The sequence below is a fragment of the Nothobranchius furzeri genome, chromosome 5, assembly GCF_043380555.1.
Source record: "Nothobranchius furzeri strain GRZ-AD chromosome 5, NfurGRZ-RIMD1, whole genome shotgun sequence".
Lineage (NCBI taxonomy): Eukaryota > Metazoa > Chordata > Actinopteri > Cyprinodontiformes > Nothobranchiidae > Nothobranchius > Nothobranchius furzeri.
Window position 1 is genome coordinate 33,208,061 of NC_091745.1, and position 144,179 is coordinate 33,352,239.

General features: G+C 43.1%; 2 protein-coding genes across 8 annotated transcripts; one reads left to right on the forward strand and one right to left on the reverse strand.

Annotated features, from left to right (window-relative positions):
- The first annotated feature begins 11,426 nt into the window (after nt 1–11,426).
- On the forward strand, nt 11,427–17,492 carry LOC129156107 (zinc finger MYM-type protein 1). 2 transcript variants are annotated; one of them, XM_070551569.1, is made up of 6 exons: nt 11,427–13,927; nt 15,180–15,327; nt 15,579–15,638; nt 15,724–15,855; nt 15,980–16,079; nt 17,404–17,492. In XM_070551569.1, the coding sequence occupies exons 2-6, from the start codon at nt 15,324–15,326 to the stop codon at nt 17,447–17,449; spliced, it is 342 nt and encodes a 113-aa protein (XP_070407670.1). In that variant the 5' UTR covers nt 11,427–13,927; nt 15,180–15,323; the 3' UTR covers nt 17,450–17,492. The 2 variants fall into 2 exon arrangements, with proteins under 2 accessions (XP_070407670.1, XP_054591726.2); XM_054735751.2 differs by lacking the exons at nt 11,427–13,927; nt 17,404–17,492 and having other exon boundaries at nt 15,239–15,327; nt 15,980–16,410.
- Nucleotides 17,493–30,171: 12,679 nt separating this feature from the next.
- On the reverse strand, nt 30,172–117,129 carry LOC107372570 (tubulin polymerization-promoting protein). 6 transcript variants are annotated; one of them, XM_070551568.1, is made up of 7 exons: nt 117,005–117,129; nt 114,911–115,001; nt 102,973–103,053; nt 58,116–58,286; nt 41,867–42,202; nt 32,749–32,902; nt 30,172–32,658 (listed from the first exon to the last, which is right to left on the reverse strand). In XM_070551568.1, the coding sequence occupies exons 5-7, from the start codon at nt 42,058–42,060 to the stop codon at nt 32,449–32,451; spliced, it is 558 nt and encodes a 185-aa protein (XP_070407669.1). In that variant the 5' UTR covers nt 42,061–42,202; nt 58,116–58,286; nt 102,973–103,053; nt 114,911–115,001; nt 117,005–117,129; the 3' UTR covers nt 30,172–32,448. The 6 variants fall into 6 exon arrangements, with proteins under 6 accessions (XP_070407669.1, XP_054591722.1, XP_054591720.1 ...); XM_054735747.2 differs by lacking the exon at nt 114,911–115,001; XM_054735745.2 differs by lacking the exon at nt 58,116–58,286.
- Between the last annotated feature and the right edge of the window lie 27,050 nt (nt 117,130–144,179).

A 144,179-nucleotide genomic window follows, 5' to 3' on the forward strand; every position in this document is an offset into this window, starting at 1 on the left:
AAGATCTACCGACCACAAAAACAGCGGAGTGCTCGCTGCTTGGCGGTCGCATCAGTGATTGTGCGTCACCGGAGGACAAGGTGATGCGCCCCGCTCCACAGCAGAGAAACGCATCAGGCGCAAATAAAAGAATAAAAGACAGAAAACATGAAAGGAAATGAGCCGACATGAACGATCACGTGTTAAATCAGTGACACCTGATTTGATAATGTTACTGTGGCCGTGTTCAGGACACAGACGTCTGGAGCGCGTCAACATTCAGAGCTTTGCATGCGCAAGCTGGTTAAGGTTAGGATGGGGGTGAGGGGAAGGTTAAATTGCAAGAGGGTAAAGTTCACAATTTGGTTAAATGTCCGTTTTACGGCGGGTGTTAGTACCGACGCTCTGGCACAGCGCGTTGCCTCCCGACGCTCAGGAGCTTGTCACCTGCTGACAGCAGGCTGCTGTCTTTTCCGAGGGCTGCATCTTGCCGGTAATTATCACGTGACAGCGACTAGTCGATGACAGGCATAAAAAGTCACTATAGAGCGGTGAAGTCGACTAGTGACTAGTTCATACAACCCCTACTGCTCCCCAGTGTTCCGCAGCATAATCAGCACGTTCTCTTTGAACTTGATATCAAATTTTTGCCTCCTCTTCGTCTCCACACCTGACAAATCGCAGTCTGTCACTGGCAAATCAAAAGTGAGACGGATGCCTGCCCCCCCCCCACCCCCCCCCCCCCCCACCCCCACCCCCGTGGTACTTGCTTGTTATCACATTCCACCCGGCCACAATAAAATACCGGCCATTATTCACCTCCGCCGACTCCGACACCGGCCAAAGTATGATACCCGGCCGTTAATTGAATACAGGCTAATATTAGAGGATTTACGGTAGTTTAATGACACCTAGTGGTTATTTACTGGTACTACCGCCTTGACAATGACGCTCCCAGTAGATGAGATGAGGACAATTTTTTAACATTTAATACAGCTGTGTAATGACGTATAAATTATTATTATCAAAAAATTGTCTGATAGAATGTTTAACATACAACACATGACTTATTTTGGCATACAAACAACCAATTTGTAACCAAAGACCAGGCTATGTAAAATGTGAATGAACTTTTAATAATAATAATAATAATGATACATTTTATTTAAAAGCGCCTTTCTGGTCACTCAAGGACACTCTACAGAATAAAAACACAAATCATTCAGTAAGTTTACATACGTAAACATGAACAGACAAGGCACTCTAAAATTCAAAGCTGATATGGGGTTATCAAATCAAAATTTATTTATGAAGCGCTTTCCATGCAAATGCAGCTCAAAGCGCTTTACAATATTAAAAACAACCAGACAGCAGTCGGTTTCCCACCCCTCCCACACAGATTCACATTAGAGATCCCCTTTGTTTCTCCCTCCTCCCACCCTCAATCCCGTCCCAAGCAGATTCAAAACCCCGCACGCACGCACACGCGCGCACACACACACACACACACACACCACTCGCACACACGCACATGCACACACATAATAAAGAAAGGGCAGCTGGCTGAATGCAGATGTAATATATATAAAGAAGACGAAAACGCCATCAAAGGAGCCAACTGCACCGGGAGCACCAAGACTGGCAGCAATAGCCTTGGTAAGAGTAGGCAAATGAAGCACCCCGGCAACCACAGTCCACCGCTGCCCCCCGGGGCAGCCGGCCTCCACAGAGAAAACACTAGTTTACTAATGACACAAAGATAACAGTTAAGAAACAAATTAAACATAAACAGCTGATAAATAAAAATCAAAATAAAACACAGTGATAAAAGATGACCAAGTAGAAACGTATAATTACATTTATAAAATATAGTACCACAAAGTATTAAGACTGGTTAAAACTAATAATTATTACAAGTTAAAATAAATATGTTAGAAAATATGTGTTATTTAATTGAGTAGTAAGTAATAAAACACTGATAAAATATATGTTAAAAATACACAAATAAATAAATAAAAAGGTAAAAACTGGCTAAAATAGATCACAATCACTTAAAAGCTATACTAAAAAGTAGTGGTGTGCATCTCTACCTTACTCACAATTCGATCCGATTCCGATTATCTGCCTAACGATTCGATTTGAGTCTGAAATGCATCACGATTCTTCACACAAAAATTTTCATTACTTAATAAAAGCAGTAGAATAGTTTTCAATTTCTTTTTGATTTCGAAATCCCTGAAAAACAGAACATTCATCTATTCACTATAGTGAGCAATAATTTTTAAAGTGTGCTGCCTATAATTACTTAAATAATATTAGAAATAACGTTTTCGGTAGAGCAGCTTTAAGATAGAATATCACTGAACTTAAAAATAGTAAACAAATACTGTGTTAAGTGATTCTTTCACATCCAGGATCCCAAAACCGAAATTAGCCCAGACATCCGATTTAAATGTAACGGGTACATCTTTGATTACTGGTAATGTTGGCCCTGTATCCCTGTCCGCCTTTTCTGTTTTAAATTGGCGCTAGGGCAATGCAGTGCGCATGTCATTGCAACTCTGCCCCCAGAAGTAATTGTAAAACCTCAAAACTTCATTGTCCTGCATAGACATAGACCAGGGGTCGGCAACCTGTTCCCATCAAAGAGCCATTATGACCCGTTTCCCACAGTAAAGAAAACACTGGGAGCCACAGCAGCCGTGGCGTTGTGGGTGGGGCCTACCCTCAGACAGCAGAGCGCTGCTCACAACAGGTGATGCATTTCAGACTCAAATCGAATCGTTGGGCAGATAATCGGAATTGGATCGAATCGTGAGGCAGGTAGAGATGCACACCACTAGTCGCTCGTGTACGTCAAAGTTATCTTTCATAAGAAGATAATCAATAAAACGATTTATATAAAGTGGATCCAGAAGTTGTAGCCCGTCTCTGCCTACAATATTTTGATATTTTTCACCCTGTTGGTGGTTTTACTGAGCAGGTGCCACTTTTGTCATACGTTTCTTTTTAAAACATGATTAGACTGTTCAGAATACAAATCCAGGCTCTGTCACGTTTGATTGTTGTAATTAAACTTTGCAGGTGGGGAAGGTCAGAAAAGGATCCGATCATTTTGTTTTTCCCTCATTTACAGCGACGGAGACAATGGCGCAGTGCGCCTGGCTCTGGTGGTAATCAAGTTCAATTATATCTCTTTGCAACAATTTTCACAAGAAAACAGAACAGTTAAAAGCAGGGCTTGTGTTGTGTTGACCGGATAGTTCCCGTATTTGACCGTTTATTTTGACGGAGAAAGAATAGAAAGAATTACCCCGACGCATGCAGACGAACTGACGTTTTATTCGTTACGCACATCGCAGATGTAGCTAAATCACTTAAGAAATGATTCCCATCTGAACATCTGAGCTGGACACTGCTCAGCGCAGCTCACTGTCAGCCTGTACTACATAAGGTGTACAGCGAGCTGAAGATGTGGAGAGGGGCTTGGAGCGCGTCGCAGAACCAGAGCGCATGCAGGAAGATTCCTCCGACTGAAGCGAGACTTGTCACTTAGAAAATGTTCCCTGATTATGAAACTTTGACTGAATAGTGCTTGTTCCTGTCTCCAATGTGGCGACACATCCAGGAGCCGTCTGAGGATGATCCTCTCCAGCTCAGAATGCGCCGATATGATTACACACAAGCGTGACCCGTCAACCCGGTCTCACAGTAAGACCGGGTTGGAACTGTTCAGGTTTACGCCGACAATCTTTACATTTAGAATTGGCATACAGATGTAGAATTAATGCAGTAAAATATAAAGCATTTTATTTAAATATCCATTCATTATTTTACAAGCACAGAGAGCCGCATCAGATGGATGGAAGAGCCGCATGCGGCTCCAGAGCCGCGGATTGCCGACCCCCGACATAGACATAGGGAGAAAATCTCATTATGTCACGTTGCTGCATCGATGCGGAATCATGCACGGCTGAATCGTGATGCATCTTAGAATCGCCTTAAGCCTAATCAAGGAAAGGATAAGAAACGTCATAACTAGGGTTGAGCGAGTACACCACTATCTGTATCTGTATCTGTTCAACCAACTAAATGATCTGTATCTGTACTCGGAATGGGCGTGGCATAACCCGGAAGAGGGCGTGGATTAACCGGAAGTGGGTGTGGTTTACATCAATACATTATTTTAAGTCTGAAATTGATATGGAATGATCAGAAGTTGATATGTGTATTGTTTATTTGAAAACTATTTACAGAGCAGTCTCAGAATTGAGATTAAATGTTTTTGATCACAATAGTAAAGAAACTATTACAGAACAAGTTTTTCAATAAAATCAGAACATTAATATTTAAGTGCATGGATTAATACATCTGAACTCATGCAGTAGGAACTAGGAAATATGAAATGCTAGAACCAGACACAACTTTATATATATATATTTTTTATTTTAATTTGATTAATCTGATTTTTTTCTTAACGTTCTTGGCATTTTGCCCCACACAAAGTTAAACAAAACAATGTTGGTTAAGGTGTGTGTGTGTCTGAGAGAGACAGAGAGGGTGAGAGGGAGAGAGATGGAGTTAAAAAATAAATAACCCGACTGGAGCGGAGGTAGTGAATGCAGCACGTCAGTCTTGTCAAATGCACCATGTACAGTGCTTTAAAAGACTTTACACAAAAGAAAAACCTCACAGCAGATGACATAGCACAACTGATAGGACTGGTAGCTAACTCCACTTACTTCACATACAATGACATAATATACAAACAACTGGAAGGCTTCGCCATGGGTAACCCGTTATCAGCCACCCTGTGCTAGTTTTTCATGGAAGACTTAGAACAAAAAGCCATAGCCACTGCCCCCCAAACTGCAAAATAAAATTATGGAAACGCTACGTAGACGACATACTGGAAATCATACCAAAAGGTCAAACACTAACACAACAATATTGACGACACGGGCAACATAAAGTTCACTTATGAGTCAGAAACTGAAGGCAGTATAGCATTTATGGATATGAAAATCACCAGGCAGACCGACAGGACCCTAAACATAAACACATACAGGAAACCAACACACACAGACCAATATCTATTATGGACATCAGAACACCCCACCATACACAAAATGTCAGTAATCAGAACATTATATCACCGAGCAAACATAATAATAGAAGATAGAGACTGTAAACAAGAGGACAAACACATACAACATGCTTTAAAGACCTGCAGATACCCGGCAATAAACAAAGGAAAACAACAAACAACAACAGAAAGAAAAAGAACAACCTAAGCAAAGAACCAGAAACCCAGAAAGACAAGAATCAAAACCAGTGATAACCTTACCATACATTAAAGGCATAACAGAAAAAATAAGAGCAACAATGAAAAAAACAACATAAACACACCAACAAAACCATACACAACAGTTAGAAACAGACTAGTGGACCCAAAAGACAAAATATCAGCTGGACTTAAATGTGGAGTTGTTTACGAAATCCCATGCAAACTCTGCAATAAAACATACATAGGAGAAACCGGACGCCAACTCAACACACAAACAATAGAACATAGAAAGGAGTGTGAGAAAGAAACAAGTCGAAAACACACAAGAGCAGCAAAACAAGAAGCAGAAAGCACAATAAAGAAGTCAGCCGTAACAGATCACTGCACAAGAGAAAACCATTTAATGGACTGGGACAACACAAGGATCATAAACACCGAACAGGAAAAAATACAAAAGATGGATAAAAGAAGCAATCGAGATAAGGAGACGTGGATGTGGGACCATGAACTGGGACGGTGGCATTTACAAGTTGGACCGCGCATGGGACTGCATCGTCGGAGAGGGGAGAGCGGGCAGCAGAAGGCGACAACATCCTCTGCTGCCCGCGGATAAACGGAGAAGGAAGTGACTCCACCATCAGCGTCAGCCTGAGGAAGTTTGCAGCCGCAAACGAAACGTAGCGGGAAAACAGGTAAATAAAACTGCTCTGTGTTTTAAAAAATAACTATAGCATGGAATTAGAGGTCAATCATTTCCTGGCTAAATGGACTTACACACCCACACATGTGGGTGTAGAGTTCGACTACATACTAGAATCAGCACTGTTGCTATTCAGTTGTAGATTCTGAGAATGACCAAGCAGATTAACCTATGAGGCTTATATCGTGTATAAATATCCCAGATACTTATATAATTGATCTAAGTTCATACACCAACCTGTTTGGTCTATTTTTAATCCAAAGATTAATGTTTAATTTAAGATAATTAAATTTAATAGCAAAAGTTTATTTTTGAATCAGAAGTCTTTGCTTTTTCAATAACCAGAAATAATTATACCTTTCTGTGTTTCATTTCAAAGAATGAGGCAAGTTTAAAAATGAAAAATTTTATTACTAACAATTTTTAAACTTTACGATTTGAATGACAATTAGAATGACAATTAATGGATGACAATTTAATGACAATCTTTTATCAGCTTTGATATTAAACTTGTATTAAAAGGCAAACCTGTGACTGAATGAAGGCTAAATTGGAAATACGAGTTTGGATGCGTAAATGGATTTCTCAGACAGTTTCTTTCAGAGAGAGGAACGCGTTCTGGGCTGGGAATGATGTTTTGCAGCTAACTGAGTTTACTTAGAGAAAAGAGCATCAAACACATTCCTGTGTGCTACCTCACCCAACAGGAGACCCTCTTTGTAGATCCGGAGATCAAGGAGGCTGTTGTCCACCTCAGGGTACTCGGTCTGGTAGAGAAAACGCGAGTGAACCGATCCTCTGGTCCAGAGATGTCGCCGGGTACACAGTGTCGAGCGTTTGGCTTAACTCTGAAGGAGTTTCTCGTCTTAACTCAAAAATCAATAACTCTGGAAGGAGGTTTTGCGTCAGCTGGCTACAGTTACGTTTATTCAAAGCTTATTCTATCAGCGTGACAGAACAGCAGGTGAAGGTTAGGGACGGCCGTTCCCTGATCCTCCAGTGATGGTGGTGGGTTCATGAACTGGACGTGAAAGCTGGTGGAAGTTAGTTTTACAAAGTCCTCAGAACACACCCAGTCTCAGCAAGAAAGCTTTGGTCATGCGTCAAAAACATGTGTTGGCAGTTACCCTTACTCTGGATCAGTTCTGTGTTAGATTGATAAGGTGGAAGCTGACCTTCTGATTTGCTGAACACACATTACTGTCATCAACCATAGTAATCATTATTATACCCAAAGCATAATAATTCATTTCATGTAATTAAAATAAATTTATACTGAACCAAGTGATTATTTATGATGATTATCATAAAAAGTAATAAAGTCAAAGAGTTTATTAATATTATTATTTAATTATTATCGTGAACTTGAAGTGTCCTTCTTCTGGGACGGAACAGCAGCAGATAACGATGATATGTTCTTCAGACATCATGACTCCTGGTTTAATCTGTGGACTTAAAAGTTACTGTCTGACCCAGCTTGACCCGCTGGGTAAATGTGACTGCCACAAATTAGAGAACCTTCATCATGCTTAATAGGACATCAAATCGATCGGCTTGGCCTAAGGAATTCATCCATCCACATATAAATCCATACATGCTTCTATCCATCCATCCATCCATCCATCTAACATCCATCCAACAATCCATCTGTCATTTCATTCATCCAACCATTCATCCATCCCATATCAAGTCTGAACATATGTTAATCTATCAGTTTCAGATATCAGCAAATATTTCTAAATTCACAGTTCAGCCAGTTGTAAAAATGTACCCGTTAAACTATTCTCATTCAAATGCCAGCTGTTTAACATTTCAAATTTCGAGTTTTTCATTAATGTTCAAAGATTAAAGTTTTCTGCTGTTTAGCATTTTTTGTCCATTCTTCACCTTTATTCTGAGCTTTATTACACTTGTTGGTGATTTTTGCTTCTAAATCTTTAAATACATTCAGCTCATTTTGACAGTTTAGCTTAGTTTCAGCTTCACTTCAGCTATTCAGCAGCTTCAGCAATAAATTTCTGAATTCAGCATATGCTGCTAATTTCACAGTTCAGCTAAATGTAAAAATTAAACTGTTTAACTAGTCCGACTTAAATAACATGTGTTTAGACAGTTTTTTAAACAATGTTCGTATATTTCAGTTTTCTGCTGTTTAGGATTGGTTTTCTTGATTCTTCACTTACTTTTTGTGCTTTATTTGCTTGTTGGTGGTGCTTTTTGCTTTCAGATCTTTCACTATTCATCTCATTTGCCAGTTTAACTTAGTGTAACATGATGAAGGAGCTATTCCACCAAGGTTATTTAACCTTTCTCCACAGATGCCTCTGACACAGTGCTCGAGTGCATGAGACAGCCTCAAGGTCATGCATTTGCTTCTAAACTGTTTACTTTCCAGCAAGAGAAGAAAGAAGATTAAAAGACTCTTTTCTTTTATTAAATCAAAGAGCTCTATTTTTAATAAAGCTAATCAAAACAAGTGTTAGTCAATAATATAATGTTGACCAATCTGTGAAATAACAATGTTATGATTAATTTGTTTTAATAAGTAAATGACTTTAATCTAGTTCACTAGACACCCTGATACACGTAATGTAAACGCATGACACATTGCTGTTACTGATCCAATCAGAACCTTCCTAGTCTGAAGCATGGCATAGTCTCTGTGGTGTTTATAAATCTGCCAACTTTGATTCGACCAGAAATCAAAACATAGAGATTAACAAAACCAGTTCCAACGCCATCTTAGTTCAGTTCTCAAGATCTCACTGAAGTTCACCGCATGCTAAGCGAAGTATCGGACCGGCCATCCGGACTTCCCTTTTTAAACTGAGAACCAACAAGCTGGAAAAATCTGTTGCATTTCACCAACCAAGCAACGGTTCCTTTCAGAATAAAAGCTGAACTCACTGACCTAAGGAGGGTCCCTTTTGACGCTGTGAACCACCTGTTCACCACGCTTTTTACCTTGAGACAATCCAAGGACTAGTCTGTCGTACTGTCGACGCTGTTCCATCGGCTCCAGTACCAGAGGAGGGTCCGTTGGACCTGGCACTCCGGATCTGTATGGAATTCTAATTGAGGGTATGTGTGGATGCAACAAATATGGCGTCTCATGTGTTTATGAAACTCCGATCAAACTCTGATCATAATTAGAAGCAAAACATTACATCACTCAGACTTGCTTCTCCGGATACGAGAGTTCCGATAATAACACCACTCACACACACCATCCACCTCACGTCTCATTCATACCAGATACATCCATCATCAGTTAGAGTTAGTTGTTTAAAATTGTTTAAATTATTTAGTAATAAATCATATTGAACATTTAAAGGACTCTCTCTCTTCTCTAGTCTCTCAGTTAATACAAAGTGTACATAATCCCTACAATAAAAAGTTCCAATCTTCTGGTTAAATAACTCAGTGGTCCGTAAGATTGATTCCATACCCGATATGCAATCTTAATGCCTCACGGTCCTTAATTAGATGTAAATTAACTTCATTACATTAGTTTCAGCTTCACTTCAGCTAATCAACAACTTCACCAATCAGTTACCAAATTTAGCATAAGCTGCTAATTTCACAGTTCCGCTAAATGTAAAGATTAAACTGTTAAACTTGTCCAACTGAAATAACAGGTGTTTAGACAATTTAGCTGTCAAGATTTTTATACAATGTTCACAGATTTCAGTTTGTTGCTATTTTTTTGAATGCTATAAAGCATGTGTGTGTGTGTGTGTGTGTGTGTGTGTATGTGTATGTTGGTGTGGGCGTGTGTGTGTGTGTGTGTGCATGTGTGTGTGTGTGTTGTTTATGTTTTCTTGTGTGTGTGTGTCCGTGTGTGTGTGTGTGTGTGCCTGCTCTGTCTTCTCAATCCCCAGTGAGTCGTGGTTGATGGCTGCTTATACTGATCCTCTAGAGGTTTCTTCCTGTTAAAAGCAAGCCCCCACAATGCGGCTCTGAAACTGGGCCCAACTCGGAAGTAGCATAAATTGCAGTTCCACCCTCATCCACTAGGGGCTGGTGTCAGAAGCGAGCAAATCCTCATTGACTCCCATGTTAAAAATACCAATTTCACAGCAGAAATAAACATGTTTACAGCCTGGTACCAAAACATGTTTTAGGTTTAAATGATCTAGTTTACACTCATGACAACTCTGAGGGGGGTGAATATTTTTTCTCACTCTTCTGTTTAAGTGTATTAAAAGCCTAAAATTCTGAATAATTAATGAGCATCAGACCCACGTGACCGCAGAGCTAGCTCTGTGGAAAGGCCTCAGTAGAGCCTCGGTCTGGCTTGGAAACTGCTCTCTGTGTTTGTGTATTCTTTTTTGGATATTTTTGTGCAATTGTTGGACAAAATGACTTGCTGTGGTGTTGCCAGTCCCCACATGCCAAAGACAGTGGCAAGCTGAAACACACTGAACTGGCTTATGCGAGTAAAATCAGCCAAAAGACAGGAGCCCAGCTGCACAACAAACATCCAAGCTGAGGGTCACAGAAGGGTCACAGGGACAAGAGGACAGAACTGGGCAAAAGGTCAGGAGGCTGACCCAACCTCTGGCAGGAGCGGGAAAAGAAGGACTGGAACAGAGTGAAGACAGCTCATCGGATCCAGAAGTCCTCTCAGGAATGTTGGAGGGAAACTGACGCTTTGCTACACAGATGATGATTTATGACCTGTGCCCTCATGTAGAATGCTGCATGTAGTGATCTGTGCCCTCATGTAGAATGCTGCATGTATTGATAATGACACCAGATGTCTTGTGTTGAGCTAAAAAGTGTGTATCTGGTAAATGACCCCATGACCTCACTGTCATGAGATAATGATATATGTGACTTTTACCTCGTCTAAACTGGCCCAGGAAGGGTATAAAAGAGCAGCCCTGAGCAGAGCTGGGACACAGCAGTTGGGGCAGACGACAGGAAGAGACAGAGTAGAGCTGGGAGAGAAGAGGTCGGCCTCCGTCCTCTGGACAGAGACTGACAGAGAAAGAAGTTTGGGGTGATCCACAGAAGACCGAGTTGGTGTAAATCAACTCCTTCTTTCTTAGTTAATCATTAGAACTAATTCCTCCTTGGGGGAAGCAGTTAATTTTATATTTACTCATTTTTGTATTTTTTAATCTTGTAATAAACTTTTTGAAAAAGAATCTACATTCCTGATTCTTAAAGAGTTCCTCTTTGAAGGGGCCATTGGCAGCCCTGACCATTATTGCACAGAGATAAGCATATTAATTATAGGTTCCTGAATTATCAGGTTTTACTTTACGGTTTGTGACAGATTAATATAAAGAAACCTTAAGATAAAAAGAGCTTGTCTCCTTCCTCACCCGCGAGTAACGAGATGTCTTAAGGATGATAAAACCAAAACATTAGAGGTTAATTTTGGCTCTGATTCGCAAGTGTGAAAAAGTATCTATCAGCGCTGGAAGGTTGGATTAATTAGATAAATTGATAAATCTATGTTAGTCTGATCAATTAACAAGAATCATTTTATAGTTACCAACCATTCACATAAGCTGATAGGGGCGCAAATTAATCCAAATAACCCAAACAATTGCCGGAAGGGATGGCCTCCCGCCGGGCTTCGTCCCTAGTATTTTAACCAAAAAATAACGGGATTGATTAAAAAGAAGTGGGCTATTACAAAGGGACAATTCTTGCATATCATTTCACCTTTAAAATAGAAGATATGATTCTAACTTAAGAAGTCCAGACCAGGGTCTAGTACAATAATACTCACCGACACCCCCACCGAACCCTGAAAGATGCACAGTCTCATAAGTTCTAACGGAACTGGGTTTTAACGGAACCGACAAATGGGACGTGCACGCGACAGTGGCATTAATTGCACTAATAGAGCGTCCAAGGAGTCTCCACTTCATTTTTTTTTCAGTAAGTAAAATTATATTTATGTATTTTAGGTCACTGCCGAGCTGAGCTTAGATTTTAACATGTACTGTTTAACCATGAAATTTAAATGTAATAGGGTAAAACCCAGTGCATTTAACATAATGCTGCACTTTAGAAAATGGGTTGAAATATAACATGTTGGTGGAGCTGGGCTCCAACTATCGGCTTGTGGAGCTCTCGGGAGACCGATGTTTTCCACCCGGTTCTCCCCTCCCCGCAGCTCGGCGCATCTCTGTCTGATCGCAGCTTCTGACTGCTGAGCGGGCTGACGGCTTGTGGAGCTCTGGGATGGAAACCTTTCCACCCGGTTCTCCCCAGCGGCATCTCAGATCGCAGCGGCGCTTGTCTGCTGTGCGGCTGCCGGCTTGTGGAGGTCTAGGAGACCTCTGTGTTCCACCCGGTTTTACCCAGCGGTCAGCCCGGCGTATCTCTGACTCAGAAGCTCTGGTGTTGTGCACAGTTAACTCCGGTTGTAGCTAGGTTGCTACCTCCGTTAGCTTAGCTCCCACCTCCGCATTAGCTTTGGGTTCGCTTCAGGTTCGCTTGTAGCTAGTTCGACCAGGTGTCGTCAGTTGATCTCAGCCTTACAGCCCCACTCTCAGCTCCACCTGCACAAGCTTATGGACCTGCTGTTCGACTATGTGGTGGTGGATCCCCTCCCATATCAGGAGTACTCAGACAAAATTCCTTTTCCATAACCTCTCTGTGCCCAGTTCCAAAGACCAGACAAATGGGATGCTGTGAGCAGGCACAGGTCCAGGTTTTAAAGTGCACGTAAGGTGATCTACACAACAAGAAATTGTAATTAAAGCTGCAAGCAGCGTCGTTCGGCCCTCACAGCTCCACGCCGCTCCAGCCTGGCCGGCAGCCCAGGACACCAGGTCACATCCGCGGAACAGAAAAGTCGACCACCCCGACACCAGAAACCGCTATTGGTCACCTCATCCGCACCTCACCCTGACTCAACTTCCCTTCTGAGCCCACCATTATATTACACGTCTCACCACTAGGGCATACTCTATCTTTACCACACTGGTGGTGTGATGACACAGACCAACTTTAATGCTTTTCTGACCACGTTTTTTGAAGTTATAGTTGGTTAAATTTATCTAGGGGGCGTTGTGACCAGCCACAGAAAAATCCCATTGAGGTCAGCTTTGGTTGAAGATGGTTTTCTGTTATTTTGGTTTCAATCAGACATTCTTTCTAGAGCCAGTGAGCTGAAAGGGGTGGAGCTACGGGGATTTGAACAAACAACCACATCAACGTGTTTGGTGCAGTCAAGTGATGACACAAGCCAAGTATAATGCCATTCTGACCTTGTCTTTAGAAGTTGATAAATATTGATGACCCTCCATTCTTTCATAATTTTTCTCTGTACTCTCCGAACACTTGGACTGTCCACTTATACTTGGAGGTGATTTTAATTTTTGGATGAATTCCTTAACAGACAGGCTCAGTACAGCTGGGTCTCAGCGCAATTGGCAATCCACTAATATAGTTAAACAGTACATGAGTGATTATGGGCTTTGTGATGCATGGTGATCTCTTCATCCTAACCGTAGAGAGTATACTTTTTTCTCACACGTCCACAGGGGCGTGTCCAGGGGGTAGCCTGAGGTGGCGCATGCCACCCCTGGAATCTGATTGGCCACCCCAAGTGCCACCCACACTGAGCTCCATTTAACTTGACTCTATATTTTCCACAAACGTTCTGGAATTATAAATCCCAAAAAGGTAAGATGAAGTATGCATATTCAACATTATCTTATTAATTTTATTTTATTATTCTTTATTATCTTGTATTTTTTTTATAAATTGTATTTGTAGTCCTGGTTCATTCCCACTCCATTCCGGTTGGTGGCGGTAATTAGCCAAGAATTGCTGCTACCTGCTACAGTAGAGTTCTAAGAAGAAGAAGGAGGAAGAGGAGGCCTACAGATTACCCAAAGAAGAAGAGAAGAAGGTTCCTGGAGAAGACAAGCTAGTGGATAACCGTGGATAACATACATTCAATGAACAATATTTGAACATTTTTCCTTCATGTAAGTGATTTCGTAACATTTGTTTCCTGAAATGTGACTAGACTTTTGCAAGATTTATAGTTAAAAAGTTTTTGGTTTAACTTTAAAGCATTTAACCAGGTTAACTGCAGTTACCATGGCAAGCCATCTTGTCGACAAAAACGATCTAGATTCTAGGCTAGCAGTGTGTCACACCATGGTTAAACCCACCTTTAGACTACTTAAACACAGCTAAAAGCAAAGATAGCACGCGACCCGCATGCACAAAAACAGAAGCGCGACTGCAACGAGCGCACGCTAATCACGGCAGAGGCAACAGGCGACTGCTTTGTTATTGCCTATGGTGTTCAAAGTCACATGTGAGGGAATACTGTAAATCCCCAGAGATGCTAAAGGAGATATTAATTCAGGACATAGGCTCATCCATCTGCAGAACTGGCAGGAAATAATTTGCAGCCGAAGGTTTAAATATGATTCAATCATCAAGTCTGAGATCCAAATGCAGAGAAATAAACAAGTCAGATTATGTTAGTGACAGGAGAAACTCTACAGTAATATTAGAACAATCCAGTGAAAGAAGGTTCATTTAGAAAAATAAAGATATCAACTAATAAAACTTATATTGAGTGATATTTATAACTATATTATAGTAATTTAACATCTCATTTCATTTGACGTCTCCATTCTTCAGTGTTGACTGAAGTAAATGTGATGAGTTAAACCTAACCCAGACCAGTTATCAACAGTTAAGTATTTTTTGAAACATGGTAATTGGCAAAGTTGATGAGTATTTTAAAAGTTGTAAACTATAGTTTAAAAATAACAGAAATTATTCAAACTTTATATATTCCTTTTTTCTAAGCAGAATCTCAGAAAAGCAGCAATACATTTCTGGAGTTTTAAGCCACAACTGGTATTTGTATGATTTATATACATTAATACAGAAAATGACCACAGTAATCATGAAACTATGAATATTTATTCAGATTTTAATTGTATGACCCAAATTTTAAACTGTTGCAACCCTAAACAACATTGGCTAGTACACAGTTACACTTCACTGGTGCTTTTCTGAACACATCTGAAGTAAAGTGAATTGAGTCTGTGAACGGAAATACACTGTTAATGAGTCAGTTGGAATACTTTTCCCCGCCACTTGTGAGATAGCTGAACCCCCACTGCTAATTTTTTTTATGCCAGAAAAATCTTTGGTTGCCTCATTATGCATTATGAACAAGGTGTAACATGACTTGTCTTCCTGTGACTGTTACAGTATGAAAAGAACTCTGAACATTAAGGATTTCTTCAAAAGAAAGAAAGCAGGAACAACAGAGCAGGACAGATCAGCCAGCATTAATGCTAGTAGTCAGTCAGAGAGCCAGCTTGAGGATAGACCACAGCAGAAGCTGCTGTGCATATGGGTAAGTAATGTAACACTGTGATTAACTGCTACATATTTAAAATAATGTTAAAAGTTGATTACTTTTAATTTATTTCAGTGATTTCTATTTTTTACATTGACTGGTTTTTGTTTGCTCTTCTTTGTTTACAGGTTGTTTTTTTTTTACAGTTGTTTAACTGAATATTAATGGAGTCTTAGTGCGCTGCTTTTTTGTACTCTAAAATAGCAGATTGTATTATGATATTTCCTATTTCTATGGTGTTTTTTAAGAGTTGGACAAAGACTCTGGAGATGAAGGCTGTTCAACTTTACCTGCGACTCCGGAGTATGGTATGCACAAGTGAACACATTTTTAGCCTTGTAGTTCCTCTTTAGCTAAAGTTATTACATTTGATTGATACCACTGTCGTTTTAGGGGTATCAAGTCAGCCACATTCAGACCATGAAACTGACACTGAGGACAAACCACCAGAAGTACCTATAAGCCCTGAGGTTTCCCATGAGGAAAGTGATGTTGCAGCCTCTTGTGCTCCACGTGGACCTCATGGTATGTTTTAATGCATTTTTTACATCAATACATTGCAGTATATGCAATACACAATTAATTGATTAAAACACAGTTTTTTTTTTTGTTTGAGACTATGCTGATTGTGAGGCATTAACTATTTCAGATATTTCACAATCAAGAGCAGCAGGTCCCACTCAACCTCAGCTGAAGATTTTTCCTAAAACGGTCTTTGGTGAGAGGAAGAGATCATTCAATTCTTCATGGTATGATCAGCATTCATGGCTTGAATACTCTGCAAGCAAAGATTCAGCCTACTGTTATGCCTGCAGACACTTCTCCCTGCCTAGTGCATCAGAATCAGTTTTTACATCAGAGTCTGGATTTTCACATTGGAAAAAGGCTATGTTCAAAGATGGTGGTTTCAAGTTGCATGAGAAATCTGAGTCACACATTACTGCCATGTTGGCTTGGAGTCAACAAAAGAGAGCTGTACTAACAGATTCATCCATAATGGATATGATGAACCAAGAATACAGAAAAAAGTGGAAGAGAATTGTAGTTACATTAAAACAATTGCAGATGTACTGCTTTTGACAGCAACACAGAATATGGCACAGAGAGGTCACAGTGAATCCGAGTCTGACAACAGAGGGAATGTTTTAGAAATTCTTGAAGTCATTGCAAAACACAATCCTGTAGTAGCCAGAAAAATGAAAGGACCTGGTAATGCTAAATATACTAGCAATACGATCCAGAATGAAATCTTGCAGTGTTTAGCAGACATGGTGCGTGATACCATTGTGAAGAAAGTGAAGAAGAGTGAGGTATTTTCAGTGATTGCTGATGAAAACAAAGATCTGCAAAAGAAGGAGCAGCTGTCATTAGTTGTAAGATACTACTACAATGGTGCAGTGCATGAAAGCTTTCTTTGTTTTCAACATGCCGAACAACTGGATGCTAAGAGCCTGAGTGAAATGATCATTGGATGTTTGGAGAGCTATGGCCTTGAAGTCAAATCTCATTGGGCAAGGCTATGATGGAGCCACAGTTATGAGTGGCAAACACTCTGGTGTTGCTGCAAGGATAAAAGAAAAGGCAAACAATGCTTTTTATGTCCATTGCAATGCACACAGTCTAAACCTGGTTTTGGTTGACAATGTAAAATCAGTTCCAGAGACTGATTCCTTTTTCTCCCTTCTTGAGAGGCTTTATGTGTTCATGTCAGGATCCTATGTGCACCAGAGATGGCTGGATGTTCAGAAGGAAATGTATGGTGGCCAGCCCAGGGAGTTGGTAAAGCTCAGTGACACAAGATGGGCATGTAGAGCTTTGGCTTGTAGGAACTTAATGGATAGGTTACCTGCTGTGTTACGTGCTCTTCAGGACATAAGCACAGAAAATCATAGAGACAGATCTATTGATGCTCGAGGTTTGCTTGCACAGATTGATCTAACCTTTATTAGCCTTCTTGCTACCTTCCGAAAGTTGTTCGGAAACACAAAGCTGCTTTCTGACTTATTGCAGTCAACTTCTGTTGATTTAGCTATGGCAGTAGACATGGTTAACTCCCTTTGTGATTCATTTCAGGTGTACAGGACTGACACATACTGTGATCAACTATGGCGTGACATAATGGAGACTGCCAAACAGTGCAATTTAGCTGTTGACGATGGTGAGAGAAAGAGGTCGCAAAAAATAAACTCTAGGCTAGGTGGCTCTTTTGTGACATGCACTTTAGGCCTGCGAGAGGGTAATGATGACAAAGAAACATTCAGACAGAGACTACTCTATCCCATTCTTGACAGAATAATGTGTGAAATGGACAGAAGGTTTTCAAAGAACAGCTGCACAATAATGAAAGGTGCACATGCCTTACATCCTAAATGTAGTCAATTCCTTCAAGATAACCTGGTACTTGACTTGGGTAAAATGTATGGATGTGATTGTGAAGATCTTAGCCATGAACTTCACCAGGCTAGGAACATTTTGAAAAGAAAAAGTCATAGTAAGGATACACAGTTATCAAGCATTGTAGACTTGACTCTATTTTTAGAGCAACACCAAGAAGTGTTCCATGAGTTGTTCAGGCTGTGCAAAATAGCTGTGGCTCTTCCAGTTAGTAGTGCTGCCTGTGAGCGTAGCTTTTCAACTCTGAAGCTCATCAAAAATCACTTAAGGACAACAATGGGAGACAGCAGGCTAAGTCATTTGGGAGTGCTTAGTATTGAGTCAAGAAGAGCCAAGACATTGGACCTGGATGAATTCATTAAAGTGTTTGCAAGGCAACACAAGAACAGATGGATTAATCTGTTGTGAAACCATATTTGAATCATTTGAGGGTACAAGCACACAATCTGATTTGTGTTTAGGAATACTTTTTTTTTAACTGTAAATGATTTGATGACTGTACTGAAACTTGATGTTAAAGTATGATCGTCCTTGTATAATTTTTATTTGTACCTATTGTATGGAGTTTAACTAAGGCCTTCGTCCAGGCTAATTTATCTGATTTATGTTGGCACTTTATGATATTACAATCTTTTGTACTGTTCCTTTATGAACAGTTAACTAAAGAATAAATAGGTTTCACTTTACCCAGTGTGTTGTTTTATATGTGTTTGTATTGGTTGATTATTTTATGTCTTTGAACACAAGAATGGTAATTTTGGTGGCCTTAAATTAATACAGTTTATTTAGTTTTATTTAAACAATATCAAAACATAATAGGCAATTTAAAATAGATACAGTACAATGCAAAAAAAAAACCTTTTGATTTGGTGATGGGTGAAACCCCCCCATCTAAATAAGTACAACTATTGGTGCCACCCATGCAAAAACAAGTGCCCTACCTGGGCCACCCCATCTTATAAGGCCTGGACACGCCACTGCATAGATAGCGTCTCAAGTCTTCCTCCTGAAGTCCATCGTCGGTCAGTTAGGAGCAAACAACATCTTGCACTCAGACTCGCCTCCACCAGATGGAGATTCTGAACTGACACACACACACTAACACTTCAGCATTACATTCATCTGCACTACACTACACTACACTGCACTACATTCATCATTAGAGAATTAGTCCTGGTGATTGTTTCAAATAATTATAAAAATAAATATTCTTAAACGTCCCATCTCTCTCTCTTCTTGTCTCTAATTCAATACAAGGTGTTTGAATAAAATTCCCTGTAGTAAAAACAACCTCTTTTGATTCTAAGGGCCAGGTCCAAAGATTATTGATCCAGCTCAGGTTTGGATCAGTGATATCTCTGGACCTTAATAAAAGTGTAAGAATATTCCAGTTATATTCCGCTACAGTGGCATTAACAGAGGGGTGCCGGCGGTCAGGGCTAGGGGGCCCCCCAACACAAGGGGGCCCCAGGCGGCCGCCTACCTATGCCTAATGGTAAAACCGCCTCTGCCTTCTCCCACCATATACTTCAGTTTAGTTTCTTCTCTTCTGTTATGTCTAACGTCTGATCAGTTTTTATTACTATGTATTCCCACATATGCTTTTACTAACTTTTCTGCCTGATGTGTATTTTCAACAGCAATATTGTCACCTACATTAAGTACAGGATATCTAAACCCATTATAGACGCCTGTCATCTTTCTTATCATTCCAAACTTCACTTAATAATGTCATCCTCCCAATTTTATCACAGAATCTAACCCAATTTTCTATTTTTGCACCTTTAATCACTCTTCTTGCTTTCGCCCGTAATCTTTTATAGTTCATTAGAGTCTCAAAAGTATGTGTCTTTTTCAACAACTTCAAACTTTTATTCCTCTCTTTAATTACGTTGTCACAGTTTTCGTTCCACCATGGTACATTTTTCTTTTTCATGGTTCCTTTACTCTTTGGTATAGACACCTCAGCCGCTTCAAGTAATCATTTCCTAAAAGTTTTTTCCACCAATTCTATATCTCCATTCATATCAAACTTCCACAGTCTTTGTCACATATTTCTCTAAATTTAATCCAATCTGCAGTATTAAATAACCATCTGCCTTCCCAGTTTTCCAACCTTTCTTCACCTCCAAAAATTTCTGTAAAGATTAAACAATGGTCACTCCCAAAATTATTTTCTTTAACATCCCAGGTACGCTTTCCTGCCAGTTCATTCAATACCAACGTCAAGTCTATAGCGGAGGTTTTGCCTGTGTGTATATTTAATCTCGTTCCTCTCCCATAATTTAAACAGACCAAATTACTATCATCCATTAAACCTTCAATTATTTCCCCATTTTTATCTTCCTTAGAACCTCCCTATACTTTACTATGCAAATTAAAGTCTCCACATAATATCAAATGATTAGACGCATCCTGAATAATCAGTTTGAGTTTATCAACATCTAAAACTTTGCACGGATTATAATAATTAACCACATATATTGTTTCATTATTCACGTAAATTTCTATTCCAATACAGTTGTGGTCAGAAGTTTACATACACTTGTAAAAAATATAATATAATGGCTCTACTGAGTGTCCCGTTATTTCTAAAACTCTGATTTTTCTCTGATAGAGTGATTGGAACAGATACTTCTTTGTCACAAAAAACATTCATGAAGTTTGGTTCTTTAATGTCTTTACTATGGGTTAACAGAGAAAAGTGATCACATTTGCTGGGTCACAAATATACATACAGCAGTGCTAATATTTGGTTACATGTCCCTTAGCCATTTTCACTTCAATTAGGCGCTTTTGGTAGCCATCCACAAGCTTCTGGCAAGCTTCTGGTTGAATCTTTGACCACTCCTTTTGACAGAATTGGTTAAGTTCAGTTAAATTTGACGGCTTTCTGACATGGACTTGTTTCTTCAGCACTGTCCACATGTTTTCAATGGGGTTTAAGTCAGGACTTTGGGAAGGCCATTCTAAAACCCTTATTCTAGCCTGATTTAGCCATTCCTTTACCACTTTTGATGTGTGTTTGGGGTCATTGTCCTGTTGGAACACCCAACTGCGCCCAAGACCCAACCTTCGTGCTGATGATTTTAGGTTATGTTGAAGAATGTGATGATTTTAGGTTATGTTGAAGAATGTGAAGGTAATCCTCCTTCTTCATTATCCCATTTACTCTCTGTAAAGCACCAGTTCCATTGGCAGCAAAACAGCCCCACAGCATAATATTCCCACCACCATGCTTGACTGTAGGCATGGTGTTCTTGGGGTTAAAGGCCTCACCTTTTCTCCTCCAAACATATTGCTGGGCATTGTGGCCAAAAAGCTCGATTTTTGTTTCGTCTGACCATAGAACTTTCCTCCAGAAGGTATTATCTTTGTCCATGTGATCAGCAGCAAACTTCAGTCAAGCCTTAAGGTGCCGCTTTTGGAGCAAGGGCTTCCTTCTTGCACGGCATCCTCTCAGTCCATGGAGATGCAAAACACGTTTGACTGTGGACAATGACACCTGTGTTCCAGCAGCTTCTAATTCTTGGCAGATCTGCTTTTTGGTTATTCTTGGTTCACTCTTTACCCTCCTGACCAATTTTCTCTCAGCAGCAGGTGATAGCTTGCGTTTTCTTCCTGATCTTGGCAGTGATGAAACAGTGCCATGCACCTTATACTTACAAACAATTGTTTGCACTGTTGCTCTTGGAACCTGCAGCTGCTTTGAAATGGCCCCAAGTGACTTTCCTGACTTGTTCAAGTCAATAATTTGCTTTTTCAGATCCATGCTGAGCTCCTTTGACTTTCCCATTGTAGCGTTTGTGGGCGTTTGTATCCAATGAGCCCTGTTTACCTGGCCTAAGAGAAGTCACCAGCTGTAGTCACTCATAATCCCTCACAAGAAGTTAAGAGGCCATGCTATGAAGCTCAGTTCACTGACACGTTTCTAAGTCACCAAAATTGCTAGTTCATGTTGCTGTATGTATATTTGTGACCCAGCAAATGTGATCACTTTTCTCTGTTAACCCATAATAAAGACATTAAAGAACCAAACTTCATGAATGTTTTTTGTGACAAAGAAGTATCTGTTCCAATCACTCTATCAGAGAAAAATCAGAGTTTTAGAAATAACGGACACTCAGTAGAGCCATTATATTATATTTTTTACAAATGTATGTAAACTTCTGACCACAACTGTATATTCGTCTTCTTGCCCAATTTTAATTAGTCTATAGTTAATTTTATGATTAATAAAGGTCGCACAACCCCCTCCAATACCTTCTTCTCTATCTCGTCTAACTATTGTATACGGAAATAATTTAAAATCTAAGTTCCTTGATATCCAGATGATTAATTGCTGCTTTTTCTATAATTTGAATTCTTTCGGTTTTTGATTTCGATTCCATAGTAGCATTTATCACCCCCGCAATAAAGGTCACCAGTTTCTTAACATCGATTCATAGTTTTCCCTCATTCTCCACTGTTTTTGGCCCCTCTTGAACTCTATTCACATTTAGTCTTTCCGGTACCTCCCCTACCCTTTTCAAAGCTTCAGCATACAAGATTTTGTTTTTAGTTTGCTGAACCTCCATCTCTCTCCTCATCACCTGACACCCTGCATAGGCTGCACCGTGATTCTCCCCACAATTACAACACCTTGGTTGCGATTTATTTGTACACACCTCAAATTTGTGCTCTTCCCCACATCTGGGACATCTTTCCTCTACACACAGTCGCCGTGTGTCCAAATCTCTAACATTTGTAGCATCTGAGCGGTTGCAGTATGTACTCCTGTACCGTATAAGACATGCAACCCAGAAAGACTCTATAGGGAAGATCGTGTTCTTGGAACTCAATTAATACAGAGTCTTATTCCTTCTTCTGCCCATCTCTGAACTCCGTGAATCTCCTTGCACTCTTCACATTTCCTCCTTTTAGATTTGTTTTTATTTCCTCAATAGTTACATTCACAGGAATTCCCCATGTAACCCATTTTGGTCCTTGCCCACCCATTCCCACTTTGCTCACACTAACAACCTTATGTTTTCCCACTTCTTTCATCTTACTAGTTTTATCTCTCTGATCCTCAGTTCTACAAACGATTAGCATATTTCCGTCCCTCAGCACTTTAGCCAGTTTAATGTCCCCAATTAGGTTATTCAAAATGGAAGTCAGCTTGACTGGACTCACCTTTACCACTCCATCTCCCTCATTGAACTTCAGAATGATCTTAAACTCACAGTCTTCTACCTCTAGAGGTCACCTAAACATCAACCCGACTCTGTTTCCTTATTTCTTCAGAATAGTTTAGTCTTTTCCCCTTCCCCAAATCCTGAACAAAACTCATCTCCATCCTCATGCTATCATCGTTTTCACACTCTCCCATTTCTCCCCATTCCTTCTCATTCACCACAGCCGTGTCTACCCTCCCTTGACTTTACTGCTTTCTTTTTCGCCATTCCATTCAACCGGATCCCTTGTCTTGTTTCCATCCGCGGTCAACCGGCCATCCAGCCAAAATCCGCTTCCCCGGTCAGGACTTCAAAGTAAACGTCCAATTTAAGCTCTTTACTTCATGTTAACCCTACAGGTGAAACTCGAAAGACGAGAATCTGGAGCAAAAACGCATCAGTGTCAGTAATACAGCCTAAAAGGTGAAACGATGAGACAGATTCATTCCACGCAAAAAACAAACAGCACACTATCAGCTGCTCCCCAACTGCAGGCAGAACAGGAAGTCTCTTATAAGCCACTCAGCAGCTGATTGCTGTATGATTCCCAGCTGGTCCCAGGTGATGGTGGAGGAACCAGGAACAAAGTCAATTGAATCCCTGGGCTGCAGGCTGAAGAATATGGAGAGCTGGGCTATACACTCAGACAAACAAACAAAACAAACGTAAGTACAGAGACTTTTCTAAATGCATAAAACCAGGGATCGTAACACACAGTCAAAATGGGTGGAACCAGAGATCCAACAGGATGTGAAAATCTCTATTGTCCTGCCCTTTTTTGATGAAACTTATGCTATAAAGGAGAGACTGCTGACTATTGCTACAGCAGAATCAGGTGATGCTTAAACTCTCACACAGACACTGATCTCAGAAATAAGAAAAGCTGGCCTGACAATGGACAAAATAATCAGCCAGGTGTCTGATGGAGCCTCTCTGATGTCAGGAAAACTGGGTGGGGTTGAAGCTCTCCTGCAAGATGAACTTGGCAGAGAAATCCCATATGTGCACTGCTTTAATTACCAGCTTCACTTGGTAATAGTTCATGTCATGTCTGCTGAGAGAGCTATTGAAGATCCATTCAGTGTCTGCAATCAGGGCCGGCTTTGCCGACAGGCGGCCGCCTGGGGGCGTCATCTGATGGATAGGGCGCAAAAAAAAAGTTTATTAAATTTATGTTTGTAATATGAAATTCACTCTCTACATACTCAAAATTCCACTCTGAAATGACAGGAAATTAAAACATCAATATTTAAATTCTAATGATCTGGCTGCATGACGAGCTCCCGCTTGGGCCACCGCCAGGGGCGTCGGACTGGGGGGGGAAAGGGTACCGTTTACCCAGGGCCCACTGCAGGGAGGGGCCCTGAGACAGCTTTGAATAAAAATGTTTTATTGTTGTTGTTTTTTTCCCCCAACTTACTTAATGTCTTAATAAATTTCCCTTTACCTGGATAAAGAGGTTAAGAAACAGAATTTCGCCTTAAAAATAATAACTGAATAATCTCTGAGGCATCTATCACCCCTTAAAAATGTGCAAAGTGGTTTAGTCCACACCAGCGGCCAGGGGCTGCACAGCCGCATGTACAGCTAAATGAGACATTGCATATGCCGACAGCCAGAGCTGGAGGCAGGAGAGTCAGTCATGTCTTTTCCCAAGAAAGGGAAATCTGGCTTCCAGAAAAGAAAAGAAAAGAAAAGAAGGAGAAGGAGGAAAAGTTAATTGAACAGAAGCAAGTAGAAGGAAGGTGAGCAGCAGCAGCAGAACACAGTTTTAGCTGATATTAGCTAGCTCTCAGAAGCTGCATTCATGTTAGGTGTTCAGTGTTAAACACCTTTAGTTTCACCATCAAGATCAAATATAAATTAATTAGTGTTATCAGTGAAAACACTAATTTTAGGGATAAGCCGGATACTCATTTCAGACGAGTATCCGGTACGGATAACGCATTTTTGATGAATACGAGCATGAAACGAGTAAAACGAGTCATTCTCTGTAATCGTGCTGAAGGAAAATCTTCATTGGGTAACTGACTGTCTTCACGCTCTGTGATTGGCCAGTCACATAGAGCGCCCGCCCCTCCCTACTTACAAAACTCTCTAGCCGACCGGGAGCTCAGTCCGGCCGGCTCATCCACGCACACACACAGACAGTAACGGATCGCGCTGTGATGGCTTCACTGTTGCTCACGTTTCTTCAGTTTTCCCTAGGTTTTCTTCAGCTCGCCTCTTTTTCGGTTGAATATTTAAAGTTACTTTTTTCGTAACTGACATGGTGCATTTGACAAGACAGAGCTGACGTGCTGTTGTCACTACCTCCGCTCCGGTGGGGTTTTTAATTTTCTCTCTCTCTCTCTCTCTCTCTCTCTCTCTCTCTCTCTCTCTCTCTCTCACACACACACACACTCACACACACACATTAATCAACATTTCTTTGTTAAACTTTGTGTGGGAAAATGCCAAGAACGTTAAGAAAAAAAATCAGTTTAATCAAATTAAAATAAAAAATATATATAAAGTTGTGTCTGGTTCTAGCATTTCATATTTCCTAGTTCCTACTGCATGGGTTCAGATGTATTAATCCATGCACTCAAATATTAATGTTCTGATTTTATTGAAACACTTTTTCTGTAATAGTTTCTTTACTATTGTGATCAAAAATATTTAATCTCACTTCTGAGGCTGCTCTGTAAATAGTTTTCAAATAAACAATACACATAGCAACTTCTGATCAATCCATATAAATTTCAGACTTAAAATAATACATTGATGTAAACCATGTCCACTTCCGGTTAAACCACGCCCACTTCCGGGTTATGCCACGCCCATTCCGAGTACAGATACAGATAGTGGTGTACTCGCTCATCCCTAATATATATATGTATATATATATATATATATATATATATATATATATATATATATATTAAAATCAGAATTATTATCGCGGGCGGCCGCCGCCAATTAATTCGCGGACCTCGCAGTAAAAACAGGTTCACTCTGTGTGGATATTTCAGCTCCTTCCCAGTCATGGACCAGGACAAACTTGGTATCGATGGATTCGTGGTAATCTCAGGAATGAGAAGCTGCCACTGTTTTTCGTATAGCATGACGACACTGGTGTTAGAGGATTGTTATTGACTTGGTTAGATATTTTAAGCCTATTTTAAATTTCTTTATATTTGATCTTGAAAACGGACAATCTTATAATTTGGCTGATAATGCAGGGATTATAAAATTTAGAGTGCATTACATTCACAGAGAGAACCTGGTTTATTTCATGTCATATGTATTTAATATATCAATACATATAAGTATTAGCAAAGCTTAACATCATGAACCATGACAGACATGACTGAAGAGCAGATGAAGACATCATGCCAGGCACTGATGAGAAAATATTACAAGGATCTCACAGCTGAATTTGAGAATGAGATGCTACACCTGAGAACAATATATGGTGCCACATTTCCACACATTCGGTCTCCTCTTGAGCTGCTTAATGCCATACAGGATGCAATTACAGAGCATTTTTGGAGAAGTTTGTATTGGACTGAGGATTTTTTGCACACTGCCTGTGACTGTTGCTGGGGGTGAACGGGCTTTTAGCAAACTGAAACTGGTGAAAAATTATTTGAGATCAACAATGTCCCAGGATAGACTGAACAGCCTAGTTCTTTTTTCTATTGAAAGCCAATTAGCCAAAGGATTGGACTTTAAAGATCTCATAAGTGATTTTGCTAACATGAAGACCTGTCAGTGGGCATTTACAGGAAAATAAATTCCAGGATTTTTGTTTGAACACATTGTTGGCAAATAAAAATAATTATATGTGAAGTCTTGGCATTTCACTTTTATTATGCTGGCATTTGTATTTGCTCAATATAGAGGTTAAACTAAGATCATATTTATTATCTTGTCTTATAGCATGACAAAAAATGTGTCAGAGAGATATTAAGTAATTGAGCATGGGGGCCCACCTAGAAGACTTGTACCTAGGGCCCAGAATTTGGTGCTACGCCCCTGGCCACCGCTCTGATGCATTTGACCGTTAAGGGTGCCGTATATCACGTGCGTGGGCAGCGCTGTAGAAGGACTTCCTGTTGTCGTCGCGTTTAAACTTTTGATATTTTACGATGAAAAGAACACCTAAGCCATCGGGATCAGCATTCCCAAAGCGAAGGAAGGAGGAAGAAAAAAACGGGCCCAAAGCAGAGGTATGTAGACTTTATAAATTTGGCAAAGGAACTTTTTGCGTTACCATTTTAGCTAACTGCCTCTCCTGCCACACACGGTCCACGGACGGACCCTCGCTAGCTTCCTTTTCAGTCGTTGATGCATTCATCCGACAATCATTTACAAAGCTGATGGATAAAGACTTCAGCTGCACTGTGACTTTATACTTTATACGTCTGCCTCAGGCTTGAAGAGCTGCTCTCATACATTCCTCTTACAAACCCTCATTCAAGACCAATTAGCTCAGAGTCTGCCCAGCATGAATACAGCTTTTGCTTTTATCTAAATCTTACTGGTCACTGGATGGTGCAACTGATGCAGTGTTCCTAAAAAAGCCATAATAAGAGTAGGACATACATTTGAAATTAGTGTTTTTTATTTTCAATAATTTACTAATATCAAGAACACAAATTTAAGAAATATCAATCACAAGAAGAAATATTGCATGCACTTGGGGCACAATAAAAATTATTTAAAAGAAAAGGAAAATATATTTTTCCACAGTAAAGGTGCACAATATTTAGCAAGAATCACAGTGATACTCTACCTCTCGCTACTGCAGCAGAAAAAGACTAACAAAGAGTGGCTAGTTTTACATTTGAAGCATGATTCTTCATTAGCACAGACTACAGGTAGTGTGTTACAATAGTGTCATCTTGGAAAAATATTTTACAAAAAAAGTATGCTTCCAGTTTTCCCTTCATCTGGAACAGTATGTAAGTAAACATTAAAAGCCTCGGCGTTGTTCAGGCAAGTCTGCGCCTTAGATGATAGTACTACACACAAAAATGTACAGACAGTAGGATAGCATTAGATGATCGCTTACTCCACACAAATAATTTGATGTATAATTATATCAAGTATTACAAGTTTGGATCATGATCTCAGTTTTTTTTTTTTTTTTTTTTAGCAAAACTATGGAAGTAGTAATCTGTAATCACAGCAGGCACAGCAGTTTGGAAAGAGAGACAAAACACAAAACATGCACAAATTCAGCAACACAGAAAAACTAAATACACAAAATCAGTGTCTTAAATTAGATTACATAGCTGAAATTCTTTTAGAGTGTATACACAATCTTGGCACAGATATTACAAATATTTAGAATAAATCTGGTGGGGGGAAAAAATCTGTGAAATTGTAAAATTATAATCTTGTACCACTGAGTTCATTAATGAGTAGAGCTTCTGCTTGGTTTAAGTTTCTCAGAAATGCTTGTTGGTTAGTTTAAGCTTAGATGCTAAACGATCCAGATAATTGTGTCTATATTTTGTTTAACTCTTCCACTGTCCTATCCGGTGACCCCTCCAGGACTCGGGGTGTTTAAACCTGGTTGGTAGTTTATGTAGCGTAAGAGTGAAGTGGTGCACTCCTAAAAAAATAAATTAAAAGCACCCAGGGCCCATCTGACCACATTAGCAATATTGGAGGGTTAAAATGCTTTTACTCAGCCATAGTAACTACTTATTACATTTTTAGGAAAGGAAATATGACAATTTATTATTTAAACACAAAATTGACACTTGTGCCTATTTTTCTTTCTAGACGAAGGGTACAGAAGCCCACATAGGCTTGTTTTGAAAGGGTAAAAGAAAGAAACAATGGGGAGCCTAAGTCACACCCATCTACTTCCGGGCCATGGGTTCTCAGAAGTACAAACAAATGAATGCACGTCAATGGGGCTACAAAAGCTATTTTCTAATCCTGTTAGGTGCCATGCATCTCACATATGTCGTCTGTGAATTCACATTCGCGAGACACATTCTGATGTCAAGAAGGTGCTTATTTTTGGTTTTATGTGGAAAGACGTGTAGGACTACAAATGTGCATCACCAAAATGATCTCATCGAACAAGACTGGGAGAAGTGCAGAAGAAAAATGGCTGTATGTTTAATGAGCCTCAAATCCTTTTTTCATAGTAAGTACTAAAAGTATTTTTTGAATTGAATTGTAAGAATATCTATAAATCTTGCCATGAGGTAAGTAACAGCTATGCTGGGGGACAGGAGATTCTTTGGGAACGTCACATATGCAACATATAACCAGACAGCTGATTTATAGTCATAGTAATTACAAATATTTAAAAGCTGATAAATCTCAAAAAGACTGCCATGGTTGAAACACACATCATTACTTTTCATTTAAATTGAAGTGCAAAATATGTGCAATTCAGGGCTTAAGGCAGGGGTGCCCAATCCCGGCCCTGAAGGTCCAGCAGGTTGTGGTTTTTCAGTGGTTGAATCACCTGTGCAGCATCTCATCAAGCTCTACAGAAGCCTGCTAATCACCTGCTGATTGAAATCAGGTGTGTTGAAGCAGGGTTAACTCATTCACTCCCAGTCATTTCCTGACCAGAAAAGCCTTTCGCTGCCAGCGTTTTTCAGCGTTTTCACAGTTTTTTTTTTGAGTCACAGAATGTTGCACTCTGTGATGATGTCAATGCCAAAACTAACAAAACAAAGAGTAGACTCATTTCTTACATCAGGATGAATCCGCGAGTTTCAAGTCAATTTAATTCAATTCAGAAATACTTTATTATTCCCAGAGGGAAATTGATTGCTGTAGTAGCTCAGAATAATAATAATAATCAAGTCATCAAAGAGTTGTTGTATATTACAATGGCTGTTGGCAGGAAGGATCTCCAGTAGCGGTCAGTGTTGCAGCCAAACTGAAGAAGCCTCTGACTGAAGACACTCTTCCATTGACGGACAGTCTTGTGAAGAGAATGCTCAGGGTTGTCCATCATTTTCCTGATTCTCTGGAGAATCCTTCTTTGCATTATCTCCTCCAGTGGTTCCACAGTCGTCCCCAGAACAGAACCAGCCTTTTTTATTAGGCTGTTGAGCCTTTTCAGGTCCCTGCTTCTGATGCTGCTACCCCAACAGACGATGGCTGAAGAGATTACACTCTCAACAACAGACTTGTAGAAGATCTGCAGCATCTTGCTACAGACACTGAAGGACCTAAGCATCCTCAAGAAGTGCAGTCTGCTGTGTCCCTTCTTGTAAACGGCTTCGCTGTTCTTTCTCCAGTCCAGTCTGTTGTCCAGGTGAACTCCAAGGTATTTGTATTCCTCAACCACCTCCACTTCTTCTCCCATGATGGAAACAGTGTTTGACTCCACCCTGTTTCTTCTGAAGTCTAAAATCATCTCCTTTGTTTTGTTCACGTTCAAGGTCAGATGATTGTTTCCACACCATGCCACAAAGCGCTCCACCAGCTCTCTGTACTCAGCTTCCTGTCCATCTCTGACACACCCGACAACTGCAGAGTCATCTGAGTATTTCTGTAGATGACAGGTCTCTGATTTGTACTGGAAGTCTGAGGTGTACAGCGTTATCCGTTCTTTCACAATATGCAGATGAAGATCGGCTTTAGAGCTGGGATGTTTGTTCTCACTGTGCGGGGGGCTCGTTCTGATGCCCACACAGTAAAGTTGTCATTTGCAGTGAACAGTTGGATTTAAAATGACGACTTTTGTCGTCAATGGCAGTTAATGAGTTAAAACTAAAACCTGCTTGATACCGGCCCTCCAGGTCCAGGATTGGGCACCCCTGGCTTTAGACAAAGTGGATTGGAAAATAGCTCTTTTAGCCCCATTTACTTGCATTTATTTGTCGTTCTTCTGGGGACCCATGAACCAACCTAAAAGGGAGGAAGACATAGGCTCCCCATTTGAAGTCTTTAGATTTTTTTTTCTTTCAACCTCAAAAATGATTTAAAATTACATTAAGCAGTTTTCTGCTCATCTGCCATACTGATCGAAAGTGGAATCACAACTGACGTAAACAAACAAGTCATAAACAAGCTAACTCTAACATGAGCCAACTAATATTAAAATTTACCATAAAGTAAAAAGATCCACACCGATGAAAATAAAACATTATTACAAGTCCAGTTGTAACAAAGCCATGCCACCATAAGCCTATGATTTTGTAGCCTCCTTTAGCTCCTTCAAGCTAGAGTGTAGGCCATGCCGATGTTCACTTTGGTTTAGCGCTTTGCTTCACCTCTAAAGACTAACTCACTTACTTTTACTTCCAGGCTCCGCCATGATGCCAACAGAAATAAACCTTTACTTCTTGTGCTTTTTATTGATGGTCTGCAAACTGAAAATGCTAATTTATAGTTTAACAGCTAACACCCATAAAACACATAAAAGCCCCCCCTATCGGGCACCTACTCACAGAACAAAATTGTTCAGTGCGGTTTCTGGTCAGCAGAGGGCCACATATTGCTGTTCAGGGTGAAGTTGGTAGAATTTCTACTCACATGGTCGCTTAAACCCACTTTTGAAGGAATAGCTCAAAGTTTTAAAACAGTTTAGTGTTATGTGAGGGATTTATCTCCTCACTAATAGTTATGTCTCTTGTTTCTGTTCACTCCTGTATTTCTGTGTGTGTTTTAGGTCAAATAAGCTTGGTAATCTATAAATTACTTTAAGTTAAGTTGATTTATTGGTGTTCATCACTCCTTTCCTTCTGAGGTCATTTGTTTAAGAGTTGCCATGGAAGCGCGCCCATAGGCAGCCATGATCAGTTCCTGGTGTGCTTAATCAGCTCTACTGGGGGGGATCTTGTGTTTGTTTAAGTGTAGTTGTTGTGGTTTTTGTTCTTTTGAGTTAAGGTAGGAGGTAAATATGTAAATAGATTGTTTGAAATATTTTGTTGAGATGTACTTTATTGATTGTAGGATTTCAAGTTATTTGTTTCCCCTGCCAATGTCATAATGGCTGGTTCTAAGTTAGCTTTAATAGGGTGGATTTGGCACTGTTGTTTTTGTTGGTTGATTGCTTGTTAAGGGGAATCCATGCCCCAATGTCATGGATTGTTTGCATTCAAAAAAAAGGATAAAAATTCAGAGCTCTGCAACATCCTGGACTCTTGTTTTTTCTTCTGTTGACAAACATCTGGTAACATCCTGAGTGAGTGACAAGGCAGAGGCTCTGTCTGGGCCAAAACCTTACATTTACTTTTAGATATATCTTCAGAATTTTTGTTGGTTTTTCAGGGCTTCCATACTAGTGAATCTGTGAGCGATTTAAAAGATGTTTGACAGTCCCTTGCAATCAGACAGGAATGTACCAGCTAATGATGACTTTGTAAAAACAGATAAACTGTTTTCCACTTCTCTTACCAAGACAAACTCAAAGACACCTTTCTTACAAAAACTTACACACATACACTCACACTCACATTGGGAAGGGAAGTTGCAAAAATTTTGATCTTAGTACTCATTTAATAAAAATACAAATAACGTGATAGAATGTTTTCCTTTACATGGGTCTACCCTCACTGGGCTTATTCACTTTCTTTTCATACGTCCCTCTATGTTTGTATCCTGAGACATAGCCTGATGTGTCCACTACGTCCACTCGGCCGGCCTTCCCCTTCCCGCGGCCAGTTTCGTCAAAGCGTTCCTTGTGTGAGCCTGTAAACTTGCTGGTGTCTGTGAGACGGCTCACCGTCGGAGAGGCAACAGCTCTCTGTTGGGAAGTTTGCATAACATTTGATTTGCAGCTGCATTTGCTGGGAAAACGCATTTTACTTTTTGATTCAAACAGATCAGCTCTTACTGTGACTCCTGCAATAACCGGTGCCTTGCCTTCGATCAGCTTGAAGACCTCTGCTTCGGCTTCCTCTCCAGTCTTGTCTTTATATTTCTTCCTAGCCAACTCTCCCAGTGCTGCTCTAAATTCATCATACGTGATGGTGCGACAGGATTTCTTCCTGAAAAACAAAAGGAGAAATTAGCTTATGTATTGGATAGTACCTGTACTTGTAGAGCAAAAAACCTGAAAAGATCCACCTGCAGCAGTTCTGGGGTTGATGTAAAGGTTATCCGCAATTTATAGCCTATATTTCCCAACCTGAGGTTGGGAAAATTGTATTGTTCAATAAACAAATGGATGACTAAGCAGGGTCGGTCATCTTAAATGCACACTTGGCAGTTTTGCTTGCTTTTAGCCGTTATTAATTCTCTGTGGTCAAATCTAAAATGAAACCTGTCTTTACTGTGTGTTTGTCTTTTTAACACATTAATCTAACTGCGGTAATTTCTCCTTATAAGAGTTTTATATCTGGTACAGCTCGGCCTGCATTGCATGTATTGTTTAGCCAGGGGCCTCCTGGGTGGCCTGGAACTTTTCCCTATTACAGATGAACGATTAATTGCACATGCAATTAAACTGCAATGTGAAAAAAGGAGATTTTCTAATCGCAAAGGCTGCAATTTGGCTGGTAGCGAGTGATTAGCACAATGCTAATATACATGGAAAAACCCATAGGAATGCTAATTTCACAGATTACATTCTTAGAAATTACGAATTAAGAATATGCCTAATGATTACATTTGGAGTCTAATAAAAACTAAAAACTGCCATCAATCAAATCAGTACAGACAGATGCTTTAGTAAAGCTAGAAAACCAAAAGAGACTTTAATCCCACTGAGTTTTGGCTAGCAGCTATGGATGTAACTGAACAATGGAAGCTCTGCATGGACAATACGTCAAAAACTCTAAACACAAAAGACTTCAATAAATGGGACACATTTCTTTCCTGCAAATAAATTTTCAGTTGATGTCATATGCTCCTTCAAGGGATGTACTCCTAGCTGCAAAGGATTGCACCTTCAAATACAAAATGTTGTCTTTACTTGAGTGTTTATGTATATGTAGACAAATAAAAGTAGATAGATATGATAAACTTGTTTATATTCAGTACAAGTTAGATAAAAAATTTTTGCTTCCGTTAGTTGAAAAATTTGAGAAAACCCCCTTGAGAAAATTGATGTGAATTAAATCGCAATTGCTACATTGAAGAAAATAAATTGCAATTAGATTACTTTCCAGAATCGTTCAGCCCTATTACCTACCTGCAGGGCTTTTTTTTTAGGCCTTTGCCTTGCCCACGTGCTCAGAGATTTCCCTGTTCCTGAGAAGTGTGTGTGAACAAACTAGGGACGTTTCAGACGAGTATCCGGTACGGATAAAGCATTTTTGACGAATACGAACGTGAAACGAGTAAACCTCGTAAATATCTGTAATTGTGTTGAAAGAAAATCCTCATTGGGTAACTGACTGTCTTCACACTCTGTGATTGGCCAGTCACATAGAGCACCCGCCCCTCCCTACACACAAAACTCTCTAGCCGACAGGGAGCGCAGTCCGTCCGGCTCATCCTCGCGCACACACAGACAGTAACGGATCTCGCTGTGATTGCTTCACTGTTGCTCACGTTTCTTCAGTGCTCCCTAGGTTTTCTTCAGCTCGCCTCTTTTTCGGTTGACTATTTAAAGTTACTTTTTTCATAACTTACATGGTGCATTTGACAAGACAGAGCTGACGTGCTGCATCAGTCACTACCTCCGCTCCGGTTGTTTTTTTTAATTTTTTTTTAACTCTCTCTCTCTCCCTCTCTATCACACACACACACACACACACACACACACACACACACACACACACACACACACACACACACACATACACACACACCTCAATCAACATTGTTTTGTTTAACTTTGTGTGGGAAAATGCCAAGAACGTTAAGAAAAAAATCAGTTTAATCAAATTAAAATTAAAAAATATATATAAAGTTGTGTCTGGTTCTAGCATTTCATATTTCCTAGTTCCTACTGCATGATAGGGATGAGCCGGATACTCGTTTCAGACGAGTATCCGGTACGGATAACGCATTTTTGACAAATACGAGCATGAAACGAGTAAAACGAGTCATTATCTGTAATCGTGCTGAAGGAAAATCTTCATTGGGTAACTGACTCTCTTCACGCTCTGTGATTGGCCAGTCACATAGAGCGCCCGCCCCTCCCTACTTACAAAACTCTCTAGCCGACCGGGAGCGCAGTCCGGCCGGCTCATCCACGCACACACACAGACAGTAACGGATCGTGCTGTGATGGCTTCACTGTTTCTCACGTTTCTTCAGTTTTCCCTAGGTTTTCTTCAGCTCGCCTCTTTTTTGGTTGAATATTTAAAGTTACTTTTTTCGTAAATGACATGGTGCATTTGACAAGACAGAGCTGACGTGCTGTACCTCCGCTCCGGTCGGGTTTTTTAATTTCTCTCTCTCTCTCTCTCTCTCTCTCTCTCTCTCTCTCTCTCTCTCTCTCTCTCTCTCTCTCTCTCACACACACACACACACACACACACACACACACACACACACACACACACACATGCACACACACATTAATCAACATTTATTTGTTTAACTTTGTGTGGGAAAATGCCAAGAACGTTAAGAAAAAAATCAGTTTAATCAAATTAAAATAAAAAAAATATATAGAAAGTTGTGTTTGGTTCTAGCATTTCATATTTCCTAGTTCCAACTGCATGAGTTCAGATGTATTAATCCATGCACTCAAATATTAATGTTCTGATTTTATTGAAACACTTGTTCTGTAATAGTTTCTGTACTATTGTGATCAAAAATATTTAATCTCAATTCTGAGGCTGCTCTGTAAATAGTTTTCAAATAAACAATACACATAGCAACTTCTGATCAATCCATATCAATTTTTAGACTTAAAATAATACATTGATGTAAACCACGTCCACTTCCGGTTAAACCACGCCCAGTTCCGGGTTAGGCCACGCCCATTCCGAGTACAGATACAGATACAGATAATTTAGTTGGTTGAACAGATACAGATACAGATACAGATAGTGGTGTACTCGCTCATCCCTACTGCATGAGTTCAGATGTATTAATCCATGCACTTAAATATTAATGTTCTGATTTTATTGAAAAACTTGTTCTGTAATAGTTCCTTTACTATTGTGATCAAAAACATTTAATCTCTATTCTGAGGCTGCTCTGTAAATAGTTTTCAAATAAACAATACACATATCAACTTCTGATCAATCCATGTCAATTTCAGACTTAAAATAATATATTGATGTAAACCACACCCACTTCCGGTTAAACCACACCCACTTCCGGGTTATACCACGCCCATTCTGAGTACAGATACAGATAATTTAGTTGGTTGAACAGATACAGATACAGATAGTGGTGCACTCGCTCATCCCTAGGAACAGCCCTACCATTTGGTTTTTAGTGAAAATGGAAACTCATTTTGATCCCAGACTGAAAGTCCCTTTTAGCGGTCTGATAACAGGCCCGTCAAGCTGTGGGAAAACTTTTTTTGTAAAAAGTATTTTGGAAAATTATCTGAAATGTATGACTGAAATGCCAAGTAATATCATCTGTTTTTTCTACTTCTTATCAGAAAATGTATGATGATCTGAAACTTTGTAATAAAAATATTAGATTTTTTCAAGGTCTCCCTTCTTCATTCGATGACTATGAAATGTTTCCGCCTGAGCAATGTCATTTGATTATTTTTGATGACCTGATGGTCCAGACTGCCGAACATCCGGAAGTGTTAAAATAATTTACTCAGTTCAGACATCATCGTATTATGAGTGTTTTTTACTCACACAAAATGTCTTTCATCAAGGGAAAAATAATAGATCAATCAGTCTAAATACTAATTATTTTATTTTGCTTAAAAATCCACGAGATAAATAGCAAAAAAATGTTTTGGCAAATCAAATCCACCCTACTCAGAAAAGATATTTTCTGGAGAGTTTCTAAGACTCAACACAGGACCCTCACGGTTATTTAATAGTAGATTTGAAACCGGAAACACCAGAACTTCTAAGGCTGCGTAGCGGAGCACTTCCGGGTCAGATGACGGTTGTCTATTTGCCTAAAATAGAGCAATGTCGGCCAGGATAAAACGCAACACCAGGATTCTCAAAGCTTTGTCTCGCATGAAACTACAGAAACGTCAGGAGTTTTTAAAAGGCCGTTCGCCTGATGTTCTGAACGCTCTGTGCAAGATTGCTTTAAATGTGGTGAAAGGGAACATTCGGCTCTGTCCAGTATAAGAAATTATCTAAAAACAAAACGCTCCTGCGGAAGTTGGCTGGTAACAAAACTAGCTCTTTTAAAAAGAAAAAGCTTTTAATCAGCCAAAAAGGTTGATTTCTGCAGATTCTCCTAGCAGCTGCAGCCCCTCTAATAGGAGAACTCATTGGGGGGTTGATAAACAAATAGGTTATGGCTTCTCAAAAAATGTTCATGGTTACGCCTCAACAATTACGACATCTCACAAAGCCCACGATCAGAGACGTGGCAGAAGAGAATCTTGACTCAGATATGGAATTAATTATGCAGGAGATGGGACTAACGCCGTATGAGAAAATTAAGATATACAACACACTGTTACAGCCTCATCTCGCTCTCATGAGAGGTGGATTACAAGAGGATTCGCAGATTGTCCCCCCACCGAACAGAACACTGAATCATCTGATGCCGCTGATGGTGCCGTGCCAACTGATCAAACTGAAGCTGTCATTCGAGACGCACTGCAGAGTTTACCGGCACGCATCAGGAGAAACGCAGAGTATCTGCTGAAGATGACACAATTAAATTGGGGTCCAACCATCAACATTAATATATGGACAATGGGTTTCCATAGACTCCAATAATAAGTTTTTGTGCTAAAATGGGAGGTGGCCACCACCGCCATTTTGACCGTGTTACAGGTTCCGTCAAGCCCAGACAATTCCATAAAAGGGAAGAGAGGATGAGCTGAGGGTGGGGCTGTAAGGCTGGGATCAACTGACAACACCCGGTCGAACTAGCTACAAGCGAACCTGAAGCTAACCCAAAGCTAATGCGGAGGTGGGAGCTAATCTAACAGAGGTAGCAACCTAGCTACAACCGGAGTTAACTGTGCACAACAACAGAGCTTCTGAGTCAGAGATATGCCGGGCTGACCGCTGGGTAAAACCGGGTGGAACACAGAGGTCTCGGAGACCTCCACAAGCCGGCAGCCGCACAGCAGACAAGTGTCGCTGCGCAGAGCTGCCGCTGGAGAGAACCGGGTGGAAAGGTTTCCATCCCAGAGCTCCGCAAGCCATCAGCCCGCCGCAGCACACAGAAGCCACGATCAGACAGATGCGCCGAGCTGCGGGGAGAATCAGCCGTCAGCCCGCGCAGCTAACAGAAGTCGCGATCAGACAGAGATGGACCGGGCTGCGGGGAGAAACAGCCGGCATTCCGGGTGGAAAACATCGGTCTCCCGAGAGCTCCACAATCCGATAGTCGGAACCCAGCTCCACCAACATGTTTATATTTCAACCCATTTTCTAAAGTGCAGCATTATGTTAAATGCACTGGGTTTTACCCTATTCCATTTAAATTTAATGGTTAAACAGTACATGTTAAAATCTAAGCTCAGCTCGGCAGTGACCTAAAATACATAAATATAATTTTACTTACCGAAAAAAATGAAGTGGAGACTCCTTGAATGCTCTATCAGTGCAATTAATGCCACAGCAAGTCATTTTGTCCAACAATTGCACAAATAATATCCAAAACAGAATACACAAGCACAGAGACTCAAAATCCCGGAACAGTTTCCAAGCCAGACCGAGGCTCTACTGAGGCCTTTCCACGGAGATAGCTCTGCGGTCACGTGTGTTGGATGCTCATTAATGATTCAGAATTTTAGGCTTTTAATACACTTAAACAGTAGAGTGAGAAAAAAATTCACCCCCCTCAGAGTTGTCATGAGTATAAACTAGATCATTTAAACCAAAAACATGTTTTGGTACCAGGCTGTAAACATGTTTATTTCTGCTGTGAAATTGGTATTTTTAACATGGGAGTCAATGAGGATTTGCTCGCTTCTGACACCAGCCCCTAGTGGATGAGGGTGGAACTGCAATTTATTTCACTTCCGCGTTGATCTCAATTTCAGACCCGCATTGTGGGGGCTTGCTGGAGACTAATCATTTTTTTAGGAAGACTGGATCAAATCAGAGGCTGTGCAGTGGTGCAGTGGTTAGAGCTGTTGCCTTGCAGCAAGCAGGTCCTGGGTTCGCTTCCCAGCCTGGGGATCTTTCGCATGGGGATTGCATGTTCTCCCTGTGCATGCGTGGGTTCTCTCCGGGTACTCCGGCTTCCTCCCACAGTCCAAAAACATGACTGTTTGGTTGATTGGTCTGTCTAAATTGTCCCTAGGTGTGTGTGTGTGTGTGTGTGCATGATTGTTTGTCCTGTGTGTCTCTGTGTTGCCCTGCGATGGACTGGCTCTCTGTCCAGAGTGTACCCTGCCTGATTGCCCGTTGACCGCTGGAGATGGGCACCAGGGCAGCTGTGGCTACATTGTAGCTCATCCTCACCAGCGTGTGAATGTGTGAATGACTGTGCTGTAAAGCACATTTGAGGGTGGTGGAACCCTAAGAAGCCACTATACAAATACAGACCATTTACTCACCTTGCCTGTTGGTGATGGTTGGAATGCACTGGATTTTCTTTGCTTTCCCAACCCAATCCCATTGTAAAACAATATTCTTCTCCTAATATCAGATTGCAAGTAAAAATAAAATTCCCTCACACATTTCAATTCCAATAAAATAATTCCCACTCCCTCCCAGTCCCAGCAGGTGTTTCTTTTGGTTTGGCAATTATAAGCAAAACCAAAAAACAAAAAAACAATCACAACGATGGAAGGTCTTTCCAATGAGTTACTGACAACTTTATCCAACTTTGTCCTCCGTGAGACACTCCCACGTCTGTCTGTTTGACAGGAATGGGTTAAAAGTTTTTGCAAACACTGGTCAATGACTAGTGGCTAATTTGTTACTATAAGTCACAGCCGCGATCCGCCACAGTTGAAAACATTGACAGAAACAAAGATGAGTTGGAGGAGTGAATTAAGAGGCAAAAGGCCCCCAGTGGTTTTAGCTGGAGCGCTTGGGTCAAAGTAAATATTTAATCAGTACAAATAAATGAACTCAAGTTTCAACTTTGCTGTCTTTGTCAGAAAACTCTGACAAAGACAGCAAAGTTGAAATGATAGTTACTTTGACACAAGTGCTCCAACCTTCTTCTTCCACTTTTGGTCCTAGCTGTTGAGAACCAGTACTCAGCTGGATGAAGCACTGTGTGCCTATTTAATAAACTATGAGCTAAAAGATTCAAATTAAGAGTTGAAATTAATTAAACAGGTGTCTTATGCATAGTGAGGATTAGGGATGCACCGATCAGGTTTTTTGCTGCTGATCACCGATACCGATATCAAAGAATGCTGATCACCGATACCGATCACGCGGATTGGCCAGAAATTTTCTACAACATAATGAGTGCTACAAACTACATAATCTGGGAATAAAGGAAATGTAACCTAATCTAAAATGGTCTGTATTAGGGTTGTCACGGTGTGAAAATTTAACCTCATGGTTATTGTGACCAAAATTACCACAGTTTTCGGTATTATCGCGGTATTTTTTTTAAACGTGTTACATTTTCACACAATTAAATGAACCCTGTATGTCAGGAAATATTGTCCTCAGTTTGTGTTTAAATTTTGCCTAAAATGTGTTATTTTGTAATTATGTTGTTTATTTGTTTACATTTTTTCCCTTTATTCTTTAAAATACCAATATTTGCCCATAACTTCTTATTTTATGTCAGATCAGCTGATACTCAGTACTCAAGTAGCCTTCTAATCAGATACTGTTTTTACCCTTACTTGAATTTTAAACCCTATATCAGGAAAACATTGTCCTCAGTTTGTGTCTAAATTTTGCCTAAAATGTGTTATTTTGTAATTATGTTGTTTATTTGTTTACATTTTTTCCCTTTAGTCTTTAAAATACCAATATTTGCCCATAACTTCTTATTTTATGTCAGATCAGATGATAGTACTCAAGTAGCCTTCTAATCAGATACTTTTTTTTTACCCTTACTTGAGTTTTAAACCCTATATCAGGAAAATATTGTCCTCGGTTTGTGTCCTTCCAGTGACCTTTGCAGATGTGGGAAAATGTCATCAGGCAGTAATCATTGTTAAATTCATAATTATTCTCGAAGAGAGACCAACTCTTATCTGCCCCTGGGAGCCCCGTAATGCATAGCGTCATTTCAACATGGCGGTGTCCGTGACGCGGTTTGTATGCAGGTAGCGGCGCTGCGGCTGCTTTATATAGCGACTCGTTGCGTTCTCCCTCAACCCAAATCCTCGGATCACGCATTTTAGCTAAAACGCTAACGTTAGCTTGCCTTGCGTTGACTGTAGAGTTGTGGGTGATGGTCACGCAGATGTGTCATGAGATTTGAAGCGTTGCTGCCTTTCACAGACACTTTTTCTGCACGTGCTGCAAACAGGATAGCCGTCTTCTATCAGCTGTCCCTCGGCATTCTTCAAATATCTAAAAGATGCCCGTACTTCCCAATTTGTCTTCTTTGAGGGATAATAAATGTCCTCCTGAGCGCTGCCGTCTCCTCCTTTGACCATTATTTCAGCTTTAGCTTCAAGAAAGTTTTGGTTGTAAACAACAAAGTGTGCATGTGCCGCCGGCAACTTCAGGAGATGATACGGTGGCTGGTAAGGGTCACCGCGCCTACATCGCAGCCACGGTAATCCACCGAGATAATAAAGTTTTTTAAAAAACCAGACAGTTATTATTATTGTCAACTTTTTTTTTTACCGGGGTTTACCGCTACACCGGTTACCGTGACAACCCTACCTGATCGGTCTGCTTTGATCTATTTTGAAAACTCCGATCAAAACCGATCGGGGCGCTATCGGCCGATTGGGATCAAATGCCGATCCATCGGTGCATCCCTAGTGAGGATGGTAACATTCTTACTTGACTTTGCTGAAGATGATGTCCACGTCAGTGAGGGTAATGTTCTTTCCATCAATCACACCACAGTCCTTGCAGAGCTTGGACCAGTTCTTGCCATGCATCTCCTTGCCAGTAGAGCGCGTGTCTCCATGGATGGCGAAGCGTCTGAATGACTCTTCCAAATCGGTTAGCTCCACTGGCGTGGAGGTGCCCATGCCTCCTTCACTGGTGCCGTTGGAGTCGGATGACAGCTGTTTGGACGTGCGGTCTTTAGCATGTTCGCTGTACAGCCGTAAAGGGGCTGGGTTGTTGTTGCTGTGCTTGGCAGTCTGGACTTTAAAGTCATCTATGTTGTCTCTAAAAGTAAAGGGGACAGTTAATGCAGTTAATCAGCAATCTTAAACTGTGCTTTGAGCCTCTAAAAAGCATTACAACTATTGTGGCTTTCATCTGTCCCAGAAGCCCTGATACAGGCCATTCTAACCATAGACATGGCCAGACCCTGCCTGGCCGCTACTGCCTATGGGCGCTGACGAGCGGTGGCACCGCCATCTTGGATCGGTCGAGCCCCCCCTCTCTGACAGAGGCATTGAAGTGTCAGCATGTTAAATCAACCATAACTCCTTGAATTCTCCACCGATTTTGATGTGTTTTTTTTCCCCTGTAAACTTCACACATGTAGCTTTGATACAGGACACATGTTTTAGTGTTTTTAATCATAGTGGGTGTGCTGTGGGTACATATGTGACTCTTGTCCAGAGCGTAGTGTCAAAACCTATAGAAAACAAAAGATTAATCACTAAAAAATCAGTCAAACAATGAGAATCAAAATAATTTAAAAAAGTTCATACAACAGGTGTGTGACACCTATGGCAGGTATTAAAAAAACACAATATATGATAGAGAAGCAGAAACTAATACTCAGCAAATTTAATAAACAATATATGTAATATAATTCTTATAGATAACAACTGGTGTTTGCGTAAATCATATACATATCAATTTTGAAGAAACTCCTGAAGACCCTGCTCTTCAGAGAGCATCTTCTAAACCAGCACCCTCCCTGCACCCGTCCCCCCTCTCTACTGTCCACTCCTTGTTCCCTCCTCCCCATGACTGATGTCAAGTTGTTGTTGTTGTTGTTGTTGTTAGCCTCAAGGGCAACATGCCGATTATCACTTGTAAGTCGATTTGGACAAAAGCGTCTGCTAAATACATAAACATAAACATAGTGACATTATGATGCAGAAAGGGTGAGCGAGAACAACTAGAACGAAGTCTGGATGACAAGAACGACAAACCATGCCATCAGAACTGGCTGTTAGAGATGTTCTGGTTCTGTTGTTCTTTTGTGTGTCCTCTTTTTCCTCTTTCTGCAGATCAAGAAGCTGATTCTTGTTTATTTTAGTGAACTCTCCCCATCATCTCTTCCATTGCTTTCCTCCATTCTTTTTCATTTCCATCTATGTGTCCTTTGGGATAAAAAAACCCAAAAGCATCTCTAATAAAGGTTAGATACCAGGTGGAGGATTACAGCTGAATCTATCATGCTCTACCTGTGAAAGTAAAACTGTTTTCAGTACTCAGATATCAGTTCTGGTTGCTTTACAGCCAGACAGGACACAGGAAGAGAGAAACAAGATAACTGACTGCTTAAAGGAGTTGATTTTATTTGTTTTATCTTAATTTATCTGTTACTTGTGTTGAGATTTTTTTTTCAAATAGTAATTGAAAGCTTTACATGAGCTAAAACCCCTGAAAGAGGACTGGTTTGTAGAACTTTTATCTGGAGCTCCCCTTCTGCAGTTAGAGAGGTGAGATCGGCCATGTGGGTCTGTCTTCTCTTTAGGACCTCAGACGTAACCAGTAACATCACGTCTGACAGCCGTGGCATCAGCATGAGTGCTGCACATTTGTGTTTAGCCTGGTCTATCTGGCATCTTCTTGTTCAGGCCAGGCTCATCATCCACCAACCACAGCCTCCTGTAAGAGAGTAGAAACATATTTAAAAGTGCAAGATGTAGAAATGAAGTAAAAATGGCAAAAACAACAAAAAAAAAAAGGTTGCTGCAACCACTTTCAGTATCTCTGGAGGTTTTTGCCAGGTGTTGTCAAATTACAGTTGTGGGCGCTGAAGTATTAGCTTACAGGAGACCCCCCCCCCCCCCCCCCCACACACACACACACACTGATAGTAAACAATTTTTACATCCCTCCTTCCTTTGTCTTGAAAGGAGAAAAACTGACAACCCAGCAGCCAGCTAGCTGTGAAACATGTTTCAGTAGAACCTCCCTTCCAAAATGACTGAAACATTAGACTCCTTGGGGATTTTCTTACTGTAAAATCCTCACTATATTCTTAAATACTGCACCTTTAACATATTTGCATCAGTCACTTCAAATACTTGAATTGGCCAACATTAAGACTTGCTTTGTATTATGTGTGGGTGTGGGAGGGGCTAAAATAGTCTCTCTGAGGTGTCTGTGTGTGTTCACTTCACATACATCCATTTGAATCCACTTTGTGTGTGTGTGTGTGTGTGTGTGTGTGTGTGTGTGTGTGTGTGTGTGTGTGTGTGCGTGTGTGTGTGTGTGTGTGCGTGTGTGTGTGCGTGTGTGTGTGTGTGTGTGTGTGTGTGTGTGTGTGTGTGTGTGTGTGTGTGTGTTAGGGGTTGTACGAACTAGTCGACTAGTCGACTTCACGGCTCTGTAGTGACTTTTTATGCCTGCCATCAACTAGTCGCTGTCACGTGATAATGACTGACAAGATGCAGTCCTCAGAAAAGACAGCAGGTGATGAGCCCTGCGCGTCTGGATCGAGGCGGAGGCGACGCGCTGTGCGGTACTGATACCGGCGGTAAAACGGACATTTAACCAAACTGTGACCTTTTCCCTCTTGCAATTTAACCTTCCCCTCACCCCCATCCTAATCTTAACCAGTTTGCGCATGCAAAGCTCTGATCGTTGACGTGCGCTCCAGACATTGCGTCCTGAGCACCGCCAAATCAGGTGTCACCACCTCAAAAACAAATTAAACACGCGATCGTTCATGTCGGCTCATTTCCTTTCATGTTTTCTGTCTGTTATTTGTGCCTGATGCATTTCGCTGCTGCGGAGCGAGGCGCATCACCCGTTGTCCTCCGGTGACGCACCCCCAAGATTCCACTATCTCCACTCCGCTCCGCTTCGGCATGAACTCCGCAGCAAAAACGGTCCCGTTGTAGTCGGCCGGCGAGCAGCAGCACTCCGCTGATTTAGCGGTCGGTAGATCTTTTAGAACTGCAGTTCAAAGGTAACTCATGAGGTGAATATATATGAACCCAGGTAGCAGTTTCTCTTTAGGATTGAGAGGAGATGCAGGAAGATAATAAACAGACAGGACAGAAAAACAGTCAAATAAAAACAAGTTAGTTTTTGTACCTGCTGGTTGTAACAAACAGACACCACTGAAGGTAATCAGAAGTGAGGAACAGAAAATGAAATAATTATTTTAATGTTTAGAGCAGCAGGAAAGGCTGCAGGCGCATCAGTGAATTTGCGGCTGCTGCGCAGGGGGAGGGGGGAGAGGGCTGAAGTAGGAAGCAGAAACTACCGTTGTTAAAAGAGATGTGTTAACTTAGAAAATGTGGGCGCAATTTTAATTGTCAAAAACTCCAGCGAACCTACCCCCCCACCCCCCCCCCCCACCCCCCGCCGCTTCCGGCGTATGACGTCATCAACGACTAGTCGAAGTCGACTCGACTTTCATTACTTGACTGTCGACTTAAAAAAAATAAAGTCGTGCAGGCCCTAGTGTGTGTGTGTGTGTGTGTGTGCAGGGTCATTATATGATGTTTAAATACTCACATCATCAGGCTGAGGTTAGTCTCTGGGCATTCTGGGAGATCACAGACAGGCTCTCTTCAGCTCTTCAGGATGTAGTCTTCATGCACTTCTCTGGTTAAAACAAGGACGACAACGTCCTCTGCTGCCCGCGGATAAACGGAGAAGGAAGTGACGCCAGCCTCAGTGTCAGCTCTGAGGAAATTTTGCAGTCGGCAAACGAAACTGTCAGCAAGGTAAAAAAAAAAAAACTTTTCAGTGTTTCAAAAAGAACCAAAAAATGCAGTTAGAAACAAGACACAGTAACAACATACCAAAGGCATGTATGAATGCTGATGGCTTCCTGACACTGAAGGAGAACCAGGAAGCTGAAGAATAAACTCCATCTCTGGGTCTCCCTCCCAGTCTGACACAGCCCAGTTCTGATCAGAATAATTCAGCTGCAGGAAGCCTCACACTTCTTCCTCACATCTTTTGTGGGAAAGCTTCAAAACAAAAGCATGAGATTAGCAGATCAGCGTCTACACAACATTGTACAAAAGAGGTCAATGCTATTTTCTTCATTCTCTTGGGTTATTCCTACTCTTCCGTTTATTTATTCCTTAAATATTCTTAAAATATTTCTTTAACCTAAAACTGCTTTTCTGATGATAATGAACCAAAACTCTTCAAAGGGTGGAACCAGAAAACAATTCTTCAGCATGTTAGCTTGTTAGATAACTCTCCAGGCAGAGAGGAGGGTCAGAGACATGAGATGTGTTTGATACCAGGAAGATTTTTTGGTTTCTACAGCAGCAATCTTGTTTCAGCCGTAATATAAGTCAGTGTTTAGGAATAAATGATTAATAACGTCTCATTTATCTTCACTGTCAGGGAAACAGCAGCAGTAAACATGTAGCTAACGTTAGCTGGCTAGGAGGTGCTGCTGGTGGACACAAATACAGTAAAGAAAAGTTATATTTACTAAACACAAACAAAAATGCTCAAACTTACTTGTTGAGTAATCCCCCGAGCTCTGGTCTCAATAGTCCGCCGATTAGAGCAAGAATAATCCACACAGAGCTCAAGCATGCTGTCGTTCACTGCTGCTGTTTTGGTTTGTTTCTGCCCGAAGCTTGACCAATCTAAGATGGCGACCGCATTTCCTGTGCCTGAGCGGCCAATAGAGTTCCAGGAGTTGACGTCACTTCTCCCGACATGCAACAGTTCAAATCGTAATGGCGCCATCTTGGCAGGCAGAAGGTCGCAGCTGGACTATTTGTTATTGTCAGAAAACTCAATCAAACGGGAAATATGGTAGATTCCTGTTGTGCCCAGGATGCAGAACAGACACGGACGACATAAGGAATGAGCCATCTACAGGATTCCCCAAGATCCGGAACACAGCTAACGTTGGATCATTGTAATAAAACGCACTAGTGACCGGGCAAAAATGAAGCTGTGGGATCCCGAGAGTAAAGGTTTTTTGCTTATGCAGCAACCACTTCATATCAGGTACTTAAACCAACGTTTCCTCAACTGTGTATGGTATTTATTTTAAATGCTTTTATTACGATTCTTAGTGGGCTTCCTAAACTTATTTTGGCGTGGCTTTTTCTGTCTTAAAATGTGAAATAAACTCCGACAGAGGAAAATCCAAGCCGATCCCGTTCATTTTGTTTACCTTTATTGCCTGCCAACATGGCGTCTACTCTCTGAGAGTCACGTGACGTCCGGAACTCTATAGGGTGTCTATCAATACATAGCTTCCGAAATAGGAAGCTAGACGCTCCGGTTACAGCCATGTGTAGCATTAGCAGAGTGTAGCAGCTATATCTTCCTAACCTGTTATTAAAGATATGGATTCATCTGGCATTCAACCTTATATGTTTGAACCCGACTCAAAGTAAAGTTGCTGAGGACCAACCAGCTTTTGCCAGGAACTGGGAACGACTATCAGATGGAAACGTTTTGTCAAGAAGCTAACAATATTATCGCTGGTTACCAACATCATACACCCATGTAGACGTCAGATTGTTTGTCATTTTTGTCATAGAAATGGTATTTTACCAGCATGTTGCATACGTGTTTTAGTGTCGCTGCTACAGCATACATCAATAAATATTGATGTTTAATCAGCGAAATAACTCTGTGAACGAGACTATTTTCTGAAGCCAACAGTAATTAATCCTTATATCAACACTGCTTCCTCTTCAGTTCATCTCTAACACCAAAGTGTCCGTTTTTAGTTTATATTGACGTCAATCAGCCGTAGCAGCTAAAATGGTTAGACAGGAACTTCTGTTCAGAGTACGATGCATTAGTAGGAGTTATTTATCTGTAGTAATGTGTGAGTTTATATCTTAATCCCTCAGGTGTTCCTGGTCTAGATGTGAAGTCGTGCCGATGGAGAGGGAGAACATTTGTTGTCGAGAAAAACCACAGGTAAGGTCAAAGGTCAAACAGGGAACACAATGATTGTTACTTCATCACAGATGTAGCATTAGCAGAGTGTAGCAGCTATATCTTCCTAACCTGTTATTAAAGATATGGATTCATCAGACATGTTTCTGTCTGTAGATTACAAGAATGAACCAGGTTGTGTGCATGACTGACCATCCAGGCTTTGAATCAGTAGGATATCAACAGAGCTGACCTCACTGATTCCACGTTGGGCCGAGGAATCATGGACAATATGAGTAAAAAGCAGATTCAAAAGGTTTATTTTCTCATGTGCTCAGTCACCAAAACACCATCTCCCTGCCTATTGTTGACACTCCAGCTGGCTGATGACCTCCTTATGCAGGTTTGAAACATACATTTTCCTAAATAGTGTTTTTTGGGATTTAGCTGCAGTGTTTGTGTATTTCTGAATAAAAATAATCTTGTTCCATTATCATGTGGTTATTTTATTTACCGTTTTGTCGTTATGGTGGTGTCCATGTGAAATACAAGACACATTCCTTGATTGTCAGTTAAAGTGTAACAGAGGAGGAAGGGAGAGACTTTGGGGTACAAGGTGGCAAGCCTTCGAAAACCTGTCCACCATGGTGAGGATGGTGGAAAATCCATGCGAATCAGGCAACCCACAGATGAAATCTAAGGCTATGTGTGACCAGGGACGTGAGGGAATAGGAAGGGGGTTTAATAAACCTGCCGGAGACCGATGGTCCCCCTTCTGTTGAGCACATACGTGGCACGCCGAGATGTAGTCTTTCACGTCCTTGTACATAGCAGGCCACCAGAAAGTCCGTTTCAATAGGGCAATAGTGCGACCTGCACCTGGGTGCAGGGAAAACCTGCCGGTGTGTGCCCAATGGATGTCCTTGCCCCTTAAGCCTTGTGGTACATAAAGCCGGCCAGGCAGACCCTTACCTGGACCTGGGTCAGTTTTAAGAGCCTCCAGCACCTATACGTGACTTCTCCCACCACACATGCTGGGGGGAGTATGGTGGAGGGCTCAACCTCCTGATCTGGAGCGTACAACCTGGAGAGGGAGTCTGGTTTTGTGTTTTTAGACCCAGTGCGGTAAGAAATCTGGAAATTGAAACGTGAGAAGAAGAGAGACCACCTATACTGTCGTGGATTAAGCCTCTTAGCTTCTCTGAGGTAAACCAGATTTTTGTGGTCAGTCCAGATGACAAAAGGTGTTTCTCCCCCCTCCAGCCAGTCTCCACTCCTCAATAGCGAGCTTTACAGCCAGCAGCTCTCGGTCACCCACGGATCTCATCTGTTCTCTGCGGGAGTTAAACGGCAAGAGAAAAAGGCACAGGGATGAAGTCTATTATCCGTGGGAGATACCCGAGAGAGTACAGCGCCGACGCTGGTGTTGGAGGCATCTACTTCGAGGATAAACTGGCATTGCGGATCAGGTCTGTGGAGAACAGGGGCGTTGGTGAACTTCCTCTTTAAGGTCTGGAAGGCAGCCTCGGCTTCTGAGGACCAAACAAAAGGGCGATTAACAGAGGTCAGGTTTGTCAGCGGGGCGGCAGTCTGGCTATAGTTCCTTATAAACCTCCTGTAAAAGTTGGTGAAGCCCAGGAACCTTTGTAACTGCTTTCAAGAAGTTGGAATGGGCCACTCAGTGACTGCACTGACCTTCTCAGGGTCTGCCCTTAGCCTCCCGCTCTCGATGATAAAACCAAGGAACTTTACCTTGGGGACGTGGAACACACGTTTCTCCGCCTTTACATATGAGCGGTTCTCCAGGAGGCGCTGTAACACGGCCCTAACGTGTCTTAAGAATAATAATACATTTTAATTAAAAAAAAAGCACCCTTCTGGTCACTCAAGGACACTGTACAGAATAAAACCACAAATCATTCAGTAAGTAAACATACATCAACAAACAAGGCACTCTAAAATTCAAAGCTGATATGTAGTTTTGAAGAGGTGACTTTGAGTTGTTTTTTGAAATCTGTGAATGAGTTAATGTTCTTGATGAGAGGGGGAAGGGAGTTCCAGAGTTTGGGAGCGGTGCAGCTGAAGGCTCTACTCCCCATGGTGCTGTGACGAAAGGAGGGCACAGAGAGATGAATGGAGGAGGAGGACCTGAGGGAACGGGACGAGGTGACGATGTGAACGAGATCTGTGAGGTAGTGAGGGGCGAGGTTATGGGTGGCCTTGAAGGTGAGAAGGAGAATCTTGAATCTTGAAGTCTGATGGGGGTGATATGATGAGAGATGGGAGTTTTAGTGACGATGCGTGCTGCTGCATTCTGAACCAACTGGAGCTTACGGAGGGTTTTCTGAGGGAGGCCTGAGAGAAGAGAGTTGCAGTAATCGATACGTGATGTAACCAGTCTATGGACAAGAATAGAAGTAGAGTGGACATCAAGGGAGGGACGAAGACGATTAATGTTACGAAGATGGAAATAAGCTGACCGAGTGATGCTATTGATATGAGATTGGAAGGATAGTGTGCTGTCTAGGATGACACCCAGACTCTTGACCTGGGGAGAGGGGGAAACTTAAGTATTATCAACTGTGAGAGAGAAACTGTCAAATTCTGAGAGGGTGTTCTTGGTACCAACCAAAAGAAGTTCTGTTTTGTTTGAATTAATTTCAGGAAGTTCGAACTGAACCAGGATTTTATTTCTTGAAGGCAGGTGATGAGGGAGGAGGGAGGAAGTGCAGAATTTGGCTTACTGGACAAATAGAGCTGGGTGTCATCCGCGAAGCAGTGAAAATGAATATTGAATCTGCGGAAGATATTGCCAAGGGGAAGGATGTATATAATGAAAAGGAGGGGCCCCAGGACAGAGCCCTGGGGCACACCAGAAGAGACAGAAGAGGGCTGTGAGCGGGAGGATTTGATAGTAATGAACTGAGTGCGACCTGATAGGTAGGACTGAAACCACCGAAGTGGGATGTTAGCAATGCAGATGGAAGATAACCTATGGAGGAGAATGGAATGAGATATTGTGTCAAAGGCCGCACTCAGATCAAGGAGGACCAGGATGGATAGTAGACCGGAATCAGCAGCAATGAGGAGATCGTTAGTTATTTTGAGGAGGGCTGTTTCTGTGCTGTGAAGTGGGCAGAAACCGGACTGGAAGGGTTCATAGAAGGAGTTTAGTGTCAGATGGGTGTGGAGCTGGGCAGCAACTATTTTTTCTAAAACTTTGGAGACAAAGGGTAGGTTGGAGATGGGGCGGAGATTAGTAAAAATGTTAGGATCTGAACCAGGTTTTTTAAGTATTGGAGTAACTGCAGCAGTTTTGAAGATAGAGGGAACAATACCGGAGGAAAGGGATGCATGTATGAGAGTGGAGACGAGAGGGAGCAGGGAGGGGAGGCAGGATTTAACCAAGGTCGTGGGAAGGGGGTCGAAAAGGCAGGTAGAAGGCTTTGACTTGTGGATAATATCTGATATCTCAGAATCACTGGGAAGTTGGAAACTGGAAAATAACTGTGTTGGTTCGGGAGGATCATATGGGGAGGTAGGGGAGATGCTTTGGTTGATTGCACGGTGAATGTTTATTATTTTTTCGTTGAAGAACAGAAGAAGGGCATTACAAGTAGCAGTAGAGCACATGTGTGGGGGCAGAGTATCAGATGGCTGGTGAATTTTATTGATAATGGAGTACAATGACTTAGTGTTGCCTTGAATGGAGTTGATTAGACAGGAGTAATACTGTTGTTTGGTTAGTATAAAGCCCTTTTCAGACTGACATTCTGGAACATTTGCGGACAATTCAATCCGGTTTTTAACCAGAACTTTGTTTTCAGACACACCACTTTTGTACCGGAACTTGTCCTTTCGGCTGCGTTCACACAGCAGGGAAAAGTTCCAGATGTCTGACGGCAGCGGGGGGTGGGGGGGGATCGGACTTATGTTAAGAAGAAGAAGAAGACTCCTCCTTGAACCGTCACCTTATCGTGGTGGAGGAGTTTGAGTGCCCTAATGATCCTAGGAGCTATGTTGTCTGGGGCACTTAGTGCCCCTGGTAGGGTCTCCCATGACAAATTGGTCTTAGGTGAAGGGTGAGACAAAGAACGGTTCGAAGGATCTTTCATGGCGGTTAAAACGAAGAGTCGGAGTACCCGGCCCGGAGGGTTACCGGGGTCCCACCCTGGAGCCAGGCCTGGGGTTGGGGCCCGTGAGCGAGCGCCTGGTGGCCGGGCTTTCGCCCATGGGGCCCGGCCGGGCCCAGCCCGAACCGGATACATGGGCTCGTCCAACTGTGGACCCACCACCCGCAGGAGGAACATGAAGGGTCCGGTGCAATGCGAATCGGGTGGCAGACCAAGGCGGGAGCCTTGGCGGTCCAATCCCCGGACAAGAAAACTAGTTTTTGGGACATGGAACGTCACCTCGCTGGCGGGGAAAGAGCCGGAGCTTGTGGCAGAGGTTGAGCGGTACCGGCTAGATATAGTCGGACTCACCTCGACACATTGCATTGGCTCTGGAACCCGAGACCTGGAGAGGGGTTGGACACTCTACTTTGCTGGAGTTGCTCCGGGTGAGAGGCGGAGGGCTGGGGTTGGCTTTTTGTTAGCCCCGAGACTCTCTGCCTGTGTGTTGGGGTTTACCCCGGGGGACAAGAGGGTAGCTTCCTTGCGCCTTCGGGTCGGGGAACGGGTCCTGACTGTTGTTTGTGCTTATGGGCCAAATATCAGTTCAGAGTACCCACCCTTTTTGGAGTCCCTGGGACGAGTGCTAGATAGTGCTCCATCAGGGGGCTCCATTGTCCTGCTGGGGGACTTCAATGCTCACGTGGGCAATGACAGCTTGACCTGGAGGGGTGTGATTGGGAGGAACGGCCCACCTAATCTGAACTCGAGCGGTGTTTTGTTATTGGACTTCTGTGCAAGCCGCAGTTTGGCCATAACGAACACCATGTTCGAACATAAGGATGCCCACCGGTACACTTGGTACCAGGGCAGCCTAGGTCACAGGTCGATGATAGATTTTGTAGTCGTATCATCTGACCTGCGGCCATATGTTTTGGACACCCGAGTGAAGAGAGGGGCGGAGCTGTCAACTGATCACCACCTGGTGGTGAGTTGGATCAGATGGCAAGGGAACATGCCACGTAGACCTGGCAGACCCAAACGCATAGTGAGGGTCTGCTGGGAACGCCTGGCAGAAGAACCTGTCAAGACGGTCTTCAACTCCCACCTCCGGCAGAGCTTTGACCACGTCCCGAGAGCAGTGGGGGACATTGAGTCCGAGTGGGCCTTGTTCCACTCTGCGATTGTCGAAGCGGCTGTTGCTAGCTGTGGTCGTAAGGTGGCCGGTGCCAGTCGTGGTGGCAACCCCCGTACCCGCTGGTGGACACCAGAGGTTCGGGGAGCCGTCAGGCTGAAGAAGGAGGCCTACAGGGCGTGGCTGGTCTGTGGGTCTCCGGAGGCAGCAGACAGGTACCGGATAGCCAAGCAGGGTGCAGCAGTGGCAGTTGCCGAGGCAAAATCTCGGGCGTGGGAGGAGTTTGGTGAGGCCATGGAGAAAGACTATCGATCAGCTCCAAAGAGGTTCTGGCAAACTGTCCGGCGCCTCAGGAGAGGAAGGCAGCAACTCGCTCACACTGTTTACAGTGGGGATGGGGAGCTGCTGACGTCAACTGAAGCTATAGTCGGACGGTGGAAGGAATACTTTGAGGAGCTCCTCAATCCCACCAATGCACATTCCGAGGAGGAACCAGAGCTGGGAGGCCTGGGGATGGACTGTCCGATCTCGGGGGCAGAAGTTGCTGAGGTAGTCAAACAACTACACAGCGGCGGAGCCCCAGGGGCGGATGAGGTTCGTCCTGGGTATCTCAAGGCTATGGATGTTGTAGGGCTGTCATGGTTGACACGTCTCTACAACATTGCGTGGTCATCGGGGGCAGTTCCTAGGGAGTGGCAGACCGGGGTGGTGGTCCCCATCTTTAAGAAGGGTGACCTGAGGGTGTGTTCCAACTATAGGGGGATCACACTCCTCAGCCTCCCTGGAAAGGTCTACGCCAAGGTACTGGAGAGGAGGGTCCGATCGATAGTTGAATCTCAGATAGAGGAGGAGCAATGTGGTTTTCGTCCTGGCCGTGGAACTGTGGACCAGCTCTATACCCTTGCAAGGGTGATGGAGGGGGCATGGGAGTTTGCCCAAGCAATCCACATGTGCTTTGTGGATTTGGAGAAGGCTTATGACCGTGTCCCCAGGGGCATCCTGTGGGGGACGCTCCAGGAGTATGGGGTGGGTGGCTTTCTGTTAAGGGCCATTCAGTCCCTTTACCAGAGGAGCGTGAGTTTGGTCCGCATAGCCGGTAGTAAGTCGGACCTGTTCCCAGTGAGGGTTGGACTCCGCCAGGGCTGCCCTTTGTCACCGGTTCTGTTCATCACTTTTATGGACAGAATTTCTAGACGCAGCCGTGGTGTGGAGTGTGTCGAGTTTGGTGGCAGGAGAATCTCGTCTCTGCTTTTTGCGGATGATGTGGTCCTCCTAGCTTCATCCAGCTCTGACCTTCAGCTCTTGCTGGGTAGGTTCGCGGCCGAATGTGAAGCGGCTGGGATGAGGATCAGCACCTCCAAATCTGAGACCATGGTTCTCGACCGGAAAAGGGTGGCTTGCTACCTCCGGGTCGGGGGAGAGGTCCTACCTCAAGTGGAGGAGTTTAAGTATCTCGGGGTCTTGTTCACGAGTGAGGGTAGGAGGGATCGGGAGATCGACAGGCGGATTGGTTCGGCGTCTGCAGTGATGCGGACGCTGAGCCATTCTGTCGTGGGGAAGAGGGAGCTGAGCCAGAAAGCCAGGCTCTCGATTTACCGGTCGATCTACGTCCCAATCCTCACCTATGGTCATGAGCTTTGGGTAATGACCGAAAGAACGAGATCGCGGATACAAGCGGCCGAAATGAGTTTCCTCCGTAGGGTGGCCGGGCTCAACCTTAGAGATAGGGTGAGGAGCTCGGACATTCGGGAGGGACTCGGAGTAGAACCGCTGCTCCTCCGGATCGAAAGGAGCCAGTTGAGGTGGTTTGGGCATCTGGTCAGGATGCCTCCTGGACGCCTCCCCGGGGAGGTGTTTCGGGCATGTCCTGCCGGCAGAAGGCCCCCGGGTCGACCCAGGACACGTTGGAGAGGTTACATCTCCAATCTGGTCCGGGAACGCCTTGGGGTCCTGCCGGAGGAGCTGGTGGACAAGGCCGGGGAGAGGACGGCCTGGAGCTCCCTAATTGGGATGCTGCCCCCGCGACCCGGACCCGGATAAGCGGAGGAAGACGAAGACGAAGAAGAAGAAGAAAATATCATTTCTATAGCGCCTCTCAAGATAAAAATCACGAGGTGCTTAAGCATAATTCTGCGCACACGAAGATGCCTGGATGATGAAGCTCAATGGTTAAAGGAATCACTGAAGCGATGTGAAGCGCTCCGTCGCGCATCTAGACGGTACCGTAGGAGGCGAGCTGCTGTGGTTCGCCGCATGCTACAGCAGCGGGCTATCTAGGTGCGCACAGCGTCCCCCGGTCCCCTCCCCCTTGTCCGGAACTTTACCTCACCAGTCTGAAGCAGCCACCCTGTCCGTAACAAGTCCGGACCTGTTACTAGGGGCTTCGTTCGGATAAATTCCGGAACACATTATCCGGATGTTTGTATTCAGACAGAAAGGTCTTACGGACAGATTCCGAAACATTTCCGTTTTTCATGGCCTGTCTGAAGGGGGCTTTAGTAAGTCATTATACTAAGTCATATATTTTCATATAGTTCTTTGTGAATGGTGAGACCAGTTTTTCTGTAGAGGCGTTCAAGCTGCCTGGATTTGGTGTTCAGCATCCAGAGTTGAGGGGAAAACCAGGGAGCAGACTGACAGAAAGTAACAGAACGGGTTTTAACTGGAGCAAGGGAGTTTAAAATGTGAGCTAACTGGTCATTGTAGGGAGCAGCCAGGTCATCAGGAGAGGAGAGATTGTCCGGTAGCTGAATATTATCAATATAGGAGGATAAAGTGTCGATATTGATGTCCTTTATATTCCTAAAAGAGATGAGCCGGGTTGGTTTGGTAAAAGAAAGCTGGGTTACAATATTGGAAGAAATAAAATAGTGATCAGTGATGTGGAGATCATCAGCTGCACAGTTAAGAGGGGTGAGACCAGAGCAGCACAGCAGATCCAGGCAGTGTCCTTTGGAGTGAGTTGGAAAGTTGATGTGCTGATTAAATCCAAGGCTGTCCAGGCAGGATGAGGAGTCTTTGGTGAGGGGAAGATCGCTGTTGTCCATGTGTGTGTTAAAATCTCCAAGCACTATTACATTAGATGAGAGCGTAGATAAATGAGTGAGCAGTACTGAGACTTCTGACAGAAAGTCTTTGTGAGGTTTAGGGGGGCGATAGATTAATCCAATGATAGTGGGGGTAGGTCCATTAAGTTTAAAAACCAAATACTCAAAGGAATTAAAATCAGAGACAGACACTGGCAAAACTTTCCAATTCTCGCAATAGATTATCGCGAGACCTCCTTCGCGAGAACCGCGTGGTTTGGTGAGGTAAACAAACCCGGGAGGAGTAGCGTCGTTGAGCTGGGAGAAATCAGCTGGCTGCTGCCGAGTTTCGCAAAGCCACATGAAGTCGATTCCACGGTCCTTGACATCGTGAATAAGATGACCTTTCCCAGTGAGAGAGCAGATGTTGAGAAGGCTGAAGTTGACGGTGGTGCTGTCACATCCATGAGCGTTAGCTGTCCTGGCGAGGCTGGCTAACGAGGAGTGATCAGCTGTTTGGCGGTATGAGTTCCTGTGAGGACGACGGTGAGTGGTGGATCAGAAAGAATTGATTGAAGCGGAGTTGTGGTAGTAGAAATTCCTGCATGAGCCGCGGTGGACATATCTCCGACGGAGAAGATGAGAGATGTCCGGGTCGAGGTGCAGTGAAGCCGGTGGAGATCCAGGGCGGTGGCGAATCCTGAGGAGCTCAGCGGCAGTGTACTGGAGGAAGCCAGCAGCAGGTCGGTGGAAGATGAATGATAAAATCCAGATGAGTGCGGACCACACGTGAATAGCGTTGGTCCACATAATAGAGGTTAGGATTGATATAGATATCCACAGTCCAACATATAAAACCAAATAAAATCAAAGTTTACCGGTTTACCGGTGAGCAGCGGCAGCCAAACGCGCCAGCGTTCACTCAATCCGGTGGGCGTGGAGTTGTTACATGTTGCTCTAAGGAGTTAGAAAAAAATCAAAATATCATCTAAATAAACAGTCACAAACTTATTTATAAAGTCTCCTAAAACAGAGTTCACTAGGGACGGGAACACGGCTGGTGCATTAGTTAAACCAAAAGGCATCACCAAGTATCCGAAATGTCCGATGGGAGTCTTAAACGCAGTCTTCCATTCGTCTACCTGACAAATTTGAACCAGATGGTAAGCGTTCTGGAGATCCAGGCGACTGAAGATGCTGGCATCCTGAATGGGCTCAAAAGTAGATGTTAGTGGAGGCAGCGGGTATTTGTTCTTAACGGTAATCTGGTTCAGACCCCTGTAGTCAATACAGGGTCTGAGTGTTCCTTCCTTCTTCGGAACGAAGAAGAAACCCTCTCCTAGGGGTGATGAGGGCGGTCTGATGAGGACGGTCTGATGAGGCCGGCGGCCAGAGACTCCAGTATGTAGCTCTCCATGCTCTCTCTGGTTTAGAGAGGTGGTAAAGGCGGCCGGAGGGAAGAGGAGCCCCTGGCAGCAGTTCGATGCTGCAATCGAATGACCTGTGTGGGGGGAAAGATGATGCCCGATCCTTGCTGAAGACTAGGCTGAGGTCGTGGTAGACCGGTGGCACAGAGGACAGGTCTATCCTTTCTGCTGGAGGAGCGGCGGGGCTGCGGAGAGTGGGTGAGGCTGAGCGGAGGCAGGTCTGTGAGCATCTGGAGCTCCATTCCTCAACTCTGTTAGTCTCCCAGTTCACGTGGGGGTTATGGAGGGAGGGCCAGGAGTGTCCCAGGACCAGAGGTGACTGAGGAGAGGGAAACACATAAAAAGCCAAAGCCTCCGTGTGGTTACCTGACACTCGAAACTGCAACGGGATGGCCTGGTGAGTAATGGTTGACAGGTTCCGGTCATCCAAGGAAGACACAGAGAGCGGAGTAGGGAGCCGAATGGTTGGGATCTTCCATCTCTTTACTAAGTCCGGGTCCAACAAGGACTGCTCACAACCAGAGTCAGCAAGCGCTTCTATAGGAAATTGCTTGGAGTTAAAAAACACAACACACAGAACATACTTCACACCATATAGGCTGAGTAAATTAGGTAACAGAATTTCTGCTCAATGTCAAAGATGCACTGTCTCACTGGGGTCTCTTGTTCACATGTTGAGGAGCTGCTCCTGCCTAGGGCCATATTGGAAACATATTATAGCAGTAACATCTAGAGTGTGTGGTCAGGCTCTTGACCCTGATCCCAGGATCTGGCTACTTGGGGATGTAACTTTACTCAAGTGTAACTCTAACCAGAAACATTTTGTGTTATTAGCAGCAACAGCTGCTAAAAAGTGTATCCTGAAGGAGTGGAGGAGTGTTAACCCCCCCAGCCCAAAATACTGGACTAATGAACTTTTGACATACTGCTCCCCAGTAAAAATCTGGCATTCTATACGCGGAAGACTTTTTCTTTTTCTTTTGTTGTTGTTGTCACTATTTTATATGTCTGTATAATATGTAAAATCATAAATAAAAATATTTAAAAAATAGCTTGTGGGAGTTTAGTAACTTAGATCATGTACAAAATAAACAGTCCAATATATGTGCTGGTGAGTGATTGCTCTCAGAGCTAACCCAGTGTCCGGAATCAGACATAAACATGGTCTAATGAGAGCTTAGCTCTGCACGAGTTCAGAACTGAGTCGGGTCTGCTGCAGGAGGAGGAGCTACTCCTCAGTGTCCCTCCTGCGTTTCTCTGAATCAGCACTGAGATTTTTAAGTGGCACAAAAACTCAAACCGAACACGTCTGTGACTAAGATTATCACACACACAACACTCGCTATGAGCCTGATGACAGTGTGGACTGATAGTATCTAAATTGTGTGATCCACATCCACATCTCTCAATTTGCATTTATAAATATAGCAATTATAGCTGCATAATTACAGGTAGGTAAGATCTTTAGAAGCTGTTACAAGTAAATATTTTGCTTACTCACCTCAGATTTGGCCCAAAATCTCCGTGTTGGAGAAGCAGCAGTCGGTGGGATGTGGCTAATTACTGGAATGGCTTGGACTAATTTGTGAAACGCTCTTCAAACCAGCATAACCCAGTTCAAACTCCATCAAGTTTGTGAAAGAGCACAAAAATGTTTGTAAAAAACACTAAACTACAATACCTGACAGGAAAGCTACTAAAACTAAATAATTATAATCAATGGCACCAAAAGTGGGTATACAATGTCTGCTACACATACAGGCGCCAGGCTGGAGGGGGTGCCAAAGCTATGATGCAAAAATATTTTAGTCTGCATTTCCTGTGTTTAATAATAGTTGTGTTTCTGTCCGTTTGTGTATCAGCAAATTATGTCATTAATGACAGGGAAGCATGTCAGAGACTAGGTGCCCCTCTAGCCCCCCCCCCCCCCCCCCCCCCCGACACACACACAAACAGTGCGTGCGCCCCTTGATGCGCTGGGACAGGGCTGAAGATGATGGTTTTATACATGAGACACAGAACCAATTGGTGTGTTTATTAGGGCTGGGGGTAAACGATTATTTTTGAATTGTGATTGATAACATTTTTTCAACGATGAGAACGGAGCAGGGGGCTCCCACTTGCCCGCAAGGGACACACGCGGCGGGATATATGAAGGATTCCTGGAAAGAGTGGAAGATCGTATGCCTCTCCCAGCTGTCCATTGAGGACGTCGTGGATGTTTGGCCTGATGATCACTGGATTTCTTCTGATTGGAGTGGGAGGATATCTGGTTTTCTGGAAAATTGGGAAGACGGGAGCGATTGGAGGGTGACCCGCACCCAAGGAAAGCACCGTCCGTGTGGAGACCTCACAGACTGGGACGTTACTCGAGGTGAATCGCAAGCTGGACAATGTTCTAGCTGCGATACCGGTATTAGTGCGCAAAATGGATGTCATCTCGGAGAGGGTCACCGGACAGTGTGGAGATGTTTAAAACCTAAATTGGCTTCACTGGAGGACTTGAATGATCAGTTACAGACTTGAAGGCAGAGAGGAAAATTATCTCAGCCTGACCCAAACAAAGTCTTGTTACCCGAATCTGACGCCATGGCAGCCTTGAGATGCTAACAACAAACCCCCACGAAGGAAGGAATGCAGACAGATGTTGTGAACCCACCCCCCACCCCCCGCGCACCTTCGGATTGGTGGACTTCAGCCTGGCGAGGTCATCAACCTGCAGGAGTCAATGTCTCTGTGCTCCTCCCAAGATCTCCTTCCCACCTGTGGCTACAGTGGCTGAGCGCCGTACATGGCGTACATGGCTGCTCTCGCTGGGGAAACAGGCTCCCAGCCCCCCCCCCCCCCCCCCCCCCCTGCCTTGCTATTGTGATGTTGTGTTGTGTTATCTGTTGCTTATCTGTCTGAGGTGGGTTTTTTTGCAGAGCATTGCTGCCCTCCTGGTGGGAGAGTAGCTATGAAGTGCCTTTTTTTCCCCTCCTCCCGAATCCATTCCTCATGTGATCCTTTTCTCTCTCTATTAAGGTAGCGCGACTTGGGTTGCGAATGACCACAGTCACCATTTCTTGTCATGTGTCTTGCCCAGTATGTTTGATCTCTGAATTGTGTGTACTGAAACTCTAATTTCCCTCTGGGACAAATAAAGCTTTTCTGACTTCTGAAACGATTATTCTGACGATTATTTTATCGAATAGTCGACTATTCTAATGAATATTTAGACAGTTAATCTAATGATTATTTTTCTATTGCACAGTTAATTAAAACCAAAAAATCTCTAATAAATTCCTCAAAAAATTGATAAATTGTTACTGTAAGAGAATAAACACTGCAGGCCTTCCATTTTGTATAACACTGCTTTTATTGTGTTGATTGGTTATGTTCTGGTGACGTGTAGAACTTGGGAGTGCAGGCTGCTGCCTGAGAGGTGGTTGGAGACAGAGTGTCTCCATGCTGCTTTGTTTTGGTCACTTATGAGCGTGAGGCGAGTGGTGTTACGGCCCTTCCTGGGAAGTTTGGCTCGTGTGCAAAAAGGACGGGACAATAATGGGATTTAAAAGTTAAAATGATGATCAGGTTTATTTACAACTACTAAAAAAACATAAATCTTTCCATCCACAGGTTAGGAATAATAAAACTAATTCTGCCTGTGGGGAATTAAAACAAAAGTACAAATAAGTAGGGATGTCCCACTGGGCAAAGATTACAGGGTTCTGGACCAAAATAAGGATCTCCAAAGGTCCAAACTCTAAACTGGGAGGTTAAACCAAACTCAAAGTGATATTTTACACTAAACCGAAAAACCACAACGCTCTAAATGTAATAAAAGGGAGATCTGCACCACAAAAAAGATTAACTCTAAACCACAACGTAACAGCTTATCCAAACGCAAGAAGCTGTTAGCGAAAATGCTAACAGTAGCTTTACCAACGTTAAGTTCAAGTTACCAAGTTTAAATAAACCAAAAACACCCAGCAGCAAACAGACCAGCATGGAGGAGAGACTGCTACCATCAAAACAGCTCTCCTAATGTCTGAAAGAAGCTCCCTTATGAAGGGAGAAACGCTCCTGGTGAGTTTCTACATCTGCGGTAGAGAAGGAGCAGCGCATCTGACCCCGGAAGTTGTCCGTTGCCGGGAGATGAAGGCGGGCAAAACAGGAAAGGAATCTAGTAGTGGACGGACATTGTTCCGGGTCTTCGGTATTTGGCGGAGATGTTAGTGAAGGCGGAGAAGAGGGCGAACTAGAGGAAAAACAGGCAGATTCCACCTCTATTTACAAACTCCTGGATGCAACAAGTGGGCGTGGTGCGTCGACTACTGGATCTGACGTCGACAAATTTTTAGAATCGAGCCGTCAACGTCATCGAGGCTTCGCTACAGCCCTAGTGTTTATTTATGAAAACTTTGTAGAATAAAGTCGCACTAATAAGAGCCGACAGAGCCAAGCTCTGGTGTAACAATGAGGGTTAATGTGATGACCAGCTCCTGCTTAACGGGGATGGCGGGGGTAACCAGTTTCAGACTGGGGAAATTACCAGTGGGCCGGTCTGGCCAGTGTTTTTAGTCATCTTTTTCTTTTTTTTTGGGCTGGTGTTCAGTCTTGACACTTTGTTGATCACCTGATGCCGATGAAAGGATTTCTCCTGTCAGTGTGGATGGAACAGGTGAGATGCAGCCAACAAGCTTTAGCTCCTAGAAACACCTTCTATGCCTAGACAGAGAGTATAAAGAACCACCCTTCGTCAAGCTTTTTGACAGCTCTATTGTTCTTTGACCTTCATGACCTCACCACCCCCACACCCCCTTAAGTCAGACTTGACAGCTCTGTTGTTTTATGACCTTTAGTGACCTCCCCGATATCCCCTTATGTCAAACTTGACAGTTTTATGACCTTTAGTGACCTCTCCCCCATATCCCCTTATATCAAACTTGACAGTTTTGTTGTTTTATGTCCCCCCTCGCACCCCCCTTTATGTCAAGATAGACTGATGAGGTACCTTGAATGTATGAATTGTTTTATATAAACCACCTTATGTCAAAATTGATGTCACCCTCTAGAGCTTTTGTGTCAACCCAGTCCATTCCCACATGACGTAACACCCCTCATCCCTCCCTCCAACCATGGTCGGCTGTTTAAAAGGTATTAATCAGTTTCAGCACACAGTGTCAGTTCTCAATGAAGTTGTTAGTTCACACACACACACACACACACACACACACACACACACACACACACACACACACACACACACACACACACACACACACACACACACACACACAGGACTCCTTTCATCCAGCCAGCCCCTCTCCTCCCCTCCTCTGCCACAGCAGCAGAGAGCTGCTTTAATCAATCACAACAGGTGACACCAACCAATACCGGTCACTGTGCACGTCAAAGTTGTCTTTCAACAGAAGATAATCAATAAAATGATGTGTATAAAATGGATCCAGAAGTTGTACTCCGTCTCTGCCTACAATATTTCGATATTTTTCACCCTGTTAAGTTGTTTTACAGAGCAGGTGCCACTTTTGTCACACACCTCACCTTTTAAAACTTGATTAAAATGTTCAGAATGCAAATCTAGGCTCTGCCACGTTGGAGGGGGCTCGGAGTGCGTCGCAGAACCAGAGCGCATGAGGGGAGATTCTTCACACTGAAGCAAGTGTTTTCCAAACCCTGTCTCTCAGAGATTATGAAACTTTGGGTGAATAGCGCTTGTTCTTGTCTCCAATGTGGCAACGCATCCAGGACCCTGTCTGAGGAGAACCCCAGAATCTCACATCCTCTTCAGCTCAAAAAGCGCCTATATGATAACGCCCAAGCGTGCCTGTTCAGGTTTACACAGACAATCTTTACATTTAGAATTGGCATACAGACATAAAATTAATTCAGTAAAATATAAAGCATTTTATTTAAACATTCATTCATTATTTTACAACCGCATCAGATGGGTGGAAGAGCCGCGGGGTGCCGACCCCCTTACATTCAGACACTCCCCTCATGCAGGTCCCCTTTTATTCAGTTACCCCCCTCTCCTTTAGTGCTATTTGGAGATCCTTTTCAAAGACAAGAGAGGTGAAATGAGTTTTGATCCGAAAAACGTACTTTTGCTGAAATCAACGTTTGAATTACGTAATGATGAGAATGGCTTAACCTCGCATCAGATTTTTCATAAAAGTTTCAAGGAGCAAGTTACAGGGACAAGGCCATTCATCCGTTATGTTTGATAGTAACTGCAATTTTATTCCTGTGGTATGCACGGATTTTGAAGAACCGATGGACACAACTTAAAAAATACAATGCCAAAAATGAGTTTCCATTTGTGAAAATGGAAACTCATTTTGACCCCAGACTGAAAGTCCCTTTCAGCGCTCTGAATGCAGGACCATCAGGCTGTGGGAAAACTTTTTGTAAAAAGTATTTAGGAAACTTGTCTCGAATATATCACTGAAATGCCCAAGAATATCATTTGGTTTTTTACTTCTTATCAGAAAATGTATGATGATCTGAAACTTTATAATAAAAGCATTAGATTTTTTCAAGGTCTCCCTTCTTCATTCGATGACGATCAAATGTTTCCACCTGAACAAACTCATTTGATAATTTTAGACGATCTGATGATGCAGATGTCTGACCGCCCGGAAGTGTTAAAATTATTCACTCAGTACAGACATGACCGCCAAATGTAATGTTTTTGAACTCACACAAAAGGTCTTTCATCAAGGTAAAAATAACAGATCAATCAGTCTAAACAGTAATTATTTTATTTTGTTTAAAAACCCACGAGATAAATTGCAAATAAATGTTTTAGCAAATCAAATCTATCCTACTCAAAGATATTTTCTCGAAAGTTTCCAAGACACAAGCCAGGACCCTCACGGTTATTTAATAGTGGATTTGAAACTGGAAACACCAGAATGTCTAAGGCTGCGCAGCGGAATACTTCCATCAAATGCCCATGGTATATTTGCCTAAAATAGAAAGTCATCCAGGATAAAACGCAATGCAAAGATTCTCAAGGCCTTGTCCCGCATGAGCCCCCAGAAACGTCACAAGTTTTTACAAAGCTTTTTTCCAGATGTTGTGCATGCTCTGTGTGAGATTGCTTTAAACGTGCTGAAAGGGAACATTGGGCTCTCATCACTTCAGTACATTTCTCATTAAGACCACCCCGGATGATATTGCAGAGAAGTCTTAGTGGAAGTTTACTGGTGGTTCCCAGAATATCTAAAATTAGGATGGGAGGCAGATCTTTTAGTTGTCAGGCTCCTCTCCTGTGGAACCAGCTCCCAGCCATAGTCTGTGAGGCAGACACCTTGTCTACTTTTAAGAATAGGCTTAAAACATTTTTATTTGATAGGGCCTATGGTTAAAATCTGATGTTAGCCTAGATCTGGACAAGTGGGGGAGTAGAGGGAGGTAGAGTGTACAGTCGGTAAAGATGGCTCTCCCTTGCCCTGCCTGCCACATGCCTCAATTTAAAAAGGCTAGGTTATCCAGAGTTATCTCTGTAGTTATGCTTAGACTGCTGGAGGACACACTGACCACTTTCCACACTCTACTACTTTCTTCTACAATCTGCTCTTTAAAGAGCAAGTAACGTCTAAATTAACTTTTTTTTGCTGATGAACTGTATAAATGAGTGTCTAATAGTGTTTTAAATGTGTGTATTCATTATTTTAGCATTTTGGTGCATTTTCTTTAAAAATTAAATATTCAGCCTAAAAACCACAGTAATGCGCCACCTTCAGCTTAAAACACAGAATTTGACACATTTTGAATAAATTTTAGCCAATGGCTAAAGTGTAAGATACTACGTAAACCAGTAGAGTACTACGTTGCAGCTCTTGTGCCAAAGTTATAAAGCAACGAGAGTCTCGGCCACGCCTTGTGGCGAGTTGGGAGTTGGATTTGCAAGTGAGTGTCGGACGGTTAGCGGTAGTTCAGCATTAGCATATATCATTAGCATATTCTAGTCTTTAGCATAGCTTTTAGTGTTATAAATACTTATTTAGTGTTAGCTTGGCTGTTAGATATTGTAGTTTAGTTAGTGTTTGGCTTTTAGTGTTACTAGGAAAGTAGTTCGGGTTTAGTGCTCTATATAGTGTTAGTACTTATTTAGTGTCAGCTTGGCTGTTAGATATTGTAGTTTAGTTAGTGTTTAGCTGTTAGTTTTATTAGGAAAATAATTTGGGTTTAGTGTTCCATATAGTGTTAGTATGGTTAAAAGGTGTAGTGTAGTTGGTTGTGGTAGCTCTGTGGGGTTGCACTCCTTTCCACTGGACTTAGAAATTAGGCGCCAGTGGTTGCGCGCAATCGGTGTACAGGATAACAGTCAGCTCCCGCCTGGTGCTGTAGTCTGCAACCAGCATTTTACCCGCGATTCCTTCGCCAACATGATGGAGTTTGAACTGGGTTATTCTGCACGTCTCCGTTTGAAGAGTGAGGCCGTGCCCACCGTGGCTCTTCCACGAATTAGATGCAGCCCACCGACTCTGCTCCCCCACCATGGCGGGCTCCAGTCTGAGGTGAGTAAGCTAAATAAACGTTTTAACATCTTCTAAAGACAATTCCCTACCTAAATGCAAAGTTTGAGAGACGTGGTTCACTCCATTTAGCTAATATCAGCCTGCACTGCCTTCGGGCTAAATTGTCAAGTTCACAAAATGTGGAACGGGATGTAAGGTTAGAATCAGCGGCGAATCGGAACATTTCTCGAAGCCCTGGCCGACAAAAAGGTCCACATGACTATTTCTGTCAGGCTCGGAGAAAATCCGGGTTGTTTTTGTGTCAGTCGGTAATTCAGCAACAGTGGCTCTAACGCAGCACTAGTTGACAGACATCATTACAGCGTGAAATCCAGCTTTACACCAAAGCCTAACCCGGTTCTGTGAGGAATTCTGTTCAGGAGGTCGCATTTCAGGTTCTTCACATCATATGTGACTGACTTTTACGTTATAATAACAATCACACACTAGGAATGTCATAAAGCGCCTATATATATATATATATATATATATATATATATATATATATATATATATATATATATATATATATATATATATATATATATATATATATTTCGGACAGTTTCTTTTGTATATTATCTGACTTTATAAACAACAACAACAATGTGCTTCTATTTTTTTTTTCAGGCTAAATGAAATGTAGAATTTTGCCTAAAATCTACATGGTTTGTTTATTTGATTATTTCAGATTACAAATTGCTGCAATGCACTATAATGAAAATGCAGCACGCTCACATGCAGCAACAGCAACTGGTGAGCTGAGATATGCTGTAGTGTACCCAAAGTACAAACATGGAGACTACACAGTGAGAGCCCTGAAGACCAATCCAACCTCATGTATGTCAGATATTGTATGATAAAACCAAAATGATGTCATGGAGAGCTATTGTAATACTGAAAACCATTTTCCAGTATATGTGCACAAGCTTATGGATCTGCTGTTTGACTCTGTGGTGGTGGATCCTCTCCCATATCAGGAGTACTCGGACAAAATTCCGGTTCCAGAACCTCTCTGTGCCCAGTTCCAAAGACCAGATAAACGGGATGCTGTGAGCAGGCACAGGTCCAGGTTTTAAAGTGCACGTAAGGTGAGCTACACAACAAGAGATTGTAATTATTAGTTAGTACTCTACTCTGTGTGGTTTTTCCTTTTCTCCTCCTCAGCCAGGCTGCACACCACTGTACGACAGAGGAGTTACCTGTCGTCATTATGGATCTTTATGCTCATCCACTCGTGACTCATGCTGTCCACCTCCCAGATGTCTATTGATCTCTACAACCTTTCTGCTCTGTGGCTTCCATACAACTTGAAAATCTTGGCCGTATGTAACATAGCAAAACTCACCAGTCTTGCTTTTGTAAGTCATACTAGTCATACTAATATTACTTTTTTCCTCAGAGCCTCCTGATATTGTTACAGAAAAGCCTGTGCTCCCGGGATCCATCTCCACGTTTGTCATCACAGTGAAAGCTACCTCCAGTCTAAGGAACCAAAGAAACATCACTGATGGCCCAACCTATATTCACATGGCTCCAGAATCTCTGCTTGTGGTTTAGAGTTTTGTCAAAAATCATGAAAGTTATGATCAGATTGTAATCTAACGTTGTCTTAGTAGTAGCTATAATAAATGTTATCTTTAAAGCGCAATTGTGTCATTTTAAATACAATTATATTGATATTTTGATGTGTATAAATACATACAGGTGCTGGCCAGTAAATTAGAATATCATCAAAAGGTTGAAAATATTTCAGTAATTCCATTCAAAACGTGAAACTTGTACATTATATTCATGCAATGCACACAGACCAATGTATTTCCAATGTTCATTACATTTAAATTTGATATTCATAAGTGACAACTAATGAAAACTCCAAATTTGGTATCTCAAAAAATTAGAATATTCTGAAAAGGCTGAATATAGAAGACACCTGCTGCCACTCTAATCAGCTGATTTACTCAAAACACCTGCAAAGGCCTTTAAAAGGTCCCTCAGTCTTGTTTTGAAGGCACCACAATCATGGGGAAGACTTCTGACTTAACAGCTGTCCAAAAGACAATCATTGACACCTTGCACAAGGAGGGCAAGACACAAAAGGTGATTGCTAAAGAAGCTGGCTGTTCGCAGAGCTCTGTGTCCAAGCACATTAACAGACAGGCGAAGGGACGGAAAAAATGTGGTAGAAAAAAGTGTACAAGCTCTAGGGATAACCGCACCCTGCAGAGAATTGTGACGACAAACCCATTCAAAAATGTGGGGGAGATCCACAAAGAGTGGACTGCAGCTGGAGTCAGCGCTTCAAGAACCACCACGAGGAGACTCATGAAAGACATGGGATTCAGGTGTCGCATTCCGTGTGTCAAGCCACTCTTGAACAAGAAACAGCGCAAGAAGCGTCTCGCCTGGGCCAAGGACAAAAAGGACTGGACTGATGCTGAGTGGTCCAAAGTTATGTTTTCTGATGAAAGCAAGTTCTGCATTTCCTTTGGAAATCAAGGACCCAGAGTCTGGAGGAAGAGCGGAGAAGCACAGAATCCACGTTGCATGAGGTCCAGTGTAAAGTTTCCACCGTCAGTGATGGTGTGGGGTGCCATGTCATCTGCCGGTGTTGGCCCACTCTGTTTCCTGAGGTCCAGGGTCAATGCAGCCGTCTACCAGGAAGTTTTAGAGCACTTCATGCTTCCTGCTGCTGACCAACTTTATGGGGATGTAGACTTCACCTTTCAACAGGACTTGGCACCTGCACACAGTGCCAAAACCACCAGCACCTGGTTCAAGGACCATGGTATCCCTGTCCTTGATTGGCCAGCAAACTCGCCTGACCTTAACCCCATAGAAAATCTATGGGGTATTGTGAAGCGGAGGATGCAATACGCTAGACCCAACAATGCAGAGGAGCTGAAGACGACTATCAGAGCAACCTGGGCTCTCATAACACCTGAGCAGTGCCACAGACTGATCGAGTCCATGCCACGCCGCATTACTGCAGTTATTGAGGCAAAAGGAGCCCCGACTAAGTATTGAGTGCTATACATGCACATTCTTTTCATGTTCATTCTTTTCAGTTGGCCAACATTAGAGAAACAAACATTTTTTCATTGGCCTTTAGAATATTCTAATTTTCTGAGATACCAGATTTGATGTTTTCATTGGTTGTCACCTATAAATATCAAAATTAAACGTAATAAACATCGGAAATACATTGGTCTGTGTGCATTGCATGAATATAATGTACAAGTTTCACGTTTTGAATGGAATTACTGAAATATTTTCAACCTTTTGATGATATTCTAATTTACTGGCCAGCACCTGTATATCACATTTATTAAATTATCATTCATTTTTACCTAATTGAACCTGCTCTAGAATAGACTTCATTAATCACACAGGGTGTAAACTCACTTGTTACAGCAGCATTAATTAACCCCGAATTAGAACCTTACTGTTGTAAGAGCTCATTTGAAAGTGTGTGGCTATATGTGTGTATATATAAATAATGTCAAAGTGTAAAGAAGTGCATTTACCGTTTTGTGATTTATGCAGCTTATTATGGACAGGAATCAATACAGGAAATATATATTATAACATTTATTTAATCCAAAAAATATATATTAGTTCAGAGGAGGGAGGAATCCTTTGTATGCACCGTCTTCTGGGAACTCCTGCCTTATTCTGGAGACAGCGCATGACGGGATCACAACACGAACGTGCTGTCCCAGGTAACCCCAACACCACCTGACCACATTCCGGTACGCCAGATGTCTGTAACAGCTGAGAAAGAGGTGGTATGAGTTACAAAGTATTCATAAAAAAATTATTTTGACAGTTGTCTTACCTGTTGAGCGTAGTCTCCTGCATCTCCCCATAGAGTTGCAGAAAGGTGCCATAACTGCCTGCAACACGTAGGGATTCAGAGCAACAGCCTCAAAACCAGGATGCTTAGTTATGCAGGAGGTTACACCCACCTGCTGACACCTGAGCATTACCTATGACAAAGAACAACTGATATCAGGGCTCTAAGAGTTCAATATTAGTATGATGTTAGTGATTGTGTAACAAATGTGTACATTACAGAATGCTTTTCTCATGGTGGGGTACTTTTATTTTTATACCTTGGGCGTTTCTCTGCAGCACACATTTTCTCTGGCAGACAATGATGTGCAGTGGCCGCAGGTGCACCTGTTGAGGCAGTCATACAATATTACTTTTAGCTAAGCTAAATATAGCTAGCTGTGGCTAAAAGCTACTTACCACTCAGAGACTGGACCCATTCGATGCCTTGATACTCCTGCTGGCTCGGCTCCAGTGGCCTCTGACAACTCACGAGCTAGTGGCTCAAAAAGATACGGTTCAGGACCGCTTGCTTCCCCCAATAAGCCCTCCTCCCTATCCTCTGGGGAAGAAGGTGGGGAAAAGTCCTCCACCTCGAATGACTGCTCTGAGCTACTGTCGCTCTCCGTCGCCATCTGTATTCAAATTTCAGTATGTCAATCACGGTCGTAGCTCCGCCTTCTCGGTCTTACAGGAAACGCCTCTTTGGGCCGCATTTTTCAAATATGAAATGTGGGTGGAGTAAGACTCTGACAGGGGATTACCACTACTTTAACTGTATTCTTTTCTGCAATTTCAGCTGTTGACTTTATTTTTTCTCTAAGTGTTTTTCTCCCCAGAAGAAGCTACATTGATGTTCTGCTGAGCTGTGGTGGCCTCATGGAGGGGGCTATCGTCTAGCACACTGCTGCTAACCACTTAAACATTCTCCCTCTCCTGATAACTTTGCTTTCCTTGACATTGGATGTGCTAATGCTAGTTTATCCATTTAATTATATATCCACTAGGATAAATACAATAAAGTTTATCTCTCGCCAAATATAATATTTACTAAGAAATCACAATGTAACATTAGACACGTTGCTTGGTGTGTGTGTGTGTGTGTGTGTGTGTGTGTGTGTGTGTGTGTCTGCTCTGTCTTCTCGATCCCCAGTGAGTCGTGGAGGATGGTGTAACGTGAGGAAATATGGGTTTTTCTGGCACAATTGTGGTGTTGGACGCAGCGAGGTCAAAGCTGGGTCATTGAGAACTTTCACCCACAGATTAAGACCTGAACGCCAGCGAGTCTGGGAGGAAACCATAACATCAGCCACCTGCAGTCTACCAGAAGATGTGTTTACATGAGTTGTACCCAGACCAAGTCAAAACATAAAGTTTAAACTTATTTTTCTTGATTTTAATGTTAAAGTAACCATTATCATTTTGCTCATTAGAAATGTGTTTAATCAAATGAATGATTCTTATGCTTTGGGTAATTATAATGGATTAATGAATCCATTCTTAAATAATGTTGAGAATGTTTGGTACTGACCTTCACACACACCCACACACATCTTCCCACAGTAAACTCCAGACACATTTGATGACGCACATGTTTGCTTTGAGAAGAGAAAGGCTTTTGGTAAGTTTCAGTCTTATGATTACTGTTCGTGTTGTACTACGGAAGAGAGTGGACCTGAAAACCAAAGGGGGGGCAGAGCCGGCTGGCTCGTTCTTCCCCCCTTTCACGCTGTTTCTGCCAAGCCAGGCAGAATAGCTGAATCGCAACTTCTAACGCAGACTCATTACCGAGTCTTTTGATTTCTGAGTGAATTAACTTAAGAAAGCGCGTCGACAAAACGCTTTACCATCAACGTGTACCGAGGGCAACTCTGGACCGGTTCCGTTCGACACCTACGTCTCCTGTCAGCCGCCGGTGTCATCTGGATGTACCACAACATCCTCCACGGCCCGGATCCGAAAGAGGGTCCACAAGAATTCGGTGAGACAGAACACGGTGTTTAGCGTTTGGATGCATCTTTTCCACTAAACCTAAGTTTATTCAAACCATCACTTTTCACTCAGACACCTGTCTCTTCCTGAAGCAAAATCAGATGCACACACGCATCCATCTCACCTCATCTCACCAAACTTTGCACCCACACGCATCCATAATCACATCATATCACTCTCACAACTCACAACATTCTCAATCTTCATAAATTCACCAGAAGGTCTATTTGAGCAAGAACAGCATATAAACTGTTAAAAGATTGTCCCACAAAGTTGCCAATGTGATTGTTATTTCCTGTTTGTCAATTTTCAAAATCATTAGTTTAATTTGAAGAATTAAAACTTTTAATCCTTCAAACTGGTTTCCTCATTGAACTGAAACACAGACACTCAGATATTATCGGCAGTTTATCGATGAAAACAACCTTTGAGTCTTCTGAACAATATAAAATTTGGTTATTGATTTATTAAAAATTAATATTCCGAATTAATACGTAGCATGGTTCCTCTTTCATAAAAGAGCATAAAACCACTACGCTACAATGGCTTCTTATACTGAGCCAGGATCCTCTGGAGGTTTCTTCCTGTTAAAAGGGAGTTTTCCTCTCCACTGTTGCTATATGCTTGCTTAGTATGAGGATTGCTGTAAAGTCACTGACACTAGTCAGTGACTTGATGCAATTTGCTGGGTTCCTTATATAGGAAACATTTTTTTCTGATTGGCTTCATGAACTGACCTGAATTGGAATGTTTATTATGTGCCTTGAGACGACTATTGTCGTGATTTGGCACTATATAAATAAAATTGAATTGAACTGAATTGTTGAGTGATTTAGGCTCGCCAGGTTTGATGGCAGGTGCCTTGGGCTCAAGAGGACCAGCGCAGACGGAAGCGACCGTACCAGACCTCACCGAGGTCACAGGTGTCACCGGATGCACCGCCATGGTAGGCTTCGCCTCTGCAGGACCTGCCTCCATGACCAAGTCACAAGCAAGGTCAGGAGGTGGAGGAGTGTCCACCAAGAAGGTGGACAAAACCGACTCACCCCCCTTTGGATCTTTCAACAATTCTCGAAGTGCAGCGCTGAGTGCGGCGCGAGTAGTACCAGGAGATTGGCTCCCAGAATCTGCTCACGACCTTGGGGCAGGACTGTAGTCTCTGCGACCACGATGCGGAGAATATCGGTCAGAGGGAGACCGTTGCTTGCCCGAGCGAGACGATCCTCGTCTAGAGGAGTACGATGCACCACCCCTTTTGTTGAAAAGAGACACGATGTTTCTCACGACCAAGTCGTGGCGACTTAGGGTCCTCCTCACCATCCGGTAGGGAGTCCCCAAGCTCTGGCATAATTCCGAGACCTGTCAGTGGGAGAGCCTCGTGACTTGGACTGGTAACAGGTCTTCTGGGTCTTTGACTTAGCATCAGGTTTGTGGTACTTACCTTTACCATATGGAGCTCCCTCGAGTCGCAGCGTGGAGGGTTTTGCCTCCACCGCCAGGACTGAAGGGGTATCCTTGGACTTATTTGACTCTTTGAACCGCCTGGAGCTATAACTCGTCATCCTCCTGAGATCATCCATGGATTTGACTCGAAAGTCTACAGCACCCATATAGGAGCCATACTGAGGATGCAAATAGTCAAGGAAGAGCTCTTTAAAACCTCTTTCATCTTCCATCCCCTTTTTACACTCAGAACCAAAGTATGCGTCAAAGAGGCGTAGGTAGAAAGCTTGTGGGTTCTCATTACGGCCTTGTTTCACTGATAAAGATAATTGTAAACCAGCTTCTTTAGCATCATAAGTGTATTCTCTTCGAATAGCAGCTTCTAGCAGATCGTAATCATTTGCAATTGCATCTTGTTGGTGATTAATGAATGAACCCACTGCATCAGAGGTTAATCTTTTCAGAAAGATTTTGTCCTTGAGAGTCATCCCAGGAGATCTCTGAAAATGGTGTCTAAGGTCACTGAGATACGTATCAACAGGATATGTACTACCAGGTCGAGTACTGAATCTCTTGACACTTCGAGACATTCTATAGAAGTCAGCCAAGGTGGCAGGTGAGAGTGGGTGGGCCTGGTTGACAACGCTATTCACACAACAAAGTCAAAATATAAGCTCAAACTATAAAAACATGCAAGGAGCGCGTTATGTATAGTGTAGCAAATAATGACAAAAGCAATCGCCAGCCCCGGTTGACAGCCCCGTCTGATCCTAAGTCTGCGGGCGATGTCGGCTCTGTTACCCCTAGCTCAAGAGGTTAACAGGCTCAGACCGTCTGACTTCGAAGCGTGTCTCTTGGCGTAACTCATACGGCAATAAGCCACTTCAACTGCCGGATTACCACTCAGGCTCTCGCTCTAATATGTCGGAATAGCGTATAAGTTGCAGAATTCACCTCGCAGACGCTCTTCCGTTCTCGTGCTTAAGAGTAGCTGTTCTGGCTATCTAAGCTAACGGGTAGCAGCGCTCATATCTGGCTAGTTAAATTAGTAATTAATTAAACAGCCGCAGGCGTCCCTGGGAGTAATCCTGATTTATGAACAGAATTACTATTGTCCGGTATGTGCGTCCGAGAAACGGCCGTCATGCGGCGTTTGAATGCTAATATTAATGGTTGATCAGACTGAATTAGTGAGTAGCTAAGTGCTATGATAGGCAGAGTTCCCTGCCTCCGGCTACACTAGCATAGAAACAGTGACAAAGCACACAACACTGTAGCAGAATCACTCATAGATGTGACAAGCTCACAGAAATGAAATACACCTATAAATCAACAAGTGATTAATTACCTGCAGTATAGCTCAAATGAAGCTGATATGAAAGGCAGACTGTGGGTGACCTGGGAGGCAGTGCTCCCAGATGTAGTGCAGTTATAAGTATATCATGAAGAAGTTTTCAAAAATTCAAAAACCAACAAGAAGTGGATAATTGTAATAAAGAGTGGCTCGGCTACGCCATTAAATGGCAAATGGGTATTATTTATTTGATATTCTGAATAAATAAACAATTTTACCTTGCTTGATCTTTATTGTAAATATTAGAAAATTATAGGGCTTAGTCAGAAGATTCTAAGATTCTTTGCTTTATTAATCAATTATGCACGTTGTTTTGATTCACGAAAGAGTCAGGTTTATAATAAAAACTAGTTTATTACAAGAAAAACAGAACAAGTGAACTAAGCATTTACCGTGAACTTATGGGTCTAAAGGTGATGTAGGCTAATGTGTAAATGAGGTGTTGGTCAGAACTTCCTAATCTCAGAGAGCGGCGTCTCCGGATGAAAAAGAATTTGGTTTGCAATAAACTATGAGGTTGATTGTTATCAAAGCACATTCAGACGCAATCTCTCTGTGTTCTACTCTCACCCTTTGGATGACCCTCGTCCGGATCTGGAGGTCAGAAGAGGTTGGATGACCTCAGGGCACCCAGGTCCAGTAGATTGACCGTAAGCACCGACTTTCTCCAGTCTTAAGAGATGTCACCGGGCATCACAGGATGGAATCAGCTTGCGTCTCAGAGATAACTCTTAAGAAGTGAACAATTCAGCTCTGTTCTGCAGGAAGTGTTTTTCATCAGCTTTGCCGGTGCACAAAAGGTTTCACGACATATAAAAATCTTGGATGGACGGTTCTTTAGCCAAACGTTAGCTGAGCATGCGCTGACGGCCGATCACCGGATACACGGCAGCGCTTGAAGCTGATGGCAGCTAATAACAAACATCCACAAAAAATTAAGAAGCATTTTTGCCTAATTTATTTACTGACAACGCAAAAAATAATCTGGTAAGTATAACTCACTCAACCTGGAGGTAAGTGAAGAAACCTTAGAAAGTTTACAAAACTAAATTGATGAAGTTTTTGAATTTTTCGTTATGGGTCAGAAGAAATCAGCAGCTCAGACCGAAACTCCTGGGACCAAGAGGAGTCATCCTCAGGACTCGCCCGAGGCCTCAACTCCCCGTAAGGACATATTAGAATTATTAGATTCTATAGATAAACGGCTTCTGGGATTTGAGGGGCGACTTCATCTGCTTGAGGTTCTTCACCAGGAGTTTCAGAACCTCCGAACATCTTTGTAGTTCAGTCAGGAGCAGATTGAGCGGCTCGCTGCTGAGAAAGCGTCTCTGCGGGAGTCCGTTTCTTCCCTGGAAGAGGGAATGACGCAGATCACCCAGGACACGATTCTGAAGGAGATGGTTTTCGACCTTCAAGTCCGTAGCATGAGGGGTAATTTGGTGTTCGCAGGCCTGCCGGAGCAGGCGGGAGAGGCGGAGAATTGCGAGCAAACAATAAAAAACTTTCTCCAGACCCAAATGAAAATACCCAAAGAAACGGTCAAAAACATCACCTTTCACCGGGTACATCGCCTTGGAGCTAAAAGAGGGGACAGCAGAAGACCTCGTCCCATCGTGGCTAAATTTGAACATTTTAAGCAGAAGGATCTTGTTAAAAGTCACGGAAGAGAGCTCAAAGAGAAAGATTTCAGCGTAAATGACCAGTTCCCTAAGGAAATCCTGGATCGGCGCCGAGTCCTCTTTCCGCTGCGCAAAAAGTTTATCCAGGATGGGAAGAGGGCTGTTCTCTCGGTGGATAAGCTTTATGTGGACAATAAGCTTTACGCCGGGGACACACTGGCCGCGGAAGCGGCGCGAAAATGGGACCGCCTTCATTCGGCGCCCTTGTTAAGCTATTCTATAGACCACATGGGCCGCCGAAGCGCCACGAATCGCCCCGCGCCGGCGCGCACCGGCGCTCCAGCCCGCGCCGTGCAGCGATCATTTCGACGTTGGCTCTATTTTTTTCGCGTGCCGCGGGTGAATCGCGTCAATTCTGGCAGGAAGTCAAACGTAGACATAAGAGGCAGGCCGGTAAAGTTAACAAAATAAAGCATTTCAAAATAAAATTCCGCAATAGTCAAATGTGTTCGTAATAAGACACTGCAGAAAAACCACACGAACACGCACACACATACACACACATCGAACTTGTGTGCGTGTGTGACCGCGTGAAGGGGGGGTGCGGTTTTGGGTGTCTTTTCACCGGAGCAAACAGGACAGAGAGGCAGAAAGTCTGAGGCAAGGAGTTAGGATGGATGACTTTAAATTAATTATGGAAGTTGACAAACACAAGGAGCTGTACGACCCCCGAAAAACATGGTTATTTACGTACCCATTTCGGAAGAAACTGCTCGGATACAGCTGCAGAATTGGAGCGGGTTCCAAGAGATTCAACTGGCAGAAACAACTCATACCATAGGTTCACACACACACACACACACACACACACACGCGCGCGCGCGCGCACAAACACTCAAACATAGAGGAAAAGAGCTGAGAAAAGGCAGAGAGGAAATGGAGGACACCAAGTGTTTAAAAGAAAAACTACAGCTGAGCCGAGGCGCGCCTCGACTGGGGCGCGTCTGATCTGAACTGAGGAGCGGCGAGCAGCGGCCGAATTTCGTGAGCGATTCGATTGTCGGCGCTTTGCGGCGCTTCCGCGGCGCTTCCGCGGCCGGTGTGTCCCCGGCGTTACAAGGAGCGAGGAGTGACAGACTGGCTGTATTAGCCCAACATCAGGTCAGACATTTATTATTCTTATCAGGATTCAATGGGTTTGATCACGTCAGGATTAAACAGCTGCTAAAAGGACAAGCTACAAATTTCCCTACAAATGCTGAAAGACTCCCTGGCAGCTTACCAAAAAGCTGCCAGATCAGCTAAAAATAATTATTTTGCCAACATCATTGAGAGGCATTGTGGTGCTCAATGCAAGCTTTTCAGTACCATTAACTCTGTTCTTTCACTAAAGGAATCCACCACGCCCTCCACACCAACTATAGCACTATGCACTGATTTTCAGAATTTTTCCTAGAAAAAATCAGTACTATTAGACATAATCTGTTGGGACCTGTTGTTGCAAGCCCGAGCAACCAGTCAAGGCTTAGAAACAGTGGTCAGGGACAAGGGTCACACAAGGGTCAAGAGGACAGGAGTTCAGGACTTGCTGGTGAGGACAGAACTAGGCAAAGGGTCAAAAGACAAGCTGTCTTCTCTAGATCCACCCATGGACACACCCCTGGGCCCGCCCCTAACTCCACCTCTGGCGGGAAAAGAAGGACTGGCATGGAGTGAGGAGAAGCCCAGCTGGACCCAGGAGCTCTCAGGAATGCTGAAAGAAGATCTACAATTTGCTACCAATATGAAGATTTATGACCTGTGCTCTCATTCCAGGAGTGCAGCATGTAACTTTTGTGCCCTCATGTGAATACTGCATGTAGTGAAATGATACTAAATGTCTTATGTAGAGCTAAAAAAGTGTATCTGGTAGATGACCCCTTGACCTAAACTGTCAGGAGAGAATGACTTGTGACTCTTGCATTGTTTAGAGCAGTCTCAGAAATGATATAAAAGGATGCAGCTCAGATCGAGCAGGGGCTTCTAGAGAGGGCTTCAGGCTTCGTTCTTGGGGAGATTCTGAGAAGACGAGAGCTGGTGTAAACTGACTCTTATTTAATCATTTTGAACTAATTCCTCCGTGGGGGATAGTAGTTGTTTTTTACTTTACCCATTTTTGTATTTTGATTTTGTAATAAACCTTTTTTGAAAAAGAAACATAATCCTGATTCTTTCAGGTTTTCTCTAAAGCTTCACGTTTGGAGCCCTGGCCATAATTGCACAGAGGTAAGCATGTCGAAGATCGGTCTCTGAATTATCAGGACTTACTTTACAATTTATAACAGAATAATAAAGAAACCTTAAGATAAGGGAAGTTTTAACTTCTCTCCCCTTGCGAGTAACGAGTTGTCTTAAGGGTGATAAAAGCAAAATATTCGAGGTTATTTTGGCTCTGATTGCAGGTTGAAAAAGTCTCTAATCAGCTGGAAGGTTGGATTAATAAATAAATTGATAAACTTATGTTAGCCTGATCAACTAGCATAAATCATTTTATAGTTACCAACCTCCCACATAAGCTGTTAGGGGCGCAATTAATTCCGGGTAGCCCAAACAATTGCTGAGAGGCTTGGCTTGCCTCCAGACTTCTCTCTAGTATCTTAACCAAAAGGTAACGAGTTTAAAAGAAGTGTAGCACTCTGGGGCTGGCTATTCGTGCAAGTCATTTCACCTTTAAAATAAAAGACAAGATTCTAATTAGGTAGTCCAAACCCGGATCTAGTACGATTATACTCGTCGATACACCCCCGAACCCTGATGGATGCACCGTCTCATAAGTTCTAACGGAACTGGGTTTTAAAGGAACCGGTAAATGGGACGGGCACGCGACATGGCGCCTGCAACGTGAGGCTAATCGGCGAAGGTTTAAATATTAGATACCGGACTATTCGACGTAGAACTATGTCTTTTAGGCTGATAAAAGCTTACGCACTATGGACCTGATAAGCTTATAACCTTGGAGCGAAAACCGCACCAATTTCTCGAAAAGGAAGGAAATTTGGGAGAACGGACGATTAACTCAAAGAGGTATAAAGAAATCACGGCTTTCCGACGTAAGAAAAGCCAAGGATAAAAGCTAGGCAAAAAATAAAAAGGAATAAAGAATAAGAATAAAGAATAAGACGTGAAAACGAATAAAAATAAAACAAATAATAAAAAAGAGAAACTTTCAACCAGCCATGGCAGATAGATCTTTAACGGTAAAACCGGAAAATGTTCTCCTTAATGTGAGATTTGTCACCGGAGAAATAGCGACATTTCAAGGTGAACCACAAAGCGTTTTGGCAGTATCCTGTAACCGGAGTTTTCATAACAAGGCCGAAACGGCTCAAGCCGCAGCGGAGCGCTGTCCGAATGCTGAAACTCAAGTAAAGAATAATCATGTATTTCCGTTAGTGGGTGATTTGGTGATTCTAGCAGAACAACAAAATGATCCTGTTTTTAATCAGATAGCGTGGTGTTGTTGGGAAAATCCAGCGAAACTCCCCACGGGCGAGCAGTATGAGATCCTTCTGGAATTACTTGAGCAAATACCAATTGGGCCGGAACCTTTAGTTCTCACTCCATTTGGAGTCGGGCAGTACCGATGTGATCAGGGAGCGATGTACTCTGCTATGGCGGAGTTCGTGGTTCAACAGGCTAATAGTAGAACAATTTACTTCTTATCTAGAAGCAAAAATGAGGCAATTCAAATGAGACAGGCGTTATGTAACCGACTGGGGATCACGGAGCTCCAAGCGGAAATGTACCGGAGACGAGCTGCAGTTGAAATGTCGGACTCCTGGGATGAAGCCCAATCGGTTCCGACCGCGCCCCCTTTGTATCCAGCGCTCCGCGGGGAATTCCCTGTGAGCCCCGGTTCCGAGAGCGGATTTCCTCCACCCCCACCGAACCCGCCTGACGCGGTTCGGCCGGCGCAGTGGAACCCGTTTCTACGTACAAACCCCTTCTCAGGTGCCCATGAGAGGAGCGGAGAGACCGCCCACTGAACAGCATGTTGCTGCGTGGGACAAAGACGAGACTCAGAGACGGTCAGGGGCTGAAAGGACTCCAAACCCAATTCCTTTTCCCCCGTTAGAACCGCATAGTCCCGCGGCTCCTCCGAATCATGTTATGATAGGTCAAGAACCGGTGATAATTTTGTCAGGCGAGAAAATAGATGCGGAGATCCGAGAAGAAGATGTGTTGATCTTTCTGAAAGATCCACAAAGTTCTGCCAGTACTACGTCCTCCTTAAGTTCTCTGAGGAGACTTTTAGGGGCAGAAAGCAGAAATACTATGATTCCGCTGGTAGATCGTAATTACGAAGCTGGAGAAATTACTACTCTCTTAGACAAGCAATTAGGGAATCTGGAAGGTCGTGTCAGCGCGATTTCCATAATTAACGTAGACCCTCATAATCCCGACATCTCTTTTCACCAAGCTTGGGAGCGGGTGGTGTCAGAAGCCTTGGATTTAGGAGCGCGACGGCTAGTGATTAAGCTTAATAACAAACCCCAGGTGTGTCGGATAACTGAAGCATATGGTGCAGGTTTGGTGATTTATTCCGAAGCCTCTAGCAGGCTAGGAGACATCCCGGTCGTAATTTTAGTGGATAAGTCAGCCTTGCCGCGAGTAGAGAAGAAAGTCAAACATTGGTTTGAGGCCAGAGACAGAAGCAGCGAGAGTGAGGCTGAATCGGAGGAAGAACAGGGTTCCCAACTGGTGGTGCGTGGCACACCCAAAGGGACGCTCAGGTCAGAATGCGAATCCCATCAAAAATGCAGCACTCGGATCCCTGGAGGCAAAACACCTGAAAAAGTGAGTTGGTTATCCCCAGTTACAGCCCATGAGCAAGGTGAGAACAGAGAAAATGTAGAGCAACAACCCCAGAGAGCAGAAAAAGGAGATGAGACAAATCCTATGGTTTATGGCATTAGAGGACTAAATAAGAAAAGCCGTCCAGTACAGATGAAATATTATGACCCTCAGGCACCTCCTAACATAGGCCCAGTTAGACCGGTTCCAGAACCAGGACGAGGCCAGTTTGCAATTAATACAGAGGGAGACCAGAATTATGCAGGAGAAGTAGCAGAAAATCCTTTTCCAGACTGGTACCCTGTAGATGGCTTCACGGCTTCAGCGATTCAAGCAGCGAAAAGTAGGGAAGAAGTCATGTTGCAACCAGGATGGGGGCAACCTTTTAAGCATGCTTATTTAGGCCAAGGATATGATTTTTATCGAGGTGGATGTATGGCTAGAGATTCGGCAGTGAAAACTCACTGCTACTCGCCGTGCAGCCCCTCCCAACCTTTGGATGTAAACCGAAGCACTCCGCAGGGAGGACAGCTTAATTCAATGCCTAAAGAGAGAATCCTAGAACAGGAATATTCCCCATATTGGCAAACAGCTCAGGAACAGTCAAGAGTAAGCTTAGGACATTTTGATCATACCATTCTGCCACAAAGAGCATCGGGTGAGACAGACGCTGGGTATGTACAGCGGCTTCAGGATCGAGGTATGACGATTGAACAACTTTCAAGTCCAGAAATTTCTCAGGTTATAGCATTAAAGAACGATCTGCGTTTAACCCCAGGAGCCTCGTTGATGTCCCTGGCGGAGAGTTCTCCCAGAGGGATCGGTGAGGATTCTGGGGAACGACGGAGGAAAGCTTTAAGCTCTGAAATCAGTACAGGAAAAGTTACATTAGCTGGGTGTTTGGGAACAATCGCAGGGCTTTCCCAAGTACAGCAGGAAAAACTTTTGGCTGATCTGCCCGGGGGATTAATGATGGCTGCGATGTGGCCTAATCTCTCCCCTGCAGAAAAAATCAGACAAGCGCAGGCGTGGGATCGCACGAGGGAATTTAAGCAGTCAAAAAACGAATTAGGACGGCAGGCCGGAAACAGATTGAAAGGTCAGATACCATCCCCTCTGCCCCCTCCACACCAACAGCAAGGGAGCCAATCAGTGAGTTCTCAACCGAGGCAACTCCCACCCAGAACAGAACCGAATCAGAACCAGAGAACCAGGGGCCAAATGGACCCAAATGCAAGGCCGTTTTTCATGGGACCCCCCGGCTGCCCTGTGGCTCGACCCAGGAGAGCGAACCCGGAGGAGTGGGCCCGGATGACCAGAGAACAGAAGGAGAAATTGATCCAATCAATCAAAGATTGGGACGCGAAATACCACAATCAGAGAAGACCGCCACCACAAAAGTAGAAATAATTGAGGCGCTCTCATCTCATACGCATTGGGATGGGGAGTGGCTTAAAGTAAAATATGAAAATACAAAATACATTTTAGATACCGGGGCATTAATATCAGTAAAGCGTGAAAATAATCCGATGGAACAAATAGGATACAAGAATGTGATACTCGCAGACGGCTCTGTACGTAACATGGCAGTTCATAAAGACGAACAGGGAATTCTTTACATAAAAGGTGCAGAAAACTTAATTAGTTTAAAGGATTTAGTTAAAATAACGAAAGACCCAGCACAGCATGTGAGTTTTTTAGGTGAATTAGATATGGATAGTCTCATTAAAGAACAACTGGAGAAGACTAGTTTGGACCCGCACAAACTCAGAGAAATAATCCAAAAAGGTAATTGGGCTACACACAAAAATGATTGTGGCAGAGTAAAAGAACAATGCATTATTAAAGGAGCGATGCCTGCCAGGGAAAAGCAGTATCCGATCAGAGAAGGAAGAGATGAGATCAGATGTACTCTCGCTGAGCTTAAAGAAAAAGGGATAATCGAAGAGAAAGATACATTATCCACCTGTCTTCCCATTCAAGCTGTTCCTAAACCTGATGGCACCTACAGACTGGTACACAATTTAAAAGGTTTAAATAGAGTGACTCCGCACGACGTGCGCAAAACTTTTGACCCATACATGCAGCTCCGAACCATGCCTATTAAAAAATATAAAACATGCATCGATTTGGCTAACGGTTTTTGGTCTGTACCTTTAGCGCAAGAAAGTCGAGCTAAAACTGGATTTACATTTGAAGGAAAGCATTTTCAATGGTGCGTTCTACCTATGGGATGGGTAAATGCGGCGAATAAATTTCAAGGTGTCGTACAGTCATATCTGGAAGGTTTACCTGTCGTTCAATATATTGATGACATATTTTTCACGCATGATTCTGAAAGCGAACACCTGAAGACTTTAGACGAGGTGGTGACCAGACTGACATGTGCAGGATTCAAACTCAACTTGAAGAAAAGCCAGCTAGGACGCACAAAAGTTACGTTCCTAGGTTTTGAGGTGTCAGATTCAGTGGCGGTACCTTTCACATATTTACAAAACATAACACCCCCGCATGACTTACTGACGCTGGAAGGTGTAATCGGACAGCTTCAGTACATTTCCAGCAACGTCCGTGATTTTCGAAACATCATTGATCCCATAATGTCACTTAAAAAAGGTCTCAGAACCAAAGTGGGTCAGAAACTGGTGACGCACAACCGCAAACTGAGCTCACAGGAGCTTGAGACTTACCAAGCAGTGATGGTTAAAATAGGTGCTAATCTAGTGAATCTTTCAAATAGAGAGCATCACGAACCGTTAGCTGTAAGAGTGATTGTAGGACAGGATTTCACAGAGTGTTTATTTCAGAACTATGACAGCAAGAGTCTGATAACATGTAAAGGCTATAGACTCGCACCAACAGAAACCCGTTACACGCCCAGCGAAAAGGTGCTGACCACCCTGATGAAACATAAAGATATGATGTTCGCTCTGGCCGGATTGCAAAAAATCATAATTCAATCTACTGATTATATGATTAAAGAACTTCGGAAAGATCTCCTCCCACAGGCGAGGGCCGTTTTACCCAGATGGGCAAAGTGGGAGATGTTATTGGCAAACCCGCAGATTCACGTGGAAGGAGAAACAAAACTTAAGCCTGACAGGAAAGAGGTTGTTAAAACCATAAAACCAGAGGCAGTTTACTACACTGATGGATCTAAGAAAACAGCAGATGCAGACTTCTGTAAGTGGGGGTTTGTGAGACTGCTAAAGGACAGGAAATACCAACAAGCTGGACAGACTGTCGGATCCGCTCAAACTGCAGAATTGACGGCCGTTGTCATGGCGCTTGCTGACGCGTGTAAGCTGAAGCTCAAATCAGTAAGATTGGTCACAGACTCTAAATACGTTAAAGACGGGCTGGATGATCATTTAGCATTTTGGGAAGCTAAAGATTTCCAGAAAACTGATGGAGAGAGATTGGAACACGCTGACTTGTGGACTTTAGTATCGTGTTATAAGAAAAAATTACAGATTCAGGTGACACATGTAAATAGCCATACAAATGGAAAAAGCGAAGATGAAATCGGAAACGCAGAAGTGGATGAATTAGTACAAGCTCGCGCTTTGTTTCTACCCACAGCGTTTTTACAGAACAGGAGCGCTGCAGCTGATGAAGAGCTGGTGACATTTGCGCATAAAAATTACGGACACGTAGGAGTATTACGGTTGCGTGAGATTTTCAAAAAAGAAAAGATTTCTGTACCAAAGCTGAAAGAACTGACAGCACGAGTAAAAGCGACGTGTGAGTCGTGTAAAGTAAAAGGAGGGGCTCAACCCGTGATTTATGACCATTTGCCCATCATGTGTGATGTGCCGGGGGTGCATTTCAGCACGGATGTTGGTGAATGTGCCTCTAGAGGGGTGAACGGACATAAGTTCTTTTTGGTAATCAAAGATAATGGACCAGGTGACCAGAGCAAGATAATACCGCTGAAACGTGTCACAGGAAATACGGTCAGCATGGCCTTATCTCTACACCTGCCCCTCACGTGTGAGTCACTCCGTTCGGATGGAGGACCTGAATTTAAGAATGACAAAGTTTCTTGTCTGCTTGAATCGAGAGGGATAAGACACATTTTTTCTATCCCATACGAGTCCCACACTAACGGAATAGCAGAAAGAGCAGTTAGGACAATAAAAAATCACATCCTGACTAACCTGAGCTCCCGATGGGATACACCGGAGGGAGTTTCAGAACTAAATGTGATCCTTAATATGACGAAACTGAAAAGAACTGAGAAAAAAACTAACCCGGAACACGTCTCTGTGTTACAGAAAGGTGAAAGAATTTGGGTCAAAAGAGGACCGGTTCGAAAAGGAGATTGCATTAAGCATAACGTAAGTGGTCCCTTTATAATAAAAGACGTAACTGGGAACGTGGTTTTAACTGACACTGGTTTGCGCGTTCACCCTCATCAAGTTATAAAATAACTCTGAAAAATAAAAGTAATTAATTGAAAAAATAAATAAATAAATAAATAGTTTTTTTTTTAAATTAATTACTTGATTAAAGGTCATGGCTGGGCCAAAATCTAGTGAAGAAATGACTTGTAAGATCTCAGGTGCTACGGGCCTAATTTTGCTAACGAAGGGGAATTCTGTTAGAGATTGTAAAGTGGCTATGTTTCCGGGCTTCATAGAATCTGCAAATGCGTATCGTTACGCGCAATGGGGAGGCTTGAAGCCGGGAACATGCGTGATATGCAAATCTCTGTGCACCCTAATTAAATGGTCGGGGCTCCGGGAGCAGAAGCCCACTCACCTGGAGAGAGGAACAGACTTGCATACAGGTGCGGTGGAGCTGTCTGCTCCCATTAAAATATGTTTTTGCGGAACCTGCTTGAGGAATAATCCAGGCATAATCTCCTGGCAGGTCTGTGAATGCACCCACAGAGGTGAAATCAAAGATGGGTGCTGTTTCACGAAGAATGGTATTTTGACTACCTGCTTACCGACAAGCCAGCCAAGTATGTTTTTTGTAGGAGAGCTGCTCAGGAATCCTAGCCTGGTGAAGCCGGTTAGAGATTTATGGGTGGAAGCTTATCCATTTGTGTTCAAGCTCAAGACCAGAGAAAAAGGACTGGAAGAGCTTCAGGCTCGGTCCAAATTTGAGTCTATTAAGAGCTTGATATTAGGACAACAATTTGGTACGCTGGCTGATGCATGGGAAACAGGTACACAGATTGGGGTAACTCAAGAGTATAAAGACGACAGATGGGGAACTTATCTGTCAGGGACTCTGGACTGGCATACAGGATTGTCTGTTCAGGAGCCCCCAGGGATGCGTAAGCGTGTTACATCATACCTGGTTGAGCTGAAGAGTCTTGGACCAGGGGCGGAGCGTAAGTTCATGCCTTATCAGTTAACTTTGATAGAGGTAATAGACCTGTCGGGTCGCGTTTGCAGCTCGGCTGTTAACATAGTGACCACCCGGAGAGGAGAGGCATATTGGCCTAAGATTTATGGGACTGCTCACACTAGAATGTCTCGTAGAAGGCTGGTCCCCAATCTGACTCTACCTAACTAGAGCAGGGCGCTTTCATTTCCTGCTGATTTTTATGCTTCTGTCTTACAGATGTTATCTACGCAGAAGCATAAGAGGGAAACCAGCAGAAAACGAAAAGTGGTCAGGTATGCAACTCCGGCGGGAGTTGACCCCAAAGTTAAAAAGAGAAATGTAAATATTCCGAAAGGAAAGGATTGGATAATAAAATGGATTAAATGGGCCTTTTTTATCCTTTTCGAATTTAGCCTCATAGGATTAAGTATAGCGATTGCATATGGGGTACATGTATATCTCCGAACGTATCATGTGTCCTCGGTGACATATAACATAACTCACGGAGGACCGCAACAATTAATAGGGAATTGGAATGTATCCAAAATTAAGCTGTTATGGCCCAAAGAAGATTTTACTGAGAATATAACCACCTGCATGATAGCGACACAGATTGGATTCAAGATTTGTAGTGTAACAGGGAACAAAACTGGCTGCCTGCGCTTGCCCTGTGGAGAAAATGGATTTGACCGGATCATGGCCACACCCCCCGTGACATCATTTTCTGCAGCAGAGCAGGAGGAGAAGAATGACACGGAGTGTGGTGAGACCGGCCCATGGGCGGAGTATATGGCAGTCTTAATGGATCAGACAGGATCCACAGAGCTTGATCGATCTTGTCAGATAATATTGAGGAAAAAGAAAATCTTAAATCAAACTTCAGGTGAAGTAGAGTTGTGGGTTTACAAATATTGCCTTAGAAATAATTTAGAATGGGGACACAACTTTACCACTTTCAAAGTGATAAAGATAGAAAGATGGTGGCCTCGTAGAATCGAATTTGGGTGTTTTCAGACCAAAGACAGTAGTTTCCCAAATTGGGATCTGAGAAGTGGTTTTTGCTCACCATTTCGAAGATCGTTAGATCAGCAAAAAGCTGACTGGTTTGATTATTTTGCATATGGCATAAATGGCACATTACGTCATGTGAGTCTGATAGTACGTGGTGTGAATGAAATTATGAATGACAGTGTAGTGCAGGTTTCTAACAATGTAATTCAAGGAACTTCTGATTCAATGGGCATGTTGGTAAAAGGAGTGAGAGAGCACATCATTAGGCCTGTCTGGGACGCTCTGTTCTGGCCCCTCTGCGCTCTAGGATTAATGTGTGGGGTGATTATTTTAATAATCAGTATGATTTTGGCCTGTAAAAACAACAAATGGCAGTTGACAGGAAGAAAGCTGTTAGGAGAAAGGAGAAAGGACCTGGTAGATCCAGATAAGATGGGAAGAGAGGTGTCAAGGTAGAGGGAGTATTAGCCCCCCTTCTTGTTGCTCCTGTTTAAGTGCAGGCCTCTCTGCACCGCGTGTCACTTGCTCCTTAACTGTCAGTCTGTAACTTGAAGTGAACCAATGGCTCATCAAACTCACCCTGAATCTGAGCTGATTGACGCTCTGAATCTGGAGGTATGTTAGGATTTTGTAACTATTTTATCCAGTTTGTCTTTAAGATGTTGTAGACATTTCATAACTGGTGTACACTTGTTGTGAGGATTATTGTTGTAAAACTATGCCTGCAGATAGGAATTGTAGTGTGGTTCTTCCTGCAGCTTCTGATGATCTATTTTCTCCTATAATTAAGAAGTGTTTATGCAGTAATGCAGTTACTTATTGCTTCATGGAATGAGTTATATATCTCATGTGGAACATATTTTATGTTCCTTCCAGATGGACTCGATTCGGCAGAATATCATAGAGGGATTAATCCCCTCCGCAGGTCCATCAACTGTTTTCTCTCTGAATGGCGCATACTATTTGTGCACCGTGAATCGCGGTAGGGATGGATTGCCTCAGACTAAGACAATCGGGCTCCAGTGTGAACATGCTACGATGAATAAACGCTGCGTGTCTTGCAGGTTTATTCAGTACATCCAGACCAAATGGAAAAGGGATTCAAGCGGGAGACTGATCAGGAAGACGACATACTAATGTTGTCCTCCCCGGGAGTAGATGCCCTGCTTGAGCAGGCCCACGACGAGGAGCTGACAACGGCGCCCTCATCTGACGTGGCTGAAGAGGTTGTATCAGTAATGACGGCAGCTTCGACATGCGTCCCGTGTCCTGATGTGATACGTGAAATCCCTATGGTCTGTCTAAGTAGTGAGCCAGCAGGCATTCCTTCCCCTGTCCGAATTGCACCTGGGAGAGAAATGAGATGGAGAATTAAATCCCAGAAGGGGTGTTACTTTGTTTGTCAAGGCAAGATTATAGATTGCTTTCAGTTTATGAATATTTTGTCTGTAAAGACTGGTAGGTTCGGCCCAGAAGTCTGTAACTCTTTTGGAACCGCACCTTTGTTGGATACGAAAAATCATGTTTTGGTTTTCAGCGCCAGCTTCCCACCTCAAATGATGGGATCGCTTCCGCGTGGAGAGGCTCCGGTGATGGATTTATCTTTATTCTTTCTGGGCGAAGATCCCACAGATGGGAGAAAGCAGTTTAAAGGTTATGTAACAACCCGCAAAGGGACCTTGTGCTTACCCGTAGCTGATGATGGCATTATGATGAGAATGAGGGTTGATGTGGAGGCCACAGTTAGGTGTCTGAGTGTTCAGCCGTTCCTGAGTGAGATGGATGCTAGATTTATGAAAGCTTGCATTGCTGCTCTATCTTTTTATGGTCCTTTGCCTCAGTACGTCCTCATGGGGGATGTTGCAAGCCCGAGCAACCAGTCAAGGCTTAGAAACAGTGGTCAGGGACAAGGGTCACACAAGGGTCAAGAGGACAGGAGTTCAGGACTTGCTGGTGAGGACAGAACTAGGCAAAGGGTCAAAAGACAAGCTGTCTTCTCTAGATCCACCCATGGACACACCCCTGGGCCCGCCCCTAACTCCACCTCTGGCGGGAAAAGAAGGACTGGCATGGAGTGAGGAGAAGCCCAGCTGGACCCAGGAGCTCTCAGGAATGCTGAAAGAAGATCTACAATTTGCTACCAATATGAAGATTTATGACCTGTGCTCTCATTCCAGGAGTGCAGCATGTAACTTTTGTGCCCTCATGTGAATACTGCATGTAGTGAAATGATACTAAATGTCTTATGTAGAGCTAAAAAAGTGTATCTGGTAGATGACCCCTTGACCTAAACTGTCAGGAGAGAATGACTTGTGACTCTTGCATTGTTTAGAGCAGTCTCAGAAATGATATAAAAGGATGCAGCTCAGATCGAGCAGGGGCTTCTAGAGAGGGCTTCAGGCTTCGTTCTTGGGGAGATTCTGAGAAGACGAGAGCTGGTGTAAACTGACTCTTATTTAATCATTTTGAACTAATTCCTCCGTGGGGGATAGTAGTTGTTTTTTACTTTACCCATTTTTGTATTTTGATTTTGTAATAAACCTTTTTTGAAAAAGAAACATAATCCTGATTCTTTCAGGTTTTCTCTAAAGCTTCACGTTTGGAGCCCTGGCCATAATTGCACAGAGGTAAGCATGTCGAAGATCGGTCTCTGAATTATCAGGACTTACTTTACAATTTATAACAGAATAATAAAGAAACCTTAAGATAAGGGAAGTTTTAACTTCTCTCCCCTTGCGAGTAACGAGTTGTCTTAAGGGTGATAAAAGCAAAATATTCGAGGTTATTTTGGCTCTGATTGCAGGTTGAAAAAGTCTCTAATCAGCTGGAAGGTTGGATTAATAAATAAATTGATAAACTTATGTTAGCCTGATCAACTAGCATAAATCATTTTATAGTTACCAACCTCCCACATAAGCTGTTAGGGGCGCAATTAATTCCGGGTAGCCCAAACAATTGCTGAGAGGCTTGGCTTGCCTCCAGACTTCTCTCTAGTATCTTAACCAAAAGGTAACGAGTTTAAAAGAAGTGTAGCACTCTGGGGCTGGCTATTCGTGCAAGTCATTTCACCTTTAAAATAAAAGACAAGATTCTAATTAGGTAGTCCAAACCCGGATCTAGTACGATTATACTCGTCGATACACCCCCGAACCCTGATGGATGCACCGTCTCATAAGTTCTAACGGAACTGGGTTTTAAAGGAACCGGTAAATGGGACGGGCACGCGACACTGTTACCCAGAAAGAGTCACTCCGTTCTCCTCCATTTTCTGATTTTGATCCTGTCTCCCTTTACGATCTGGATAAATTAATCAAGTCCATGAAACCCTCTGGTTCCCCACTGGATGTTCTCCCCCCAATGCTGCTACTTGGGGTTCTACCAGTAGTGGGTCCTTTTATTCTGAGTATTTTAAATTACAGTTTGTCATCGGGAGTGTTTCCAGAATCCTTTAAGAAGGCGGTCGTCCAACCGCTATTGAAAAAACCTGGCCTGGATCAAAATGACTGTGCAAGTTTCCGTCCAATCTCCAAACTTCCTTTTTTATCTAAGGTTATTGAAAAAGTGGTACATGCTCAACTCTCACATCATTTACTGGAACATTCACTACTTGACCATTTTCAGTCTGCTTTTGGGCCAAATCATAGAACCGAGTCTGCACATATTCATGTGTCAAATGTTAAATGACATTCTGACAGAAACTGATGCTGGTTCCGTTGTTCTGTTACTACTGCTAGACCTATCAGCGGCATTTGATGCAGTTGACCATAACATTCTGCTAACTAGGCTGAAATCTTTTGTTGGAGTCACTGGGACTGCGCTAAATTGGTTTCACTCCTATCTGTCTGACAGGAGTTTCAGCAGTACCTTTGACATTTGAATCGATTCGGTACTAATTCCCAGTACCTACGAATCGATACCGGTACTTAATGGTACCAATTTTCAATACTTTTGAGTGTTTAATATTTTAATTCTCTTTTATAATTAATACATATTTTTCTCAATGTATAACCATATTTGATAAATATCACGATAAATAACACACAACTGTTTGTATTTTAACATCGTCCTTGTAGTTTTATAAGCTGATAATTAAACTGAAGCAAACATCTTTACTGTGAACTAAATTTACTGTGTATCTTCATTCCTTTTACCGTCCTTTTTCAATTGATTTTTCCTACTGGGAAGTTAGAATTTCCGAGGAGAAAGCAAACGCACCATTAGATGATAACAATGGTGGCAATGGAAGCTAACATATCAAGCTACGTTATCTTAAACTGTTTATTTAACTGCTGGAGCAGATTTAAACGATGATGCCTCACACTTAAATCTTTGTCACTGGTTTCATCTTCATCCAATCACCCGTCACATTTAGTAAAGTGAATCCAAACTTTAGTGCACGTTCATGTTCTTCTAGTCGGAATTTCGGAGTTCCGAGGAGAAAGCTAATGCACCATTAGTGAAACGGAAGCTAACAAATCAAGCTAACGTTATCTTAAACATTTTATTTACCTACTGGAGTAGATGAGGATGTCTCACTTAGATCATTGTCGCTGGTTTCATCATCACCCAGTTACCCATCACATTTAGTGAAGTGGACCCAAGCTTTAGCGTTCGTTCTTTCTACCATGCTGCTCTGTTTACAACTGGCTCGCAGCGACTGATGACATAACGCTCTTGCGCATGCGCAGCTGTCTAGGCAAGTTCTCGTTGTGAAGGACGGGTACCGAAACAAGGCACCGTTTCAAATTGTCAGGCTCAAAGTCAGATCAGTCAGCCAGTCAGTAATTGCACCCCCTGGAGGCCGAGTAACACCACCACCATTCCTGTCTGACCAGTTCCTGTCTGATCAGCTCATCAGCTGAGTGAGAGCACCTGTCTGCAGGATACAAACAAATTCAGTCTGCACCTCAGAAGGGAAGCAGATGCAGCAAAAAGAAAAGAAAAGACTGTTCAGCTTGGGGGAAACCACAAAGAGGCTACTGGTATGGATCTGACAACATTCTACTGTTAAATAAAGTTACATGACATTACCTGCTTAGATTAGACAAGATAATTTATTCTTTTGGTTTGTAATCATATAAATCTGTTTCTGTTTGAAGGTTTTCAACCTGATTTCCTTGGTACCTGATTACCCAAGTACCTGATTTACCTCAAATAAACCGAGAAAAGAATGAGTTGTTTCCTAGCTCACTTTTTGTGGTGGAACCAGTCCTTTTCAAGTTTGGACAGAAGCTGGACAGGGGAAAACTTGACAGTTGAAAACCACTGCATTCACGGTGAAGGATCAAAGGCCTGAGTCAAGAGAAAAAGCTGTTTCAACAGCAGAGGAAAATAAAGACAAATAAAGCCTGGACTACGTTCTTGATTATAAGTTGTTGTTTCAAACAAGATGGCAGAAGAAGCTTTTGGGAAATCAGTGAGTCAGCTGAAGAGAGAAAGAACCATGGCTAAAAGTACTTTCACCAAAGCAGCTAATTCCCTCACAAGAGAAGTGGAAAACATGATGAAGGGTGAACTACAAGAGGAGTTCAAGAAACTCACATGTGCAGCAAGACGTCTCTGTGAGTCAAATGATGACTATAAAGCTGGCTTATTAGCAGACCTCGAGGCTGAAGATGGAGAAGAGCTTGGCAAGCAGCAGGAGGCTGACCTGGTGAAAACTGAGAACGACTGTCAGACAAAGTTGGATGAAGTCAGAGCCCTAATTCAAGACAAATTATGGTTAAGCTATGGACTTGAGCTGATAACTGCAATCCGGGAAGCAGAAAAATCATGTGAGGAGGCAATGGCAATGCCAGTCAGCACTATAAACCAAGATGGATATGAAGTACAAATCGCATTCATGAGACAGCTGGTCCAGGAAGCTGCTGAGACCCTAGCATCGTGGGAGATGTGGATTCCAGCCGCAGAGCGACCTGAGCTGGAAGGCCGGGTAAGAGATCTAAAGCTCATGAAGAACAAGCTTGAAGCAAAGAGAGTAGAGTTTGCAATCGCAGGAAAAATTGCAAAGGACAAAAGAGATGCAGATGTGGCAGCAGCTGCTGCACCAGTGGCCAACAACATGGCTACTACACCAGCCACTCACCCTATGCCCATTGTGAGAATACAGCCAACAAATTTGCCCAGATTTTATGGATGTAAAAGAGAGTTTCACCGATGGAAGAAAGACTGGGAAAGTCTACAAAGGCAAGGAGAACCCACTGGCTCAGTGGAAGTGAAAAAAATACAACTTCTGGACAGCATCGATGGAAAAATTTCCAGAGACCTACATCTATCAACCTACAATACGGCTCAAGAAATTTTCAGGGTCCTTGAAAACAGATTTGGCAATAAATCTACTATCGCCTTGGAAATAATTGAAGAACTTCAGAAAACACCCACAGTAAAAGCAAACCAGCCAAGAAAGGTTATTGACTTAATCCAAATGGTGGAAAAAGCTCTGGCTGACCTTACGGAGCTTGGAGATGTGGGTGCCATTAAGAACCCTCTGGTAACAAAGTCTATTGAATGCAAATTACCAGAGGCTGTAAAGAAAGATTGGCTTGTGTTTATGGTGAACGCTCACAACAATGTCACACCAGACAATCATTTTGATAACCTTCTCAAGTTCCTGAAAACTCAAGAAGAAATTCTGGAGAAATTGGAACAACTTGGAGTAACTGAGAAGCCAGATAGGCAAGAGAGTAAGATTGAAAAAAGGTTTGCTTCCACACGCTCCATTAAACAGGGAGGATGTGTCGTCTGTGGAGATGAAAGACATAAGGAAAAAATATTCTTCTGCAAAAGGTTCAAGGAACTGAAGCTGCCTGAGAAAATGAATGCCATTAAGAAGTTGGGAGCATGTAAGCGGTGCTTAGGATGCCACAGAGAAGAGGATGATTGTTTAGGCAACTACCTGTGCAGAAACAAAGACTGCGGAAAGGGGAGCTTGTCAGATCACCACTTTTTCCTCTGCCCCAGAGGAGAATACAGAAGGAGCGGGGAAGACAAAGGTGGAAAAAACGGCAAGAAAAATCCCAAGCTTACCGAAGAACAGGAAAAATTCATGGCTGAACTCTCCCCAGAAATGGTAGAGAAGTGCAGACGAGCGTTTACAAACTTGACTGCAAACCCAAACAACCCAGGAAGAGAGAAGATGGGATTAATGGATGCAAACGGCCTGGAAGAGCTACCAGTCATTATGATGCTTCTAGAAGTCACCACCAATGCAGGTCAGAAGATAGGGACTCTGATCGACTTGGCATCGGACACTAATTATATAACACACAGAGCTGCTAAAAGATTGAAACTGAGGAGTGAGAAAATCGTTTTGGTCGTCCATGGAGTTGGAGGAATGGCTATGAAGGTTAACACCAGACGATATCTACTCAGGGTAAGGATCAGAACACCCAGAGGGACAGAAAAAGCTCATGAACTCATCTGCTATGGTCTGCGTGAAATAGCCGAAGTCCACAAAGTTATTGAACCTGAGCGGCTGAGGAGATTCTTCCCAGAAACTGCGCTGGAGGACTTGAAGAGACCGGAGAGCGTTGATCTACTCATCAGCCACCGTGAAGGTCGACTTGCTCCACAGAGAGTGAAAGTTGTTGGGGATCTAGTCTTGTGGGACAGCTCGCTGGGGAAAGTTGTGGGAGGAGCTCATCCAGATCTCTTTGAGGAGGTGGACATCACAGCACATCGTTCCGAAACGCACTTTGCTCGCTCAATGAGAACAGCTGCAAGGAAGTATGAAGAGATCAAGGAGACAAGAGAGAAGCATGCTGAGACCACAGTTACTGCCAGAGAGTTTCTAGAGTGGTGGAAATGGGACAGCATTGGGACAGCCTGTGAACCAAAGTGTGGTGGATGTCGCTGTGGCAGCTGTCATCCAGGAGGAAAGGAAATGACATTGAATGAAGAAAGGGAGTTTGAAATCATAAAACAAGGGCTCACACATGTCAAAGCTGATGCCCACAGTGATGCACCACACTGGGATTCAAAATACCCCTGGATCGAAGACCCAACCTCACTTCCCAATAACCGGAGTGGGGTAGAAGCTACCTTTCGGAGAACGGAGAGACAGCTTAAGAAAGATCCTAAGTGGAGGGCTGCCTATGCAACCCAGATACATGGGATGTTTGGAAGAGGAGCAGCCAAGTAGCTCACCAAGGAGTTAATGGATGGGTGGAAAGGGCCAGTTTGGTATGTGAGCCACTTAATTGCACCAAACCCCCACTCTTTAACAACACCTATACGCATCGTATGGAACAGCAGCCAAAGGTTCCAGGGACTAAGTATGAACGATCTCCTGCTAAAAGGGCCTGATGTCCTTAACCCAATCCGGGCAGTCTTACTCAGGTTCAGAAAGGGAAGTGTAGCAGCTCTGGGGGACATCAAAAAGATGTACAACTCTGTGTGGTTGGAAGACCAAGAGATGCACCTTCACCGATTTCTCTGGAGAGATACTCAGGAAGAGGAGATTGGAGAGTATGTGATCACCAGAGTAAACATGGGAGATCAACCAGCAGGATGCATAGCACAGCTGGCTATGCGGGAGACTGCAAGGTTACCAATGTTTGCTCACCTACAAGAGGAGTGTAGAGTTTTAGAAGAGGACAGTTACGTGGATGATATCCTGACATCTCACAATGACTCCAAAAGGTTGGAGGAGATCATAAAAAATGTTGAGGACATTCTGAGAGCAGGGGGATTTTTTCTCAAGCCATGGATTCTGTCAGAGCAAGGTGAGCGGCAGATAAACCAGGAGCCAGGTGAACCTGGATCAGCAAACCCAACAAGGAAAGCTGTGATACTTCCCAATCAGATGAAAGAAGGTGACAATAGAGCCCTTGGGATTGGATACATGGTCCAGGAGGACAAACTGTATATATTATCGTCGATCAACTTCTCAAGAAGGAAAAAGAAGATGAAGACTGGCCAAGACCTCCTTGAAGAGGAAGTGAAAGAAAGGACTCCTGACCCACTAACTAGAAGGGACCTATTAAGTCAAGTGGCTGGCCTTTATGACCCTATTGGGCTAGTCTCCCCTATCAAGCAAAAAGGAGCCATACTTGTCAGGAAAGCATTCCAAGAGGCAGCAAGTGGAGATCTGATCAGAGACACTTGGGACAAGCCACTCTCTGAGGACCTCAGGAGAGAAGCCATCAAACTATTTGAGGAGTATGTGCGTGTTGGCCACATCACATTCCCTAGGAGCCTCACACCAACTGGCTGGATTGGAAAACCTTGGGGAGTAACCTTCTCCGATGGGAGTGACAAGAGCTTTGGAGCTGTAGTGTACCTCAGGTGGGAGACCAAGCAAGGCGTCCAGGTCAGATTGGTCGAATCAAAAGCAAAACTCACACCACTGGACCAAAAGGGGGAACCAGTCAAGGCAGAGATTTGTGGGGACGTTTTTGCAACCCGGCTCAGAAAATATATTGAAAAACATAGCCGAATGGAAATTGAGCGATGGTTCCACCTACTGGACAGTCAAACTGTGTTAGGAGCTATTCATCGGAACAGTTATGGATACCAAACCTTCTATGCCAACACGGTTGGTGAAATTCAGAAGGCTGGGTCTCTAGAGGACTGGTGGTGGATTCCTGGTGATGTGAACATTGCTGATATTTTGACAAGAGGAGCTACTCCAGAGGATCTCAATGAGGTTTCAGAATGGCAAAACGGACCTTATTTCTTGAAACAGTCTGTGGAAGAATGGCCAAAAAAGTCGGCTAAAGAAGTTGCAGCCAATGCCAAGGAGAGCATAAATAAACTACGAAGAAAAGCTTTCTCAGCAGTACTGACCAGAGCGCAAGCAAAGACAGGTCAGAATAATGCACAGCAAATCACTGCATGTAATAAACCAGCGACTTGTCCAGAAACTTCTAATAGTCTGGAGGACATTCCAATCCACAGACCTCCGGCTGGGTTTGCAGTCAGACTACTTGTTGATGAGAGAAAGTTCAGTAGTTTGACCAAACTAGTCAGAGTCCTTGCCTGGGTGTGGAGAGCCATTTCAAGATGGAAGCGCCCAGCAGTCGGTAAGCTAAAGTGGGAGGTCGTTTTACCAAAGGAGGACATCAAGACCAAAGCCAAGCAAGCTGTACTGTCTGCAAATTAGTTTAAAGATTCTTATCGAGACCTTTGCCTTGCAGCCCAGGATGGAGTCACCTTTCATGACTCTACCCTCAACCGACTGGCTGTATTCAAAGAAAGGGAGTCAGGGCTGCTAGTGTGTGGAGGAAGAATCCAGATCTTCAATGAAGAGGGAACCGCAGTACCAATCTTACCTTATGAAGCCTGGATATCAACACTTCTAGCTCAGGAAGCTCACAGGATGAATCATGAGGAGATTGCAGGAACTCTCCTACGAATGAGGAAAAGGGCCTGGGTTGTGAGAGGCCGGAAGTTGGCTAAGAAAGTTGTGGACAACTGTGTGTTATGCAGAAAAGCTAGAGCTAGAAGATGCCAACAAATCATGGGGGATCTTCCAATGGAGCGAACACAGCCGGCCAGACCATTTGAATTCACAACAATGGATCTATTTGGACCGTATGAAGTAAAGGATGCGGTCAGAAAGAGAGTGAGGCTGAAAGTATGGGGTATTGTCTTCTGCTGTATGGCATCAAGGGCCATGCACACAGATGTTGTTGGGGCACAGTCAACTGAAGAGTTTCTGCTAGCCTACCAAAGGTTTACAGCTTTGAGAGGACACCCTAGAAAACTGTGGTCAGATCCTGGAAAGAACTTTGTGGGAGCCAAGCCTGCCCTATTGAAACTTTACCTGTATCTGGAACAGTTAGAGAAGGCAGATCTAGAGAATGAGGCCACCAAACATGGGACAGACTGGAGCTGGACAATCCACCCAGCAGACTCAACTCACAGGAATGGAGCTGCTGAAGCAGCTGTTCAGATCATAAAAAGAGCCCTGCATAACCTAGCGGGAGATGGAATCTTCACGTGGGGAGAGTTTCAAACATTCCTTTACATGGCAGCGAACCTGGCTAATGAAAGGCCAATAGATGCCAGGACTCAGAGTCGGGAGGACAGTATTGAATACCTCAGCCCAAACTCTCTGCTCCTTGGTAGGGCTGGACCTAAGGGAGATACAGGAAACTTTAACTTTGACAACTACCCTTACAAGAGGCTAAGGGTGGTTCAGGCAGAAGTCAACAGGTTCTGGAAAAAATGGAGCCAACTGGCTGGACCCAACCTATTCGTCAGAAGTAAGTGGCACACAAAGGAACGCAATGTTGCAGTTGGCGACATCGTTTGGGTGGCAGACCAGAATGCCTTGAGAAACCAATACAGGCTTGCCAGGGTGATCAGTGTCAATGCCGACAGGAAGGGAGTTGTAAGGGATGTCAATGTCAAAACATTCCCAAGTTACCCAGTTACGTCTGTGAGACCTGGAAAACGAGACAATAATACAAAGAGGGAACATCCCACCCAGATCCCCGCTACAGTTCTTCACAGAGATGTCAGGCGGATCGTCATCTTGCTTCCTGTAGAAGAGCAAAATGTCACTGGGGATGCAAGAGATGGAGAGAGTGGATCAATGGTGAAGGAGATTCTGAAGTCACCATAGTAAGATCAGCCTCTGCGCTATATTATTTGGACATAACAGTTGTGACCTCCTTGGGTTCAAGAACCAGGAGCTCAAGTGGGAGGTGTCAGGCTCAAAGTCAGATCAGTCAGCCAGTCAGTAATTGCACCCCCTGGAGGCCGAGTAACACCACCACCATTCCTGTCTGACCAGTTCCTGTCTGATCAGCTCATCAGCTGTGTGAGAGCACCTGTCTGCAGGATACAAACAAATTCAGTCTGCACCTCAGAAGGGAAGCAGATGCAGCAAAAAGAAAAGAAAAGACTGTTCAGCTTGGGGGAAACCACAAAGAGGCTACTGGTATGGATCTGACAACATTCTACTGTTAAATAAAGTTACATGACATTACCTGCTTAGATTAGACAAGATAATTTATTCTTTTGGTTTGTAATCATATAAATCTGTTTCTGTTTGAAGGTTTTCAACCTGATTTCCTTGGTACCTGATTACCCAAGTACCTGATTTACCTCAAATAAACCGAGAAAATAATGAGTTGTTTCCTAGCTCACTTTTTGTGGTGGAACCAGTCCTTTTCAAGTTTGGACAGAAGCTGGACAGGGGAAAACTTGACACAAATGAAGTGAATCGGTGCTCGGTCGGTACTATGGAATTCGGTCGGTACCTTAAAAAGTACCGAATTCGGTACCCATCCCTACATTCACATGGCGATTGCTCTTCTCCTTTTGTCCCGCTCCCCTGGGGAGTTCCCCAGGGCTCTATTCTAAGTCCACTCCTCTTTTCTATATATATTCTTCCACTGGGAAACATCATTGCTAAACATGGCCTACATTATCATATTTACGCTGATGACTGTCAAATTTATATGGCTTTAAATCAATCAAGTTCCATTACTCAGCTATCAGAATGTCTCTCAGAAATTAAAACCTGGCTAGCTTCCAATTTCCTGAAGTTCAATGACAATAAGACCGAGGCCATTCTTTTCAAACCAAAACATAATCTGCATGCTTTTGCTGCCTTTGATCTCTCCCCCCTAAACCTTAATTCATGTGTGACCAGCCTTGGGGTTAAACTGGATGTTGACTTGCCAATGAGTGCACATGTTAATGCCACTGTTAGATCCTGCTTCTTCCAGCTTCGTCGCCTTACACGACTAAAGCCTATTCTTAAGAGGCCACACAGAATTAGTTATCCATGCATTTATCACTTCCAGACTTGACTTTTCCAACTCCGTTCTAATTGGTGTAAATGTATCTGTCCTAAATCGTCTGCAGAAAGTCCAGAATGCTGCAGCCAGATTTCTTTCCAATGCAATATGTGTCCTGTCTGGCTGTGAAGCAAACAGAATGGATGTCTGAATGCTGGTGACAAGCCTTACAGATTTACTCTCAGGTGGAGCATCAAAGCTTCTGTTTTAATGTCACGCCTGATACTTAAAACTTTATTGTTATTGTTTTTTGATGCTTTATAATTCTGACCAGAAAAAAACGGGGGGGGGGGGGGGGGGGGGGGCTCCACAAAAATAATCAATGATGAACAAGAATCTGCTTCTAGACATGCAGAAAGAGAAAAATAAACTAATAAAAGTGACACAACAATACAACAAGAGCAAGCAATCACTGCGTCAACCTGATGAGGAAATATAAAATCAACATTGTTTAACTGAACAATCACACGATAATAAATCACAGTGCATTAAGTGCCCACCACCGCCTTAGGATGTGTTGAAAATGCCCAAGTCGATACTTATGAGAGCACCATGTTTATGTTTATTCATTTAGCAGATGCTTTTATCCAAAGCGACTTACAATTTATAACCTATAGGGCATGTTGCGATCTGTGGGGGAAACCGGAGCACCCCGGAGGAAACCCACGCACGCATGGGGAGAACACGCAACTCCACGCAGAAAGGCCGCAGCCGAGTTTCGAACCTGCAACCTTCGTGCTGCGAGGCAACAGTGCTAACCACTGCGCCACCATGCATCCATGTGAGCACCTGTGTGTGTACACTCGCTTGTATATGTAAGGTTTCTCTATAGCAGTGTCCAATAGAGAGTGTGAGGGACCACAGATCTGCCCCCCAAAGATGTGTAGGAGATGGAAGGAGCTCCAAGACCCAGAGATCCAGGAGCTGCCCCAGAACACAGGGATCCCAGGGAGACTGCAACCAGAAAAGCCCCTGCCCCCCTTGAGAGGTGCAGAGGATTGCCCCGGGGGGCCACAACCAGCAGCCGTCAGAGTCCCGGGGGATATCAGCGGCAAGCCCACAGGCCCGCCCGCAGCATCCCACCCTCAAGCCGGCCGAGTGTTTCATGAGAGTGTGCAATCCTGCAGTCTTATCAAAAGACAGTTTTGTTTGGGAACATAGGCTGACATCTTGTCCCCGCTGAAATGTCAACAAGCACTGCAGAATCTTCTGGGCTTTAGAAGTCAGAATAGAAACTCCACTCAGATAGTGGAATTATGTCTGTAGAAGATCGGACATTGTGTAGGTCAATATGTAGGTGAAAATTGACCCTTTCTGGATGTTGCACTCCCAAGGTCCTATGTGCATGTTTGTGTGATGATGTGAGGGAGAAGGAGGAGAAAAACGTATGGGGATGGGGAGGAATGGCTGGTTGGCCTAAGCCCTCCAGGGAGCCAGCTCTCCCACTGGCCCCAATAGGCACCTCTGTTCCCAAAATGCCACCCAGGACATTGAGACCCCAGCCCATCTCACCAGGGCCCAAAGCAGCAGCATCACAGAGCCTCACGTAGTCCGAGGGCACCAACCCAACAGAATATCTACTCCCATCCCTGCATTTGCACAACTTCCAGAATATATAAGACATAAGACATCCAGGTAAGGTTGGGTCCTCCCCCTCCTGGACATCCCCCTCCCCCGTGATGGGACAGAATTATTATTTCAGAGGAGCCATGGTCCACCTGAGGCCCCTGAGCTTGGGCCAGGCACTGCCTTATGTTCCCGCCTTCTTCCCAGCAGCATACATGTCAGGACCCAATCCTCAAGGCGACCCAACCCAAGGGTTGTTTTTTAATATTTTGTGACGGGGGTCTGATTACTTTCCATACCCACTGTAGTTACTTTTAATACCTGAGTGCCCAAGACATATTCCATCAGAATCAACAGGGGATAGGGAAAAAATAAGGTAGACTTATTGATTTCAGTTGGATGATTGGAGGATAATCTAGGAACATCGGAATGCACAAATTGACGTCAGCGGTGAATGGGTGAGTGAACAGACTTCCATACATTAAAAAAAACGTCCTGCCACAGCTTCCTGTGAGAAACTTCCAGCTATGCTCGACTGCTGTTCCATACAAGATGAGCAATGTTGAACTCTGCTAACTTTAAAAATCAGCCACACTAAATAAGCATGAAGTTCAAAGAGAAACACGAGTGTGAACACAAAAATGGAACTGTAATGTAAAGGGTAAAGTAGGGAAGGACTTGGATCGTTATCCATTTTGGTTTAAAGATTTGTATTAAAGGTGGGGTAGGAGATTTTCTGGAAAATTGTTTGCCATATTGCTTGAAATGCTCTTCACATACCGACGGCAACTAATAACAAAATTTTTATGTACAACCCTGGAAAAACTTCAGCCAATCAATGTGAATGTCCTGTTCTCAGTGATTGGAGCATAATCCATCCATTAAACTATCCCCAAACTGTGTGGGTTCATGAGTAGTATTTAAAATGAGGCTCCATAATAAACTTACTTGTGGTCTGCCATGGTTGAGCGGGAGTTTAGATTCTGCTGTGATGAGATTAAATTAGCTGACTTGGGTTTTCTCTTCTTGCTGTGGAAAAAATTAGAAAAAGATGAGAAAATTAAAAGGAAGTGTCAGAGAAAAAGAAAAGAAATTAGATAAGAACAAAGGAATAATATTTTAAAAAGCATCACTTCAAAAGATCAGTGTTCTACAGGTCCTATTTATTAGAATAAAATTGTCAAAATGATCAAATTCCAGAATAATTTTCATGAAACTAATCACAACAATCCTTTTTTGTCAACTCATTTACCTCCTAAAAAGATAAATGCAGCCACATATTTGTATTCCAACAATAATGTATAACAAATATTTGAAATTATTGTAATTGTTCTCCAATAAAAATAAAATCAACCTATCTCTCTCACACACACACACACACACACACACACACACACACACACACACACACACACACACACACTCAGAGAGAGAGAGAAAGTTTAACCTTCCACAATGGAGAGAATGGTCCTAACAGCTTCAAAATGATTGTTACTGTTCTGGCAGCAGCTGTGTGGTCAAACATCTCTTTCTTTGACTCCTGTGCTCTGATTTAATTTCCTTATTTTGGTATGGATGACTCCATCGAGTCAGAGCTCAGCGATATCTCTCCAAACACGTCATCCTGATTTGAATCTTTAAACAGCAACAGTTTCACTCCTCAAATCAGCTTTAAATAACTCCACTGAGGGGTAAGAAGGTTCTCTACAGATAGTGCAATTACCCTTACTGTATGTATCTGTAATGAAATAGACCTCTGATAAATCATTATTTGATGTCTTTGCTCACCTTACAACTGTTCCCATATTCAGCTCCTTAAAGAAATCAAAACACACTCCAATTGTCTCAAAAAATACTCTCAGCCTGTGGGTTAAAGTATCTGCTCTAGCAGACAAAGTACACTCAGCTCCTTAGAGTCACCAGTAAATTATGTCAACTCACCCCCAGAATCAGTGTCCAAGTGTCCAAGACCCCAGTCCCATGCTTAAACACCCACAAATATTAAAGCTTTCAAGAACAAAAACTTGACAGCCATTATTACAAGGATGTGGAGAAAGAAAAATGTGTTATTAATGCATAAGAATAATGGCTTTTAGAACAATGGACACTAGGAACTCATTGTCTAAAGTGAGTGGCTTCTCTGTCTGACCCATTTCTTCGCACATGGTGACATCGCAGAGTCCCACTACTGATGACGCTTTCTGTTATATGTCATTCAGCACTGATGCCAGCGCAATCAAGACTGAGTTGTTCAGTTTTCTTAGGCCTTAGTGTATCAAAAATTAAATACTTCACGATTTATAACAATAGAAACATTTTCTCATTTGTAATGTACTGTTACAGAGATTCTTTCTTTCTTGAATTTATCTTAATCCAACTGTTTTTGCTGCTTATTTCCCATTTGTGTCACCATTTATGTAGTTTAAATGTTTGAAGTTAATTTTGTTTTCCAAATTTTTTATGAATTTGGAAAAGAAATTAGCTTAAAATATTTTTTTCATGCCTCTTAACAATGTTATAATATAGTAAAGCTATAAATATATTATGGAGATTTAAAAAAAATGAAAAAGTGGTTCTTTCACATTTGTCAAGAAATCTCTGCCAATAACACATTTCTGACCTAAAACAATCAATGAACCATCCAGTTGTCTTGCTCAGACAGTCACACTTTCCTGGGTCCTCCATTCGTTATGCACGTGCATATTTTGCAAAAAATAAACAAAACACCACTGGTGTGAGAGGCTCTCTGCTCAGTAATATCAGAGAAGCAGAAACAGGTTACTGCTACCACTTCAACTTTAGAGCAAACTACAAGAGTCCCAAAAACAAAAACACTGTTTCCACTGGCAATGCAGGTTCCCGGTTCCAGCAAAACAGGGAAGCCGATGGGGAGAGGTGAGTGTTCCATGACTGTGTTTGTATTCAAAACCTAGCTTGTTTGCAGATAAAAAAAAGAGATCAAATTCAGCTAAACTCAATAAAATTGTAAAGAAAAAAAACTTTAATCCACAGCATCTCAATAAAAGACTCTAGGTCAGGAGTAGGGCAGGGCGATTTGGATAATTTTTTCCCATTACCAATCGTCTGTCCAGTAAATGACGTTGAGTGAATAATTCATGCATTTGTCACGTTCTGTGTCCCCAGCCCCTCCTGTTTGTCCTCTGCGTTCTCCTCATGTGCCTCCTGGTGTTTCCCAGCTTCTCAGGTCTCCCCTAGTCACCCCTCTGTAGTTTTTTTTCTACAGGTTCAGCTTTTCATTTTATTAGTTCCCTTTAGTGTTTGTGTCCTTCCCCACGTGTTAGTCTCCCTTTCTACTCTTGTCATTAGTTGTTTATCTTTGCCCTTAGTTTCTAGTTTCTAGGTTTAGTTATTTAGTGTTTTTATAGGTTATGTTATCTTCCCCTCTGCTTGGTTTTCCCTTCCCATGTAGTTAATTGATTTCACCTGTCACCTGTTCCCCTGATTGCTTTCCTCTGTGTTAAAAGTCTGTCTTGTCCTTCAGTGTTGGTTGGGTCATTGTCGTATGTGTTGCGTTGTTCATTCCCCTCTCGAGTCTCTGAGTCCATGCTCATGTGTGAGCTTGTTAATTTTGAGTTTTCAAGTTTTTGAGTGTTAGTCTTATTTGGTGCTTTGGACTTTTCGGCACATCCTCCTTAAATAAAGGAATTGTTTTTCTTAAAACCTCTTCAGCCTTTGACTCGTTCTGGGTACTTCTGCATCCTGGGTACAACCTCCTCTCCTAAACGTGACAGCATTTGATGTCATGACGCACAAACTGATTTGCAAACACAGAAGAAGTCCAAACACTGATTGTGCTCATGCGCAGGTTAGTGTAGGGTCTATGGTAGAGATTGCTGCACCCAAAAGGAACAGGATGTCATGACTCCCAGGCTGACACCTTCCCCTGCTTATTTCTGCTTCTCCTCAGTTCATTGTTCTCACCTGTGCCCAATTCCTCACACACCTGCCCCTCATCTCCTATCAACCAGCTCCTGGGTATATAACCCTTTCTGTGTCGCTCTGTGTTGTCGGTCCATTGATGTCAGCGTTGTTTTGTTTTCCTGTGCGACTGGTGGGGCAGCACCCTAGCACCCCTATGGTTAAGCCGCCACTGGTTTAAATGTTGTTCTGGATGAATCCACACTCCACTGTTGAACAAAGAAAGCTACTTCAGCCAAAGTATTAAAATCAGGAAAAAGTTCTCCAAATGAAATAACCAGAAGTCTTCCACACTCTGAAAGATTGAAGGGTTTCCACTTGCCACTGCGCTTTTGCCAGCATGGCGATGCACAAATTTTGCAGCATTTGTTCCACCTCGCCTAGTGTTAATATAGCGGTAATTGTCTGACTTATAAATGGCGATTGTGCCTTAGCGCAACAGAGGGAGGTGTCATGACGTAGGGAATTAATGCTGAGCTCCGACCTGCAACTATATTTAAAATGAAAGTAAACATGGCCCCTAAGTTTTGCTTTTGAGCAAAATCAGCTGAGACAGCAACCTGAAGCAAACAAACAAATAAATAAACAAATTGCCTCTTGACATCATCGAACCAGCAGATTTAATCCAAAATTGTTAGCTGACCCTAAATTTTGCGAATGCCACTTCAAGAAACAATATGGTAAGCATGTCTTGTATGAAAAACCTTTAGTCAGTTTGTTTTCCTTATTTCCAACAGAAAACACTCCAAAACATGATCAGAATCTATATTGATCTGTGATTCCATAATCTACCTAGAATATTAGTCTTTCTTTGAAAATAATACTAATTTAAACTGATATTAACCTGATGTAGCTATCACAGTTAGATGTGGTTATTCATTCTCATTTTGTTCAATTTAAATGTTAAAACTTAATATTTAATTTAATATCTATGTTTTGATTTCACCTGCTGGCTGGATTGAAGTGTTGCACTTGAAGGTGCGCGTGAGGTTAAGCACGAAGTGAGCGACTGTTTAATTGACACACATGAGACACCAAGTCACAAGAATAAGCTTGCATTTGAAGAAGTAGAAAAAGTGGACATAGACTGAAATTACTCGTAAATATTCTGCTTTTGTTGCCATTGTAGATTAAAGCGAGGCCATTAACAGAGTCAAAATTTTACACACTGAAATCCATGCAAATGTGATGCTCCAACCGTACATTTTCATTTCTACTCCACACACACACACACACACACACACACACACACACAAACAAGGAGACCAACACAAACATTATTGTTGAATTGTGCTGGGGGGGGGGGGGGGGGGGGGGGTTCTGCTCCATTTTGCCACACAGAAATGAGGAGCCAGTTGGCAGCAGATCTCCAGAGACAAATATATGACTGGATGACAGGATGCTTACATACACTTGCCCTCTGGCAGCTCACTGCACAGATGAGTGCTTGAGCAATAACTTGACCCAATTTGAACCTCATCTATTCATAGCATCAAAAACAATGTCAATAACCAGAACATTTTCTTCATTTTTTTAGCTGAAATGCAAACAATACTAATTAAAATATCTAAATGATAAGTAAGTAAGTACATTTTATTTGTATAGCACTCATCACTGACAGAAAATCACAAAGTGCTTCACAAATATCAAATGGTAATTAGGTAGATGGTGTTTAGCCCATGAAATTATGTCTGAGAGATGAATGATGGTAAATGGCCTGTATTTGAAATAGCACCAAGGGCGCTTTGCAACACAATCAGTCATTCACCCTTTCACACACACATTCACATGCTGGTGGGGATGAGCTACGATGTAGCCACAGCTGCCCTGGGGCGCACAGACAGAGGCGAGACTGCCGAGCACTGGCACCACCGGTCCCTCTGACCACCACAACCAGGCAAGGGGGGTTAAGTGTCTTGCTCAAGGACACAACGAAAGCGACAGACTGAGCAGGGCTCGAACCTGCAACCTTCCGATTACAGGGCGAGCCACATCAGATAACACCTGATTTAATTTTCCTCTGAGATGGTGGAAGATGTTTCCACCGTTAAAGTTAAAGTTAAAGTCCCATTAGTTGTCACACACACTGGTGTGTGTGCGACATTTGTTCTCCGCATTTGACCCATCCCCTGGGGGAGCAGTGAGCTGCAGACACAGCCGCGCTCAGGAACTATTTGGTGGTTTAACCCCCCAATCCAACCCCTTAATGCTGAGTGTCAAGCAGGGAGGCATTGGGTCCCATTTTTTCAAAGTCTTTGGTATGACCCGATCAGGAATCGAACCCTGATTTCCCAGTCTCAGGGCGGACACTCTACCACTAGGCCACTGAGTTACTTTAGCAGGACCTTAGTAAATGGAGAAGGAAGCTTGGTGACATGCTAAAACACAATTTTTTTTTTGTTTTTGTTGCAAATTCTTTGTAAAAAAAAATCTCAACACATAAAGGAGTTATAAATAGTCCTGTTCACTAGGGCCACCCCTACCAGCCACCCTGCGAAGGAAACTCATTTCGGCCACTTGTATCCACGATTTGGTTCTTTGGGTTATCACCCAAAGCTCATGACCACAGGTGAGGATTGGGACATAGATCGACTGGTAATTGAGAGCCCCTGGAGAGCCTTTTCCAAATTCACAAATCCCATGTGGATTGGTTGGGCAAACTTCCATGACCCGTCCATCACCCTAGCAAGGGTAAAGAGTTGGTCCACAGTTCCACGACCAGGACGAAAACCAAATTGGTCCTCCTGAATCCAGGATTCAACTATCGACCGGACCCTCCTCTCCTGTACCCTGGAGTAGGCCTTTCCAGGAAGGCTGATTAACGTAGGGTTAGGGTTGATACAGTTGGAGCACACCCTCTGGTCACCCTTCTTAAAAATGAGGACCACCACCCTGGTCTGCTACTCCACAAGAACTGCCCCTGGACCACGCAATGTTGCAGAGATGTGTCAACCACAACATTCAAAGCCATGAGATACCCAGGACAAATCTCATCCATCCCCGGGGCTCCGCTGCTGTGTAGTTGTTTGACTACCTCGGTAACCTCTGCCCCAGATTTCGGACAGTCTGTTCCCAGGTCTCCCAGCTCTGGTTGCTCCTCGAAATGCGCGTCTGTGGCACCGCTGGACTGACCATAGGGCATAGCGGGCAACTGCCCGCTGGGCCGACTCTTTCATCTTTCATGGGCCGGTGTCTTTTGTTTTTTCTTTTTTTCTGGCCTCTAGTTAATGCGGACAACTTGATCGCGCCGCGCCACGCGACGCCTCGTAAAAGTTGGTGGATTGGCTAATTGGTCATAATACACTCTGGGCTGGACCAATAGCCAGAGGTCTGATACACCCGCCAGTTGTTTGAGTCTCAGTAAACAGACAGACGAGCTTAACAAAATGGAGAACAAAAAACGGAAAGGAGGAGCGGAGAAAATTCGAATAAAAAAGAAACTGGCCCTTCTGGCAGATGTTGGTAAATGTGTTAAAATCTCACAGTTGTTTGGTAGTGAAGGTTCAAGTAAAATCAATTTAGGAGGTGATGGAGCCTCAGCCCAGCGACAGGTTGGAGAAGAAAAGAGGGAGGAGGAGGAGAAACCCGAACCGGCTGCCTCTCCAAGTGGCAGAACCGAATTTCAGGTAAGAAATCTGGGTCAAATATAATCCAAGTTAAGGTGTAGTATATTGTCATCGACCTGCTTGCTAACTTTTTAAAGTCAGTAATAACTCATCTTACTGTTTATTATACGGAGTTTCTACTGTTGGCCGGGTGCTATGATGTTACTGACCGTTAATTTTTAGGGTTGCCAATCTTCCCATTAAAAAAAAAACCGAATCGTCCGTTTGAGTTGAAACGTGATTTGTCCTGTAGTTTAGCTAGCCTGAAACAAAAAAAAGAGACAACGCTGTGGTGTCTTTATCCTGCTCGGCCGGCCGTCTCCTCGTTCCCCACCATTTTTTTTCTTCTTTTTGTTTTATTGGCAATAAAGGCGGGTGACATCTAAACTCAGGTGCATTTGATCATCAGCGGATCCGTTTATTAGCCGATGTTTGCTGTAAAAGCTGCTGGTCATGGTGTCAGTTTGCATCTGATGAGAGAGAAACATCGAGAAGAAATAGGAGATGTCCAGACTCAATCATCCAAGCACCTGAACAGTTAATGGAGAAACTGTTCACATTTTAGATTACATGTATGACTTGAAGAAAAGTTATGAACAATTGTCACCAGGATTCTTTTTTACGTAGCTGATAGAAGGCTGGTGACTGTGCAGGGGAGGCTCTAACAGCTTTGCCTGGGGGCAGGTATAAGGCAGAGGGGGGAGACAGAAATACTTTTATTTCTTATTTTCATTTTGAATGTGTAGAACTTAAATCAGGGATGTCAAATTCATTTTCATTTTTGGCCACATAAAGATCATGAATGCTCTTAAAGGGCTGGTTATGCAGAAAGTATTGAAAAAACTATTAATAGACTAGAAAAATATTAATAAATATGTCTCTGCATTGTAGCAGTACTACTTAAAATGAAATAATTGTGAAAATCTTCTCCCAGTGATGTGATTTACGACTATTCAAATAAACACTAATTTGATTTGACTATAAATTGGACATACATAGAACTTCAAAGTTCTATTTATATTGTCCTCCATGAGATGCTGTTTGTAAAGTTACACAGTTAAAGTTAACAATGTTGGTTATTTAGCCTGTCATATGAGAAATTAAAAGGGAATTAATATTTCAAAGTCATTGTTTATTCATTAAGAAATGTTTCAACTTCAAACTATTTGGTAAAACTTTTAACATTTATAAAAACATGTATACTTAGTTTGCAAGTGAAATGTTTAGTTAAAAAGTTAAATATTTTGGTAAGAAGATACATATTTGGTTTGTAAACAAAATATTTAGTTAAATAGATAAAGATTTCGTTTGGATGCTAAATACAGGGGCGGATTTAGCAATTTGGGGGCCCAAGGCGAACACAGACATGAGGCCCCTTACACTAAATTTTCGACAATCTTACCTTTAACTGGATTTGCGAAACTCTCCCCTCTTCTGACACGAGTTATTAGTCCTCCTCTTTTTTCCTGTTTTTCTCTCCCTTTGAGTGCCTTTAATATTTGCTCTGCTTTCTTCTTCCTGTCAGTGCTCCTGTGCTTTAGCCTTAGTTATTTTTTTTCCTATTTTCCATTTTGGTATATGTTTTCCTCCCTTGAAACATTTTCCATTGTCTTTCCTTTCTGCTTCCTTTTGATGTTTACTTCGAAAAACGACGTCACTTTCAGAAGTGAAAAAAAAGCTTTTATGAAACATGCTGCTTCTTTATCTTATTGGAGCCACTAGGATAACTCCATGTCATGTTTCATGTTTTGACTATCGCTTTGAGTTTGTTACGAACGCCCCTACCTCTCTTCTTCTTTGTGGTCTTATGGCACTTGGCAAACAACAATTTGGTGCATTACTGCCACCAACTGGATTGGAGTGGAATGACTACCAATCACTTCCAGTTTGTGCATCGCCGTCTTAATAACCCTCTTATGACCATAATTATAACAGAGCCGCTTGGTATTTTTTTAATCTTACGGCTGTAAAATTGTAATAAAAAGCGCAAAGTGTGTGTAACTCTCTCCTTTTTTCAGAACAACCTCAGCTTTCAGTGTATGGTTTGTATTTAGAATTTATTTCCATTAAAGCCTTTAAAAATCTGCTTAAAAGTGAAAAAAGCAAAAAACGGATTTGAATTTTTTACATTTATTACTGAACAGGAACTTCAAAATTACTGGGCAATGAATAATTTAAACTTTAAACTATAATGAATAATTTAAACTTTGAACTGTTGTGCATCTATTCTTAAAAAAGTTTGAACCTTGGTATCTTTTTTAGCAGTTTTTAAGACCATTTGTTTTTGTAAACTTTCAGACGTTTTTATTTGATGTGGTAGACATTGAAGCAGTTTCTCTCCAGCTGCAGGCAGAGTCCTGCACACCTCACACCGCCATGGGGTGCTTCTCTGGCACACCGTGCACTGCTATACCAAAAACTTTTGTTTTAGCAAAAATAATTAATAATGGTAAAACGATAAATAATGCTGGAATGAAGCTGAATCTTACAATTAGCAAATAGTTGAGGGTTGTTCAACTAAAAAAATTAAAGACTAAACAAACATTCAAACCCTGGTTCACCGGAGATCTTCGTGGTCACTGTCTTCAGGGACACCTAATAGATCGTGTTGATTTTCTTTGAAGCATTTCCATAATTTCATGCTGGTTTTTATGCTAATTAGCTTCCCGGTTCCATTATCCGCTTTCACCGCGGCGCTGCGCTCCGTTTCAATCAGGCTGTACAGCAGGATTTCCCCTCGTAGCGATATTTTCCCTAACTCTGATTGCTTCATGCTATACATCGTTGGAAAGCTGCTTTTATGTACTTTTAGGAACCGTTGGAATTATTTGAATCTGATCAGCCATTCAAAAGTTATAAAACGGAGCATTTTGGATGACAAACTCAGCACGTCTCATCTTTGTTGTGATTCGGTGCGCTCAAGACAGGGAATCCTGGTGGCTACCGTAATGTATTGTATATACACGGAAAGCCCCATTTTTAATCTTTTCAGCACTTTTAGAATTTTAAAGATATCTTGAACGTTTCAGGAATTATGGTAATGAGAAGTGCACATGTCCAATCCCGTCTGCGGCCACAGGTTGGTAATAAGAATATTGTGGCATTAACAGAGGGGTGCCGGCGGTCAGGGCTAGGGGGCCCCCCAACACAAGGGGGCCCCAGGCGGCCGCCTACATATGCCTAATGATAAAACCGCCTCTGGCTAAATATATATTTAAGAAGGTAAATATTTAGTTTGTAATCAAAGTATTTAGTTCAAAAGTTAAATATTTAGTTTGGATGATAAATATTAACAAAGTTAAATATTTAGTTAAGAAGGTAAGAATTTCATTTGTAAACAAAATATTTCATAATTATTAATAATTTTTCAGAACAAATTTTCAGAAATGTACAGTAGAATTAAATACAAATAATCATAAGTTAGTGTTTGTGGAGACTTTAATATAGATATTCTAAATGCACACAATCATTTACAAATAATTTATTAATTATGTGTTTTGTTAAAGATTCCGTCCAACAATTACACAACCTAACAGGATAGCTATAAATACAGCAACTCGTATTAACAACATATTAACAAATAGTTTTGGGCATTGATGTTATAACTATGGTATGGGGCCACTCAACTTGTAACCTTAAATAGTTAAAGGTTCAACATGAAAATATTGTGTTTGGTACAATATTGTTATATTGATACTATTTCTTATTTATGCTTGATATTATTGAACTTTAATTAATAATATCCTTAATAATTGTCATCCGGTCTCTGATCACCTTGTTAAGGAGGTCCTCATAATCTCAATAAATTGTGTCAACAGGAGAGTGACATCCAAGACAGAGGGATGCAAGAGCAGGAGAGAGACTTGGAAGAGGAGGAGAGTGAGAGCCAAGGCATAGATTACTTTGCTCGCCCTGAACCTGCCATGTTACAAGCTTTCTTAGATTACCCCCCACAGCAGAACACCAGCAATGCAGTTGTGATGAGGGTGTTCAGCCGTAAAGATGGCTCCAGCAGGAAGTGGCTTACTTATTGCAAAGAACGACATTTATTGTTCTGCTTTGTGTGTCTGGCATTTGCAAGGCGGACTGACACCAGCACATTTATAACAGGCATGAGTGACTGGCGACATGTGCATGTGCGTACAGAGGAGCATGAAAAGAGCACTGCACACAAGACCTGTGCTGAAGCTTTTTTCTTAAGGTGCTCAAAAGGCAACATCAACAGCTTGTTTGCTGGCAGTCAGTTGTCAGCTCACAGAGCACAAGTAAAAAAAAAGACGACACGTTTTGGAGCGTATAGTGGATGTGGTCAAAGTACTAGGGAAGAGGGGACTTAGCTATAGGCATGTGGAGAATGAGGCTGCATACACTTTGAGCGATAACACTGTTGATCATGGTAACTTTCTGGAACTGATTGTGCTATTAGGCAAATATGATGCATGCCTTAGAGAACATCTGAATGACTGCATTGAAAAAAGCAAGAGTTGCATCAGTCCAGTGGATCAAAAGGTAGAGGAACTCTCATCACCTTACTTTCCAAAACAACTGTCAACTCTGTCATTGATGCACTTGGCAATCTCATTCAAGAGAGTATCACTAGTGATGTGAAGAAAGCTGGGATGCTTTCTATTCAGCTAGACACAACCCAAGACATCACAGGGTATGATCAGTGTACAGTAATCATTAGATATGTTACTGAGGCAGTGCAGGAGAGGCTTGTCTCCATTGTGAGGTGCGAAGCATTCACAGGGCAGTACTTTGTGAAGTTGCTTTGTGGAGTTCTAGAGCATCTGAAACTGGACCATGCCATGTGCATTGGGAATGCAACAGACGGGGCTTCAAATATGCAGGGCCAGTATAAAGGCTTTTCAGCACTTATGGCTGCCCAGTCTCCAACTCATGTGCATGTGTGGTGCTATGCCCACATACTGAATCTTGTGCTTGCTGACACAACACAGAGTGTCATTGAAAGTGGATCCCTCTTTAATTTACTGAATGACATAGCTGTATTCATCAAGGAGTCCTATCACAGGGTTAATCTATGGGAGAAACAAACCCAAGAAAAGGCAAGACACAGACGCCTCAGTCCAATATGTGAAACACGGTGGTGGGCCAAACATGATGCCCTACAAAAAATCTTTGGACATTTTGGAAAACCAGAGGAAGGCCTCTTCCTTGATGTAGTCCTCACACTGGAAACTATTGAAAAGAGGGAAAAAGAAAAGCCAGCTGTTCGTGCCAAAGCCCAAGGCTTTAAAGAGTCTCTCTTGAAACATGAAACTGTGTTAACAGCACAGATATTTCTTAGAGTGTTTGAGCAAACAACTCCTTTGTCAAAGTACCTCCACTCAAAGGGGACGGATATTCTCTCCGCCCATCATATGGTGACTGTCACACAAGATAGCCTCAAAAGTATCGCCAGGGACTTCCCAACTGTGAAGGAAGCAGCAGACAGATATGTAAAACAGACAAATCAGAAACTCGAGGAGAAGGAGGAACACACAGACATGGAAGTGGAGGCTGCACTACCTGAAAAGAGGGTCAAGAAGAGAAAAAGTATGGTCGGTGAGATGTCTGAAGATGAGTCGCAAATTAATGCTGAGAAAACGTATGAGGTGAAAGTGCACAACATCATCCTAGACACAGTTATTGAGGCAATACACAGACGTTTTGACACACATGGCCCCCTTCTTGTGGATTTGGCATGGTTGGACCCCAGAAAGTTTAGCCAAATCAGAACAGGTTCTCTTCCTAGAACTGCACTTCAGAACCTCAGCACACGTCTCCTCAAATTTGACAGCAGTGCTACGGTAAATAACCTTCAGTCTGAACTGATATGTTTTGCTGGACAGTGGCAAAGGCTGAAGACATCACTTGTAGATGACTACAGGACCAGAACAGCAAAAGACAGATCTGAAGAATTGGAAGAAGACAGTGACATTGTGACCAAAAGCTGTAAATCTTGCAAAGATTGCCCACTGTGCTGCTATCAAATTCTCAGGCGCTTCAGCCTGCTGTCAGATGCTTATCATCTCCTTGGGCTGGCATACAAGTACCTGCTGACCCTCTCCCTCACTCAGGTTGCCTGTGAAAGAACATTCTCCACACTCAAGAAGACCGGAAAAAGTGCACTTTGGGAATTTCAGACAAAAGGGGCAGGTGCTCAAGCACCCTCTGTCCCCCTGCATGTGCCTGGTCTCCGTCATCCACTGTGAGCCTGTCGGAAAGCCCTTACGCAGACGCATAATGGCATTGCAAGTGAGATATTTTTGATTATTTGGCACAACTTGTCATATACAAATTTGCCCTGTGTAATGAACATATACTGTTCTCATAGCTAGACAGCTAGCAAACAACTAAAATAAAAACAAGACTCTAGCATGCATGATAGGAAGTATGTGATGTTAGTAACCTAAAATGTTTTAGATTTTATGAGAAGGGGACACAGCATTTATCAGTATTATCAGTATCAGAAATTAAGAAACAGACAATATTGGTATATTGGATATCAGTAAAATAAGGAAGCTGATATCAAGCATCCCCAATCTTTTGTTTTTAATATGGAATGAAATTTGAGCCGCCCCAAACAAAAGCAGGTTAATTTACAGCATCCTCTGAGATTAACTGTTCATGACAGAACCCAGAGGCTCTTGGATGAGTTCATCTGAACCAGAAATCTGGGACAAACTGTTTTCCCATCACACGTCCAATTCAACCTTTGAGAAGAAACAAAAAGCATACCTTTGATTTATTTTGGCTTATTTTAGCCCACTTTGGGTAAATGTGATTAAATTAGATGTGAAGCAAACAGCCTGCATTACAGTGATACCATCACATTATTAAATGTTAAGAACATGTTCTAAACAAGCACTGGCGCACACACACACACACACACACACACACACACACACACACACACACACACACACACACACACACACACGGTGCTTAATGAGGAAGTTGATTAAAAAAACGAAAATTTTTTGATGTTTACATAACTACAAGCTTCTCAATCATTCCATTAACTAAGCCTACTTGTGTTATCTTCATTATTAAATCTTTCTAACCCTAACCTTCACATGACAGAAGCTCACGTGTGTGACTGAATATGGCTACTGAGCGTTTCTTGTGTTACATAAACTTGCAAATACCACATTCACAGTCCACGTGACCCCATTTATTACTGACGCTCAACAAATATAGTCTACAGTACGCAGAACACGCGCGCGCGCGCGCACACACACACACACACACACACACACACACACACACACAGAAACGCAAAAGTCTTGCGGTTTTAAAACGCGTCTTTTGCGGATTAGGTGTAAAAACAATGCAAATATGTAAACAGTTCATACAGTGTGTGCGTAGGCTTGCGTGCATTTTTCATGCCGGATCACAAAAATGTTTTGATTCTGAAAAATATTTAAAATCACCTGGTGACGCAATCCTCCAGCCCCTTGTCGGTGTCAGATCAAAATTCAGAGCCTTTATGCTGGTCTTCTCTTTGCTGCTTGTCTGCGTGGTGGTCTGTTCAACGATTCGTGCCGCCCCCCCCCCCCCCCCCCCCCCCCCCCGATGCTGAGGACAAACCGGGCCACTGATTGGTTGCAGCTTTGCGCGCGCCTAGCTGCTTTCCTTCCTCTTATCTCGGTATTACACCTTCAACCATAAACAGCGTCACGCACGTTGAGCCTCATTTATACTTCTCCGTCTGATTCGGTACCAGGGGAGCTGCCCGTGCAGGCATGATTAGTGTCACAGTTTGTACATTCTTAACAGTTTTATTCCTACATCAGTGGCGGCTCCAAACAATTGTATTTTTTGGGGGGGGGGGGGGGGGGGCTGGTAACTTGAAAGGGATCTCATGAAAACAAAAAAATGCAGTGGACACAGCTAATAACTGCATATAACTGCTACTATCCAACACAAACAATGCAACATAACTACTTTGTTTTTAATTAATCAATCATTTGCAGTATGCAAATAATATCCCTGAGCTTTAATTGCCATAGCCACACACATGACAGAAAACATAATTACAAAATAGCATCTATTCTCATACTCTCACCACCTTTTGACTTCTATCCAGTTTCCCCCTGGCATCCTCTCTGTTGCTCTTTTGTCCATTCCCCTTGTGTCTTCTTCTCTTCTCCTCTATTCTCCAGCCTCCTCCTGGCATATTCTCTGCTCACTTTAGTCTCCACAGCCATGATTTACTGCAGCATACAAGTTTATAGTACACAATAATAGGTTTATATATATATGCTAAATACAGCAATTCTATAGCAAGAGGTTAACTTCACTCACAATATTTACACCGCTTTTGTGCAGTCTCCTCCTGTGTTTTATTTTTATTTTTTTATAGTGCCAAGCACTTCACATAATAAACATTCCAATTCAGGTCAGTTCATTAAGCCAATCAGAAAAAATGTTTCCTAAGGAACCCAGCAAATTGCATCAAGTCACTGACTAGTGTCAGTGACTTGATGCAATCCTCATACTAAGCAAGCATGCAGCGACAGTGGAGAGGAAAACTCCCTTTTAACAGGAAGAAACCTCCAGAGGATCCTGGCTCAGTATAAGCAGCCATCCTCCACGACTCACTGGGGATGGAGAAGACACAGCAGACACACACACACACACACACACACACACACACACACACACACACACACACACACACACACACACACACACACACACACACACACAAACACATAGAAACGAGGAGCCAGTTGGCAGTGGGAGAACCTGCACAATCGGTGGCTGACTAAATACCTTTTTGCCCCACTGTATATACCAAGTAGTGTTTCAATAGTTACATTGTGATTTCTTAGTAAATATTCTATTTGGCGAGAAATAAACTTTATTGTATTTATCCTAGTGGATCTATAATTAAACGGGTAAACTAGCAGTAGCACATCCAACGTCAAAGAAAGTAAAGTGTTATTATCAGGAGAGGGAGAATGTTTAAGTGGTTAGCAGCAGTGTTCAAGTCGATGGCCCCCTCCACGAGGCCACCACAGCTCAGCAGAACGTCATTGTAGCTTCTTCTGGGGAGAAAAACACTTAGAGAAAAAGTTAACAGCTGAAATAGCAGGAAATAAAACCTCCAGCAGTCTAAGCCTATAGCAGCATAACTACAGAGATAACTCTGGATAACCTAGCCTTTTAGATGGAGGCAAGTTGGAGGCAGGGCAAGGGAGAGTCGTCTTTACCGACTGTACACTCCACCTCCCTCTACTCCCCCACTTGTCCAGATCTAGGCTAACATCAGACTTGAACAATAGGCCCTATCAAATAAAAATGTTTTAAGCCTATTCTTAAAAGTAAAAAAGGTGTCTGTCTCACGGACAAGAGAGGAGCCTGATAGCTAAAAGATCTCCCATCCTATTTTTAGATATTCTGGGAACCACCAGTAGACCTGCAGTCTGAGAGCGAACTGCTCGGTTAGGAACATATGGAACAATCAGATCACTGATGTATGATGGACCTTGATTATTAAGAGCTTTATATGTGAGAAGAAGGATCTTAAAATCTATTCTGAATTTAACAGGTAGCCAATGTAGGGAAGCTAAGACAGGAGAGATATGATCTCTCTTTTTAATTCTCATCAGAGCTCTAGCTGCAGCATTTTGGACAAGCTGAAGACTTTTAACTACATTCTGTGGACTTCCTGAGAGTAATGGATTACAGTAATCCAGTTCTAATCTGACCCCCAATAGAAATGAACGTCATAGGTTTGTGGGCGTGGCATATTTTGGAAATAGCGCCCCCTAGAACATTATGTTTATGTATTTAGCAGACGCTTTTGTCCAAAGCGGCTTACAAGTGATAATCGGCATGTTGCCCTTGAGGCTAACAACAAAAATAACAACAACTTGACATCAATCATGGAGTGGAGGGAACAAGGAGTGGACAGTAGAGAGGGGGGATGGGTGCAGGGAGGGTGCTAGTTTAGAAGATGCTCTCTGAAGAGCAGGGTCTTCAGGAGTTTCTTGAAAAATGAAAAGGAAGCTCCTGTTCTGGTAGTGCTTGGAAGGTCATTCCACATTTGTGGAACGATGCATGAGAAGAGTCTGGATTGTCCTGAGCGTGGTGTAGGCACTGCTAGCCGACGATCCTGTGATGACCGGAGCGGCCGGGCCGAGACGTAAGCCTTTGCAAGAGGATTCAGGTAGATGGGAGCCGTACCATCTCGGACTTTGTATGCTACTGTTAGCTATTTGAATTTGATGCGTGCTGCTAGCGGTAGCCAGTGGAGCTCAATGAACAGAGGGGTGACGTGTGCTCTTTTTGGCTGATTGAAGACCAGACGCGCCGCTGCGTTCTGGACCATTTGAAGAGGTCTCACAGTACAGGCTGGAAGACCAGTTAGAAAGGCGTTGCAGTAATCGAGGCGGGAGATGACAGGAGATTGCACCAAGAGCTGGGTGGCATGTTGTGTTAGGTATGGTCTGATCTTTCGTATGTTATACAGCGCAAAGCGGCATGAACGAGCAACAGAGGCAACATGATCTTTAAAGGTCAGGTGTTCATCAACCATAACACCCAGATTTCGAACTGCCTTTGAAGGAGCCAGAGATAGGAAGTCATTTTGGATAAAGATATTGTGCTGTATGAATTAAAACTGTCAGCCCCACGCGATGCTTTGTCTGACGGTTACAAAATTTGGTACACTAATGTGGTGTCTCAGGACCTACAAAAAAGTCTCTTGGAGCCAACTGCAAAGTCACACAGGAGGTCGACCATTTTGGTCCAAGTACTCGATTTAGTGGTTTTCGCACACATTGTATGGAGAATGATGCCTCGTCGCCAGAGGTGGAAAGTAACGAATTACATTTACTCACGTTACTGTAATTGAGTAGCTTTTTTGTATATTTATACTTTTTAAGTGGTTTTTAAAAGCTGTACTTTTACTTTTACTTGAGTAAGTTTTTAAAAAATAATTGTAATTCGCTATGTTTTAAATCATATCCGTTACTGATTAAAAATAAATTATAGGCTTAATAAATTATAAATATTACGTGAAGCAGCGTTGGAACGGAAAGAGACACCTGCATGAGCGCCACGTCTAAACCGTGTGTGTGTGTGTGGGGGGGGGGGGGGGGGTACACTTTTGCTCAAAGACATCGGTTCAGTTCCTCAACTCGCTGTTTACCTCCTCTCTCCCTCCTCTCCTGTGTGTTGGAACCCGCACCTTCGCGCACCGGTGTGATGTCATCAGAATTCTGCTCGGTCCGGTAGCCGGACTCGGTTCCGTGTTTGAATTGTGTTTCTCTACCGCTCCGCACGGAAGCGGCAAAATAACGTTCAGCGCTCATAACAAGCGGATTCTCAGCGCTTTGCTCATAAAACAGAAGACCTGCAGGCCTCTGTGAGTTAAAACATCCTGATACTGTTCAGGTGTAAACATTGTGCTCCATCCCTGTGTTTGAACTCAGAAGATGCTTCTTGATGCCACAGATATGTGATGATTTTGCTTGTTTCTTTATTTTACTCCAGAATAAGAGATTAAATTATTACTAAAGCAGTTCAGTGTAGTTAAATTAGTCATTCAAATGATTCTAACATGCTGCAGTGTGTGTGTGTGTGTGTGTGTGCACGCTTGCGTGTGCATGTGCGAGCGTGCATGTGTGTGTGTGTGTGTGTGTGTGTGTGTGTGTGTGTGTGTGTGTTACACATATAGAACTGCATGAGACAGCGTGGTTTCATCAAATCCATGCATCTTATATCTTGGCTGAAGTAACGGCTCAGGAAAATAACTTATATTTCATAAATAATGACGTCTCTGCAGTGTTTATGATAATATTTTATCTTATCTTTGGTCTGGGAGGTGTAACTTATCATGATACAAGCCTTTTAAAACATGTTAAAGTGTTACAAGAGGAGATAAATGCATGAATTTAAAGTTCATGTTTGGAGACCAACCTTCACAGTTTGGAGGCTCACGCTGGTGAGGAGACACCATTAGTTCTAGTAACACCTGGGCTCCCAAGGCCTGTTCTGACAGGATGGACGTTACGGGACCCTTAAGGATTCCAGTTGGATGATTGGAGGATTATTTAGGAGGACTGGAATGAACAATCTGATTTCAGTGGTGGAGGGTTAAATGAGTGAGTGAACCCACCACCAAGGATGAACTCTGCTAACTTTAAAAATCAGCTGCTCTAAATAAGCATGAAGGTCAGAGAGGAGCTCTAGGATGGACATGGATAAAGGAACTGTAATGTAGAGGTAAAGTAGGGCAGGGCCAACGTTAGCAGTTGTCATACGGTCCATCTGAAATGTTTGACTTTCATTTAGCTTGTTATGTGACAGGTTAGAGCACAGTCTCATGTTAGAGTTTTGTCATGAAAACATTGAGATACTTCACATGCTGATGGCATCTAAAAATTATTTTTTCTCAAAATAAAGAATAATTTTAATCACAATTGAAACCTACCATCCTAGAAAAACCTCGTCCAATCAATGTGCACGTCCTGTTCTCACTGATTGGAAAGAAATCCCTCCTTCAAGCTGTGCGTGTTTGAGTGTGTGTGTGGGCGCACACACGAGTGAATTGTGAACTGGCGTTGTAATTTAGCACTACTTAGACCAGGGGTGTCAAACTCAAACTCACACGGGGCCGAAATGAAACTCTGGGACGGAGTCGAGGGCCAAACTTTATATTTTTTGAAAGTGACGGCAAATTAGCACATTTTCTTTATCAACATATATACAATTTTGAACCTTTAAATTTGGAAACAAACATATTTCTGCATTAACACTGAATGTGGAATAACCAAATTACACACGAGCAAGTCAGTTTTAAATAAAAGGCATCAGTGGTATTCAGTACTTGTGGTATAATCAGCATTTTTAAAATCTATTCAGGATTTATGTTTTCTTGTTTATTCATTTTTCTTATTTTTTATTCTCCTTTTTTTCTCCTGTAATAAGTGTCATCGCTGCTGTGACGTCTAGCTTTCCCCACTGAGGAACAATAAAGGGATTTTCTATTCTATTCATCTATCTGCAGCCTTTCCACTTCCTGTTTACTGCAGGTTAAATCTTTTCTCACGGGCCAACAACAAAATAAAAATATTATTTTATCTTAAATGAAAATGCAACATCTCACCTGTTAACTTTCATGTTTTGGAGCAGAAAAAGAGCATAAAACCAGCATATTTAAAGCTCAGTTTGCTGCACTGGTTTACTGTGATGCTCACCTGTTCCAGCCAGATACCTGCATCATGGGGTTGATCTGAGCTGAGGAGGAGACTCCTGTTGTTTTGTTCATCTTCATCATAATAATGACAACATTAGATGACAACAGGTGCTCACATAGGTTTGTGCTGATGAACATGTCTGAGCAGCTTGACCGCGTTGTTGTGTGTCGGGGAGGAAACACAACGACGGCAACCACAGAGTCATGCTGGTTTGAGCGTGTCGCTGCTCGCTGGAGTTATATCAGCTCTGTCTGGACGTTAGTTTGAAAACTTTCTCTTTCAGTCGTGAACACATTACTGAGCGGCTAGAATCTCCGTCTCTGGGCTTCAACGTCAGAAAATAGCAGAGTGAACTCGGCGCTGAGTGAGAGAAGTGTAGTTTGTCTGAGACAGCGGAGCTGCAGACACCGGCAGCAGGCGCTGGAAAAAACACAAAGGAGGGGGCGCGTCGGCTCAGCGCTGACGCCGCAGAGCATCATGGGAGTTGAAGTCTTTGCGGTAAAATCGGCCAGCGGGCCAGTTTTAATATATTTTTGATATTTATCTCGCGGTCCACATAAAAATGCTCCGCGGGCCGCATCTGGCCCGCGGGTCTTGAGTCTGACATATGTGACTTAGATGGAGCCATCCTTACGCTGACAAAAATGTAACTAAGTAACTTTTACTTTGAGTACATTTTGTTTACGATACTTTTTACTTTTACTTGAGTAAAAATTTAGGCAAGTACTTTTACTTGTAATTGAGTAAAAAATTATCAAAGTATTGGTACTCGTACTTAAGTAGGAAATTTTAGTACTCTTTCCACCTCTGCTCGTCGCCCTTTACACCGATCCCCTTCAAACTTCTGCTATATACTCTAAAGAAATAGGGGAAAAAATTCAACTGTCGGATTTTTCAAAAGTTTAAAGGGGTGGGAGTGGCTAAGCCTCAAACTTTGACCTTTCGCCATTACATTAGTTGACCTAATAACTCCCATGTGCATGATCAGATCTATATCAAACCTTTTCTGTGTCATCACTGACCACATCTCAAGTCAATGACAATATGGACAGCTGACATCACCTAAGCCCCGCCCCCTGACAACAGGAAGTCCGTTGCTTTATGGTGAAATGCCTATATTTGTCCCCTCTAATTTAGTCAAAATGACACTAAGGTCATGCACTGCCTTCCAGAGGTGGAAAAAGTACTAAAATTTCCTACTTAAGTATGAGTACCAGTACTTTGATAATTTTTTACTCAAGTACAAGTAAAAGTACTTGCCTAATTTTTTACTCAAGTAAAAGTAAAATGTATCGTAAATAAAATGTACTCAAAGTAAAAGTTACTTAGTTACATTTTTGTCAGCGTAAAGATGGTTACATCAGTGCAAAACCACAACACCAGTTCACAACACGCTCGTGTGCACGCGCGCGCGCGCACACACACACACACACACACACACACACACACACACACACACACACACACACACAGTTTGATGGAGGGATTTCTACCCAATCAGTGAGAACAGGACGTGCACATTGATTGGACGAGGTTTTTCTAGGATTGTACGTTTAAATTGTGATTAAAATTATTCTTTATTTTGAAAAAATAAAAATGTTAATTTTTAGATGCCATCAGCATGTGAGGTATCTCAATGTTCTCATGACAAAACTCTAACATGAGACTGTGCTCTAACCTGTCACATAACAAGCTAAATGACAGTCAAACATTTCAAATGGCCCGTATGACAGCTGTTGACGTTGGCCCTGCCCTACTTTACCTCTACATTACAGTTCCTTTATCCATGTCCATCCTAGAGCTCCTCTCTGATCTTCATGCTTATTTAGAGCAGCTGATTTTTAAAGTTAGCAGAGTTCATCCTTGGTAGTGGGTTCACTCACTCATTTAAAGATATCGGCCAGAGGCAAAGTTCGTTTGAACAGCATGTGTAAATGTGTATTAAACCCTCAGATGAAAAAAGTATTTGGATCTTGACGGCTGGAATTGTAAGAAAATCTGATGTTTGTGACCGGCGCGGGAAAAACTGAAACTAACTTCCGGTCTAAGCCCTGGGCAGCTGGTGACGTTTCACATGGAGCTCTGCTGAAACAGGTGTAGTAAACAACACCTGACTCCGCTGTTTCTGCGTTAACGTTATAGCAGTGAACATTGTGTCATCAGTCAGATGTAGCTTCTGAAGCCTCCACTAGTCGGTCAGATTTGTTTTTTCTCTGGGAAACGGCGACGAGAACGGATATTGGATTACCGGAGAAGTTCAACCGAACTCCGACCCCGCCAGCTGGATATCACTACCAGAGGTGCAGACATGTTTTAGACCGTTTGACTCAGAAAACCTGTGACCCGATTTGGACATAGAGGAGGATTTCTGTTCATCTTCAGAACCAAAATCGGTACCCCTCGGTAGACCTTGTGCTGACTTATGGCAAAGAGTGTGAGGAAATACCGATATTTCCACATAATCCAGTCCTCTCGGACCACTTTCTGATAACCTTTGAGTTTTTTAAAACTGAGTTCTCCAGACATGAAAGTAAATTTCACTATAGTCGGTGTCTATCTGACAACGCTGTTGCATCTTTTAAATCAACTGTTCCATCTTTACTATCTTCAGCATCTCAGAGGAACGTAGCAGAGGGCAATATTTAGGCCCGAGTAGCGAAGCTGCGAAGGCTTATTGTATCTGCTCCGTTTCTTTTTTCTTCTTCCGCGTCTTGGGTGGCCTTTAGGGGGTCTTAGCATATCCAAAAACTCACCAAATTCTGGCACAATATAGAAAGTGCGTGAAATTTACGTATTTCATTGGCAACGTGAAAGTTGGTAAAAAGAATGTTTCAACAGCGCCCCCTGGAAAATTAAAAATACCCCTCCGCTTTGACCTTTTTTCATAGTAGAGTGATGAAATTTGGTACACTTGTAGAACTCAACAATACGCACAGAAAAGCCTCTTGCACCCATGGTCAATATCAAACAGGAAGTTGGCCATTTTGGACTAAAGTGGCCATTTTGACCCCGTTTTGGCCATTTCTAGGGTCTATATTTGGTTGAACAGTTTGGTCATTTTTCGCACAATTGTCTCAAAAATAGTGTGTGATCGAACAGAAGCGATGGACGATTCAAATGAGAAAATAAAATTGACTTTTCGTAAATACTGAAGGGGCGGGGCCAGGCCTCAAATTTCGAGCATTCGCCAAAAAAATTCAAATTGCTATAATTTCATAAATGAAAGAATTACAGTTAAAGAATTGTTCTATGGACAATCATCATCGCCCTCCGAAGACAAATGAATGGTCGATTGATGATGTCACATAAGCCCCGCCCCCTCAGGACTTAAAAGGTCAAGTTTTACTGGGAAATTTTCCAAAATTCGCCCTTACAAATAATCACCCCAAATTTGTAGCATGTAACTGAAGACAAGTTGGGGTTGCTTGGCGTCACTTTATGGGAGTTTTCTGCAGAAGGCAGGGCTGTGGCGGCGCGGCGAAGTCAGGCGTACCGACGTGGCCTTACGTTTGCCTCCCATTTAGTCATTTCTAGAGATATCGCCACGAAACTTCTTGGGCGTGATTCTAGTCCGGCCCCAAAAAAATCTGATGTGAAAATCCGGTGGGTGTGGCCTATTTTCTGAAATAGTGCCCCCTAGGACCATTAAAACTGTCAGCCCCAAGCCTTGCTTTGACTGAGGATTACGAAATTTGGTACACTAATGTGGTGTCTCAGGACCTACAAAAAAGTCTCTTGGAGCCAAGTGCAAAGTCGCACAGGAAGTCAGCAATTTTGGTCCAAGTACTCGATTTAGTGGTTTTCGCACACGTTGTTTGGAGAAGGATGCTCCATCACCCTTTTCACCAATCACCTTCAAACATCTGCTATACACTCTTAAGACATAGATGAATAAATTCAACCGTCCCTATTTTAAATAAGTATAAAGGTGTGGGCGTGGCTAAGCCTCAAACTTTGACCTGTCGCCACGCCACTCTTTTTCACAGCTCCCTATTGGACTCATTTTACCCAATCACCAGCAATCACTGGCAAATAGCAGCAGACAAGTTGAGGTCACTTGGTCTATAGAGCTCCGGGAGTTGACGTCACGTTTCCCGGCATGCAACAGTTCAAATCGAAACGGTGCCATTAGGCAGGCAGAAGCCGGCAGCTGGACTATTTGTTATTGTCAGAAAACTCAATCAAACGGGAAATATGGTAGATTCCTGTTGTGCCCCAGGATGCAGAACAGACGCGGACGACATAAGGGATGAGCCATCTACAGGATTCCCCAAGATCCGGAGCGCCGCAAACGTTGGATCATTGTAATAAAACGCACTAGTGACCGGGCTAAAATGAAACTGTGGGATCCCGTTAGTAAAGGTTTTCACTTATGCAGCGACCGCTTCATATCAGGTACTTAAACCAACGTTTCCTCAACTGTGTATGGTATTTATTAGGCCCGAGCAGTGAAGCTGCGAAGGCCTATTGTATCTGCTCTGTTTCTTCTTATTAGGCCCGAGCAGCGAAGCGCTGCGAAGGCCTATTGTATCTGCTCCGTTTATTAGGCCCGAGCAGTGAAGCTGCGAAGGCCTATTGTATCTGCTCCGTTTATTAGGCCCGAGCAGCGAAGCGCTGCGAAGGCCTATTGTATCTGCTCCGTTTATTTTTCTTTTTTTTTTTTTTTCTTTTTTTTTCTTTAGGGGGTCTTAGCATATCCAAAAACTCACCAAATTCTGGCCTAATATAGAAAGTGCGTGAAATTTACGTATTTCACTGGCATCATGAAAGTTGGTAAAAAAATGTTTCAACAGCGCCCCCTGGAAAATTAAAAATACCCCTCCGCTTTGACCTTTTTTCATAGTAGAGTGATGAAATTTGGTACACTTTTAGAACTCAACAATACGCACAGAAATGCCTCTTGCACCCATGGTCAATATCAAACAGGAAGTCGGCCATTTTGGACTAAAGTGGCCATTTTGACCCTGATTTGGCCATTTCTAGGGTCTATATTTAGTTGAACAGTTTGGTCATTTTTCGCACCATCGTCTCAAAAATAGTGCGAGATCGAACAGAAACGATGGACAATTCAAATGAAACAATAAAATTGACTTTTCGTAAATACTGAAGGGGCGGGGCCAGGCCTCAAAGTTCGAGCACTCGCCAAAAAAATTCAAATTGCTATAATTTCATAAATGAAAGAACTACAGTTAAAGAAATGTTCTATGGACAATCGGCATCGCCCTCCGAAGACAAATGAATGGTCGATTGGTGATGTCACATAAGCCCCGCCCCCTCAGGACTTAAAAGGTCAAGTTTTACTGGGAAATTACTAGGACCATTAAAACTGTCAGCCCAAAGCCATGCTTTGACTGAGGAGTACAAAATTTGGTACACTAATGTGGTGTCTCAGGACCTACAAAAAAGTCTCTTGGAGCCAAGTGAAAAGTCGCACAGGAAGTCGGCCATTTTGGTCCAAGTACTCGATTTAGTGGTTTTCGCACACGTTGTTTGGAGAGTGTTGCACCATCGCCCTTTTCACCAATCACCTTCAAACTTCTGCTATAGACTCTTAAGACAAAGGGGAAAAAAATCAACCTACGGATTTTAAATAAGTATAAAGGTGTGGGCGTGGCTAAGCCTCAAACTTTGACTTGTCGCCACGCCACTCTTTCACAGCTCCCTATTGGACTCCTTTTAACCAATCACCAGCAATCACTGGCAAATAGCAGCTGACAAGTTGAGGTCACTTAGTCTATAGTACTGGAAGGTTTCGAATAAAGGCGGGGCTTTGGGAGCATGGCGAAATTCGCCATCACGCCATGGATATACGTTTGTCTCTCATTTCTTCAATCATTGTGACATCACCACACAATTTCTGATGAGTGATCTTACTCTGACCCCTAATAGAATTGGACAGCAGAAGTTTGTGGGCGTGGCCTATATTCTGAAATAGCGCCCCCTAGGACCATTAAAACTATCAGCCCCACGCCATGCTTTGACTGAGGATCACGAAATTTGGCACACTAATGTAGTGTCTCAGGACCTACAAAAAAGTCTCTTGGAGCCAAGTACAATGTCGCACAGGAGGTCGGCCATTTTGGTCCAAGTACTCGATTTAGTGGTTTTCGCACACGTTATTAGGAGAATGATGTCTCGTCGTCCTTTCCACGATCACCTTCAAACTCCTGCTATATACTCTTAAGACATAGAGGAAAAAATTCAACCGTCGGATTTTAAATAAGTATAAGGGTGTGGGTGTGGCTAAGCCTCAAACTTTGACCAGTCGCCATTACGTTACTTGACTTAATAACTCCCATGTGCATGATCAGATCAATTTCAAACTTTGTCTGTGTGATCACTGACCACATCTGAAGACAGTGACAATGTGGACAGCTGACATCACCTAAGCCCCGCCCCCTGACTACAGGAAGTCTGCTGTTTTATGGTGAAATGCCCATATTTGTCCCCTCTAATTTAGTCAACATGACACTAAGGTCATGCACTGTCTTCATGATGTTGTAATGACCATTCAGATCCGATAGCTTTTCAGAAAGGGAGGGGCTTTGATGCCATGGCGATTTCTGGCGTGACGCTGTGACCTTACGTTTGACTGTAACTTCCACAAACAGCCTCCGATTTGCCCGAGACTGAACATCACATCACCAGTGTGGTAAAGATAGAGTATCTCCTAGTGGTGAGACATGTAATGGTGGGCTCAGAAAGGATGCTGAATCAGGGTGAGGTGTGGAAGAGGAGGCCGTTGACGGTTTCTGTTGTCGGCGTGGTTGACTTTCTGTTCTGCCAGAGGTGCCCTGGTGCCCCGGGCTGCCTGCCAGGACGGAGAAGCGCGGAGCTGGGTTTGGAGAGCGTCGGGGATGGAGCGGAAGGGGTGCGGAAGGAGGGCGAGCAGCTTCGCTGCGAGGGCCGAACGACGCTGCTTGCAGCTTTAATTAGGCCCGAGCAGTGAAGCTGCGAAGGCCTATTGTATCTGCTCCGTTTATTTTTAGGCCCGAGCAGTGAAGCTGCGAAGGCCTATTGTATCTGCTCCGTTTATTATTATTAGGCCCGAGCAGTGAAGCTGCGAAGGCCTATTGTATCTGCTCAGTTTATTATTATTTTTAGGCCCGAGCAGTGAAGCTGCGAAGGCCTATTGTATCTGCTCCGTTTATTATTATTATTTATTAGGCCCGAGCAGCGAAAGCGCTGCGAAGGCCTCTTGTTTTTGCTCTGTTTATTCTTTCTTTTTTATTATTCTCGTGCCCCTTTGAACGGCTTTTTGGGGACCTTAACATACCCCAAAACTCACAATATTTTGCAAACTTGTCAAGCCTGGTGAAAATTTTGATATTTTAAAGGTCCCAAAAAAATCGCAAAGAAAATGGCTGAACAGCGCCCCCTACAAGGTGAAAAATACCCCTCTCCATAAAGCTTAGTTTATCGTACAGTTATGAAATTTGGTACACTTGTAGTACTCAACAGACCGCACAGAAAAGTCTCTTGCAACCATGGTCAATATCAAACAGGAAGTCGGCCATTTTGGGTTGAAATGGCGATTTATAGCCATTTTTGCCGTTTTTAGGGTCTGTTTCTGATTGGATTGCTCGATCATTTTTCGCACGATCATCTCAAAAATTGTGTAAAATTGCTCAGAAGGGATGGGCGAACAAAATGAGACGAGGATTCTGAGTTTTCGTATATGTTGAAGGGGCGGGGCCAGGCCTCGAAGTTTGACTACTCGCCAAAAAAATTTAAATTGCTATAACTTCATAACTGATTGGAATATAGTTACCAAACGTTCTGTGGTCATTCATCATCCACCCACAAAGTAATTTGAATGGTCGGATTATGACATCACACAAGCCCCGCCCCCTCAGGGCCAAAAAGGTCAAGTTTTACTGTGAAAGGTCCCAAAGTGTCCCATTTCACTTAATCACCACAAAACTGTAGCTGGTAACTCACGACAAGTGGAGGTTGCTTGGCGTCACTTTATGGGAGTTTTCGGCAGAGGGCGGGGCTGCGGTGGCGCGGCGAAGTCAGGCGTACCGCCGTGGCCTTACGTTTGCTTCTCATTTGGTCAATTCTAAAGATATCGCCACGAAACTTCTTGTGAGTGATCCTAGCCCAGCCCCCCAAAAAATCTGACGAGAACATCCGGTGGGCGTGGCCTATTGTCTGATATAGCGCCCCCTAGGACCATTAAAACTGTCAGCCCCAAGCCATGCTTTGACTGAGGATTACGAAATTTGGTACACTAATGTGGTGTCACAGGACCTACAAAAAAGTCTCTTGGAGCCAAGTGCAAAGTCGCACAGGAAGTCGGCCATTTTGGTCCAAGTGCGCGATTTAGTGGTTTTCACACACGTTGTTTGGAGAGTGATGCTCCATCGCCCTTTACATAAATCGCCTTCAAACTTCGGCGATATACTCTTACGACATAGAGGAAAAAATTCAACCGTCGGATTTTAAATAAGTGTAAAGGTGTGGGCGTGGCTAAGCCTCAAACTTTGAACTGTCGCCACGCCACTCTTATTTTCACAGCTCCCTATGGGACTCCTTTTACTCAATCACCAGGAATCTCTGGCAAATAGCAGCAGACTAGTTGAGGTCACTTGGACTCCAGTACTGGCAGGTTTTGAAAGAAGGCGGGGCTTTGGTAGCATGGTGAAATTCGCCATCACGCCATGGAAATACGTTTGTCTCTCATTTCTCCATTTATCGTTATATCACCTCGAAATTTGTTGTGAATGATCGTAGTCGGACCCCCGATAGAAATAGACAGCTGACTTTTGTGGGCGTGGCCTATTTTTTTAAATAGCGCCCCCTAGGACCACTAAAACTTTCAGCCCCAAGCCATGCTTTGAATGAGGATTACGAAATTTGGTACACTAATGTGGTGTCTCAGGATCTACAAAAAAGTCTCTTGGAGCCAAGTGCAAAGTCACACAGGAAGTCGGCCATTTTGGTCCGAGTACTCGATTTAGTGGTTTTCGCACACGTTGTTTGGAGAGTGATGCTCCGTCGCCCTTTTCACCAATCGCCTTCAAACTTCTGCTATATACTCTTAAGACATAGAGGAAAAAATTCAACCGTCGGATTTTAAATAAGTATAAAGGTGTGGGCGTGGCTAAGCCTCAAAGTTTGACCTTTCGCCATTACATTACTTGACTTAATAACTCCCATGTGCATGATCAGATCTATATCAAACTTTGTCTGTGTGATCACTGACCACATCTCAAGACAATGACAATGTGGAAAGCTGACATCACCTAAGCCCCGCCCCCTGAATACAGGAAGTCTATTGTTTTATGCTGAAATGCCCATATTTGTCACCTCCAATTTAGTCAACATGACACTAAGGTCATGCACTGTCTTCATGATGCTGTAATGACCATTCAGATCTGATAGCTTTTCAGATAGGGAGGGGCTTTGATGCCATGGCGAATTCTAGCGTGACGCCGTGACCGTACGTTTGACTGCAACTTCCACAAACAGCCTCCGATCTGTCCGAGACTGAACATGGCAATGAACAATCATGCCCTTTAGCCAACGAAGCAAAAACGGTTGGTGAATGTTGTATGATATCACCACAGCGCCCCCTACATACCTTTAAAACAGTAATAACTCCTACAGACGAGGTCCTAACTGCACCAAACTTCCTATGTGTCATCACACAAAGGCACCCAACACAATCCTGTAGTAATTGGTTCATATCACTTTAGCTCCGCCCCTGACAGATATTAGGCCCTGAATAACACATGCATGATGCAATTCACATAATGCAATTCACACCAAACTGCACACAAATGACTGTTATCAACCTACAAACTTCTTCATGGAATATTTCCTAAATTTTGGACAGTGCCCCCTAGATTCAAAAAACCTTTGTAACTTCTGCAAAAAAGCTCCAACCTATATCAAACTTGGTGAGAGTCATCACACAACTGCAATCAACCCATTGTATGTGCTCACTTGTTCAATTCACTTTAACACCGCCCACTTACAGCTTTTTGTCTCTAGATGACCCATGCAACGTTTGATTGATGCCAAATTAACAGAAAACCATCATTGATGACCAAAGATGACCTCTATGGCATTTAGTTGTAAATGGTCACAGCCTCCCCTAGATGGGTTCAAACTTTATTAACTTCTAAAGACAAAGTCAGAATGGCATTATACTTGGCTTGTGATATCACGTGACTGCACCAAACACATTGATGTGGTTGTTGGTTCAAACCCCTGTAGCTCCGCCCCTTTCAGCTCACTGGCTTTAGATAACACACATAACGTCTGATTTATGGCAAGAAAACAGAAAACCATCTATGTCAACCAAAGCTGACCTCAATGGGACTTTTCTGTAGTTGCTCACAGCGCCCCCTAGTGAACTTTAACCTTCGATAACTTTAACAAACGTGGTCAGAATAGCATAAAATTGGGTCACTGTCATCACACCACCAGTGAGGTAAAGATAGATGGTATGCCTTAGTGGTGAGACAATGGTGGGCTCAGAGGGGATGCTGAGTCAGGGTGAGGTGCGGACGTGGTGACCGTTAGCGGTTTCTGGTGTCGGGGTGGTCGACGTTTCTGTTCCGCGGACGTGCCCTGGTGTCCCGGGCTGCCGGGCAGGCCGGAGCGGCGCGGAGCTGCGAGGGCCGAACGACGCTGCTTGCAGCTTTAATTAGGCCCGAGCAGCGAAAGCGCTGCGAAGGCCTCTTGTTTTTGCTCCGATTATTATTAGGCCCGAGCAGCGAAAGCGCTGCGAAGGCCTCTTGTTTTTGCTCTGATTATTATTATTTTTTGTTATTCCGTGCCCCCTTTGAACAGCTTTTTGGGGACCTTAACATACCCCAAAACTCACAATATTTTGCACACTTGTCAGGCCTGGTGAAAAATTTGATATTTTAAAGGTCCCAAAAAAATCGCAAAGAAAATGGCTGAACAGCGCCCCCTACAAAGTGAAAAAAACCCCTCTCCATAAAGCTTAGTTTATCGTACAGTTATGAAATTTGGTACACTTGTAGTACTCAACAGTCCGCACAGAAAAGTCTCTTGCAACCATGGTCAATATCAAACAGGAAGTCGGCCATTTTGGGTTGAAATGGCGATTTTTTGCCGTTTTTGCCGTTTTTAGGGTCCGTTTCTGATTGGATTGCTCGATCATTTTTCGCACGATCGTCTCAAAAATGGTGTAAAATTGCTCAGAAGGGATGGGCGAACAAAATGAGATAAGGATTCTGAGTTTTCGTATATGTTGAAGGGGCGGAGCCAGGCCTCGAAGTTTGACTACTCGCCAAAAATATTTAAATTGCTATAACTTCATAACTGAATGGAATAGAGTTACCAAACTTTCTGTGGTCATTCGTCATCCACCCACAAAGTAAATTGAATGGTCGGATGATGACATCACACAAGCCCCGCCCCCTCAGGACCAAAAAGATCAAGTTTTACTGTGAAAGGTCCCAAATTGCCCCATTTCACTTAATCACCACAAATTTGTAGCTGGTAACTCAAGACAAGTGGGGGTTGCTTGGCGTCACTTTATGGGAGTTTTCGGCAGAGGGCGGGGCTGTGGCGGCGCGGCGAATTCAGGCGTACCGCCTTGGCCTTACGTTTGCCTCCCATTTCGTCATTTCCAAAGATATCGTCACGAAACTTGTTGTGAGTGATCCTAGTCCGGCCCCCCAAAAGATCTGATGTGAACATCTGGTGGGCGTGGCCTATTTTCTGAAATAGCGCCCCCTAGGACCATTAAAACTGTCAGCCCCAAGCCATGCTTTGACTGAGGATTACGAAATTTGGTACACTAATGTGGTGTCTCAGGACCTACAAAAAAGTCTCTTGAAGCCAAGTGCAAAGTCGCACAGGAAGTCGGCCATTTTGGTCCAAGTGCGCGATTTAGTGGTTTTCACACACGTTGTTTGGAGAGTGATACTCCGTCGCCCTTTTCACCAATCACTTTCAAACTTCTGCTATATAGTCTTAAGACATAGAGGAAAAAATTCAACCGTCGGATTTTAAATAAGTATAAAGGTGTGGGCGTGGCTAAGCCTCAAACTTTGACCTTTCGCCACGCCACTCTTTTTTTCACAGCTCCTTATTGGACTCCTTTTACCCAATCACCAGGAATCTCTGGTAAATAGCAGCAGGCAAGTTGAGGTCACTTGGTCTCCAGTACTGGAAGGTTTTGCAAAAAGGCGGGGCTTTGGGAGCATGGCGAAATTCGCCATCACGCCATGGAAATACGTTTGCCTCTCATTTCTTCATTTATCGTGATATCACCTCGACCATTGTTGTGAGTGATCCTAGTCTGACCCCCAATAGAAAAGGTCAGTTTAAGTTTGTGGGCGTGGCCTATTTTCTGTATTAGCGCCCCCTAGGACCATTAAAACTGTCAGCCCCAAGCCATGCTTTGACTGAGGATTACGAAATTTGGTACACTAATGTGGTGTCTCAGGACCTACAAAAAAGTCTCTTGGAGCCAAGTGCAAAGTCGCACAGGAAGTCGGCCATTTTGGTCCAAGTGCGCGATTTAGTGGTTTTCACACACGTTGTTTGGAGAGTGATGCTCCGTCGCCCTTTTCACCAATCGCCTTCGAGCTTCTGCTATATACTCTTAAGACATAGAGGAAAAAATTCAACCGTCGGATTTTAAATAAGTATAAAGGTGTGGGCGTGGCTAAGCCTCAAACTTTGACCTTTCGCCACGCCACTCTTTTTTTCACAGCTCCCTATTGGACTCCTTTTACCCAATCACCTGGAATCTCTGGTAAATAGCAGCTGACAAGTTGAGGTCACTTGGTCTACAGTACTGGCAGGTTTTGAAAAAAGGCGGGGCTTTGGGAGCATGGCGAAATTCGCCATCACGCCATGGCAATACGTTTGCCTCTCATTTCTTCAATTATCGTGACATCGCCACAAAATGTCTGGTGAGTGATCCTAGTCTGACCCCCAATAGAAATGGGCATCTGAGATTTGTGGGCGTGGCCTATATTCTGAAATAGCGCCCCCTAGGACCATTAAAACTGTCAGCCCCAAGACAAGGTTTGACTGAGGATTACGAAAATTGGTACACTCATGTAGGGTCTCTGGCCCTACAAAAAAGTCTCTTGGAGCCAAGCGCAATTTGGCACAGGAGGTCGGCCATTTTGGTCCAAGTACTCGATTTAGTGGTTTTCGCACACGTTGTTTGGACATTGATGGCCCGTTGCCCTTTACACCGATCACCTTCAAACTTATGCTATGTACTTTTAAGTCAAAGGGGAAAAAATTCAACCGTCGGATTTTAAATAAGTATAAAGGTGTGGGCGTGGCTAAGCCTCAAACTTTGACCTTTCGCCATGACATTACTTGACTTAATAACTCCCATGTGCATGATCAGATCTAATTCAAACTTTGTCTGTGTGATCACTGACCACATCTCAAGACAACGACAATGTGGACAGCTGACATCACCTAAGCCCCGCCCCCTGACAACAGGAAGTCTATTGTTTTATGGTGAAATGCCCATATTTGTCCCCTCTAATTTAATGAAAATGACACTCAGGTCATACAGTGTCTTCATGATGTTTTAAAGACCATTCAGATCTGATAGCTTTCCAGAAAGGGAGGGGCTTTGATGCCATGGTGAATGCTGGCGTGACGCCATGACCTTACATTTGACTGTAACTTCCACAAACGGCCTCCGATTTGCCCGAAACTGAATATGGCAATGAACAATCATGCCCTTTAGCCAATGAGGCACAAACGGTTGGTGAATGTTATATAATGTCACCAAAGCTGACCTCAATGGGACTTTTCTGTAGTTGGTCACAGCGCCACCTAGATAACGTTATCCTTCGATAACTTTAAAAAACATGGTCAGAATAGCATTAAAGTTGGTCACTGTCATCACACCACCAGTGTGGTAAAGATAGAGGATTCCCTAGTGGTGAGACATAAAATATAATGGTGGGCTCAAAGGGGATGCTGAGTCAGGGTGAGTTGCGGACAAGGTGGCCGTTAGCAGTTTCTGGTGTTGGGGTGGTCGACGTTTGTGTTCTGCGGACGTGCCCTGGTGCCCCGGGCTGCCGGCCAGGCCGGAGCGGCGCGGAGCTGCGAGGGCCGAACGACGCTGCTTGCAGCTTTAATTCTTTCTTTTTTTGTTATTCCGTGCCCCCTTTGAATGGCTTTTTGGGGACCTTAACATACCCCAAAACTCACAATATTTTGCAAACTTGTCAGGCCTGGTGAAAAATTTGATATTTTAAAGGTCCCAAAAAAATCGCAAAGAAAATGGCTGAACAGCGCCCCCTACAATGTGAAAAAAAACCCTCTCCATAAAGCTTAGTTTATCGTACAGTTATGAAATTTGGGACACTTGTAGTACTCAACAGTCCGCACAGAAAAGTCTCTTGCAAGCATGGTCAATATCAAACAGGAAGTCGGCCATTTTGGATTGAAATGGCGATTTTTAGCCGTTTTTGCAGTTTTTAGGGTCCGTTTCTGATTGGATTGCTCGATCATTTTTCGCACGATCGTCTCAAAAATTGTGTAAAAATGCTCAGAAGGGATGGGCAAACAAAATGAGATGAGGATTCTGAGTTTTCGTATATGTTGAAGGGGCGGGGCCAGGCCTTGAAGTTTGACTACTCGCCAATTTTTTTTTAATTGCTATAACTTCATAACTGAATAGAATAAAGTTACCAAACTTTCTGTGGTCATTCATCATCCACCCACAAAGTAATATGAATGGTTGGATGATGACATCACACAAGCCCCGCCCGCTCAGGACCAAAAAGGTCAAGTTTTACTGTGAAAGGTCCCAAATTGCCCCATTTCACTTAATCACCACAAATTTGTAGCTGGTAACTCAAGACAAGTGGGGGTTGCTTGGCGTCACTTTATGGGAGTTTTCGGCAGAGGGCGGGGCTGTGGCGGCGCGGCGAAGTCAGACGTACCGCCGTGGCCTTACGTTTGCCTCCCATTTCGTCATTTCTAAAGATATCGTCACGAAACTTTTTGTGAGTAATCCTAGTCTGGCCCCTCAAACAATCTGATGTCAACATCCGGTGGGCGTGGCCTATTTTCTGAAATAGCGCCCCCTAGGACCATTAAAACTGTCAGCCCCAAGCCTTGCTTTGACTGAGGATTACGAAATTTGGTACACTAATGTGGTGTCTCAGGACCTACAAAAAAGTCTCTTGGAGCCTAGTGCAAAGTCGCACAGGAAGTCGGCCATTTTGGTCCAAGTACGCGATTTAGTGGTTTTCGCACACGTTGTTTGGAGAGTGATGCTCCGTCGCCCTTTTCACCATTCTCCTTCAAACTTCTGCTATGTACTCGTAAGACATAGGGAAAAAAATTCAACCGTCGGATTTTTCAAAAGTTGAAAGGTGTGGGCGTGGCTAAGCCTCAAACTTTGACCTGCCGCCACGCCACTCTTTTTTTCACAGCTCCCTACTGGACTCCTTTTACCCAATCACCAGGATTCTGTGGGAAACAGCAGTAGACAACTTGAGGTTACTTGGTCTCCAGTACTGGCAGGTTTTGAAAAAAGGCGGGGCTTTGGGAGCATGGCGAAAATCGCCATCACGCCATTGAAATACGTTTGCCTCTCATTTCTTCAGTTATCGTGATATCGCTCCGACACTTCTGGTGAGTGATCCTAGTCTGACCCCCAAGAGAAATAGACAGCTGAAGTTTGTGGGCGTGGCCTATTCTCTTAAATAGCGCCCCCTAGGACCATTTAAACTAATAGCCCCAAGCCAAGCTTTGACTGAGGATTGCGAAATTTGGTACACTAATGTGGTGTCTCAGGACCTACAAAAAAGTCTCTTGGAGCCAAGTGCAAAGTCGCACAGGAAGTCGGCCATTTTGGTCCAAGTACGCGATTTAGTGGTTTTCGCACACGTTGTTTGGAGAGTGATGCTCCGTCGCCCTTTTCACCAATCTCCTTCAAACTTCTGCTATATACTCTTAAGACATAGGGGAAAAAATTCAACCGTCGGATTTTTCAAAAGTTGAAAGGTGTGGGCGTGGCTAAGCCTCAAACTTTGACCTTTTTTTCACAGCTCCCTACTGGACTCCTTTTACCCAATCACCAGGATTCTGTGGGAAACAGCAGTAGACAACTTGAGGTTACTTAGTCTCCAGTACTGGCAGGTTTTGAAAAAAGGCGGGGCTTTGGGAGCATGGCGAAAGTCGCCATCACGCCATGGAAATACGTTTGCCTCTCATTTCTTCAGTTATCGTGATATCGCTACGAAACTTCTGGTGAGTGATCCTAGTCTGACCCCCAAGAGAAATAGACAGCTGAAGTTTGTGGGCGTGGCCTATTCTCTTAAATAGCGCCCCCTAGGACCATTTAAACTAATAGCCCCAAGCCATGCTTTGACTGAGGATTACGAAATTTGGTACACTAATGTGGTGTCTCAGGACCTACAAAAAAGTCTCTTGGAGCCAAGGACAAAGTCGCACAGGAAGTCGGCCATTTTGGTCCAAGTACGCGATTTAGTGGTTTTCGCACACGTTGTTTGGAGAGTGATGCTCCGTCGCCCTTTTCACCAATCACTTTCAAACTTCTGCTGTATACTCTTACGACGTAGGGGAAAAAATTCAACCGTCGGATTTTTCAAAAGTTGAAAGGTGTGGGCGTGGCTAAGCCTCAAACTTTGACCTTTCGCCATTACTTTACTTGACTTAATAACTCCCATGTGCATGATCAGATCTTTTTCAAACTTTGTCTGTGTGATCATTGACCATATCTGTAAAAAATGACAATGTGGACAGCTGACATCACCTAAGCCCCGCCCCCTGACTACAGGAAGTCTATTTTTTATGCTGAAATACCCATATTTGTCCCCTCTAATTTAGTGAACATGACACTAAGGTCATACACTGTCTTCATGATGTTGTAATGACCATTCAGATCTGATAGCTTTCCAGAAAGGGAGGGGCTTTTATGCCATGGCGAATTCTGGCGTAACGCCGTAACCTTACAATTCAATTTAATGGTGAGCTCAGAGGGGATGCTGAGTCAGGGTGAGGTGCGGACTAGGAGGCCATTTGCGGATTCTGGCGTCGGGGTGGTTGACGATTCTGTTCTGCCAGACGTGCCCTGGTGCCCCGGGCTGCTGGCCAGGCCGGAGCGGCGCAGAGCTGCGAGGGCCGAACGACGCTGCTTGCAGCTTTAATTAGGCCCGAGCAGTGAAGCTGCGAAGGCCTATTGTATCTGCTCCGTTTATTATTAGGCCCGAGCAGCGAAAGCGCTGCGAAGGCCTCTTGTTTTTGCTCTGTTTATTATTTATTATTCTTAGCCCGCTTTGAACGGCTTTTTGGGGACCTTATCATACCCCAAAACTCACAATATTTTGCACACTTGTCAGGCCTGGTGAAAAATTTGATATTTTAAAGGTTCCAAAAAAATCGCAAAGAAAATGGCTGAACAGCGCCCCCTAGAAAGTGAAAAAAAACCCTCTCCATAAAGCTTAGTTTGTCGTACAGTTATGAAATTTGAGACACTTGTAGTACTCAACAGTCCGCACAGAAAAGTCTCTTGCAGTTATGGTCAATATCAAACAGGAAGTCGGCCATTTTGGGTTGAAATGGCGATTTTTAGACGTTTTTGCCGTTTTTAGGGTCCGTTTCTGATTGGATTGCTCGATCATTTTTCGCACGATCGACTCAAAACTTGTGTAAAATTGCTCAGAAGGGATGGGCGAACAAAATGAGACAAGGATTCTGACTTTTCGTATATGTTGAAGGGGCGGGGCCAGGCCTCAAAGTTTGACTACTCGCCAAAAAAATATAAATTGTTATAACTTCATAACTGAATGTAACAGAGTTACAAAAAGTGCTGTGGTCATTCGTCATTGGCCGACAAAGGAAATTGAGTGGTCGGATGATGACATCACACAAGCCCCGCCCCCTCAGGAGCAAAAAGGTCAAGTTTTACTGTGAAAGGTCCCAAATTGCCCCATTTCACTTAATCACCACAAATTTGTAGCTGGTAACTCAAGACAAGTGGGGGTTGCTTGGCGTCACTTTATGGGAGTTTTCGGCAGAGGGCGGGGCTGCGGCGGCGCGGCGAATTCAGGCGTACCGCCGTGGCCTTACGTTTGCCTCCCATTTCGTCATTTCCAAAGATATCGTCACGAAACTTCTTGTGAGTGATCCTAGTCCGGCCCCCCAAAAGATCTGGTGTGAACATCTGGTGGGCGTGGCCTATTTTCTGAAATAGCGCCCCCTAGGACCATTAAAACTGTCAGCCCCAAGCCATGCTTTGACTGAGGATTACGAAATTTGGTACACTAATGTGGTGTCTCAGGACCTACAAAAAAGTCTCTTGGAGCCAAGTGCAAAGTCGCACAGGAAGTCGGCCATTTTGGTCCAAGTGCGCGATTTAGTGGTTTTCACACACGTTGTTTGGAGAGTGATACTCCGTCGCCCTTTTCACCAATCACTTTCAAACTTCTGCTATATAGTCTTAAGACATAGAGGAAAAAATTCAACCGTCGGATTTTAAATAAGTATAAAGGTGTGGGCGTGGCTAAGCCTCAAACTTTGACCTTTCGCCACGCCACTCTTTTTTTCACAGCTCCTTATTGGACTCCTTTTACCCAATCACCAGGAATCTCTGGTAAATAGCAGCAGGCAAGTTGAGGTCACTTGGTCTCCAGTACTGGAAGGTTTTGAAAAAAGGCGGGGCTTTGGGAGCATGGCGAAATTCGCCATCACGCCATGGAAATACGTTTGCCTCTCATTTCTTCATTTATCGTGATATCACCTCGACCATTGTTGTGAGTGATCCTAGTCTGACCCCCAATAGAAAAGGTCAGCTTAAGTTTGTGGGCGTGGCCTATTTTCTGTATTAGCGCCCCCTAGGACCATTAAAACTGTCAGCCCCAAGCCATGCTTTGACTGAGGATTACGAAATTTGGTACACTAATGTGGTGTCTCAGGACCTACAAAAAAGTCTCTTGGAGCCAAGTGCAAAGTCGCACAGGAAGTCGGCCATTTTGGTCCAAGTGCGCGATTTAGTGGTTTTCACACACGTTGTTTGGAGAGTGATGCTCCGTCGCCCTTTTCACCAATCGCCTTCGAGCTTCTGCTATATACTCTTAAGACATAGAGGAAAAAATTCAACTGTCGGATTTTAAATAAGTATAAAGGTGTGGGCGTGGCTAAGCCTCAAACTTTGACCTTTCGCCACGCCACTCTTTTTTTCACAGCTCCCTATTGGACTCCTTTTACCCAATCACCTGGAATCTCTGGTAAATAGCAGCTGACAAGTTGAGGTCACTTGGTCTACAGTACTGGCAGGTTTTGAAAAAAGGCGGGGCTTTGGGAGCATGGCGAAATTCGCCATCACGCCATGGCAATACGTTTGCCTCTCATTTCTTCAATTATCGTGACATCGCCACAAAATGTCTGGTGAGTGATCCTAGTCTGACCCCCAATAGAAATGGGCATCTGAGATTTGTGGGCGTGGCCTATATTCTGAAATAGCACCCCCTAGGACCATTAAAACTGTCAGCCCCAAGACAAGGTTTGACTGAGGATTACGAAAATTGGTACACTCATGTAGGGTCTCTGGCCCTACAAAAAAGTCTCTTGGAGCCAAGCGCAATTTCGCACAGGAGGTCGGCCATTTTGGTCCAAGTACTCGATTTAGTGGTTTTCGCACACGTTGTTTGGACATTGATGGCCCGTTGCCCTTTACACCGATCACCTTCAAACTTATGCTATGTACTTTTAAGTCAAAGGGGAAAAAATTCAACCGTCGGATTTTAAATAAGTATAAAGGTGTGGGCGTGGCTAAGCCTCAAACTTTGACCTTTCGCCATGACATTACTTGACTTAATAACTCCCATGTGCATGATCAGATCTAATTCAAAGTTTGTCTGTGTGATCACTGACCACATCTCAAGACAACGACAATGTGGACAGCTGACATCACCTAAGCCCCGCCCCCTGACAACAGGAAGTCTATTGTTTTATGGTGAAATGCCCATATTTGTCCCCTCTAATTTAATGAAAATGACACTCAGGTCATACAGTGTCTTCATGATGTTTTAAAGACCATTCAGATCTGATAGCTTTCCAGAAAGGGAGGGGCTTTGATGCCATGGTGAATGCTGGCGTGACGCCATGACCTTACATTTGACTGTAACTTCCACAAACGGCCTCCGATTTGCCCGAAACTGAATATGGCAATGAACAATCATGCCCTTTAGCCAATGAGGCACAAACGGTTGGTGAATGTTATATAATGTCACCAAAGCTGACCTCAATGGGACTTTTCTGTAGTTGGTCACAGCGCCACCTAGATAACGTTATCCTTCGATAACTTTAAAAAACATGGTCAGAATAGCATTAAAGTTGTTCACTGTCATCACACCACCAGTGTGGTAAAGATAGAGGATTCCCTAGTGGTGAGACATAAAATATAATGGTGGGCTCAAAGGGGATGCTGAGTCAGGGTGAGTTGCGGACAAGGTGGCCGTTAGCAGTTTCTGGTGTCGGGGTGGTTGATGTTTCTGTTCCGCCAGACGTGCCCTGGTGCCCTCGGCTGCCGGCCAGAACGGAGCGGCGCGGAGCTGGGTTTGGAGAGCGTCGGGGATGGAGTGGAGGGGGTGCGGACAGAGGGCGAGCAGCTTCACTGCGAGGGCCGAACGACGCTGCTTGCAGCTTTAATTAGGCCCGAGCAGCGAAAGCGCTGCGAAGGCCTCTTGTTTTTGCTCTGATTATTTTTTGTTATTCCGTGCCCCCTTTGAACAGCTTTTTGGGGACCTTAACATACCCCAAAACTCACAATATTTTGCAAACTTGTCAGGCCTGGTGAAAAATTTGATATTTTAAAGGTCACAAAAAAATCGCAAAGAAAATGGCTGAACAGCGCCCCCTACAAAGTGAAAAAAACCCCTCTCCATAAAGCTTAGTTTATCGTACAGTTATGAAATTTGGTACATTTATAGTACTAAACAGTCCGCACAGAAAAGTCTCTTGCATGCATGGTCAATATCAAACAGGAAGTCGGCCATTTTGGGTTGAAATGGCGATTTTTTGCCGTTTTGGCCCTTTTTAGGGTCCGTTTCTGATTGGATTGCTCGATCATTTTTTGCACGATCGTCTCAAAAATTGTGTAAAATTGCTCAGAAGGGATGGGCGAACAAAATGAGACAAAGATTCTGACTTTTCGTACATGTTGAAGGGGCGGGGCCAGGCCTCGAAGTTTGACTACTCGCCAAAAAATTTTAAATTGCTATAACTTCATAACTGAAAGAAATAGAATTACCAAACTTTCTGTGGTCATTCGTCATCCAGCCACAAAGTAAATTGAATGGTCGGATGATGACATCACACAAGCCCCGCCCCCTCAGGACCAAAAAGGTCAAGTTTTACTGTGAAAGGTCCCAAATTGCCCCATTTCACTTAATCA

What these genes read in the sequence shown, in the direction of transcription:
- LOC129156107 (XM_054735751.2), top strand. An exon ending in ACCTGCGACTCCGGAGTATG is followed by an intron (nt 15,639 to 15,723) that starts GTATGCACAAGT and finishes CTGTCGTTTTAG; the next exon opens with GGGTATCAAGTCAGCCACAT. An exon ending in TGCTCCACGTGGACCTCATG is followed by an intron (nt 15,856 to 15,979) that starts GTATGTTTTAAT and finishes TAACTATTTCAG; the next exon opens with ATATTTCACAATCAAGAGCA.
- LOC107372570 (XM_054735744.2), bottom strand. An exon ending in ATCATCTTCAGCAAAGTCAA is followed by an intron (nt 32,903 to 41,866) that starts GTAAGAATGTTA and finishes TTTGTTTTTCAG; the next exon opens with GAAGAAATCCTGTCGCACCA. An exon ending in CGGTTATTGCAGGAGTCACA is followed by an intron (nt 32,659 to 32,748) that starts GTAAGAGCTGAT and finishes ACTTCCCAACAG; the next exon opens with AGAGCTGTTGCCTCTCCGAC.